This window comes from Microcaecilia unicolor, chromosome 1 (assembly GCF_901765095.1).
Source record: "Microcaecilia unicolor chromosome 1, aMicUni1.1, whole genome shotgun sequence".
NCBI lineage: Eukaryota > Metazoa > Chordata > Amphibia > Gymnophiona > Siphonopidae > Microcaecilia > Microcaecilia unicolor.
In genome coordinates this window covers 551,991,290-552,135,468 of record NC_044031.1, presented here as the reverse complement: position 1 = coordinate 552,135,468, position 144,179 = coordinate 551,991,290, and positions in this window count along the sequence as shown.

The window sequence follows — 144,179 nt, the reverse complement described above, 5'->3', positions numbered from 1 at the left end:
ACACTGCCATCTCCTAGAGAACGCCCCTGACACAGCCCCCTTGTGGGCGAAACACCGTCTGTGTCGGGCATTGCATTAGGTTGAAACTCTACAATAAAGATTTGTTTGTATCAACTACTGATCTGCTCCGTTTGTTTCCACACACAATATGCTTAGCAAGTAGTTAGCATAAAATCTAATTAATGCCAATTAGTGCTGATAATTGGTTAACATCCAATAATCAGCACTGATTAGCTTGTTAACTAATTAAGGTGTGTACATTGTTAAGGAATACGCTTTGATTTCCACGCAAAAATCTCAGCGTGAGATATAGAATCCCAGGGTTAGTGTGTACATGCATATTTAATAAAATATGTGTGTATGTAGCAATTCTGTCCAAACTATTTCCTGGGACAGCCTACATATATGCACACACCTAAGGACATGTAATTTTATAACAGACATTTTCCATGTGTTTTACATGCGGAATATCCTTTATATAATTCCCCCAACATGGGAACAAATATTTCAGGAAGAGGAGCAAATAAGGCTTTCCTATCAATTTTATGGGATTCCTTTTTATTTTCTATGTGTTTTTATATATTGTACACCACTGTGACCTGCATAAGCCAAAACATATATCAGATTTCAGTCAACATAAGTGTGCATGCATTCAGTTGTAAGTGTTTGAGTCAAATGTTCATATGTATTTGATGTTTATATATTTTTCTGGGTATTGCGCTTTGGATCGTACATCTTTGTTAACTTATCAGACCGTTCGTTCGTCAACTCAATCCAATTATTTACTAAATTTGGGTTTTCCACCTGTTAGTCGGATTCTCTTTAAGCGTTTCCATGATAGTTCTTTCAGTTACGTTGCTTTTAAAATGTGGAACAGTATTCATGTTCAGATTCAGACTATTGATTCATATTTTCAATTTAGACAATCTTTGAAAATGTTATTGTTGGATAAATATTTCTGAATATGTAGATCTATTAATTTGGTATTTGAATCTTAGTGTAACCCACTTTGATTCCAGTTGAATTTAAGCAGGATATAAGAGCAGGAAATGGAATGGAATAGAATGGAATATCTTTTTGATAACGTAAGTTATTTAAGAAGCAGCTCTAATCACAGAGTAATCACACAGTGACAGACAGCATAGGCAATGTGTTTTCATGCCATAGTTTGTGGAAACAGTTAGTGGTATCCAGAGGTATTTACGTAAATTCACAATCGTCATACAGGTTTTGTCAGTCTACCGCACCCACTTGAGCTCATCGCTACTTGCATAGTATCAGCTATTTTGAAATGAAAGTTGAAATGTAAACAATGGCTTTTGCCTGAGGAGACTAGCCTAGGTTTAATAGAGGATGTTTGTCGGCTTTCTGTCCTGCTCAGCCCACAAGCTTTAACTACTGTACAAACTATACTGGTATATTAAAGCCTTACTGTTTGCTTAGTGTTTTATTTGCTCAATCCTGTTTTTAAGGCAGATGGCCTTACCAAATAATGAACCTAAAATATAGAGTGCTTGCCATTGTTTTTTTTACAGCAGGGGGGTCAAATGGTTTTTGTCAGACTATATACCAATGAAATAATTTTCTCCTTGTTAATCACAAAGAAATGTTCTAAGGTTCTGTTAACCCTTTGGGAACAAGTTAGCAGGCTCACTATAGATAGATAGATAGATAGATAGATAGATAGATAGATAGATAGATAGATAGATAGATAGATAGATAGATAGATAGATAGATAGATAGATAAAGTATCTAAAAAAAAAAACAAGAATGACTTCAGTTATGAGAGTAGCATCTCAGGACTCCTGAATTACAGCCACCACTTGGTTTGTCACACAAGCACAGGAAGTAGTCAAATACCTCGGCACAGACAGGACCAGCAAAGGTGCTGCATTCTCTAGGGTCAGAAACCTCTAGATGGTTTCATCTAGATTTTAGAATTGTGGGGAGGGGGGGGGGGGGCACTGCTAAACCTTGTAGAAAAAGGTAAGCCAAAGTTAATTTACAACATAAGAGTAGCCATACTGGGTTAGACCAATGGTCCATCTAGCCCAGTGTTCTGTTTTCCAAATAATGGCCAAGCCAGGTCACAAGTACCTGGCAGAAACCCAAATCGTGGCAAAACTCCATACTATAAATCCCAGGACAAGCATTTGCTTCCCATGTCTGCCACATACCAGCATAGTAAACAGTGGTATGTACACTTTTCTAAACAATCTGGAGCCTCAAACCAGAGGCCTTAGACAGAGCTGACAGTTACCCTGTTCCAGGAGAGAGCAGTGGCGTTCTGTGGTTCAGTTCCACCCGGGGCGGATTGCTGCTGCATGCACCCCCCCAGCTGCAGGGCAACACGGCACCCCCCCCCCCAGCGTAACCCCCCCCGACCCAGGCGACACGGCACCTCCCCCCCAGTCCCAGTCCCCACCTGTCTTATGAGCTCCGTCCACCCGGTGCCTCTGCGCTGCTGTAAAAGAAGAAAATCGCCCTGTCAGCACCCCCCCCCCGGCGTGACCCCCCCCTGACCCAGGCAACACGGCACCCCCCCCCCCAGTTCCCACCTGTCTTACGAGCTCCGTCCACCCGGCACATCTGCGCTGCTGTAAAAGAAGAAAATCGCCTCGTCAGCCCTTCCCTTACTCTCTCTGTCCTGCCCTCTGATGTAACGTCCTATTTTCTCGAGGGCGGGACAGAGAGAGAGAGTAAGGGAAGGGCCGACGAGGAGATTTTCTTCTTTTACAGCAGTGCAGACGCGAGGCGCCGCACCACATAGCTGCCGGGTGGATGGAGCTGGACTCGCCAGCAGAGCATCCCCCCCCCCCCCCCCCGTTGACACCCGGGGCGGACCGCTCCCACTGCCCCCCTTGGTACACCACTGGGAGAGAGGCTTTTTGGCCAGTCCTGGTTTTAAACTTACATCTGAAAGCAGTGTGGTATTGTAGTCCCTGATTCTACCTATTGAAATCAGTGCTGCAGATCCCATAATGCATCACAATGAGGTTAACCTAAACATATGTAAATTAAAAAAGAAAAAGCAAAATGGTAATTTTAAGTAAAACACCTTTATTAGGTGGAACCCCAAAACAAGTATTTACAGTCCTTTTTAATCAAGTAAAACACTGTAAAAGATAAAGTATAAGAGGTTGTTCAAAGTCCTTGGACATGAAGTTCTCATTCTCTTCCCCTGGATTCGTCTCTACAAGTTGGTTCTTGGGTTGGCACCTTCTTCTTCACCCTCCTTTATGCTGTTGCTGTCCTTGAAGAGACAGTAATTATCCTTCAGATAGGTAGGACCTTAATTTCATTTTTATTTTTCATTTATTACCATTTATATACTGCCCTTGTCCAGAGTGGTGTACAAAGCAAACATATACAATAATAAAAGCATTACAAAACAAAACTCATCAAATACAATACAAACAGACTCATCACTGTACTGTGTCAATCAACTACTGAGCTTGACGGCCCCTAATACAAGCACATTCTCCCTCAGCTAGGTAGGACCTTAAAACGAGTGTATTTAGAAGCGCTGGACAATAAAATACCACTCTCCTTTAGACCTTCTAGTTAGTGAGGGGTCTATCGCCTGTTTAGATTTATGGGAGAGGGATCTACTTGCTCTGCTCCCAAGAATGCAAGTGTAAAGAGAGCAAAAATATACTAATAAACTCTGTGACTAGGAGTTGGGAGACAAGTCCTTGTCTATCACAGTGCTGAGTCCTCAAACTACTATAAGGTAGGGCTGCACCTGAGTAACCAATCCCTCCTACCACCTGAAACCTGTTCTCTTTTCCTTTTTCCCCACAGGTTACCTCTTCCCATGGTACACTACCTAGTCTGTTGCTGGATTCTTCTTTTGTAGACCTCACTTGATCTGTATTTTTCATCTTTCTTTTGTTCAGAATGATTCTGGGTCAAGATTAGACAGCTTTGGGTGAACTGCTCTCTTTTTGAAGTTGCTGACTTGGTCACATCGGATGCAGCACCCACACTGTGCTATGCCTCACGTGGGCTCAGCCAGCCACTCCTTCCTTCCTTGGACTTCTTGGGGAAGGAAGACCCAGGCTCCTGCATGCAAGCCCTTTATTGTTCTCTCCAGTTTAGAGAGGGGTCTCCTCCTACCCAGTTACTGACAGGAAAGTCCATCCTCCATTACATGACCTTGCCAACTGGGTTCTTCTTAGGAGCGTGGACTCCAAAATGATCCTCTTTGTGGACATAGAAGGCATACTTCTGAGGCCTCTGCTATGATTACACATACACACACATACAACTCACTATAATCTGCAACGAAACAGTGGTTGAACAGTAGAGAATCATATTTGAGCTTCTGAACCGGCTTGACAACTCTGACGAACTAGGAAGCAAAGATTTAATGCCTTCTGGGGCAACAACTGAGGAGGCCAATAACTGACAAAATCCTTCAGGTACAGTTGGCATTTCATCACTCCACACTTTTGGCAGGAAAAAGATGTGCCCCATGAGTGAAACCAAGAAGTCCCTAAAGGCCTTTAGTATGGGTCTTTGTTATGACACTACACATAATAGTAAACACTTGACAGCATCTGACACATTACATATCAGAGGACCAGACCCTAGCGGATTGTTTCTGGTAGGATTTCAATCTCCAGGTTTGCCTTTAAGCTTCAACCCATTTTCCCAGGTTTCTCTTTGGCAAATAAAAAGAGATCAGATCACACCGAGGGCTGAAACCTGCCCTCCTGGAACACATAAAAGCATACAAAAGTTTTACAAGCAAAGAAACAAAGAAAAAAGGTCAGCAGAAGCGGATCATTTTGGCCCACCCACTTTGTCCATGTGAACCTACTTGCAGTTTTGTCACAGGTCTTGTTTGCTTGTCATCCCCTTGGCTCTGCCACTAAGGTCCCTGTAGATGTCATTTTATGATGGGGTGCTTATAATCTTTTCCAAAAATGTGCCTCTTTTAATAGCTCTGGTAGATCTAATTTGGTATTTACTCTATTTGTGTAACATATGTGACATCCCAGTTTGCAGAGGATAGCAATGGAACATCACATTAGGACTTTCCCCGATTCCCCAAGTATTTTATAAAAGGCTCTGATGAGCATGGAGCCTTTTGTAAAGTATATATAAGGATGCCAGCAAATACACATGTATATTTGCAGGCATGTCCAGTGGCAACAGACATTTCACAAAAAAACATATTGAAAAAAAAAAAAAAAAAAAAAAGAGCAACTTCACTGAGGGCTACTGGAGTAAGCACAATTACCCCCTCAATGAATGGTGAAGCTGCAGGTCCAAAGAAGCAGTAGCTGACACTTGCACCTTGCCTTGGAACTTCTATCCCTCTGTTTCACTGCTCTCTACTATGCTTGGGCATTATGTCTACAATTTTTGACAGATTATAATGTAAACTACCTTGATGTCTGGTAACAAATTGCACAGCAACAAAGAAAGGGTCGAAGCACGCAGCACAGCAGCATTTTAGATATGCCAATTCAAATCGGTTTGCGATTAAGCCTTGTGGTTTAAACCGATTATGTTGTTATCAGACACTCTGTATAATTTTTATGAGGTTGGACTATTTTATTTGCCTCCTGATGCAGTTGCTTGATGCTGAAACACAGCCCATGCTTGGACTATCAATAAAGGACTTTTGGTAACAAATTGCAGCATATCAAGGAGGTTATTTTAGAAGGGCTACACAAGATCTATACATTGCAGGATGACCCTAAGGCACCAGGAGAGGGTTAAAGTAGCACTAACATAGGCAGGAACAACTCAAAGCTCTTCGAGAGGAGCTGAGCTGCATCAACCAACATTAGCATTAAGGTTGCCAACCAACTGGTTTTAAGCTGGATTTGCTGGTTTTGCAAATGTCAGGCTGGCTGCCGGCAGACCCTGAAAACGAGCACCCATAAAACTTTTTTTTTTTTTTTGCTGCTCCAGGCTCTCTGCTTTGCAGACCAGCAGTTCTCTTGGTGCTGGAAAACCGAGTCACGGGCGGCACTGAAGGCATGCTGCTTCCGGCTGTCCCGGTGCTTCTCTCTGCTTGGTCCCACGTTATTTAATGCAACTTCCTGTGTGTGTGGGACCAAGCAGAGAGAAGCACCAAGCACCAGACAGCTGGAAACAGCGGGTCTTTAATGCTGCCTGCAACTTATTGATTTTCCAGGACTGGGATGGAGGAAGGGGGGCAGATGCAGAATACACGGTGTGGGTGGGGGAGAGGGAGAGCAGCCAGATCCACTGGATGGAAGAGGGGGGATAGAGGAAGAGATACTATTCTTGTTGGTGGGTGGGGAGAGGAGGCCAAACCCGCAGGATGGGAGAAGAGAAAACAATGCTATTCCCATTGGTGGGTGGAGAGGGCAGACCCGCAAGGTAGGGAGAGAGGGAGAGATGTCAGACATTTGAGAAAGGGGAGATGCCAGACCCATGGGATGGAGGGAGAGGAAGAGATGCCATGCACCTGGGGGAGGGGAGATGCCAGACCCATGGGGGAAGTGGGGAGTGGAGGGGAAAGAGAGAGAAAGATCCTGGATTGCAAGGGTGGGCAGGGAAGAGAGGGGGATTGATGCTAGCCGCAGGGTGGGGGGGGGGGTGCCTTAGGAGTGGAAGAGAGAGGGAATGTGACAGGGACAAAGAGGCTAGACATGGAAGGAGCCTGGGGACAGGAACACAGAGGTGCAATGCTGGACATGTGGGGGACACTGAGAAGGAAGGTGAGGAACATGTGATGAGGATACAGAGAAGGATATAGAGCATAGGACAGATAAGGGACGCAGTGGGAAGATGAATGGTAGATATGCCAAATGGACAGGAGATCCTGCAAGAGAATTAGGGGAAAAAACAGAGAAACCAGAAAAGGTAAAAATATATAAATATATATATATATTATTCTGAATTTAGTAATTGGAATGTGTTAGTTTTGGCAAATGTTTTTCTCAGATATCTTGCATTTCAGTTTCTGTTTCTCTACTATTGCTGTAGATGCAGAGACTACTACTACTACTATTTAGCATTTCTATAGCGCTACAAGGCATACGCAGCGCTGCACAAACATAGAAGAAAGACAGTCCCTGCTCAAAGAGCTTACAATCTAATAGACAAAAAATAAATAAAGTAAGCAAATCAAATCAATTAATGTGAACGGGAAGGAAGAGAGGAGGGTAGGTGGAGGCGAGTGGTTACAAGTGGTTACAAGTCAAAAGCAATGTTAAAGAGGTGGGCTTTCAGTCTAGATTTAAAGGTGGCCAAGGATGGGGCAAGACGTAGGGGCTCAGGAAGTTTATTCCAGGCGTAGGGTGCAGCGAGACAGAAGGCGCGAAGTCTGGAGTTGGCAGTAGTGGAGAAGGGAACAGATAAGAAGGATTTATCCATGGAGCGGAGTGCACGGGAAGGGGTGTAGGGAAGGACGAGTGTGGAGAGATACTGGGGAGCAGCAGAGTGAATACATTTATATGTAGGTTAGTAGAAGAAGTTTGAACAGGATGCGAAAACGGATAGGGAGCCAGTGAAGGGTCTTGAGGAGAGGGGTAGTATGAGTAAAGCGACCCTGGCGGAAGATGAGACGGGCAGCAGAGTTTTGAACCGACTGGAGAGGGGAGAGGTGACTAAGTGGGAGGCCAGCAAGAAGCAGATTGCAGTAGTCTAAACGAGAGGTGATTCACTTTCATATCTTTATTACTGATGTGTGGTCCCTTGCTTTAGATTTGTTGAGGGTCTGTTGTGTTTTGTGCATATGACCAAGGTGCAGGTTTCTATTAGCATATATTTTCTGTGAGGTATTTTGCTAGTGTTTAGTTTCTAGGTAGGAAGCTGTAACAGTCTGATTTTGAGGGACTATACTGGTATTCTGAGGTGCTGCCTTTCATAGGTAGGGTTGTTGCTATTTGAGTCCTGGACATGAGTGCTGCTTTATTATGCCAGGTTTTCTATATACTTGTGGAAAAGTGGCGTAGCCAGAAGTCAATTTTTGGGTGGGCCAACAGGTTGGATGGGTGGGCACTAGACAGTGGTGTGCTGGTAAATGTTTAACAACAGGCTCTCTCCCCGGTCCACCTCTGCGCACCCCCCCCCCCCCCGTCCACCTGTGCACCTCCCCTCAAAATTGCAGAGCTGGCTATAGCTGGGGAGAGAGCCTGGGGGGGTGGGGGAGGCAATGCATTACTCTCTCCAGGAAAAAAAACCATTAAATGATCCCAGGTTCCAATCTAATTCATGTTTAATGTGGGATAAAATGCCATAAATACGTAAATAAATATAAACTTTTAAGGTTGAGCACCTGATTCTCAAAGTGGACATGTTCCAATCATTATAATGAAAATAAAATGATTTTTTTTCTACCTTTGCTGTCTAGTGACTTTGTTTTTCTGATCATACTGGCCCAGTATCTGATTCTGCTGCTATCTGTCCTCTTTACTCCGTTTTCAGGGCTTCCTTTCCATTTATTTCTTTACTTTCCGCCTTTCTTCTTCATTTCTTGCTCTGGGTCCTCCATAGACTTGACTGTCCAGTGGATCCAGCTTCTGCCTATTTTCTTCATCCATGTGCAATTTTCTCCTCTCTTCCTTTTCCCTCATCTCATCTCCTTCCTCACTCTTCCCTCCCCTCCATCCATGTCCAGCATTTCTTCTCTCTCCCTTTCCTCTCCTCCATCCATATCCAGCAGCCTCCTCTCTCCTGCCCTTCCCTCCATCCATCCATGTCCAGCAACCCTCCACTGCCCCCTGCCCTCCCCTCCATCCACCCATGTCCAGCAACCTTCCTCTCTCCTCTTCCCTCCCCTCCATCCACCCATGTCCAGCAACTCTCCTCTCCCCTCCATCCATCTATCCCCAGCAATTCTCTTCTCTCCCCTGCCCCTATCCATCCATCCCCAGCAATTCTGTTCTTGCCCCTGTCCCCTCCATCCATCCATTCCCAGCAATTCTCCTCTCTCCCCTGCCCCCACCTCCATCCATCCATCCATCCATCCCCAGAAATTCTCCTCTCTCCCCTGCCCCCCACCTCCATCCATCCCCAGCAATTCTCCTCTCTCCCCTAACCCCCCACCTCCATCCATCCATCATCCCCAGCAATTCTCCTCTCTCCCCTGCCCCCCACCTCCATCCATCCATCCCCAGCAGAGGAGACGCTTCCGGGTTAGAAGCAGGAGGTAGCGTATTTGAATCGCTACCGCTGCTGTTGAAAGTGAGACAGAGGGAGGAGGTAGATCGTGGCAGTGGTAGGCAGCGTCTGGGAAGCGCTGCCGTCAGAGAGAAGGAGGCAGATGCAGGATCAGCGCTGCCTGCTCCCTCCGCTCCGCTGCTGGGTGGGCCTGAACCCAAACTGGGTGGGCCTAGGCCCATCCAGGCCCACCCGTGGCTATGCCCCTGTGGAATATGTTTTGTTTTTTTGCAGGGTTTGGTTACTGGAGCTCTGTTTCTCTTATGTCATGTTTGTGAAATAATCATAGAACGTATGTATATGTGACATTTCTTTCTTCTGAGATGGCAACCCTAGTGCGGACAGTTGGTTGTAGTGGAGTGGGTGGAGAAGGGTACAACAGTGGGTGTGGCAAGGGACCAAGGAGGGGCATGGGACAGGGCAGGTGCCGGGTTTAACCCTAATTAGCATGGAGACTGAAAGCACTGGAAAAAGGGTAACGCGCCACCAATGTTATCAGGAAGACCTTAAGGCTCTAGGAGAAGGGTAAAGCAGCAACAACACTGAGAGGGGGTAAAGTGACACCATCATTAGTAAGAAGATTCTAAGGCACTGGGAAAGGAGATGAGCAGCAACAACATTAGTATGGAGACCTCAAGGTACCAGCAGAGCTGTACAGCAACACGAACATTTGTGGAACCAACCCAAAGAACTGGGAGAGGGATAAAGCAGCAGCAACATTATCAGGAAAACCCTAAGGCACTGAGAGAAGGGAAGAGCAGCTCCAACATTGACAGGAAGACCCCAAGTCCTATGGATATATGTAAGCAAAAAAGCACCAGGAAGGTTGGAGTTCACAATTGGAGTTTTGTGGGGAAAATGAGCCAGTCTGAGCGATGCATGTAGGATACATGTAGCCTCTCCACAGACAGGTGTGTATGAGAGAATGTGAGGGCTAGCATGTAATTTCTGTCACTCTGCCAGAAAGATCAGATGATGGGACTGAGGGTACCTTCCTTGAAGGAAGCTTGGAGCGCAGCCTAAACATTAATCTGTGTTCTTATATTCTGTACTGTTCCACAGTACAAAGGAGCTACTGTTGACCTTTGCCAAAATCAACTTCTGGGGCAACAGGATTATAACAAATAAAATTAACAAACAAAGACACAGTGGCAGGAAGGCCCTTGTGACACTGGAAGAGGGTTAAAGCAGCACTAATATTTGCTGAAAGATAACCAGCTAATAAGAATGAAAATTTGGGTGCTGGTGTTCCTTGGGTGGATGGGGGGATATCCCCCAAAGATTTGGTCATTGGGGTGAAGTGGACAGGTTAGCATGGCAGTGATATTCAAGGTCACCTGAGGTAACTGGGTGCATAAAATTTGTTAGCCTAGGAGGGAATGTGACCCTGGAAGGAACTTGTTAGCTGAGGGCTCTGAGGTACAGCAATCATTTCCTCTCTGTACCTTGGAGAGAAGACCACCAAGGAATCACAGAAAGGGTAAAGCACCAGCAACATTGAAATGAAAACTCAAGGCACCAAGAAATGTGCAAAGCATGCATAGGTGGGAGACTGGCATCTCTGTACAAAAACACTGATGGCTTGGTTGGTAGAATCTGAATGGTGGATTACTTGGGTTATGTGTAAGCAATATTAGGATGAAGTACTGATGTCAAAGAATGGAAAAGGGCACAGCAGAAGCTTTATACCAACAATCTCCCTCCCCTGGGAAAGGTCACCATGAGGCAACATAAAAAGTAATCTGATTTCTGACTATAAACCTTATAATAGCTACAACCATTGTCTTTAAATGTCTGTCCATGACATCCCTTTCAAACTAGTTTTTAAACTTCTGCAACATTAGAAGGCATATCAGTCAAAGCACATTTAATAGCTTGTATAATTAAATGGAGAATTCTGTCTACATGTTTTTGAGTGTTGGAAATAGGTCCTCTAAACTGTGTATCAGAGACCATCTTGAGAATGCTCAGCTAAGACAAGCCACTTTGTTGTACTTACATTATCCATTTAAGAAGGGCCAATGCAACAGTATTAGTTGTCATACGTTTTTTTTAGCTCTTTAAGCTAACTTTAGAAAATTCTCTTCCTCAAGGGTTCAGAAATATAAATAACTACAGTACAGTGCTGGGCAGACTTCTACAGTCTATGCCTGAAACTGGCAAGGACAAATCAAGACCAGGTATACATATGAAGTATCACATCATACTTTATGCTATGAGTTTATTTTGCTGACTGTACGGTACAGGCCTTTAACTGCCGTCATCTACAATGTTACTACGATTATCCGAAGTAAATGGGCCCGAGATGATGTTGGATAATTGAAAAGTCAGATAATATAGAAAACAATGGCAACCCCTTAAAAAATGCACAGAAAACATACTTTATGCATAAAGAACAGGCATAGGGTATCTGTATTTAAAATACAGTATTGCAGAGAAGCACGGTCTCAGATCAAACATGGCTTCCTTGCAGCATGTGAAGCCGAAAAACAGGAAAAGAATCTGCACACTTCTTTATGGCAATGCGATGGTCATATTAGCGAAGGTCGGATATTCGAGAATGTACTGTATTTGCAATTTAGAAGCATGTCTATTCTCCCATGGGTATTAAGCAGAATTGGAATTAACATAGATGTGTAAATTTAATTTATATTTTTTTTATTAAGCATTTCTTAAACCGCTATTCATCATGGTGACATACAGTATCCAAAGATATTAAGACTGGACCAACTAGATGCTATAAAATGTAATGGTAAAACAATGGAGGTCAAAACAGTAGGTTGGGGATGAGTAGCACAACAAAATCAAACAGATAATAAACAGAAAAATCCACACTAAGTGCTATTCTATAAAGGGCACTCCAGGCTGAGTGCTCTTAATGCTTAGCATGGATTCTCACACCCAACTTGGGTATGAGGACCAGTGGCGTACCAAGTGGGGGGGCGGGGGGGCGGTCCGCCCCGGGTGCACGCCGCTGGGGGGGGGGGGTGCTGCGCGCCTGTCGGCTCTTCGTTTTCATGCTCCCTCTGCCCCGGAACAGGTTACTTCCTGTTCCGGGGCAGAGGGAGCATGAAAATGAAGAGCCGGCAGGCGCGTGGCACCCCCCCACCCCAGCAGCGTGCACCCAGGGGGGGTTCTTCACCGGGGGGGGGGTGTCACACTGTTCCGGGGGGGGGGGGTGCTGCACCCGGGGGCAGGGCGCATCAGCGATCCGCCCTGGGTGTCAGCCCCTATAGGAACACCACTGATGAGGACTTATGCCAGGTCCTGGCACTCAATTTTTTTTTTAAATTTTATTTGTACCCCACGTTTTCCTTCTCATGGCAGGCTCAATGTGGCTTACATGGGGCAATGGAGGGTTAAGTGACTTGCCCAGAGTCACAAGGAGCTGCCTGTGCCTAAAGTGGGAATTGAACTCAGTTCCTCAGTACCAAAGTCCACCACCCTAACCACTAGGCCACTCCTCCATATCCCCAATATAACACTTTTCCTAATATTTGGAATTCCCCTGACCCACTCATGGTTATCCCCCTTTTGGGTTGCACGCAAGACACTATCAGGGGCATTTTCGAACGAGAAGGGTGCCCATCTTTCGACACAAATCGGGAGATGGGTGTCCTTCTCTCAGGGTCACACAAATCGGCATAATCGAAAGCCGATTTTGGGCGTCCTCAACTGCTTTCCATCACGGGGACGACCAAAGTTCCTGGGGGCGTGTTGGCAGCGTACCGAAGGTGGGATGGGGGCGTGGTTAAGAGATGGGCGTCCTCAGCTGATAATGGAAAAAAAAAGGGCGTCCCTGATGAGCATTTGGCCGACTTTACTTGGTCCCATTTTTTTCACAACCAAGCCTCGAAAAGGTGCCCAAACTGACCAGATGACCACCAGAGGGAATCGGGGATGACCTCCCCTTACTCCCCCAGTGGTCACTAACCCCCTCCCACCCTAAAAAAAAATTTTTTTTAAACATTTTTCCAGCCTCAAACGTCATACCCAGCTCCATCACAGCAGTACGCAGGTCCCTAGAGCAGTTTTTAGTGGGTGCAGTGCACTTCAGGCAGGCAGACCCAGGCCCCCCCCCCCCCACCTGTTACACTTGTGGTGATAAATGGGAGCCCTCCAAAACAGGGGCGTATCTGGAATCCGGCGGTAGGGGGGGCCAGAGCCAGAGAGGGGGGGCACATTTTTGTCTCCCTCCCCCCCCCCGCCGCCGCCGCCGCATCTCTCCACCCCCTCCCCGCCGTCAACCCTCCCCCGTTGCTTACTTTTGCTGGCGGGGGGCCCCAACCCCCGCCAGCCGAGGTCCAACCCGCAATCTCCATATTTCGTCTTCCTCCGTGGCCATGTGCTTCAAGGAAGTAACGCTGCAGTGCTGATTGGTTGAATCCAGTTCAGCGTCTGACGTCGCTGCGACGTCAGATGCCAAACTGGATTCAACCAATCAGCACTGCAGCGTTACTTCCTTGAAGCACATGGCCACGGAGGAAGACGAAATATGGAGATTGCGGGTCGGACCTCGGCTGGCGGGGGTTGGGGCCCCCCGCCAGCAAAAGTAAGCAGCGGGGGAGGGTTGACGGCGGGGAGGGGGGCCAGGGCGAAATCTGCGGGGGCCCAGGCCCCTGTGGTCCCACGCAGATACGCCCCTGCTCCAAAACTCATCCAAAACCCACTGTACCCACATGTAGGTGCCCCCTTCATCCCTAAGGGCTATGGTAGTGGTGTACAGTTGTGGGGAGTGGGTTTTTTTTGGGGGGGGGGTTGGGGGGCTCAGCACACAAGGTAAGGGAACTATGCAGCTGGGAGCAATTTCTGAAGTCCACTGCAGTGCCCCCTAGGGTGCCCGGTTGGTGTCCTGGCATGTCTGGGGGACCAGTGCACTACGAGTGCTGGCTCCTCCCATGACCAAATGCCTTGGATTTGGTCATTTTTGAGATGGGCGTCCTCGGTTTCCATTATCGGCAAAAACCGAGGTCGCCCATCTCTAAGGTCGACCATCTCAACATTTAGGTCGACCATCTCTAAATGTTGAGATTTGGGCGTCCCCAACCGTATTATCAAAACGAAAGATGGACGCCCATCTTGTTTCGATAATACGGGATGCCCCGCCCCTTCGCTGGGATGTCCTTAGAGATGGGCATCCCCATTCGATTATGCCCCTCCACGGGTGCAAAGCGATATAGAATAGCAAATAGGCAGATGCATGCATAAATCCCGAATTAGTGCCAACTAAGTAAAAATTAACTCCAATTAATGCCAGTAATTGTTTGTTAACTCCCAATCAACTAATTAGCTTACACACTATCTGCTAAGTGCTAAATGGTGATGAAAACAGTAATGGAATTCAAACATGCGTGGGATAAACATAAAGGAATCCTGTTCAGAAGGAATGGATCCTCAGGAGCTTAACCGAGATTGGATAGCAGAGCCTGTAGCGGGAGGCGGGGCTGGAGGTTGGGAGGCGGGGATAGTGCAGGGCAGACTTCTACGGTCTGTGCCAGAGCCAGTGGTGGGAGGCGGGACTGGAGGTTGGGAGGCAGGGATAGTGCTGGGCAGACTTATACGGTCTGTGCCAGAGCCGGTGGTGGGAGGCGGGGATAGTGCTGGGCAGACTTATATGGTCTGTGCCAGAGCCGGTGGTTGGGAGGTAGGGCTGGTGGTTGGGAGGCAGGGATAGTGCTGGGCAGACTTATACGGTCTGTGCCAGAGCCGGTGGTGGGAGGCGGGGATAGTGCTGGGCAGACTTATACGGCCTGTGCCACAGCCGGTGGTTGGGAGGCAGGGCTGGTGGTTGGGAGGCGGGGATAGTGCTGGGCAGACTTATACGGTCTGTGCCCTGAAGAGCATAGGTACAAATCAAAGTAGGGTATACACAAAAAGTAGCACACATGAGTTGTCTTGTTGAGCAGACTGGATGGACCGTGCAGGTCTTTTTCTGCCGTCATCTACTATGTTACTATGGTGATATTCAGCGGGAGACAGCTGGCCATCTCTCGCCGAATATCACCAGATAGCCATTCTTGGCCGGTTAAATGTTTTTGAATACCGAGGGATTTGTGTTTTGCTTGGTACAAGAGGAAATGTGTCTGAATTTACTTACCTTTATATTGTGCATTGCAAGTAGCATCCAGCTTCTTGTGGTTTCCATTTCAGTTTTTGTCTGCACACATCTAATTTGTGGTTTCTTGTTCTGTATTTGGCGAGGGCCCACCATCTGTGCTCTGTGAGCGTGATCAAGGTGAGGTATTATATGTAGTTTCTGCATAGAAATCTATACTAATCCAGCTTGTTCTGTTTCCAGTAGGTGTTGTGCTGAAGTTCTAGCCTCTATTTAAAACAGTATGTTTCATAAGTAGAGTTTGTGCGCTTCTGAGTATCTGTTTTTCTAGTTTTGTAATTCAGTACTTCATAATATGCCTAGCAATGGAGACAGCTTGGGTTTATTGCTAAGTTGATACCAGAATTTGATTTTTCTTTTTCCATGGTAAGTAGTAAGAGGAAATGTCCTAATTGGGAGTTTCTGTGAATTGAGGACATGCTGTCAGAAATGTTAGCAGGGTTACAGTGAAGTTCTGTCCAATCTTATGTGGTCCAATGGGAAGAGACACCTCACAAAATCTACACAGGAAACTTGTGAAGCATGAGAGTAACGGGTTTGGCACTCTTTGAGTCCATAATATTTATTTATTTATTTGTTGCATTTGTATCCCACATTTTCCCACCTATTTGCAGACTCAATGTGGCTTACAATAATACATCATAACAAGCGCCAATCAAGATTAGATAAACAATTGGTTATATGTTTGAATGTTGTCCTTCTTCTCCCCTCTCCTAAAAAAAAAAAAAAAGTTACCAGTATACCAGTAAAATCAGATCTCTCTAGTTTTGGCCTACCATAACAATGTTAACATACTGTGGTACCAGCAGTTCCAATGATCTGTAATTTCTGAGGGGAGTGAAGTAGTTGTGAGTCAGGATGAATCTCATTAATATTTGTACCCTTATTAATTCTCTACTAGGTTTCGGTGTGTGATCATATCCATGGTAAGTATTCTTAGAAATCTCAAACATGTATCTATGCCATCTGCATGAGGAATAGTGCTACGGTGAGGGCAATTTTATAAAATATTTTCCATGTGTAAATTAAGTTTTAGACATTGAAAATGACACTTCTAAATTTGGGGACTAGCATCCCACATGAATCACGTTTCATATCAAGCTGTGTCAAGGAATGTCCTCTTTACAAAATAAGACATGCTATTGTGAAGTTTCATTACTGCTTATCTAGTATTTACCAAATTGATTATTGCAATGTTTTGTATAAATGCCTTAAAATTAAAGAACTACACCAGCCACAACTGATACAAAACACCTCTATTAAAGTTTTAACTGGAACTAGAAAATCTGGTCATGTTACTCACCTCCTTAAATCCGCACACTGGTTGCCTCTCTCGTACAGTATAACATATAAAATCCTTCTGCTGGTCTTCAAAATTCAATGCACAGGCCTACCATTATATCTATTTTGTTTATTAATACCCTAGTGCTATCCACGTGCTTTGAGATCCTCTCAACAACGTCTGGTAGTCTCCTCCTTTAGACAAATTAAGTTTGACATGGTTGACACCACTCATCAATGCATTTTCTCCGTTACACGCCCTACCCTCTGGAATGCTTTGTTCCACCATCTCTATACCCAACCCTCATTAGCCTCTTCACCCAGAAACACAGCATGCCTAATGGTCGTACTGGACAACACACAATCTTCATCCCTTCCGACCCTCCACATATACCTCATTCGATCACTATACAACCTTGTATTTGCTATCAACCGACTGGGCAAACGCCTTGACGGTACTATGTAAGCCACATTGAGCCTGAAAATAGGTGGGAAAATGTGGGATACAAATGCAATAAATAAATAAATAAATAAAGACCTTCTTATTTAATGATGCTTTCACCTAGATCTACTGTAGTCAGTCCCCAATCCCTTTCCTATGGATCTCTCAGCAATCCCTCCTAGCATGAGCCTGCGAGCTACAACTCCCACCCTTTCTAACCTTTCCTTCTTTTCTCCCTACTTCCTTTTACATATTGTAATTCTTCCCCTCTTCCCTCTCCTCTTAACTTATACTCACCACCTTTTCTCTCATCTTCTGTTCATTTATTGAATTAGTATTGTAAACCAAGGCCAGAAAAACAAACACATAATTAACTTGGAAACTTTTACATTTTTTTAAGTTAAAGATGGAAATATTATCTTGATTTCAGATTAAAAACTTAAAATAGTTAAAATTTGATCTCATATTGGACTTATGGTGATGATCACGATGTATAAAAATCTCAGTGAAAGCAGCAAAGCTCACGAGTGACACCTCTGATGGTCTGATATATAGATGTATATAGACATAGATAGATAGAGATACATACATACATACATACATATTTTGTCAAGGCTTCGTTCTGTTTCTGTGAGTCTGAAATCCTGCACGTACAATGTGCAGGACGTCAGGCTAAAACGAAGCCTTGCACGGGATTGGGAAGAAGAGGACCTCGGCTCGGCTGGCGGGGGTTGGGGTCCCCCACCAGCAAAGGTAGGTGACGACGGATTGGCGGTGGGAGGGGGTGGGTCGAAAGGGTCGTTGGCAGGGGGATCCAGGGGCAAATCTACGGGGGCCCAGGCCCCCATGGCCCCATACTGGCTACACCAATGTATATCTGTCAAAGACCCATCATAAATTCTCAGATCAGAGTCATAAATATCTATATAACCACACTGCTCATGACAAGTATAAGGGTACAGTAGAGCCAACTGTTTTGTATAGAAGTGTCAAAATTTTAGAAGACACCCTGAGACTAATTTTCAAAAGAGAAAAGCGTCCAAAAAATGTCATAAAGCAGCATTTGGACAAATTTCTGCTCAAAATGTCTAAATCGGTGTTTTGAAAACCTATGTTGCAGATGTTTATCTATGCAATTCATCTGCAGTGTGACCAAATCACAAGGGAGCACGTTGGGGGCATGTCAGGGGCAAGATAAGGGCGGGCTTAGAGTGTTCCTAACTCTTCAATGTTTTATAGCCATAATGGAACAAAAACAAAAACAACTAGGGCTAAAACTTCAACATTTTGGTCTAGACCTGTTTTCAGAATGAATAAGGCACAAAAAGGTGCCCTAAATGACCACTGGAGAAAATCATGGATGACCCCCCCCCCCCCTTACTCTTCCAGTGGTCACTGACCCCCCTCCCTCCCCCCCCCCCCCCCCCCACCAAGATGTGAATAAAAACAGTACATACCAGCCTTTGTGACAGCTTCAGATGTTATAGCCAGTTGTATTAGCGCAGCAAGCAGGTCCCTGGAGCAGTGTAGTGGTGGGTGCACTGCACTGTAGAGAGATGGACTGAGGCCCTTATCCCACTTTACCTGCTACACTTGTGGTGGAAAGTGAGAGCCCTTCCACACTCAAGCTCCATCCCTGGCCACCTTCAAATCCGGGCTAAAGGCCTATTAAATTTGTTTGATGCTGCTTTTGACTCCTAACTTGTCACTTGCTCATACCTTTATCTTGCCTTCCTTTCTTCAATAGTTCCTTTCCCTATGTGTCCTTTCTGTCTGTCCTGCCCTTATCCCTTATTTGTCCTGTCTGTCCTGATTTAGATTGTAAGCTCTTTTGAGCAGGGACTGTCTTTTCTTCATGTTTAATTGTGAAGCGCCGCGCACGACTGGTAGCACTCTAGAAATGATTTATAGTAGTAGTAATAGTAGTAAAGAACATGTCAATGCTGTAACTGCAAAGGGCACAGTTCCAGCACAGCCTTTGCACCTACCATGCATTACTGTGTAGCAGAGGCTCGTTAGGTGGCTGCCTATAGTAAACCCCTTTATAAACAGCATTTATACTTTCCACTCTCATAATAATGCGGGTAATTCCAAGGCTTTTGTTCTGAATTGACTGTTCATTGAAAATAGTTCCTTAGGGTTCCTTAGGAGAAACATTAACAATATGACAGAGGTAGTCACAATGCAAGAGACAGCGAGTGGCAAATAAATGATTTACAATGTCTCTGGTACTTAATACTCCCAAATCCAAATCCCAGAGCAAGTCCAAATCTTTCTCTCTTTAAGCCTCCTGCTAGTGAGAGCAGAGGGTCAGTAACAGTTCCACTTGCAGTTCTGGTTACTGTTGTGAAGAAGTTGAGGGACACTGAGGTTCTGATTCGGCTTCTTTCTAATCAGGTTCAGCTGAGATGTTGTTGGCTCCTCAGGAACATTGTAGATTATGATGGTTAAGTTTCACTCAGCCAATAAATGTTCCTGGACTATCAGTAGATGGGAAAAGTCCATGTCACCTTGCTGGAACTTACACATGTAGCCCCGTCTCTCCCTTTCCCTTTCCCTTAATTTTCTCAAAAGGGATGAAGAGGGTTCCCCGTTCCCTCAGGTACCCAACAAGGCAAATGCTTAAGCAGCTTTGGATTTCTGAATATTCTCAATTACTTCTTGACCTATTATACCAGCTAGGGTAGCACCGTATAAAATCTATACAATCTCTGAGTCTATATGGCCGAGATTGACTTGAAGGGTTCTCTCTTGTGCATATGGTCAGAGGCCGGGGAGACTTCAAGGAGCCTAAGAAGGGCATAATCGAAAGGGACGCCCAAGTTTTGCTGAGGACGTCCTTGCAAAACGTCCCGGTGGAGGGGTGGGAAACTCGTATTATCGAAACAAGATGGACGTCCATCTTTCATTTCGATAATACAGTCAGGGACGCCCAAATCTTGAAATTTAGGTCATCCTTTGAGATGGTCGTCCCTAGACTTGGTCATTTCTGATTTTCGGTGATAATGGAAACCAAGGACGCCCATCTCAGAAACGACCAAATGCAAGCAAGCCCTTTGGTCGTGGGAGGAGCCAGCATTCATAGTGCACTGGTCCCCCTGACATGCCAGGACACCAACCGGGCACCCTAGGGGGCACTGCAGTGGACTTCATAAATTGCTCCCAGGTACATAGCTCCCTTACCTTGTGTGCTGAGCCCCCCAACCCGCCCCCTAAAACCCACTACCCACAACTGTACACTACTACCATAGCCCTTACAGGTGAAGGGGGGCACCTAGATGTGGGTACAGTGAGTTTGTGGTAGGTTTTGGAGAGCTCACATTTACCACCACAGGTGTAACAGGTAGGGGGGGATGGGCGTGGTCCGCCTGCCTGAAGTGCACTGCACCCACTAAAACTGCTCCAGGGACCTACATACTGCTGTGGTGGACCTGAGTATGACATTTGAGGCTGGCATAGAGGATGGCACAAAATATTTCTAAAGAGTTTTTTTGCATGTGGGAGGGGGTTAGTGACCACTGTGGTAGTAAGGGGAGGTCATCCCCGATTCTCTCATGTGGTCATCTGGTCAGTTTGAGCACCTTTTTGTGGCTTGGTTGTAAGAAAAGCAGGACAAGGTAAAGTCGTCCAAGTGTTCGTCAGGGACGCCCTTTTTTTCCATTATGGGTCAAGGACACCCATGTGTTAGGCACGCCCAAGTGCCGCCTTCGCTATGCCTCCGACACGCCCCCGTGAACTTTAGTCATCCCCACGACGGAAAGCAGTTGGGGACGCCCAAAATCGGCTTTCGATTATGCCGATTTGGGTGACCCTGTGAGAAGGACATCCATCTTCCGATTTGTGTCGAAAGATGGGCGTCCTTCTCTTTCGAAAATGAGCCTGAAAGACACTTATACACAGGGCAGTTTCCTTCTAGAACTGTTTCCTCCCTTTGTCATATTAAGACATTAGATCCTCCTTCCTTGTGGAAGAGGCTGGAAAATATAATGCTACTGCTTTCGACTCCTAACCATGACTCTCTTACTCAACACCCTCACTTATCACCCCTACCACTGCAATTTCCCCACCCCTAGCTGTCTGTTCGTCTGTCCAATTTAGATTGTAAGCTCTGTTGAGAAGGGACTGTCTTTTCATGTTAATTTGTACAGTGCTGCGTAAGTCTAGTAGCACTATAGAAATGTTTAATAGTAGTAGTAGTAGTAATAGTATAATGACTGAGTAATCCTTTGCCTAGCAACTACTGATGTCATATATAAGGTAAAATTATACTGCTTGTGGTAGAAGCTCTGGAAATCAATGCAGGCATCCATATTGCAAGATTCCAGCTGCCCTACAACTGTTTGTGTAAAAGTGGAAAAACTGCACTTTAGTGAAAAGACCTGTAAGATTTTTAGGTAAACAGCTGTTTACCCATGTAAAAAGGATCATCAAAAATTGCCTTATTCATAGCTGTGTGCTGAAAATTGTCTTCCTCTTAATGTGAATTGTGTAAATATATTTAGCCATGGCAAAAATTGGGCAGATTGATTAGGGGAAGGAAGGTATGGCAGAATTTCCTTTTGAAAGCTCCACTTGTACTTTCCACTTGTTCATTTGGATCTGTATCAAAACTGTCAGTATAAAAGGTGCTTAGTGTGCCCAGGATGATTTTCAAAGAGAAATCCTGAAGGGTTAGAAAAGGAGGCTCCTCTTTAAAAATTGTACCCTTGAGCCTACAGACCCCACAGTCACTCTAAAAATTACCAGGTCTATGGGATATTAGGCCATCTCTAACCAATGCATCTCATGGTAACTCTCCTGCAACCCCCTCCCCATCAGGCAGTGCCCTTACCCACTCTTGCAAGAAACATACCTTCTCCATCCTTGATTGCCAACTGCTCTACAATCAGAACTCTCATTTCTCAATACTAGGATCACCATAAACCTTCAAACCTATTTTTTTTAATTTGCAAATGAACCTTTTTTTGAGACGGGAAGGTGGTAGAACTAGAGGACATGAATTGAGGTTGAAGGGGGGCAGACTCAGGACTAATGTCAGGAAGTATTTTTTCACGGAGAGGGTGGTGGATATGTGGAGTAACCTCCCGCGGGAGTTGGTGGAGATGAAAATGGTAATGGAATTCAAACGTGCGTGTGATAAACACAAAGGAATCCTGTTTAGAAGGAATGGTTCTGCGGAATCTTAGTGGAGATTGGGTGGCGACGCTGGTAATTGGGAAACAAAATGGAGGCTGGGCAGACTTCTATGGTCTATGCCCTGATTGTAACTGGATAGGGGTGGGCTGGAGTGTAAATTTTAAGGGGCTTCGACGGTAGCTCCAGAACTTAGTACAAGAACAGTGCTGGATAGACTTCTACAGTCTGTGCCCTGAGAAAGGCAAGGACAAATCAAACTCGGGTATACATATAAAGTATCACATACCATGTAAATGAGTTTATCTTGTTGAGCAGACTGGATGGACTATACAGGTCTTTATCTGCTGTCATTTACTATGTTACTATATGTTTTAATTGATCAGTCTAGTAGGTAGACAAACAAGTACATTCTGCATGACTACATCACGTTAAGTCTATTCACTGTAAAGTAAAGAACGACACAGGGACGAGGACCCGCCAGGGTGAGGACAGAACCTGAGGAGACAGAGTGGGGACAGGTGGGGACGGGGCGAGGATGGGATGGGGACAGAGCCCATGGGCACAGGGACAAACGCCATGTTATTTTCTACTTTGAAGTCTGTTAATGAACTGGACTGTTATTTATGTTTGATGCAGACGATGATATTTTGATTTTTTTTGGAAAAACAAGCAAACATGCTGGCCACAACTAGCAAAATTTGCATGGGGGATACTGTACGTTCCCGCTACCAGCAAATCTTCTAAGAAGACATCTATTCCAGGAAGGACTATGGAAGACAGAAGAGCTAGACTGAATCCTAAGATTGTTGATGACTTATTCATCCACAGATTTAAAAATCATAGCAGTGCTGTATAGGGCATATTTCTCCCCTGCCAGGGCATACAGAACGGGTTGTATTTTGTAGCCCTGGACATTTTAACAGGGTGGATTAGGATTCCTTGGGGTTGTAGAAATCAGCTATTGTTGGGTTTGGAAGGGTGGAGGGGGGCTATTATAGTTGTTTGTTATTATTGTTTTCTATTTGTGATTTATAAACCACAGTTACACAGGATATTGTTTCTTTTTATACTTTAATAAAAATATTTAAATATAAAATCATGTGTTCAAGGCTTCTGCAGATGAAGACAGAGCCCACAGGGATGGGGCAGAGATGGGGATAGAACCTGCGGAGACAGGGACAGAGGCAGGGTCCGTGGGGATGGGATAGGGACGGGGACAAACTTTGTCCCTGTGTCATTCTCTACTGTAAAGTAGAACAGCACACAACGTATACCATATCAACTAGCAGCTTCCAAAGAGACTTTGATAAATTGAAATTGCAGAAACTTTCACTTCTATCACTCAGTTTCAGAAGACTTTCCAAAACCTTCCAGAAGCTAATTAGGCCAACTGAATAAATTACAGAGTATTTCACCCCATGAGAGCACAACTGTTTTAACCATGGTAAATTGTCTTCTCTGATTCTTTAATTCCGAAAGGAAATCATTGAACATCAAGATGCTGTAGCCTCTGTTACACGGTCTCCTGAGCTCTGGCCGAGCACATTGAAGAGGTTTCATCCTGAAATTTTAAGATCTTAATTAAGATAGACCAAAACCTTATTTCCCATCTACATACTCCTGCTGAGTTCCAGAGTGAAAAGGAGGGGTATAAGTACTCCTATCAGAGCAGAAAAAACCCCACTGAGGGTACAGTACTCTAAATGAAATCAATAAATAACAATTGCATTTACAAAAATAAGTGGTATCAAAAGACCCCTATAATAAAATACAACACCAGGATAAACAGTGACTCAACATAAAGCAGTCAGCAACAATGTGGGGGTTAATTTTAGACCAGAATGCCTACGTAAAAGATAAAAATGAGCATGTTGTATGTCTATTTTATAAAAATCATATGTGCCTTTATAAAATCTCCTCTGAGGCAGGTGTAAATGTACATGTGCAGTTAAGAATGAATGCATACGCATATATTTATTAAAGTATACACATAAGTGCTGATCCCACTCTGTGTCCACCTAATCTCCGTCCCCAGGAACACCTACACGGCTATCATACAAAAGTACACTCTATTCATCAGGAATGCCTGCTTTTGTACATGTATATCAAATTTGCTATTTTATAAGACTCTATAAGTAATTTTGTCATGGTTTGACCGTGACTTCTTCCGTCCAGTGCTTGCCGCTCTGTTCAGGGCTGCTGTGGGATGGCGGCTCGCCTCCTGTCAGCTGAGTGTTGCCCTCATAGAACGTGCATGCATACCACAGCCCTTAGTTTATCGGGCTAGCGGCAGGAACCTCCAGGAGTGCGTCCGTGATGACATCAGGGGTCTGCATGTATTTCACGGAAGCCAAGACTCTCTTCCAGTGCCTTTGCAACTCGAAGTTCCAGCCTTGCCTGTTCCTGAGTTCCAACCTTGCTTTTTCCTGAATTCCAGCCTCGCTAGTTCCTGAGTTCCAGCCTAGCTAGTTCCTGAGTTCCAGCCTCGCTGGTTCCTGAGTTCTTGCCTCGCTGGTTCCTGTGATATAGCTTTACTAGTACCTGAGTTCCAGGTTCACTAGTTCCTGAGTTCCAGCCTTCCTAGTTCCTGAGTTCCAACCTCACTTGTTCCTGAGTTCCAGCCTCGCTGTGTTGCAGCCTCGCTAGTCCCTGTGTTGCAGCCTCGCTAGTCCCTGTGTTGCAGCCTCACTGGTCCCTGTGTTGCAGCCTCGCTAGTTCATAAGTTCCAGCCTCGCTTGTTCCTGAGTTCCAGCCTCACTAGTTCCTGAGTTCCTGCCTTGCCGAGTCCTGAGTTCCAGTCTCACCTAGCTTTTGAGTCCTGGCTTTATCTCCTTTGCTTTGGACTTAGAGGTGACCTGTCTGCTGCAGTCGAGCCTACGACTGTGGTCCAAGTGCTCATTACCCACAAACATAACAAATTTAAACAGCCAGAACAGGCTCCTGGCTGTTTAAATCACTTGTCCAGGGTTAATAGGGACAAATTCAGTAGGCACTTAAGTGATTAGTGCTTAAGCTGAAATCAGCTATTTTGTAGGCTGTCCAGGCTCTTATCCAGTTTAGTGCCAATATTTAGTCCTATCTTTAATTTATCTGGTTAAGTGCCAATATTCTGTACTTAATCAGATAAGTGTCAACTATGTAAATGCCAGTGCTCAGATATGGCCAGACACTGAATATCTGGAGATATCTCTGGCAGTGGCCAAAAAACACTGACTGCCATAAGTACATACGTATTGTCATATTGGGACAGACTGAAGGTCCATCAAGCCCAGCATCCTGTTTCCAACAGTAGCCAATCCAGGTCACAATTACCCAGCAAAATCCCAAAAAAGTACAACACAATTTATGCTGCTTAACCTAGAAATAAGCAGTGGATTTTCCCTAAGTCCATTTTAATAATGGTCTATGGACTTTTCCTTTAGGAAGCCATCCAAACCTTTTGTAAACCCAGCTAAGCTAACCACCTTTACATATTCTCTGGCAACAAATTCCAGAGTTTAATTACACGTTGAGTGAAGAAACATTTTCTCCGATTCTTTTTAAATTTACTGCTTTGTAGCTTCATTGCATTCCTGCTAGTCCTAGTATTTTTGAAAGAATAAACAAATGATTCACATCTACCCATTCCACTCCACTCATTATTTTATAGACCTCTATCACTCCCCTCAGCCATCTTTTCTCCAAGCTGAAGAGCCCTAGTCGCTTCAGCCTTTCCTCATAGGGAAGTCGTCCCATCCCCTTTATCATTTTGGTCGCCCTTCTCTGTACCTTTTCTAATTCCACTATATCTTTTTTTAGATGCTGTGACCAGAATTGAACTCAATATTCAAGGTGCAATCGCACCATGGAATGAAATAAAGGCATTATAACGTCCTCATTTTTGTTTTCCATTCCTTTCCTAATAATACCTAACATTCTATTTGCTTTCTTAGCTGCCGCAGCACACTGAGCAGACAGTGTCAACGTATCATCAACAACGACGCCTAGATCCCTTTTATTGGTTGGTGACTCCTAACATGGAATCTTGCATTATGTAGCTATAATTTGGGTTCCTCTTTCCCAAATGCATCACTTTGTGCTTGCTCACATTAAACGTCATCTGCCATTTAGATGCCCAGTCTCCAAGTCTCGTAAGGTCCTCTTGTAATTTTTCACAATCCTCTCGCGATTTAACAACTTTGAATAACTTTGTCTCATCAGCAAATGTAATTACCTCACTAGTTACTTCTATCTCTAGATCATTTATATATATGTTAAAAAGCAGAAGAAGAAGATGAGTAAGGGGGGGGGGGGATAAATAACTAAAGCCGGATGGCTGGTTGTCATAAGTACTGAGGCCTGAAAATGACTTGTGAAATAAGTTTGTATTGCCATTTTCATTGGTTGGAAGTGTGAATTTTGATATGTCATCAATAAAAATTATTGAACAATAAAAAAAATAAAAAAGCAGCAGTCCCAGCACAGAACCCTGGGGAACTCTGGAGAATTACTGACCATTTAACCCTACTCTCTGTTTTCTATCTTTTAACCAGTTTTTAATCCACAATAGGACACTACCTCCTATCCCATGACTCTCCAATTTCCTCTGGAGCCTTTCATGAGGTACTTTGTCAAATGCCTTTTGAAAATCCAGATGCACAATATCAACTGGCTAACCTTTATCCACATGTTTGTTCACCCCTTCAAAGAAATGTAATAGATCAGTGATTTCCCTTCACTAAATCCATGTTAGCTTTGTCTCATTAATTCATGCTTTTGAATATGCTCTGTAATTTTATTCTTTATAATAGTCTCTACCATTTTGCCCAGCATCGACGTCAGGCTCACTGGTCTATAATTTCCCGGATCTCCTCTGGAAGCTTTTTAAAAAATTGGCATTACATTGGCCACCCTCCAATCTTCTGGTACCACGCTCGATTTTAAAGATAAATTACATATTACTAACAATAGTTCCACAAGTTCATTTTTCAATTCTATCAGTACTCTGGGATGAATACCATCAGGTCCAGGAGATTTGCTACTCTTTATTTTGTCAAACTGCCCCATTACATCCTCCAGGTTTATAGAGATTTCATTCAGTTTCTCTGACTTCTCAGCTTTGAATACCATTTCTGGCACCGGTATCTCTCCAAAATCTTCCTCGGTGAAGACCGAAACAAAGAATTAATTTAATCTCTCCACTCTAACTTTGTCTTCCCTGATTGCCCCTTTTACCCCTCAGTCTTCTAGCGATCCAACCATTTCTTTTGCCAGCTTCTTGCTTTTAATATATTTATTAGGATTTATTTATGTATTAGGATTTATTTACCACCTTTTTGAAGGAATTCACTCACGGCAGTGTACAGTAAGAATAGATCAAACATGAGCAACAGACAATTACAGCAGTAAAAATATTCAAAAAACAATACAAAGTATGGTATATTATTTACAATGTCAACACAATATGTAATAGAACATTATAGGTGATAGCGAAGGGTAAAGCAAAGGTGTAACATATAGAAGGGTAAGAAAGTAGGAAGAGTTAGATAGTAAGGTGACTGATTTAAAGAAAGTTGCACATGAGGTCAGAGAAATGGTTAAATGTTATCTCAGCTAGGGTAGGAGTGGATAAACATGTCCTGCTGCAGTATATGCAGCCTGAGTACTCCTTGTGTGTGTGAATGAGACTAACGAGTTAGTTACTTCTTCCAGTAAAGGCCTGGTTGAAGAGCCAAGCTTTCACCAGCTTCCTGAATTAGAGATAGTCTTGTGTTAAGCGCAGCCTTTCAGGCAGTGCATTCCAGAGTGTGGGGGCTACTCTGGAGAAGACTCGCTTGCAGGATTCCCATCGTGTAATGTCTTTTGGAGAGGGTGTGGTTAGTGAAAGTCCTTGGGAGGACCTTAGTGTCCATCGCGGTATATATGGAGGATCATCCTATTTTTCAGGTACTCAGGGCCATTTCCTTTCAGGGCCTTGAAGATCAGACAGAGTTTTAAATTTAGCCCTGTATTGTACTGGTAGCCAATGAAGTTTTTGAAAAAATGGTGTGATATGGTCACATCGCTTGCAACCTTCCATGAGTCTTGCTGCTGCATTCTGAATCAACTGGAGCTGGTGCAGGTCCTTTGTAGTCAGACCATTGAATAGAGTATTGCAGTAATCCAGTCTTGATGTTATCTTATCCCAGTTGTACATGCCATGATTTACCTTCTCGATGTAAGGAGAGAGGCAGCATAGCTGTCGCAAATAGTAGAAGCAGCTCTTGAAGGTTGCTTGGATTTGGGGAATCAGTGTAAGTGTTGAATCTAACTGTATTCCAAGGTTTCTGACTTGTGATTTGAAGGGGAGTTCATACTTCCCAAAAGGGATTTTGATGTCAGGTATGTATCCACTTGTGTTAGGGACCCAGAGAAGCTCGGTTTTACTTGGATTTAGGCAAAGTTTGTTGTGTTTAACCCATTGTTGAATTGATGTTAGACAGGTAATCAGTTTATTCAAGGCTGTAGGTAAGTCAGGTTCAATGGGTATGAGTAGCTGCACATCATCCGCATAGAAGTAGAACTGAGTGTCCATTGACCAAATCAGCTCAGCTAGTGGTTTGAAGTAGATATTGAACAGAATAGGTGACAGTATTGATCCTTGTGGTACCCTGCAGGTCAGTGTCCATGGTGGTGATGAGTTGCTGCCAAACATTATGGATCATTGCCTGTCTGATAGGTAGGATCTGAACCAAGCAAGTACTGTTCCATTGATACCTGTTTCTGTCAGTCGGGCTAGCATATCATGATCCATGGTGTCAAAAGCTACAGAGAAAATCAAGCAATACTAACGTTGAGGCGAATCCCTTGTCTCAGTTTCTGTGATGATCGTCCAGTAGGGATACAAGGACCATTTCTGTACCATAACCAGGTCTGAATCCAGATTGACATGGATCTAGCCAGTTACTCTTTTCTAACCAGTCATTAAGTTGAACACAAACTGTTTGCTCTATGAATTTCCCTAGAAACGGGATGTTGGATACTGGCCTGTAATTTTAATTTTGGTCCTGGTCAAGGTTGTTTTTCTTCAGCAAAGGGTGGATCACTGCCCTTTTTAATGCTGTTGGTAGCTGCCCATTAGAAAGAGAGGTGTTCACAATTTTTGTGGCGCCTTCTATGAGGCCCATACTTGCCTGCTGCACTATCTTTGATGGGCAGAGATCGAGGGAGCAGGTAGTAGGTCGAAGGTCTCTTAGGATTTTGTCAAGGCTCTCCTCTGTCATTGGGTTAAAAGTGTCCCATCTGTCTCTGTCAGGAGGGGGCAAGTTTGTGCACCCCTAGTTGACTGGTTGGGGACTGGGTAGGATTGCCAGTGAATCCTGGCAGAGACTTAATTTAGTTGGCAAAGTATGCAGCAATTTCATTGCAATTCAGTTTAGACTGGGCAAGCTGGTTCTGTTGTGGGGGTTGCAGTAGGCTGTTTACTATACTGAACAACTGCTTGGCTGAATTGGCAGCCTGTGCAATGCATTGCAAGAAATACTGTTTTTTGGTTGCTGTTAATGCTTTACTATGTTTACTATCCAGCTTATAATCGAAAGAGAAAAACGCCTATATTGCGACCCAAATCGGGAGATGGGCGCCCTTCTCCCTTGGGCGCCCAAATCGGTATAATCAAAAGCCGATTTTGGGCGTTTCCAACTGCAATCCGTCGCGGAAATGGGTAAAGTTGATGGGGGTGTGTTGGAGGCGTGGTGAAGGCAGAACTGGGGCGTGGTTATCGGCCGAGGAGAGATGGGCGTCTTTAGCTGATAATCGAAAAAAAAGGCGTTTTTACTGCGATTTTGGGTCACTTTTTTTGGACCCTTTTTTTTCACGAACAGGTCCCAAAAAAGTGCCCCAACTGACCAGATGACCACTGGAGGGAATCGGGGATGACCTCCCCGGACTTCCCCAGTGGCCACTAACCCCCTCCCACCAAAAAACCCCCATTTTACAAACTTTTTCCAGCCTCAAATGCCGTACCCACTTCCATGACAGCAGAATGTGTTCTATCCTGTGACAGCCTTTCCCTGGTTCTGATGTGGCTCTCGGGTGAGTGTGACGCCTTTTCTGTTATGCGCACTGCAGAGTCACATCAGCAATGCATTGTGGTGGGTGTAGGGTATTGGGCTTCGTGATTCCACTAGCTTGTGGCAAATGCTCACGCTGTTGGTAGTTGGTAGGCTCTACTCCCATGGTGCTTTTTCCCCTGCTTACTGGGTCAGAATGTGCCCTGTTTTGTTTCCGGTAGTCCATGAGGTAGTGGCCATTTTTGTAAGCCAGTTTTAGATCCCTTTCACGTGTTAGCCACGTTACAGAACTTAGTTCTTCCCTTGAATGTGGCTGAAAGAGGGCATTGTACACCATTCTGCCAGCTCTGACCTACTGCTAATCTCAGTACCAGAGAGACTCGTTGCCAGTGGGGCACAACCTCTGATCTGCAGTTAACTGTGAGTAAATGTGCTTATTCCAATAAAGGACGTTTTCGGAGAGATTAGTCTTCAGGTGTCAACTGGTGTGCCAATGTTATATAGCAGCAACAAGTCCTAGAGGCCTGCGTGTATGCAGGTCCCTGGAGCGCTTTTAGTGGGTACCGCAGTGCACTTAAGCCAGGTGGACCCAGGCCCATCCCCCCTACCTGTAACACTTGTGCTGGTAAATGGGAGGCCTCCAAAACCCACTGTACCCACATGTAGGTGCCCCCTTCACCCCTAAGAGCTATGGTAGTGTTGTACATTTGTGGGTAGTGGGTTTTTGGGGAGGGAAGTTGGGTGCTCAGCACCCATGGTAAGGGAGCTATGCATGTGGGAGCGTTGTCTGAAGTCCACCGCACTGACCTCTAGGGTGCCCAGTTGGTGTCCTGGCATGTCAGGGGGGCGAGTGTACTATGAATCGTGGCCCCTCCCACGACCAAATGGCTCGGATTAGGATGTTTTTGAGCTGGGCGTTTTTAGTTTCCATTATCGCTAAAAAAAACAAACGCCCAGCTGAAAAACGTCCATTTTTTCGAAAATATGGTCTGTCCCACCTCTTCACGTACCCATTTTCGGACATAGACACCCATGGAGATAGGCGTTCGCGTTCGATTATGCCCCTCCACGTGTTTTTGCCTCCATCACAATCTTTTTTTCAAAGTCCCTCTTTGCTTTCCTGTCCTTATCAGCTTTGCATTTGACTTGACATTCCTTATGCTGTTTCTTATTATTTTCAGTCGGTTCCTTCTTCCATTTTCTGAAGAATTTTCTTTTAGCTCTAATAGTTTCTTTCACCTCATTTCTTAGCCATGTCGACTGTCGTTTGGTCTTCTTTCCTCCTTTTTAAAAAAATGAAATATATTTGGCCTGGGCTTCCAGGATGGCATTTTTGAACAGCATCCATGCCTGATGTAAGTTTTTGACCCTCGCAGCCACTCCTCTAAGTTTTTTTTTCACCATTCTTCTCATTTTATCATAGTCTCCTTTTTGAAAGTTAAACGCTAACATATTGGATTTCCTGTGCATATTTACTCCAAAGCTAATATCAAATCTGATCATATTATGATCACTGTTATCAAGCGGCCCCAGCACCATTACCTCCCGCACCAGATCATGCGCTCCACTAAGGACTAGGCCTAGAATTTTCCCTTCTCTTGTCGGCTCCTGTACCAGCTGCATACATGTTAGCTCTGCCTAAATGTGTACCCCCTGGCAATTATGCACTATGGAAGTTAAGTGGGTATTTGCAGAATAGCGCTTAGGCCATCTATTCCCAACCCAGTTCTTGGGGAACACCTAGTCCCATCGGGTTGTCAGGACATCCACAATGAATATTCATGAGTTAGATTTGCATGCAGTTCAGGCAGTGCATGCAAATCTCTCTCATGCATATTCATTGTGGATATCCTGAAAACCCGATGGGACTAGGCGTGACCCCAAGGACTGGGTTGGGAATGTCTGGCTTAGGTGAAATTTGGGCATTTACACATGCATGTAAATACCTTTATTCTAAACATATTTGCATACAATGGGTGCACATATGTTAGTACCTATTTTACAGAATTGCTTCCAATGTTACTTTACATTATACTTACATTACACCTTCCTTGAACAAAAGTCCAAGCAAAACCAGTTTAAAAGGAAAAGTTTACAAAGTGGGAAAGGGAGTAGGAGAAGTTGGCTCTTTCCAAGCAACGGAGGAGACGTATAGAAGGTAAAAAGTCTTTATTGCAAAACATCAAGAGGAATGCGACACAGCAGCTGTGTTTCGGCACCTCAGTGCCTGCTTCAGGAGTCTTATGATGTAATGCTGATTGTAAAGAAAGGGTAAGAAAAAATATCTTGCTGAATTGTCACCTTAATTCAGGACCAAAGTAAAAAGCCTTCATGGACTGCCGAAGCAGTCTTGGTAAAGTGTCAAAAACGTTTACAAAGTGACCTCTCTATCTGTTTTGTTTTTAGCGTGCTAGATGACCCTTAAGGGTTAAAAAATGTTTTGTATGGTACTTTCCCTTTCAATTTGTATTCAGTATTGAACATTCTAGTTGGCTTACTTATGTAGTAGAAGCTCACAGTCAAGACTGATGTTTTTTGTGTCTCACCAAATGCACATGGTTGTTTTAAACAGACTCAGTTTTTCCTTCCATATCCACTTCATGCTTTTAGACAATATGAGTTACAGCTCATGAAAGGCCTGTGCTGACCGAATTCATTTTAGAAAGCCTCAATGATAGTATGCACTTCAGCAAAGCAATTATAGTGACTGGAAGTCTGACTTCTCCACAGAAACATAGAAGATTGTCCAAATAAATAACAAAGGTTTCAATTGTAGAATGCAAATCAGATATTTTTGAGTTCTGTCTAATATCAATTATCATGAAAACAGATATTCAGGGGTTGGGGCAAAAGAAAGGAAGAGGTGCCCCCTTATCAAGTTTCAAAAAAAAAAAAAAAAAAAGATTTGTAGTATGCATTAGAGAAATAATTGACATTTCATGCAGAGCTTTATTGAAGGGGTAGTCAAAATACTTCAGTAATGTCCTTCATGCTGCCTGAACACTGGTCCACTAACCTCAATTCACTTAAATGTCTAATAACACATGTTGGAACAAAGCTACTGGCAACCAGTAAAGGGTCATGAATTGGATATACTGCCTTTCTACGGTACAACCAAAGCAGTTTACATTTATTATATATATGTATTTCCTCTGTCCCTAGTGGGCTCACAATCTCAGTTTTTGTACCTGGGGCAATGGAGGATTAAGTGACTTGCCAGCATCACAAGGCGCCGCAGTGTGAACTGAACACATTTCCCCAGGTTCTCAGCCCACTGCCCTAACCACTAGGCTACTCCTTACCTTTAAAGTAGCATTGTCTAATAAGTTTGGAGCAAAGAGTGTTATTTATTTAGATTTTGCTCACACCTTTTTCAGTAGCAGCTGAAGGTGAGTTACATTCAGGTACACTGGATATTTCTCTGTCCCAGGAGGACTCACAATCTAAGTTTGTACCTGAGGCAATGGAGGGTTAAGTGACTTGCTGAAGATCACAAGGAGCAGCAGTGGGATTTGAACAGGCCACCTCTGGATTGCAAGACCGGTGCTCTAACCACTAGGCCACTCCTCCACTCATCTTATTGATATGACTGTTTTAGGTCCTGTTTACTAAAGAGTGGTAAGAATTTACCATGCAAAATTGGGTGGATAATGGGCAGCTTATGGGTGTAGACAGTGCTTGCAAATAGTGCATGGTGATTACTGTGCACTCTCACTACTGCAGATGACACCAGTGCACTTACTGCCTCCACTAGCGGAATGCATATAGTACAGCCAATACAGTAAAAAAATAAAATCATCCAGTCAGCATCCTCCCCCAACTCTTTTCCCTCTCCACCCTGATGAGTATCCTGATTCCTAATGAATATCCCACCATCCTCTCATCTTCCCCAGCACTTATCAGGGGTGTCTTTGATGGGTTAGTGGGGAGTCAGGAATGATCCCTGGATGCTTTATTACTGGTTTGGATTTAAAATGGTGGCTGTGAACCCTAGATAGTAGTCTCACAGTACTCCCACAAAGGGTCAACTGCCAAACAAGAAACACATGCTTGGGTTTGTTTGGGTAATAGAACCCATAATCCAGTATTTGTGAACATAAGAACATAAAAATTGTCATACTGGGTGTGAGGGAGTGAATGGTATAGAGATAGGTGTCCCCAAGACCATTCCCTCACTGGTGGTGCAGTTACACCTCCTTACAGCAGGTGGCACTAAATGGCCATCTCAGAGGCTGAGTCAGAGGGGCAGGAATCAGGCCAGGATGGAGTGGTCATTCCAGGGGGAAGAGTTGCCCTTAAAAGGCATGGGCTGGGGACGGTGAAGAGAAGTAGGGCTTTTGAGGGGCCAGGAGGGGCTGCCCAGGGCTCATATTTCTTTTATATAGTTATGTAGGTCCCAGCCAATATTTAGTGTTGTAACCCACATAGCTAAGCCACCAAAATTAAGACCACTTTCGAGCTGTCCTTGTTTCAGCTGCTTAGCTAAGTGGATCCCGGCCATGAATATCGACAGCACCTGCATAACAGCCAGCTCCTCCCCTATGCTGCCCCTGACCTGCCCACAATTTTTTGTACCTTCAGAGCCAATATTTGGCAGCACTGCCCGGTTAAGTGCCAAGTATCTGCTGGTGAGTTTTTAGTACCAGTTATGTTTTTTTTCTCTCTTTTATGTAGGATCTCTGGGGCTATCCTGAATTGGATTTGGTTTAATATACCGCTCTATACCAATGTTTGAGCGGTTTACAAAAAAAAAGGTGAACAAGCAACAGATGTCATATAAATCATACCAAAACTAAATAAAATTTAAGAAATTTAAAAAAAAAGCTGCTGTGCTAAAACTGAGTAATTCAGGAAATCCAAACCAGTGTAAGGTATATGGTTCCAAAAAAGGGCACATTTGTGTTTTTATACTTTGAGATCAATTGCAGAAGCCAGCATCAGTTCTTCAGTCCATAAAAGGTTGTTTCTTTATGTGAAACATTATCATAAGACTATTCCAACTCATAGATATGGTAACTACATTGGTAACTGAGCTTTGGCTCCCATGAGCTGAGTTGGTTTAAATTAAGAATATAAGAACATAAGCATTGCGACACTGGGACAGACCAACGGTCCATCAAGCCCAGCATCCTGTCTCCAACAGTGGCCAATCCAGGTTACAAGTACCTGGCAAGATCCCAGAACAGCAAAAACAGATTTTATGCTGCTTATTCTAGAATATGCAGTGGATTTTCCTAAATCCATTTTATTAATGTGAATTACACACAAAATAATGTTTCATTTAGACTCAAATGCTGACCCTGACTCATGGAAGGAGGTTTTGATGAGTCATGTTTCTGTCACCTGCTAAGGCATTAAACAAGCCCAGCCTAGGAGCAAAGAAGTTGGATGGAAAATTCTAGACAGCATGGGAACTAGTCTAATTCAATGTGCAGCTCTGTCCTACAAATTACTGTATACTGTAAACACTCACAACGCTGCTTGGCTGTGCTTTGACTTTTTTTTTTTTTTGTTACATTTGTACCCTGTGCTTTCCCACTCATGGCAGGCTCAATGCGGCTTACATATTGTATGCAGGTACTTATTTGTACCTGGGGCAATGGAGGGTTAAGTGACTTTCCCAGACCTGGGCCCAACTCCACACCAGGTTTACCAGGAAACTCTGGATACTTGGCAGTTCAAACAATATCAAACCAGTTAGAAATTTCCTCTATTTAATTAGGAACAGTCTCTTCCCTGGGGCTATACACCTCCCCGGGCTTAGCACATAGCTCCAGCACTCTTATAGCTTCAACTCGGCAACAAAAAGGAAAACAAAAAAACAAGCTCTTTTCTAACAAGTATTGTCCCAGCCCTGAGTCCCACAGTCCAAATCCTTCCCTCCTCAAGTTCATCAAGTCCAATAATCCTTGGGCAAAAGTTCCAGCACTTTCCCCAGCAAAAAGGTTCCCAAAGTCCATTCAGCAAAAAGCCCCAAAGTTCTTTCACCCAAAGTTCCCCAAAGTTCATTCAGCCAAAAAGGTTCTGCTGTGTACTTCACACTCACCCTAGCAAACCCTCACTTCAGAGCAACCTGAGGAAAGGGGACCCTCTCCCATTCACACCAGCCATTAACTTCTGGTATCCTCCCCAAGGGTCATGCTTGAACCCAGGGCCAGGTGGAAGCTACTTCCCCAGGGAACCCACTCAGATACTTCTCTGGGCTTTTCTCTCAATTAACTGAATTAACCGGTTCATCAAGGTTGCTAGCAGGCCCTGAGATTGCCCCTTTTCCACCCGGGCTAAGGCAGAAATATCCATGGGCTCTGCCTGCATTCCTTCACCAACCTCTTTGGCCTCGGTAATCACCTCCTCGGGCATCCATTCCATAGGCTCCATCTGTCTCCCCTTCACCCCAGCTGCTCCCAATCTTTATCATGAGCCTGCTCAAAAGCCTCCTCCTCCTCCCCCCCTGGGAACCTGGGCATTGTAGTCTGGTTCACCTTCTCTGCGGGTGTCTAGTGGCCTCCTCTGGGAGTCAGGGGCATTGCAGCACTGGTTAGCCTTTCTAGAGGGTTCAGGTGATCCTTCCCGAGGATGCTGGGATTGGTAGTCCCTCCATTGTTCCCACCCACGCCGGCCTTTCCAGTGCCCCGGTCCGGAGTTCCGGCTCCTGGATCTACCTAACCCTTCACAAGTGTCACAATACGTTATCATCCCAAACCTCAAATGGGGTCTCTCAATGCATGTATAGAGTTTTCCAATTTAGATTACAGTGGCCTTGGGTACAAAGTTTGAAAAATGTTGATTCAGAGAGGACATCAAATTATTACAGGGTCCCCCAGTCTACCATGTGCCATCTGGTTCCACTGCACAGGGCCACACACATATGAAACTGCTCTTTCATCCAAAGAAAAAGGACATATGTAGGAATGGATTCTATGTCCTACTCCATGGATTTCTCATCTGAACAGCTCAAATCCCTTTGTCTGAAATAATGCTGAGTTCTTCACAATGAGTCCCCAAATCCCTGGCCTGTCTGCAGTTCCTCACACTATATGCCCTTAGGCTTTCATTCTCCAATAATTGCATTGTGCTGCTGTTGGGGATTTGTCTCGAATTGTCCTCTAAAGCTTCTCCAGTTTCTAGCCTTATTTCCGTTATCCCACTTGGCTCTGCAGCTGCTTTTCGATGGTTTTATCAGTCTGAAGAATCTCTGGTTTTTTCATTAACCTTTCCTAGTCTTACCTTCATGGTTCCTAATTCCCATCTATCAGTTCCCATTTATCTGATTCCTGATTAAAAAAACACCCAAACTGGTGCTAAAGCAAACACAGCAAAGCAAGTCGCTTTGCCCCAGACTGTATTATACATTTAATTATACATGTGTTATAACATTTATTTTAATAAATAAATATTCCTGACTGGTGCTACTTGATAGTTGCTTAAATATTTAATATATTACATTCTTTTTGTTTATTTTTTCCAGTTAGTGTACTATTTTGCATTTGCTTGTATCTTTTCTTAATTATCTGTTCGGTCTATTCATTAACTAGAGAGTCAGTGTGAAAATAATTTTTGTTTTGAAAGTGATTTTTAGTGTCTTTACTGGGAATACATTTTCTGTTCGTTCCATTCAGATATTGTGGGGCCCTTTTACTAAGCTGCATAGGCATGTACGTGTGTCCTACACACATCAATTTTGAACTACCGCCTGGTTACCGTGTGGCCAGGTGGTAATTTCAGTTTTTATGTGCGTCCACTAAGTGTGCCGGAAATTTTCCGGTGCGTGGCGCTAACCGAGCAGTAATTGGCATTGTGCACACATAGACCATTACCACCCGATTAACACATGAGATTTTAACGCTAGGTCAATGGGTGGTGGTAAGGTCTCAGGCCCAAAATGGATGCGTGCCATTTATTATTTTGCCACATGTCCATTTTCACTTTAAAAAAAAGGCCTTTTTTGCAGGCGTGCTGAAAAATGGACCTGTGCGTGTCCAATACACGCATCTACACCAGCGCAGGCCATTTTTCGGCACACCTTAGTAAAAGGACCCCACATTGGTAAAGGAATCGCGCTGCATGCCTTCCAACCTGAAATGAGTCTGCTTTATATCTTCAGCAGCTGCTTGGTGTATTGCATCAGAAAGTCACTTGGATTACAGTAATTAGGAAAAAGAAAAAGCAAACAGGATGCACAATGTACCTAATTGATAGGTCTGAACCCCAGTTTCTGCACATGAGAAAACTGTATTATAAAGTGGGGCTAAGTGTGACTCAGTAGAGCTCATATTTCACATAGAGGGGCCCCTTACCAAGCAGCATAGGTGCCCACGTGTGTCCAACGTGTGACAATTTGGAACTACCACCTGACTACAGTCTGGCCCGGGCGGTAATTTCATTTTTTACGCATGTCCGGTACACGCGTCCGAAAATAACTTTTATTTTCCAACGCACGACACTAACCGGGCAGTAATCGGCAGTGTACGTGCGCTGACGATTACTGCCCGGTTAATGCATGAGACCTTACCGTTAAGTCAATGGGTGGCGGTAAGATCTCAGACCCAAAATGAACACGCGTCAATTTTTATTTTGCTGCACATCCATTTTCAGCAAAAAAAAGAGGCCCTTGTGGATTAACACGTACTAAAATGGCATGTACCACAGGGTTCCTGAGTGTTCCCCACAGTAAGATGTTAGGCGACCATTAGCACTTAATGCAGCTTAGTAAAAGGGCCCCTAAATGACCAGCAGGGTTGTACCACCTATTTCATGACCTATTGCTAGCCACCACAGCCTGTGGGGTCCTTTTACTAGGGTGCACTGAAAAATGGATCTGCGCATGTCGAAAACACAAGCCTACACTAGCGCAGGCCATTTTTCAGTGCACCTTAGTAAAAGGACCCAACAGGGACCCTTTTACTAAGCTGCATTAGGTGCTAATGGATGCCTAACATCTTAAAATGGCGTACTGTGGGGAGCTCTCAGGTATCCTGTGGTACATGCCATTTTAGTACGCGTTATTCCACATGCTAAAAAATATTTTCTGTCAGGAAGCATTCCTGTGCTAATCGGTTAGCACAGCTACATTAACCCGTGCTAACCGGTTAGCACAGGATTATCATGTAAGCCATCGCCTACAAAATGGGTTGCGGTAAATGCTCACTTGGTCATGTTTTTTTTAATGGTTGCATGCTAATGGCAATATTAGCACAAAGTCTGTTGGACACAGATAACCAATTAAATTAAAGTTATTCTGGGAAGTACATTTTGGGCCCTGTATACTAAGATGCACCAGAATTTTTAGCACGTGCTAAAAATTGGCATACACCAATGCTAGAGATGTTCCTATGGGTGCCTCTAGTGTTAGCGCACATTAAACATTATCGTGCCTACAGCACAGCTTAGTAAACAGGGCCCTTTGTTTTTTGTCTTGTAGGGATTGCCTTGAAACATCATAGGCGAAACACGTGTTGGCACTATACTCATGCAAAAGTTATTACGATAAGTGGATTGGTATTTGAAATATTTATAAAGAAGGATATATAATGATTTGAATAATAAAGATTGTGGGATCTCTAACAAAGTAAAAATTGAGAATTTAAAAATTATATATAAAAATTTTTAAAAAATTGATGGATGGACTGATGATGAAATAGATGTGTCACCTGCTTTCAAAAAAAGTGAAAAGTATTTCTCAATGGAAGCCCACCTCTGATGGTCCACTATCAATTTTAAATTCTAAAAATCAGTCACTAAAGATAAATTTGGAATTGTATGATTTAATCAACTGATCTGCTGTTGTTAACTTTTGTAATTAAGTGGCCTTTTGAGTAACATAGTAACATGGAGGGGCATAATCGAACGTCGCCGGCCAAATAGATCGCCGGCGATCTATTTTGGCAGTGGCGCTACAGCTGGCAGGAACCTTATTATCGAAAAAGATGGCCGGCCATCTTTTTTTTTCGATAATATGGCTTAGCCCGGCCAAATGCCAGAGTTCGCCGGGGTTGAGATGGCTGGTTTTGTTTTTCAGCGATAATGGAAAAAAATGCCGGCGATCTCCAACCCGGCGACATCCAAGGCATTTGGTCGTGGGAGGATTCAGCATTTGTAGTGCACTGGTCCCCCTCACATGCCAAGACACCAACTGGGCACCCTAGGGGTCAGTGTGGTGGACTTCAGAAAAGGCTCCCACATGCATAGCTCCCTTGCTTTGGGTGCTGAGCCCCCCAAAACCCACTACCCACACATGTACAACACTACCATAGCTCTTAGGGGTGAAGGGGGCAACTACATGTGGGTACAGTGGGTTTTGGAGGGCTCCCATTACCAGCACAAGTGTTACAGGTAGGGGGGGATGGGCCTGGGTCCGCCTGCCTTAAGTGCACTGCGGTACCCACTAAAAGTGCTCCAGGGACCTGCATACACGCAGGCCTCTAGGACTTGTTGCTGCTGTAGAACCTTGGCACACCAGTTGACACCTGAAGCCTAATCTCTTTGAAAAAGTCCTTTATTTGAATAAGCACATTTACTCACAGTTAACTGCAGATCAGAGGTTGTGCCCCACTGGTAAAGAGTCTCCCTGGTACTGAGATTAGCAGTAGGTCAGAGCTGGCAGAATGGTGTACAATGCCCTCTTTCAGCCACATTCAAGGGAAGAACTAAGTTCTGTAACGTGGCTAACACGTGAAAGGGATCTAAAACTGGCTTACAAAAATGGCCACTACCTCAAGGACTACCGGAAACAAAACAGGGCACATTCTGACCCAGTAAGCAGGGGAAAAAGCACCATGGGAGTAGAGCCTACCAACTACCAACAGCGTGAGCATTTGCCACAAGCTAGTGGAATCACGAAGCCCAATACCCTACACCCACCACAATGCATTCCTGATGTGACTCTGCAGTGCATCAAAAAGAAAAGGTGTCACACTCACCCGAGAGCCACATCACAACCAGGGAAAGGCTGTCAAAGGATAGAACACATTCTGCTGTCACGGAGGTGGGTACGGCATTTGAGGCTGGCATAGAGGCTGGCAAAATATGTTTATAATTGTGTTTTTTAGTGTGGGAGGGGGTTGGTGACCACTGGGGGAGTACGGGGAGGTCATCCCCGATTCCTTCCGGTGGTCATCTGGTCAGTTGGGGCACCTTTTTGAGGCTTGGTCGTGAAAATAAAAGGACCAAGTAAACCTGGCGAAATACTGCTTAACGCCGCTTTTTTTTTTCCATTATCGGCGAAAGCTGGCCATCTGTTAGCCATGCCCATGTCCCGCCTTCGCTAAGCTACCGACACGCCCCCTTGAACTTTTGCCGGCGAAACGACGGGAAAGCGGCGATGCTGTCAAAAATACTGCTTTTGATTATATCGATTTCGCCGCTTTTAAGAAATCGCCGGCCATCTCCCCATTTATGTCGGGAAATGGCCAGCGATCACTTTCGAAAATGAGCTGGATAGTAACATAGTAGATGACGGCAGAAAAAGACCTGCATGGTCCATCTAGTTTGCCCAAAAAGATAAACTCATATGTGCTACTTCTTGTGTATACCTTACCTTGATTTGTATCTGCCATTTTCAGGACACAGACCGTAGAAGTCTTGTCCAACACTAGCCCCACCTCCCAAACACTAGCCCCGCCTATATTAGCACAAGACCATTAATACAAAAAATGGAAAATCAGCTATTTTACGGCTGTAGCAAAAATGGCTGTAGCATGTGGGAAAAACCAGCACAAGAGTGCGCCAAAGCCACTTTTGCTGCAGCTTAGTATAAGGGCCCCTTACTTATGTACCTGATGCCTAATGCACATGAAATGGACAGATGGAGAAATTTTCAGACACTCCACAATATGCAAGTACTGTGGACCCCCTCCCAAGATGGTTTACATTTTATTGCAGTTTATACTCAAAACATGATTAAAGATCCTAATCTAACTCTGATAAGAAAGAAAGCTAACCCCAAGACAAAAGGGATCAGTCTGATACTTGGTGGCACTTACCGGGTAAGAGCTGCTTGCTCCTACCTGGGTAAGTACCACTCAGCAACAGAGCCCAATTAACAGCAAAATAGCCCTCCTAACTTACTTACATGCATAGTTATCCTGGTACTAATGCTACATATTGGAATTACACTACCTAACTTCCGGCGGACACTCTATACCCAAATACTCAGCATCAATATCTGAGTTATCGACTACATTGAATATCTAGGAATAGATTTAAATGCCGCAGCCAGCGATTGAATCCAATGCTGATTGTGGTGTTTAAATTTTGAGGAGAGTGAGGCATAGAGGGGTGTAATCTGCACCAAATGACAGGTACAATCCTAAACAAAGGCATGGTGTAACCTGCATGGAGTGGCAGGTACAATTCTAGCCACTGAACTTGGCAGACTAGATGTTATGTTATGTAAAGGATTTGTATCCCGCCAAATCCCTAATCAATCAGGTTCAAAGCGGGTAACAACATCAAGTCTACAATCTTAAATGAAGTAACATGTATCAAAATTAAAAATCAGCACATACAAACTTAGTAAAAAAAATGTGTTTCCAGTTTTTTCTAAATTCCATAAAAGTCAAAATTAGGCAAATGCTCAAAGGTAAAGAATTCCAAATACTAATTGCACCATAACCAAATGACCTTTCATGAGCAGACTTAAAACTTCATTCCTTTCATCGATGGAATTGACAACATGAAACGTTCACTATTTTTGCCACCTAAAAGTTGAAACATGAAAGAAACACTCTAACAGGTGCATCACTATTCAAAGCTTTAAAAACCAAGCAACAAAGCATAACATGGACCTTACTGATCTTTTTCTGCCATCATCCGCTATGTTATTGTGTAACTAAATATCTTTGTGTGAAAAAGTATGTGAATCCCTAGTTTACTTAGCATAATTAGTGGCCCATTTACAAAGCTGTGCATAGCAGTTAACGTGGGAATTAATGAGAACTAACAGTGCAGTGGTTTGGCAGTGCATGCTAGTTCCCAAGCTAACTTTCTAACAAGAAATTGGATGGGGAATGGATTGAGAATGAGTGGTGGATTGGCAAGGATTGCATTTTACAGTTAATGCATTTGAACTGCCTGTTTTTCGATGAATAGTGCAGTGATTGTTGCTTTCAAAGATGGATTATTGTTAACATTGTGTATGTAGGCTGTACAAGATCAATAATGAAAAGGTTACAAACAGTACAAAATTTGGCAATTAGGGTTATCTTTTCCTTGAGAAGGGATTGATTTATTTATTATTTATTTACAGCACTTATATCCCACAATTTCCCACCCAAGGGTAGGCCCAATGTGGCTTACAACAATCTACATAAACATATAGCAGGTCAAACAGGGATGAACCAGTTACGCCTTATTTTCATAAGTTACGTTGGTTATCAGTTACTGCATGATCACAGTTTAAAGTATGTACACTAGTCTTTCAGGGGGTCTTTTATTAAAGCTTAGCTTGAGTTATCTGCAGCAGGGCCCACAGGAACAAAATGGGCCCTGCTGCAGATAACTCGAGCTAAGCTTTAGTAAAAGACCCCCTCAGTCTTTGCAGGGGAATGTACCTTTTTATTTGACAGGGTTTTTTTCCCCTTTATTAGGTAGACAGTTGTTGAGAGGGCAAATCCCTTTACAGTTTCCATCAATTAAGCTAGTCAAGTATTTTAGACAGTTTTCTGCTTCGATTCCTTACTGGGATGCTGCATTATGGAATTCTCTCCCAGTAACCGTTTGCTCAATACCTATTTGTTGTTTTGCTAGCAACTTAAAGCAATGTTATTTAAGAAAACTGTGGGTTAACTTGCAGTTTAATGTGTTATATAAACTGATGTATAGTTCCACTAAATGTGCTGAGTATTTTTGCTTTGTGACCCGCACAGAACAGTAGAAGATGTTGCAGAATACAAGACTGATGTAATGTAATTCTATCTGCATTATCTGTATGGGAAGATACCGGTAATGCCCTCAGTAGTTATGTAGAGATTTTGCAATTACTGCACGTTGATTTTGGTAATTATTGTGTGAAAACTGGAAAACCTTATCACACCTTTTGCAACTAGGCCCCTTAACTGGCTGCTAGAATCAGGTTGCCTAAATAATTGGGCAAGAAGTAAACCACAATGCAGAGTAAATCTGAATGATTGAGTTTGGGTTTCCTGTGCTATAGAAAGGTCCAAAAGGTTTTGAGTTTGGACTTCTCCATTAAGGTTAGTAGGAACTCATGATGCCATGATCAAAGAAATTTTAGAGGACCCACAAAAAGAATAGTAGATGGTCACCTGTCTGGACAGGGATACAAGACCATCTCTAAACATCTGGTGTCTCCATCCATCTGCTGTCAGACAGAAAGTTCACAAATGGAGACTAGAGGACCTCTACCCAGGAACAGTCATCCTACCAAGGTCACCCCAAAAGCAAGTCAGAAAGTCATTCATGAAGTCACACTGAACCCCAAAGTAGCATCTATCAATCTGCAGGTCTTTTTCCTGGCATCTGTTGTGAGAGTTCATGCATCAACCACTAGGAAAAAAAAACAGAATAGGAATGATTTTCATGGGAGGGGTGTTAAGAAGTACATTGCTGCTCACATCAGAATCGCCAAAGAGCATCTGCATGACACACATGAGTTCTTGGGGTCAGCACTCAAGAAAAAGATCTGGGTTTTGTTGTAGACAATACTTTGAAATCTTCTGCTCAGTGTGCGGCGGCGACCAAAAAAACAAACAGGATGCTAGGAAGTATTAGGAAAGGGATGGTGAATAAGACTGAAAATACTATAATGCCTTTGTATCACTCCACAGTGAGTCCACAGCTTGAGCACTGCGTTCAGGTCTGGTCGCCATATCTCAAAAAAGATATAGTGGAATTAGAAAAGGTTCAAGGAAGAGCAACCAAAATGATAAATGGGATGGAACTTCTCCTGTATGAGAAAAGGCTAAAGAGGTTAGGGCTCTTCAGCTTGGAAGAGACGGATGAGGGGAGATATGATTAAGGCCTACAAATTCCTGAGTGGTGTAGAACGAGTAGAAATAAACCAATTTTTTACTTGATCCAAAAGTACAAGTACTAGGGGACACTCGAGGAAGTTACATGGAAATACGCTTTTCACTCAACGAATAGTTAAGCTCTGGAACTCTTTGCTTGAGGATATGGTAACAGCGGTTAGTGTATCTGGGTTTAAAAAAGGTTTGGACAGATACCTGGAGGAAAAGTCCATAGTCTGCTATTGAGATAGACATGGAAACCAACTGCTTGCTCTGGGATTTGTAGCATAGAGTGTTGCCACGATTTGGGTTTCTGCCAGGTACTTGTGACCTGGCTTGGTCGCTGTCTGGAAAACAGGATACTGGGCTAGACGGACCATTGGTCTGACCCAGTATGGCTACTCTTATATTCTTATGCTCATGAGACAGGGGCTAAAATTGAACATTTCAGTCACAATAGCCAATATTTTCTTTAGAGCAAACCAAACACTTCCTTCCAAAGTAAGAACCTCATTCTGTCTATCAAGCATGGTAATGAAGTTATTATCATGGTGTGGAGCTGACTGAATTCATCAGGACCTATATGGCTTCCCGTCATTGATGGAAACAGGAATTTTGCTTTACCAGACAATTCTAGAGAAGGATGTTAGGCCAACCGTCCATGAGCTGAATTTGAGCTGAAAGTGAGTAAGCAGCAAGACAACAACTGTAAGCATTCAAGTAAATACATCTACTACAAAATAGGTATGGATAACCAGGACACCTTAATTTTGTGTTGTTTTCCATGCCGTTTCCAGGAACATTCATTTTATTCATCTTCATTTGGCCACTTTGTTGTCACAGGAGCAGTCATTGAGTGCACACTGTTTGCAAAAAAAAGGTGCACTCCTTCAGAAAGAATATGTACTATTTTCCTGATAGTACAAGTATGTGCACACTGTTTGTGCATGCGCAGTGGTTTGCACATGTGCAATAATAGTTCACATGGGTGCACTATTGGGAAAAGAGTATGCACTCTTTTGAAGAATTGTGCCCTATTTGCAGGGGGCCTGGGGAGAGGAAGAAGCAACATGGATTGTCTTAGAAAGAGAAGATGGAACCTCCATCCACACAGGTGTCAACAACAGACCTCCGACACAAACAGACACAGATTTGGTTGTAGATGTTCAGAAATTAGGAATGAAGGGGGAGGTGCTGTTGCTGGGTGGTTTCAACCTGCTAGATGTGGATTGGAAGGTCCTAACTGTAGAATCAGAAAGAAGTAGCGAGATCGTGGATGCTGTCCAAAGTGCACTGCTCAGACAAATGGTGACAGGGTGATGCCAGGGCAGCTGACGGGGGGAGGGGGGGAAGGGGAGCAAAATTCCCCTGGCCCGGGCCTCCAATGGGGGCCCGGCACCAGGGTCTCTCTCTCTCTCCTGCATCCTGACAGGAGCAGAAGAGAGAAAACTCTGGTGTCGGACCCCCCTCGGAGGCTGCAGAGGACCTGGAGGAGCAGAAACTGCAGGTCTTCTTCCAGCTCTGCTCTGCTGCCCATTGCTTGCTGAGCGGCTGCTTTTCCTTTCAGGCGCACATGCTCGGTTTTGAAACTGACCATGCCCTGAGAGAAAAAGCAGCCGCAGGGGCAGGCAATTGACAGAGTGAACAGTCAGCGCTGGAGGAAGACGTTTTCTGCTGGCGGGGCCTTAGGATCCACCCCCCCAGCCAAGGTATTTGAATTGTGGTAGCGATCCGGGGTGGGGGGGGGGGAAGCAGCGGATGATGATTGTGGGGGGGGGGGTATGGCAGTGGTGACAATCATTTGGGGGGGGGGGGCCTGCCCCAGACCCAGTTCAGTCTCTTGGCGACCCTGGGTGATGTTAGATCTAGTGCTCACAAATGGAGAAAGTGTTTCTATCATCCAGGTGGGCGCTCACCTGGGCAGTAGTGATCATCACACAGTAAGAGCTAAAGCAGTATGCAGACACACAAAGCTCAAAGTCTTGGATCTTAAGCATGCTGACTTTGGTAAAATTGGGGAGTACCTGAAGAAAGAGCTGATGGGATGGTAGGCCATAAAAGCAGTGGAGAAGGTTCAAACTGAAAGGAGCTATAAAATCAGCAATAGATCTATATGTAGGGAAGGTAAACAAAAGCAAGAGAAAAAGGAGACTGATATGGTTCTCCAAACAAATGGCTAACAAAATAAAAGCGAGGTGGAGTTCATGAAACACAAAAGAGCGCAAGAGAAAAACACAGAAAAAAGTACCTGATAAAACTGAAAGAAACGAAGAGAGAAATACGACTGGCAAAGGCTCAGGTGAAGAACAAATGGCTGAAGACGTAAAGAATGGTGACAAGACCTTTTCAAGTATATTAATGAGTGAGTGTTAGCAGTAAATTTGAGAGACTGAGATCATACTCTACATACCTTGGCTTAGGAGTAAAGTTCATTACTTTCATGGTACGCACAAAGCTACCACATTCGATCGTACCAAAGTTGGCACCCGAGATCCATTACCTTCACACCAGTCAGGCAAAATATCAAGCAGCCCTCATGCCCAATAGCCACCCAGCTATGTACATTTCTAATGAAAGAATTACCAACTACAATTGAAGTCCTAAACCTTCCCTACTTGGCACACTACCCTGGAGACACACCCTCAGCATGAGAGGATAATGCATCACTTGGAGGGCTGTCCTAGCTAAACAATAATTTCCTACCGCACCTGGATATTGGTCTCTTTTCAAGTGACCTTGATTCTTGAGGTAGGACTGTTGTGCTATGCTTCTAAAAGGTCTCCTATACATGTCTCTCTTTATTCCTCTGCACTTCCATTTATGCTACTCAGAGGGTGGTGAACACATACAACTTCTCACTAGCTAGTAAATGATCATATACAGTGCACTCCATTTAAGTGCACGTCGGATATGCGCATGCTCTGTTTAACTGCATGCCGTACTTCGGTACCGTTTTTGGCGCCATCAGTTTCTATGGGGACAAACTTCGGTTTAGCGCACCACTGATAAGTGCAAGATTCGCTTATATGCATGGTTTAAGACCTCTCCACTGCAGGAAAGACTCTGCATAAGCGCACGCATGGAATATGGAAGCCGATTGGCACGTGACAAAGGGGCGGTAAATTTGAAATCTCATTGGTTAACTGCCACAGGCAGAATAAGCGAAAGAAAGTTGTTAGAGTGTACACTGGAGTAATTGTCACGCAACTGTAAGACTTTAACACTGGCTGAACTAATAGAAGTTCTTAAAAAATTAGAAAATAAACAAAGTCAAGCATCTATTGCTAAAGAATATGGTGTCAATCCCAGTCAAATTTCACGTATCTTGAAGCAGAAAGATCAGCTTCTGGAAGACTGGCAAAACAATACAAATCCACACAGGAAACGTAAACGGGCGGGAAAAGCTGAGGATGTAGAAGATGCTCTTCTTCAGTGGTTTTCTCAAGTCAGGAGCAGACAGTTTCCTGTCAGTGGTCCACTGCTTATGGAGAAAGCTAATCAGCTAGCTGAAAGTCTTGGACTAACTGAATTCAAAGCCACCGTTGGATGGTTGGAAAGATGGAAGGAGAGAAACAACATAAAATTCAAGAAACAGCATGGTGAAAAACAAGATGCTGATGACTTTGGTGCTGAAAATTGGGTTGTTTCAGTTCTTCTTACCATCTTGAACGAGTTTGCACCTCGTGACATTTTCAATGCTGACGAAAACGGTCTCTACTGGCGAGCGATTCCTGATGGAACACTTGCATTCAAACAAGCCGAAACTACAGGAAGTAAAATGTCGAAGGACCGACTGACGATCCTCCTTTGCTGCAATATGGATGGGAGTGAGAAGTTGGAACCCCTCGTCATTGGAAAGAGCAAACAGCCCCGTTGCTTCAAGAATGTTAAGCGACTTCCTGTGTCATACGAGGCTAATGCAAATTCATGGATGACTGGGGAAATTTGGAAGCAGTGGCTAAAGAAGTTAGACACTAGAATGCGGGCACAAAAGCGTCAGATTTTGTTGCTTTGTGATAATTGTGCTGCACACCATGATGATATCAGGCTGTCTAACATCAAGGTGGTCTTCCTGCCACCAAACACTACCTCCCTGATCCAATCTATGGATCGGGACATAATAGCCAATTTCAAAAAACATTATTGGGCTCCTGTGCTACCTCGTCTGATGAGCGTTATGGATGACCAGACTGGCAAGGATAAACGTGCTTTTGAACTGGCTCGTAATCTATCACTATTGGATTTCATACATATGCAGAAAGAAGCCTGGAATCATGTTACACAGGCAACCATTGTGAACTGCTACAAGCGGGCAAGCTTTGTTAAGGATGTGGAGAGGGACGAAACAGATGCAACTGTTGCAAACATGTCAGATGAACAGGTTATTGACATCCCAGCCGGTGTTACTGAAGAGGAGTTTCATCGCTACGTAGCTGTTGATTACGATCTACAAACAGCTGACGACAGCACTGATGTCGAGATATGCGCCTACACACAGGCAACAACGGCTGATGATGAAACAGAGGATGAAATGAGCAGCGAGGCACATGCTGACAAAATTCAACAACCTCCTCCTGTCACTTTTGCAAGAGCGCTGGAGAGTTTCAACACCATGCGGGCCTATCTGGAGGCCACTGGATGTCAGTGCTAAGACAGTTTTTACCATGTGGCAGACGTAGTCTATGGAACTCACAGACACAGTAGTGTACAGAGGACTATGACTGATTACTTCAAGTAAGCCTAACATCAGTTAACCGAGACTGTATAAGTACATAAGTACATAAGTACATAAGTACATAAGTACATAAGTAGTGCCATACTGGGAAAGACCAAAGGTCCATCTAGCCCAGCATCCTGTCACCGACAGTGGCCAATCCAGGTCAAGGGCACCTGGCACGCTCCCCAAACGTAAAAACATTCCAGACAAGTTATACCTAAAAATGCGGAATTTTTCCAAGTCCATTTAATAGCGGTCTATGGACTTGTCCTTTAGGAATCTATCTAACCCCTTTTTAAACTCCGTCAAGCTAACCGCCCGTACCACGTTCTCCGGCAACGAATTCCAGAGTCTAATTACACGTTGGGTGAAGAAAAATTTTCTCCGATTCGTTTTAAATTTACCACACTGTAGCTTCAACTCATGCCCTCTAGTCCTAGTATTTTTGGATAGCGTGAACAGTCGCTTCACATCCACCCGATCCATTCCACTCATTATTTTATACACTTCTATCATATCTCCCCTCAGCCGTCTCTTCTCCAAGCTGAAAAGCCCTAGCCTTCTCAGCCTCTCTTCATAGGACAGTCGTCCCATCCCCACTATCATTTTCGTCGCCCTTCGCTGTACCTTTTCCAATTCTACTATATCTTTTTTGAGATACGGAGACCAGTACTGAACACAATACTCCAGGTGCGGTCGCACCATGGAGCGATACAACGGCATTATAACATCCGCACACCTGGACTCCATACCCTTCCTAATAACACCCAACATTCTATTCGCTTTCCTAGCCGCAGCAGCACACTGAGCAGAAGGTTTCAGCGTATCATCGACGACGACACCCAGATCCCTTTCTTGATCCGTAACTCCTAACGCGGAACCTTGCAAGACGTAGCTATAATTCGGGTTCCTCTTACCCACATGCATCACTTTGCACTTGTCAACATTGAACTTCATCTGCCACTTGCACGCCCATTCTCCCAGTCTCGCAAGGTCCTCCTGTAATCGTTCACATTCCTCCTGCGACTTGACGACCCTGAATAATTTTGTGTCATCGGCGAATTTAATTACCTCACTAGTTATTCCCATCTCTAGGTCATTTATAAATACATTAAAAAGCAACGGACCCAGCACAGACCCCTGCGGGACCCCACTAACTACCCTCCTCCACTGAGAATACTGGCCACGCAATCCTACTCTCTGCTTCCTATCTTTCAACCAGTTCTTAATCCATAATAATACCCTACCTCCGATTCCATGACTCTGCAATTTCTTCAGGAGTCTTTCGTGCGGCACTTTGTCAAACGCCTTCTGAAAATCCAGATATACAATATCAACCGGCTCCCCATTGTCCACATGTTTGCTTACCCCCTCAAAAAAATGCATTAGATTGGTGAGGCAAGACTTCCCTTCACTAAATCCGTGCTGACTTTGTCTCATCAGTCCATGTTTTTGTATATGCTCTGCAATTTTATTCTTAATAATAACGTTAGTTAACGGAGACTGTATACTGTACGTATAATAAACAGTACTGTACATATGTTTATCAGATGTCAAGCTTCTTTGGGTCACAATGGTTAAGTGTATGCTCCGTTTAACTGCATGCATTTCTTTGGTCCCAGACCCTTGCACTTAAGTGGATTGCACTGTATATGGCAATTGGTACAAAAGGCCAAATAGCCCCAAACTTGAGGACCCTTTTACTAAAGGGTTGGCTTGCCATGCGCCAATTCAGAACTACCACTGGGCTACTGCCATTTCCAGTGCTACAAAAATATTTTCTAGTTTTGTAGCACCGATGCTTACCCAGTGGTAATCACTGCCCGGTTACTGCCAGGTTAGCATGGGAGCCCTTACCACCATCTCACTGGATGGCAGTAAGTGCTCCCCCTGAAATGGCTGCACGGCAAGTGCTTCACTTACTGCATGGCTCAGCGCGCATCAAAAACGCATGCTGATGCTAACGCCGGCCCCCTTTCACCGTAGCTTAGTAAAAGGACCCCTTGGTGTTGGATTGCTGCCTGCATTTTAGGGGTCCTTTTACTAAAGTATGTTAAGCAGTTAGCATGTAAATTAGCACATAGTAACTGTTAGTACATCAGTACAGTAATGGCTACTGCTATGGAATGACAGTGCAATAATTCATGTGCTAATTGCATAGCCTGTTATGGGGCAGGAAGTGGGTAGATTATTGGTGGAGAATGGGCCTGGACTGCACATTGAAGTTAGTGTGCAATTGTAACTGGTACAGGTAGCAAGGATGGACTTAACTGCTTCCTAAATAGAAGGAAGCCATCTGAGGGAGAGATTACATGCAGTGTTTCAAAGATACATGGTTGTCATGTTTTAGATTGCACATAGGAGAAGACATACTAAACAGCCAGTTTATTTGTAGTTTCACCCTGAATTTTCAGACACTGTTGTTGTTGATAGGCAGATATTTTTGTGCCAGTATCAAGAGGGTCTCATCATTTCACCCAATCTGTTTCCAGGTGCATCATGGCAATCTTGCCAGTATTACTTTTATTTATTTATTGCATTTGTATCCCACGTTATCCCACCTATTTGCAGGCTCAATGTGGCTTACATAGTTTTGTAAACATTGTCATTACAGGATAGCAGATACATTTAGTGTTGTGTAGAAATTAAGTGAGGGAAGAGAGAAGAAGGTAGGGGTGAGTAGGGTAATTATAGGAGGTGGGTTATCTTAACTGAGTGGGTTGGTGAGGTGGACTAGTGTGGCTATCGGTTCTCATTGTAGGCCTTGTTGAAGAGATAAGTCTTCAGAGATTTGCGGAAAACAGTTGTTTCGTCAATTGTTCTCAGGTCTGTAGGCAATGCATTCCACTATTGCGTGCTTATGTAAGAGAAGGTGCTCCCCCTGATTCCTTCGGGTAATGCTGCATGTTCAGTTTTTCTCCTGAACGGATGCCTTTGAGCTGTTTTATTTATTCAGTGTCTTCTAGAACATTATTGTGACCCCCGAGGCAGGCATTTGATGACACCAAACCACGGACTGTGTCGGGTCTCTTTGTCCAAGCAGCAAATAAAGCGTCTTTTAAGCACCATCTCCTGTGTTGGAATGACTGTTGGCCAACCTCTACTTTTGTTTTATTGTACCGTCTAAGTAGAGGTCATTCCTGTTTGTTATGCCTGAGTATTATACATAACTAGTAAAAAAGGCCCGTTTCTAACACAAATGAAACGGGCGCTAGCAAGGTTTTCCTCGGAGTGTGTATGTTTGGGAGAGTGTATGTGAGAGTGACTGTTTGAGAGTCAGAGTGAAAGTGTGAGTCCAATCCATGCTCCTCTGTCACCTGGCCCCTCCATTCATCCCTATCCAGCAATTCCCCTCTCTGCCTGAGGCCTGTCCTGCAATCCATATCCATCCATGCCCATCTGTCCCCTCCATTCATCCCTATCCAGCAATTCCCCTCTCCCTGAGTCCTGCCCTTCCAATCCATGCCCAACCATGCTCCTCTGTCACCTGGCCCCTCCATTTTTCCCTATCCAGCATTTCCCCTCTCTGCCTGAGGCCTGCCCTGCAATCCATATCCATCCATGCCCATCTGTCCCCTCCATTCATCCCTATCCAGCAATTCCCCTCTCCCTGAGTCCTGCCCTTCCAATCCATGCCCATCCATGCTCATCTGTCACCTGGCCCCTCCATTTTTCCCTATCCAGCATTTCCCCTCTCTGCCTGAGGCCTGCTCTGCAATCCATATCCATCCATGCCCATCTGTCCCCTCCATTCATCCCTATCCAGCAATTCCCCTCTCCCTGAGTCCTGCCCTTCCAATCCATGCCCATCCATGCTCCTCTGTCACCTGGCCCCTCCATTTTTCCCTATCCAGCATTTCCCCTCTCTGCCTGAGGCCTGCCCTGCAATCCATATCCATCCATGCCCATCTGTCCCCTCCATTCATCCCTATCCAGCAATTCCCCTCTCCCTGAGTCCTGCCCTTCCAATCCATGCCCATCCATGCTCATCTGTCACCTGGCCCCTCCATTTTCCCTATCCAGCAATTGCCCTCTCTCCCTGAGGCCTGCCCTCCCAATCCATGGCCATCCATGCTCCTCTGTCCCCTGCCGCCTCCATTCATCCTTTTCCAGCAAGTCCCCTCTCTCCCTTCCATGACCCCCCCCCCCCCTCGCATCCATGCTCCTCTCTCTCCCATGTGCCAGCCTGGGCCGGCCTCTTCCCCCCCCCCCTGCTCGCATCCATGCTGTGGTTGGCCACCCTCTTCTCTCCCCCCAACATGCGTTTTTTTTTTCTTCCACCCCCTCCCGCGAACCTGTCGATCCCCCCCCGCCGGAACGCCGAAAACTGCCGCCGCCGTTGTTATACTACCTTCCCTTCCCGTAGGTTGTTGAATCATCTTAGAAAGTTTAACTCCGTGCGTCTGACGTCAGACGCACGGAGTTAAACTTTCTAAGATGATTCAACAACCTACGGGAAGGGAAGGTAGTATAACAACGGCGGCGGCAGTTTTCGGCGTTCCGGCGGGGGGGGATCGACAGGTTCGCGGGAGGGGGTGGGTTTCGAGGGGGCCATAGCGCGGGGGGGGGGTGACAGCTGATTCCGAGGCAGTAGGAGGAGTAGGGAAACACGCTGCGCGTGTTTCCCTACTCCTCCCCTTGCCTTGCAATCAGCTATTTTGACGTCAGTGACGTCAGTGCGTGTCTGCCTCACAGACCACCTCCAGCCAAGGAGCCACGGTCCCAAGCACAGAACGTTGGAGGTGAGAATTATTATATAGGATAACTCATGTATTGTGGTGGTATGTAGACCACAAGAAAAGCTCCAAATACCAGATCCTCTAAATAATATATAAATGCCTGGGCCTACACTGCAGCAGGAAAGAATGGGGGGGGGGGGGGGGGGGCATCTGACTGACTCAGGGGCTGAAGCAAAACTAGTCAGATGATAAGAAATAGTAACTTTTTGAAATATTGGTATGTTCTGAAGCTTTTCCTCCTTCAACTTATATTTGGAATGGTATATTCCAAATATAAGTTGCTGAACTAAACTTGCTGAACTAAACATGTATACTCTGGAGGAAAGGAGAAACAGGGGTGATATGATACAGACGTTCAAATATTTGAAAGGTATTAATCCGCAAACGAACCTTTTCCGGAGATGGGAAGGTGGTAGAACGAGAGGACATGAAATGAGATTGAAGGGGGGCAGACTCAAGAAAAATGTCAGGAAGAAATTTTTCACGGAGAGAGTAGTGGATGCTTGGAATGCCCTCCCGCGGGAGGTGGTGGAAATGAAAACGGTAACGGAATTCAAACATGCGTGGGATAAGCATAAAGGAATCCTGTGCCGAAGGAATGGATCCTCAGGAACTTAGTCAAGATCGGGAGGCGGGGCTGGTGGTTGGGAGGTGGGGATAGGGCTGGGCAGACTTATACGGTCTGTACCAGAGCCAGTGGTGGGAAGCGGGACTGGTGGTTGGGAGGCGGGAATAGTGCTGGACAGACTTGTACGGTCTGTGCCAGAGCCGGTGGTTGGGAGGCAGGGCTGGTGGTGGGGAGGTGAGGATAGTGCTGAGCAGACTTATACGGTCTGTGCCTGTGCCAGAGCCGGTGATTGGGAGGTGGGGCTGGTGGTTGGGAGGCGGGGATAGTGCGGGGCAGACTTATACGGTCTGTGCCCTGAAGAGCACAGGTACAAATCAAAGTAGGGTATACACAAAAAGCAGCAAATATGAGTTATCTTGTTGGGCAGACTGGATGGACCGTGCAGGTCTTTTTCTGCCGTCATCTACTATGTTACTATGTTACTATGTTGTCTATGAAGAAATAACAAGGAGCATAAGAATATACAAATTTCTATACTGGGTCAGAGTAAAGGTCCATCAAGCCCAGTATCCTGTTTCCAAGTCACAAGAACCTGGCAGGTATTCCAAACAGCTAGATCCATGTTGCTTACCTCCAGGGGTAAACCGTGACTTTCCCCAAGTCTACTCTATTAACAGCTTATGGACTTTTCTTCCCAGAACTTGTTCAACACTTTTTATAACCCAGCTGCTCTAACTGATTTTACCACATCCTCCAGCACTAAATTCCCCCTGAAACTGTCACTGGAATGCTTTTATGTTTCACTTATATAATCTGATATTGTCATCTGTGATTCCCTGTGCTTCTTCCGTTACCAGTCTTCTATACTCTCCTCTTTCTCTCATCTGGGTCCCAAAATCTCCTTCCCTCACCAAGATGCCTTTCTCCCTGCATATACTTTCCCCTTTATCTTCCCCTTGCTCCTATCACCCCATCCCATTTTATTATCAGTGGCCTCAGGGCAGGGCAGAGAGACATGTGATTTCCTTAGATTTCCATCCTGCAATTGCCCCAGGACCTTCTCCCTGTGCAACATGTGTTCTTGTTAAAACACCAGAAGAATGTGCACCAGGGAGGGGAGGAGGGGCAGCTATAGTGACAAATGTACCTACATTCTTTCCCAGCACTGACCATGCTACAGGTGATCTCAGTCTCTTAGCTATTTTCTGCTTCCTAGACCTGATTGGGGGGGAGGGAGAAGCAACAAAAGTTAAGAGTTTACAAGTCATGGTTGTTATTTAAAAATAGCATCTTGAAAGCCCAGGCCAACCAGATTTATTTATTCTATAAATAAAGCACATGGAAGAGAATAGGCAATCTGGGAGCCTACTGAAAGATTTGGGAGGCTTGGACAATTTTCAAATTAGCTAAAAAAATACAGATGGACCTGATTCTTAGACCAATATCTATGAAAATTTATTAGGATTTATTTACCGCCTTTTTGAAGGAATTCACTCAAGGTGGTGTACAGTAAGAATAGATCAAACATGAGCAATAGGCAATTACAGCAGTAAAAATATTCAAATAACAATACGAAGTATGGCATAATATATACTTACAATGTCAACACAACAAGTAATAGAACATTTTAATTGATAGTGAAGGGTAAAGCAAAGATGGAACATATAGATAAGTAAGAGCGTAAGAAGAGTTAGAAAGTAAGATGACTTAAAGAAAGCTGCACATGATGTCAGAGAGATGGTTAAATATTATCTCAGCTAGGGTAGGAGTGGATAAACATGTCCTGCTGCAGTAGGTGCAGCCAGAGTCACTCCTTGTGTGTGTGAGTGAGACTAACAACTGTATCTGATAAGCATTGATTGTGGATATACTGATTACCAGATCTGTTTGTGCTTCTTTCTTAGATACAGAGCCGCGGAGAGAGAGGGCAGGGGAGGCAAAATTCCCTGTGCCCGGCACCAGTGCTATCCGATTTGAACTGATTCGCTGATTCATTTGTGGCGAATCAATTCATTTTTGTAATAATAGAGGCTCCCCGTGAATCTTTTAAAACAGCAGTTCTTCTCCGGCAGCGAGCAGCCAGATACTGATACGCATTGCTCCTGCCAGCTGCACAGCCTTCCCTCTGGCGTGTACCTGCCTATGCGGAAACAGGAAGTTGCATCACAGGGAAGGATATGCGGCCGGCGGGAGCAGTGTTTATCAGCTGCTGGTTGCTTATGCTCACTGCTGATGAAAAACTGCTGTTTTAAATGGTAATTCTTTTCAGAAGCCACATTATCAATTGTTAATTTGGGGGGGGGGCCCTGTAGGAGGGGCAGGGGCGGTAGCGAGACCCTTAAGATTGCCCTGAGCCCAGGTTTGTCTCTCAGCGGCCTTGCTTAGATATGCTGATCAGACAGGTTTAGACTTCTGTTTTAGAAGCCCTTAACATAAGTTCTATTCATCTGTCAAATACTGTAGAGGCCTGCAAGGGTGGCACCATTGTCTGACATTCATAGCACAGGCATGTCCAGGCAAGGCATACATATCTGCAGAGAATGAATGCAGCACATGCGCTGACATGTTCAAACAGTATTACAATTGTCAGAATAGTTTAAAAAAAACAAAACAAAATGACTATCATTCTTCTTTATTGCATACCTGCCAACTTACCTAGTTCCAGTTGGGATACTTCAGGCCAGTCCTGGTTTTTTAACTTACTTTCCCAGTGCAGCGTGGGATTTGTAGATCCTGATTCTACTCACTGAAATCAGTGCATTCACTCCTATAATACAGCAGAATAGGGTTGTCAGAAATCCAGAACTGGCCTAAAATATCCTTAATGGAACTAGGTATGTTGGCAGCTATGTTATTGTCCTTTTTGTATTCTCAAGACGAAACAAGTGTGAACCAAACCAGTTGACACCATGCAGTTAGGGATGAGCAGCCCCCCCCCCCCCCCCCCCCCAGATTGTCATTTTCTTTAGTTTTTGCATGCTCAGGGGAATTTTCGCTTTGTTTGTTTCATTTTGCGGGCAATGATGAAAAGAGTGTGCTCTTCATGATGAGTCCACCCTGTGTCTGAAGATTATACACTGTTTCAGATACAGGAAAAAATACCCTACAAGTTGTGGGGGGCTTCTTGTCATTTTGGGCCATAATTGACAAGGGATATATCATTGATAGTTCTCATGTCATTTTAAACAGCCTTACAAGTAGTTGAATATAATAATGAATATTAGTTTCTGAAGTGTCAATATACAGTGTGGTTTAAGCAGGCACTTAACCAGGCACCATTGATTAATAATATCAGCTTCATTGCTAGGGCGGCCTCTGGTAGAGCTGGCAGTTATCTGGGCACCAGGGCCGGCGTTAGCGGGTGGCAAACAGGGCAGTTGCTGGGCCCCCACACAATAGGGGGCCCCAAACCTGTCTCAAGCTAAAGGAGGCATAGGTTGAAGGCCTGCTTTTGGGTCCCCCTCCCCGGTTTCTGCCCTGGGCCCCTGAATGTCTAACACTGGGCACTTACCACATTCAGTTCCACTACCTGCATAGGTAGACGGGTAAACAAGACCGCACAAAAGACAGTTCCATCTTTGCTCACCAACCTATGCGGGTGCCGGCACTGAATATCGACCAGCACCAAACATAACTTCCGGGTCAGCAGCTGGCCTGGCTATTCAATGCTGATGCCCACACATGGCCTGGCATTGAATATCCACACTTAATTCTGCCTGTGGCTCTCAGTGGCTTTAAAACCACTGACCACTGCAAGCTGAATATTGGACAGTAAAAGTTCATAAATTCCTCCTCCTTAAACTGCACAATTTATTACGAATACAAATAACACAGGAACTGACTTTGGGGCTCATTTTCAAAAGAGAAAAAGCGTCATAAAGCACCATTTGGCCAAATTTCTTCTGAAAATATCCAAATTGGTATTTTCAAAACCTATTTTGCAAACATCTATCTATGCAATTCGTCTGCAGTGCATCCAAATCACAAGGGGGGGGGGGGCGTGTTGAGGACGTTTTAAAGGTGGAATTAAGGTGGGCTTTTACAGTCATAATGGAACAAAATGAAAACATCCAGGGTGAAAATCTAAACAGTTTGGTCTAGACCTGTTTTTATAACAAATAAGGCACACAAAGGTGCCCTAAATGACCAAGTGACCACTGGAGGGAATCAGGGATGACTCCCTCTTACTCCCCCCAGAGGTCACTGACCCTCTCCCACCCCTCAAAAAATTTGAATAAAAATAGTACTTACCAGTCTCTGTGACAGCCTTAGATGTTATAGCCAGGTCTGCTGCCCTTCTCGTCTTCCGCCAGGGTCGCTTTACTCATACTACCCCTCTCCTCAAGTCGCTTCACTGGCTCCCTATCCGTTTTCACATCATGTTCAAACTTCTTCTACTAACCTATAAATGTACTCACTCTGCTGCTCCCCAGTATCTCTCCACACTCGTCCTTCCCTACACCCCTTCCCGTGCACTCCGTTCCCTGGATAAATCCTTCTTATCTGTTCCCTTCTCCGCTACTGCCAACTCCAGACTTCGCTCCTTCTGTCTTGCTGCGCCCTATGCCTGGAATAGACTTCCTGAGCCCCTACGTCTTGCTCCATCCTTGACCATCTTTAAATCTAGATTGAAAGCCCATCTCTTTAACATTGCTTTTGACTCGTAACCACTTGTATCCACTCGCCTCCACCTACCCTCCCTCTCTTCTTTCCTCTACACATTAATTGATTTGTTTGCTTTATTTTTTGTCTACTAGATTGTAAGCTCTTTGAGCATGGACTGTCTTTCTTCTATGTTTGTGCAGCGCTGCTTACGCTTTGTAGTGCTATAGAAATGCTAAATAGTAGTAGTAGTAGTAGGTCCAGTAGAGCAGCATGCAGATCCCTGGAGTAGTGTAGTGTAGTGGTGGGTGCAGTACACTCTAGACAGGTGGACCCAGGCCCATACCGCTCCCTGCCTGTTACACTTGTGGTGGAAACTGTGAGCCCTCCAAAACTCACCAGAAACCCACTGTACCCACATATAGGTGCCCCCTCCACCCATAAGGGCTATTGTAATGGTGTACAGTTGGGGGTAGTGGATTTTGGGTGGGGTTTGGAGGGCTCTCCATGCATATAGACTGTCACTGGAATGCTTTGATGTTTCACTCATATATGCTGTCATCTACCAACATTTGCTTATTACCGATCTGACGAAGAAGGGCAACCTTCGAAAGCTAATCAAAAAATGTATTAAGTTATGTCCAATAAAAAAGGTATCATCTTATTTTCTTTTCCATGTTTTATTTTGTTTTATTTCTATTGATTACCTTAAAGAACTTAGAAATAACTGCAATATTAGAATTAGCCAAGCAGATAAAGGGAGCGCAGTAGTGATTATGGACACCAAAGATTATGATGAGGAAGTATACCGTCAACTCTCTACTCATACTGATTATACCAAACTTAATGAAGATCCTACTCCTATTCTCAAGTCTTTAATTAAAGATATCATGGAAGAGGGAATACAATTGGGATATTTAAGTAAATTGGATGCCCTATTCTATCCACAGTGGGTTCAGTGTTGGAAGCGCTGTCCATCTATACAGACACTTTTTTAAAGACCTCTGGTGACCAAAGGTTTTTCTTATATCAGGGATTCTTCAGATTTTCTCATTAAATTGGGACAGATACAAGATGTAGATAGAGTTACATTCCTAGTCACATTAGATGTCAAGGTACTTTACACCTCAATCCCACAGACAGAAGTATTTCAGGTTCTTTATGGATTTTTAGCAAGAGAAGAACCTAGTCATGGAATCCCTACTCCATTCCTGATATAGCTTATAGATATTGCCTTGAGAAAGAACATTTTTAAGTACGGTGTGACAATGGGGCCACCTTCGCCCCTTCGATGGTGAACATATTTATGCAGGAATTTGAGTCTAAATGGATTCGTCAAAATAAGTATAAGGAATTCATTGCCATGTGGGTGCGTTTCATAGACAATATTTTCGTCTTGTGGACTGACACAGAGGAGCAACTGATTACATTTTTAATTTGCTGAATACCTGCCACCCACACATCTAGTTTACTTTGAACTATCATTTTTCCCAGATTTCCTTTTTGGATGACCTTGTCCTTAAACAGGATAATCATTAGATTACTACTGTATATAAAAAAGAGACGGACCATAACACGTTCCTCCATTTTTTGAGTGATCACCCTACATCTATAAAGCGGTCTTCCTTTTTCCCCAATTTTTAAGATTCCACTGTATCTGTACTGATATCTCTGATTTCAAGGAAGAATCCAGGATATTTAAAGATTGTCTTCAAAATCGGGGTTACCCTAAACAGGTTATTCGCAGGGCTTATACCAGAGCATGATTTTCAGATCTGGACTTACTGTTTGTCCAGCAAGAGAAAGATGAGTCAGATGATTGCACTACCTGTTTTTTAAAATATACTCCAGGTATTGAAAAGGTTTCGAGAATTCTAAAAAAGCACTGGAACATTTTCACGTCTACCTCATCTGCTTTTTCTAAAACAACATCTACGCCTTGCTTTCACAAGGAATTTGAAGGAGCTCATGAGCCCATCTGACATTTCTAAAACTACGTCTAAAGAGAGGTCGAAGGGGAGCCATGTGAAATGTTCACAATGTTATTTCTGTCATAGCACCCTTGAATTCATGGACAATTTTATTCATACTGTAACTCTAAAAATTTCTTTTTAAATTCTAAAACTACTTGCTCATCTATGTTGTTTACTTGATCGTCTGCCCTTTTCCTAAAATCTGTTTGGGAAACCACTCAACCCCTAAGAAGATGTATTTCTGAACACAAGAGTTGTTTGAAAAAATCCAGAATTGAAGCCTCGATTGTAGAACACAGCTTAGAAATGGGGCACGCTTTTCCCTCGTTACAGGTTTGTGCGGTTGATCACATTTCAGAAGATGCTCCAGATAGACTAAAGAAATGACTACAGCGGGAGCAATTTTGGATTTTTTTTTATTGAAAAAAGAAGAACCCTTAGGATTAAATTAGATTGGAATGGAGTAGTTTTTTAAATTAGGGATTTACAAGAATGAATAAGAATCAATCGGGGACTTCTGTTTTGTAACATCATTTCTGATAGCTATATCATTTTGGGTCAGTTTCAATTCTGAAGATACAAGACGCCCATTATGTGGAATATGTTAATGATTAATACATGACGTTTACCGGAAATTACATTTCAGGATATCAAGTTTCAACTCTACAAAGAAAAGATGCCGCAACCATTTTGGTGGGGATCCCATAGTGGTAAGATTGGATGTGTTTAAAGCTACTGGCAAGTACTTTTCTCTTAACTATATTTTAGTTTTTGACTTGTGGATCAAGTTTGTTTTGGCATTTTGTTTTACACAGATATTTTTTCACTTATGAGTTTTGGCACCTTATGTTTTATGCAGTGATTTTATATATATTGTAAAGAGTATGTAGGACAGGCCCCAAAGGAACCCTGGGATAGGCCAGAATACCCCCGTTATAGGCAGGCATTCCCCAGGAAAAAACTAGAAATAAAGAACTACAACTCCCAGCATGCCCCAAGGGAGACTGGGGATAAGAGAAACTATGTGCATTCCCAGGAGTCTCCAGAGGAGGGCCGCAGGGGAAGGAATAAGGCTGATTCTCCAACCTGGTGGAAGAGGTGGTGGAACAGGTGGGTGGAGAAAGAAGAGCCACCAAAGAGCTTTAATGAAAGAAAGGGTGAGCAGCTGGGAGAAGGGCGGGGCGAGGAGAATATGGATTGGGCTCCTGAGGAGAGAGAGAGAGAGAGTGAGCCTTGCCCTATGGAGTTGACTGAACCGGAGAACACCCTGGAAGAGCCGATGGACTTTTCAGCTCTGGCTCAGCGAGAGCCAAGGAAGTAGCGGGGCCAAGCCGGGTCGAGCGGGAGGAGGTCAGGTAGGAGTATGACTGACCAAGAGGGTGGGACCCTAGGCTTTGAGCCCGCGCAAAGCCATTACTATGTGATTTGAAAGCCTGGCTAAACGGAGCTGTGTTTTAAAAAGCCTGGCTCAAATTGAACTGTGTTTTGGAAAGCCTTGCTGGACTGAGCTGTGGTTAAAAAGCCTGGCTCAAATTGAACTGTGTTTTGGAAAGCCTGGCTGGACTGAGCTGTGGTTAAAAAGCCTGGCTCAAATTGAACTGTGTTTTTTAAAGCCTGGCTGGACTGAGCTGTGTTTTGAAGCTTGGCTAAAAATTGAACTGTGTTTGGAAACCAGGGCTGAATTGCGCTGGGTGTTTTTTTTTTTTTCTTTTTCCTGCTACTCTCCAGGGGACCGGGAGAGAAAGCAGCGGTTGAAGCCTGCACGGTGTAGCAGTGTTTGTTGTTTTTGGAGAAGCAATTGAGAGAAGGAGGGACGTTCCTCCTATTCAATAAAAAGCTTCCTTATAATTGTTTTTGAGAAAAGGGGAGCCATACAGGAGTGTGTTTTTTTTTCTCGTTTGGCTTTTGCTTGGAAGAGCTGCAACCCAGGAGGAAAGAGGATCCACTTTACAATATATATATATATATCTCAAGGCGTGCATGACCATTAAAAAAAATAAAAATAAAAAAATGTATATATATATATATATATATATACATTTTTTTATTTTTATTTTTTTTAATGGTCATGCACGCCTTGAGACAGCCTTTAGCAGCAAAACTCTGGCCATAGTTGGTGTGATCGACCGACCATACACATTTTTGCTCACCTGAACTTTGAAGTTTAAGTTAAGTAATTCTTTCACTTCTTTCTGCGGATCCATTAATTGTCATTCCTGTGAAGTTCAGCGATTTTGAACAAAAGAGTCAAGGGTTTTTTATGCTGATGAAGAAAGGTAACCCATATGATTTCCTCCACCTTTGTTCTTGAAAATATTTATTTTGGGTGGAGGTTGGGTTCAGAAACCTTTTCCCTTTTCTCATCGAGGTTTCTATTGCACTTCACAAGATTATAGTCTTGTTAAAGTACTTTGCTACCTATAAGAATATAAGGATACACATAAGTTATTCCAATTCGTACATAGTCTTCTGGACACCACTCCAGTTACCAGAACCAATACAGTGTTTTGCTCAGACAAATGGTGATGGAACCCACGAGGGAGGGAGCGACACTGGATCTGGTGCTCACAAATGGGGATAGCGTGTCAAATATCCGAGTGGGTGCCCACCTGGGCAGCAGTGACCATCAAACAGTTTGGTTTGATATAACAGCTAAAGTGGAGAGCGGCCACTCAAAACTCAAAGTCCTGGATTTCAAGCGTGCTGACTTTAGTAAAATAGGGGAATACCTGAGGAAGGAGATGATGGGCTGGGAGGAAGTGGTCCAGGCTGAAAGAAGCTATAAATAGGGCCACGAACCTTTATGTAAGGAAAGTAAATAAAAGCAAGAGAAAAAGGAAACCGATATGGTTCTCCAAGCAAGTGGTTGAGAAAATAAAGGCTAAAGAGTTGGCATTCCAGAAATACAGAAAAACTCAAGAAAAGGAACACATGGAGGAATACCGGATGAAAATGAAAGAAGCCAAGAGAGAGATACGACTGGCAAAATCGCAAGCGGAAGAACAAATGGCTAGAAATGTAAGGAGGGGTGACAAAAATTTCTTCAGGTATATTAGTGAAAGGAGAATGACTAAAAAGGTAATTGTGAGACTAAAAGATACTGCGAACCGCTATGTGGAAAATGATGAAGAAAAAGCAAATTTGCTAAATAGATACTTTTGTTCTGTTTTCACAGAGGAAAATCCTGGAGAAGGACCGCGATGGACTGGAAATAGTACAATTGAGAATGAAGTGGATAGAGGTCCGTTCACAGAAGAAAGTGTGTATCAACAACTTGAAAAGCTAAAGGTGGACAAAGCCATGGGACCGGACAGGATCCACCCCAGGATATTGAGGGAGCTCAGAGAGGTTTTGGCGGGTCCTCTTAAAGATTTGTTTAATATATCCTTGCAGACGGGAAAGGTTCCGAGGGATTGGAGAACTGCAGAGGTGGTCCCTCTTCACAAAAGTGGTGATAGGAAAGAAGCTGGAAACTACAGGCCGGTAAGCCTCACTTTGGTTATTGGAAAAGTAATGGAAGCGATGCTGAAGGAAAGGATAGTGAATTTCCTGGAAGCCAATAAGTTGCAAGATCTGAGACAACATGGTTTTACGAAAGGGAAATCGTGCCAAACGAATCTCATTGAGTTCTTTGATTGGGTGACAGGAGAATTGAATCAGGGACGAGCTATGGGCGTAATCTACTTAGATTTCAGCAAAGCTTTTGACACGGTTCCCCACAGGAGGCTCTTAAATAAACTGGAGGGGCTGAAGATAGGACCTGAAGTGGTGAACTGGATTAGGAACTGGTTGACGGACAGACGCCAGAGGGTGGTGGTGAATGGAATTCGCTCGGAGGAGGGAAAGGTGAGTAGTGGAGTGCCTCAGGGATCGGTGCTGGGGCCGATTCTGTTCAATATATTTGTGAGTGACATTGCCGAAGGGTTAGAAGGTAAAGTTTGCCTATTTGCGGATGATACTAAGATCTGTAACAGAGTGGACACCCGGGAGGGAGTGGAAAACATGAAAAAGGATCTGAGAAAGCTAGAAGAATGGTCTAAGGTTTGGCAATTAAAATTCAATGTGAAGAAATGCAAAGTGATGCACTTAGGGAATAAAAATCCACGGGAGACGTATGTGTTAGGTGGGGAGAGTCTGATAGGTACGGGCGGAGAGAGGGATCTTGGGGTGATAGTATCTGAGGATTTGAAGGCGACGAAACAGTGTGACAAGGTGGTGGCCGTAGCTAGAAGGTTGTTAGGCTGTATAGAGAGAGGTGTGACCAGCAGAAGAAAGGGGGTGTTGATGCCCCTGTATAAGTCGTTGGTGAGGCCCCACCTAGAGTATTGTGTTCAGTTTTGGAGGTCGTATCTTGTTAAGGATGTAAAAAGAATTGAAGCGGTGCAAAGAAAAGCTATGAGAATGGTATGGGATTTGCGTTACAAGACGTATGAGGAGAGACTTGCTGAACTAAACATGTATACTCTGGAGGAAAGGAGAAACAGGGGTGATATGATACAGACGTTCAAATATTTGAAAGGTATTAATCCGCAAACGAACCTTTTCCGGAGATGGGAAGATGGTAGAACGAGAGGACATGAATGAGATTGAAGGGGGGGCAGACACAAGAAAAATGTCAGGAAGTATTTTTCACAGAGAGAGTAATGGATGCTTGGAATGCCCTCCCACGGGAGGTGGTGAAATGAAAACGGTAACGGAATTCAAACATGCGTGGGATAAGCATAAAGGAATCCTGTGCCGAAGGAATGGATCCTCAGGAGCTTAGTCAAGATCAGGAGGCGGGGCTGGTGGTTGGGAGGCGGGGATAGTGCTGGGCAGACTTATACGGTCTGTGCCAGAGCCGGTGGTGAGAAGCGGGACTGGTGGTTGGGAGGTGAGGATAGTGCTGGGCAGACTTATATGGTCTGAGCCAGAGCCGGTGGTTGGGAGGAGGGGCTGGTGGTTGGGAGGCGGGGATAGTGCTGGGCAGACTTATACGGTCTGTGCCTGAAGAGCACAGGTACAAATCAAAGTAGGGTATACACAAAAAGCAGCAAATATGAGTTATCTTGTTGGGCAGACTGGATGGACCGTGCAGGTCTTTTTCTGCCGTCATCTACTATGTTACTATGTTAGATACCCCATCAGCAAATGAATTAGCCACTTACTTCCATGAGAAAATTATTAAGCTACGATCCACCCTACCACTTAATTCAACTGACTATGAAAAATTCATTAATTGTTTGGACCCTGCCATCGATGAATATCCAGCTGACCGGATCTGGACAAACTTCGATTTATTGAAGGAAGAAACAATCACCCAAGTGATCAACAAATTTACTAAATCCCACTGCAAATTGGACACATGCCCTAGCTACTTAATAAAAACCGCTCCACAACATTTTATAACAGACCTCACCTCCTACTTAAATTACATGCTTCAACATGTATTTTTTCCTATGGACAAAGGCAATATACTACTCGCACCTATCCCTAAAGACCTGAAGAAAAAATTAAATGATATAACTAACTACCGCCCAGTTGCTTCCATCCCTCTTGTAGTCAAGCTGTCACGTCTGTGGCTGTGACCACCCTCAGCCTTACCTTCTGTCTGGGGGTCAGCAGCTCCGCTGGCTTCTGTCTGTCTTTGTGTTAGTCTTGTCTCTGGCTCTGTGTGCTGATTACTTCACTAGACCTCACCTGTGTGTGCTATGCCTCTCTGGGGAGCCAGCATCTAAGATGGCTGCCACCAGCTCTTTGCCAGCTTCCAAGATGGCTCCTGCTTGTCTTTCCTGTGGGCTCACTTCCTATGTGTGTCAAGCCTCTCTTTGGGGTCAGTGTACTTCCTGCTTCTGTCCTGCTGCTGGTGACTCATCAGTGAGAGCCTTCATAAGGAAGTGCTGTGCTTGCAGTCAGGGCCTTTGTATAAGTGTTATGCTCTTAGGCCAGGTCAGGTTAGTAAGTGTCTGCTGCACTACTGCTTAGCCTTTCTCTGGGTTCCAGCCCAGTTTCTTTCTGTGTCTGTGTCTCTGTTGTCCTTCCGTGGGGGGTCTTCCCTGCCACTGTCTGTCTGTGGACTGCGGGTCCTTCCTGGCTTACCCTGTGTTTGGGGTGAAGCCTCTGTTCCTGGCTTACCCTGTGTTTGGGGTGAAGCCTCTGCTCCAGGCTTACCCTGTGTTGGGGTGAAGCCTCTGTTCCTGGCTTACCCTGGGTTGGGGTGAAGCCTTTGTCCAGGTTTGTTCTCTGTCTGTGTGCGAAGCCTCAGCCTTTGTGGGTTCCCCAGTCAGTGTGTGGAATGGCTGTGGCTTCAGACCCTTGGCCTGTTCTTCCTGGTTACTCTGTTTGCTGTGCTGCCTGCCCAAGACCCTTGGCCTGTTATTCCTGGTTTGCTCTCTTTACCCTGAGTCCTGCCTTGCCTAGCATGTGTGCCTGCCCTGCTTGTATATCCTGTGTGTATATCCTGAATCCTGTATCTGTCTGGCTAGTGTGTTTTCCTGGGTGATTATTCCTGTATCCTGTCTCCACCTAGCTAGAGGGTTTACCCTGTGGGTATTCCCGGATTCCCGTTCTGCCTAGTGTGTATACTGCCCTAGTCCTTGCTCCTGCTAGGCTTCTGTACGCCTTGTGTTCCTTGGTCTGTCTTCTGGGTCTTGCTAGTGGCTGTGCAGCAGCACATTGTCTGTGTTTAGTTCCTAGTCTGGTCTCCCTCGTGTATCCCAGACCCAGGGTGGGTCCTCTGGATCTTCAGTTCCTGCCTTATCCTGCAAGTCCTGCCGGCCACCTGCACTTCGGAGCTCAACTCCGGAGGAACGGTGGCTAAGTGCAGGTGAAGCTGTTCCTGTTTCGTCTGTTCTAGTTGCCTGCCTTGTACTACTCCAGTCCAGAGTTCCAGTACTGCTCTGTGTTTCCAGTCCCGAGGTGGTCTTGCCTGCCGCTGCCGCTCCTCGGCAGTGGCCCAAGGGCTCACGAACTCCAGTCCTGCCTCGAGGACCTGACAGGATGCCAAGGCCCTCGAGAACGCAACACAAGCTAATGGAAAGTCTAGTTACCAAACAACTTACTGATTATTTAAATGATTTTTCAGTTCTACATGCATCTCAATCTGGATTCCACGCTAACTACAGTACTGAAACAGTACTTATAACACTTCTAATTAAATTCAAACAAATAATTGCAGCTGGCAGTAATGTTCTCCTCCTACAATTCGACATGCCTAGCGCATTTGATATGGTTAGCAATGATATTCTACTGAACATTCTGGAATATTTCGGAATTGAAGGAAATGTTTTGAACTGGTTCCGTAGCTTCCTAACTGCAAGAACTTACCAAGTAATATCAAAATCGAATATATCATCACCATGGAAACCTGAATGTGGAGTGCCTCAAGGATCGCCGCTGTCACCAATCCTATTTAATTTGATGACGTTACCATTAGCCAAATCACTATCCGACCAAGGCTTAAACCCACACATCTATGCTGATGATGTTACGATATATATTCCATTTAAAAAAGACATCAGAAATCACAAATAAAATCAACCATAGCCTCCAAATAATTAATTCATGGGTGGATTCATTCCAATTGAAGCTTAATGCGGAAAGACACAATGCCTATCCTTTCATTGCAATATAATAGAACTAATTACACCAACATAAACATACCAAATCACACTCTTCCCGTTGCGGACACCCTGAAGCTCCTAGGAGTCACAATTGACCATAACCTTACTTTAGATAGTCATGTGAAAAATGTAACAAAGAAGATGTTCCATGCAAAGTGGAAATTAAAAAGAGTGAAGCCTTTCTTCCCAAGGGAGGTATTCCGTAACTTAGTGCAATCACTTGTATTGAGTCATTTGGATTATTGTAACTCCATCTATGCCGGATGTAAAGCCCAAATTATTAAGAGACTCCAGACAGCCAAAATACTGCAGCCAGACTCATATTCGGAAAGGCGAAATATGAAAGGGCCAGACCCCTTAGGAAAAAATTACATTAGCTACCACTAACAGACCAAATTACATTTAAAATCTGCACCTTGACTCATAAAATCATCCACGGAGAGGCCCCGATTTATATGTCAGACCTTATAGCCTTACCAGCAAGAAACACAAAACATTCTTCATGTACTTTCTTAAACCTCCATTACCCTAACTGTAAGGGACTCAAATACAAATCATTATATGCATCCAGCTTCTCCTACATCTGCACGCAACGTTGGAATGCATTGCCGAATACCTTGAAAACAACACACGATCTAACAGCCTCTGGAGGTCACTGAAACTAACTTATTCAACGAGACTTATAATAATAATCCTTCATAAAGGACTCATTTCACATCTGTATCTGAACTAATCAACACTGAATTCCTTAAATTGGTTACTTTAATCATACTCTTATTAATTATCGTTATACTTTATCCTACTCTCTGCATATCTGTAATGTATTAATTATTTCTTATAATTTTCTTGATATCTTATGTACCTTAATTGAAACAATACTCTGTTCTTCTCATTCCGTTAATGATGATTGTCATGGCGGCATAATGTAAGCCACATTGAGCCTGCAAAGAGGTGGGAAAATGTAGAATACAAATGCAGCAAATAAATAAATAAAATATTAGCGAGATAATTTTGTACAGTGTTATCAGGACTCTCTATTCCTTGTTGTGGATTGAATTAATGCTATTAACCACTTTGGTTGTGCCACAGAAAGGCAGTATATCAAATCCATGACCCTACAAAACATTTAGTAACAGAATACAATGTATGGCAGCTAGAAAATTATAAATAAATAGTAAAATCACAAATAAGTTGTTCTATGCCCCACTTCCTTTTTCTCTCTTGTGCCTTCCGTTTAGTATCTGTCACTAGAATACCCACAGAAATTGCAAAGGGAAATTTTCCTTGCCCCTTCCAACATTCCCTCTCCCTTGAAGAAAAAGGAGACAAAATTGCCAGCTCATTTGTCATTTCCCTTCTTTCCTTTTCATTTTCCTTTGAGCAGCAAACAAAAATTATTACAACTCAAAGGAACGTGTTCTCAGAGGGAGGCCAGATCAAAGGCTTCTGCTGTGCACCCAAGAACTAACTAGGCATACATTACAGTATAATGATCTCTTCTTTCTGTCAGATCATGGAGCTGAAAAAAGTAATTAGCTGAGAAGAACATTTTGACCTACAATAACTTGTTTAGAATTTTCTGAGGCCCAGTCATTTTAGAGAATTAAGAAACAATCACATCAGAATAAAAGAGGCATTCTATATTTTTTTTAAAATTGTGTTTGATTCTATCAAATGACAAACCAAATGTTAAGATTATTGTTTTAAGAAGTCCAGCAGTTTCTCAGGCTGTTTTATTTCCTTTCACCTTATAGTCAAATATTTTCCTTGAAAGCAATTTAGTAAGAACTTCATTCACCTCCACATGAGACTTTCAAAAAAAAAAAAAAATCACAGCACAAATGTGTTCACCACTGTAGGTTATACTGGCAACCATGTAGCTAATTGTAGGTGGTGTTTTCATGTTAACAGAATGTATAATATCCTGCAAGTATGCTTTGTACTTCCATATTAATTCAGCAAATGAAGGTTAGCTACTTTCTGCCCACCTCCCTCAAAGTAAAAGGAAATTATTCACTGAGTACCATATATACAAGCTGCAAAAAATTCTTAACATTGCAGTAGTATGGAATTCCATTTATGTATGCAGAAGTAATTTTGTGTAGAAAGAGTGGAGGAGTGGCCTTATGGTTAGTGCTGTGGGCTGAGATCCTAGGGAACCAGGTTTGATTCCCACTGCGTCTCCCTGTGATTCTGGGCAAATCACTTAACCTTCCATTACTCCAAGTACAAAACTTAACTCGTGATCGCACAAGGGACAGAGATAGTATCTGCATGTAATAAATGTAAACTACTTTGGTTGTACCACAGAAAGGCAGTACATCAAATTCCATTACACTTTACATGGATTCAAGCAGGAAATAGCAATAGGCAAAAACATCCTCCTCCTCCAATTCGACATGTCTAGTGCATTCGACATGGTAAACCATAATATATTAATAAGGTTACTAGATAAGTTCGGGATTGATTGAAAACATACTTAGCTGGATCAAGGGTTTCCTAACCACAAGAACATATCAAGTAAAATCAAACTCAAACATATCGTCACCGTAGAAAGCAGACTGCGGAGTACCACAAGGATCACCGCTATCAATCTAATGATGACCCCACTAGCCAAGTCCTTATCCAACCAAGGCCTTAACCCTTTCATCTATGCAGACAATGTCACAATATTCATTCCTTATAAATCTAAACTGACAGAAATCACCAACGAAATCAAGATCAGCTTGAACATCATGGACTCTTGGGCAAATGCATTTCAACTAAAACTAAACAAAGAAAAAACACACTGTCTCATCCTCTCATCCCTACACAGCGCGGATAACTCTACAATTCTCAACACCCCAGATTACACCCTCCCTATCTCAGACAGCCTGAAAATCCTCGGCGTTACAATGGACTGCAACTTAACACTAGAGAGCCAAGTGTCATCCACAACAAAGAAAATGTTCCACTCAATATGGAAACTCAAACGCATGAAACAATTCTTCCTGAGGGGAACATTTCGCAACCTGATACAATCAATGGTACTAAGCCATGTAGACTACTGCAATGAAATTTATGCGGGATACAAAGAACAAACCTTAAAGAAACTTCAGACCGCTCAAAACACGGCAGCTAGGCTTATTTTCGGAAAAATACGATTTGAAAGTGCAAAACCCCTTCGAGAAAAACTACACTGGCTCCCAATCAAAGAACGCATTGCTTTCAAAATCTGCACTCTGGTTCACAAAATTATCTACAGTGAAGCTCTGGGATACATGACAGACTTGATCGACCTACCAACTAGACACACATCCAAATCAACACAAATGTACCTAAATCTGCACTACCCAAGCTGCAAAGGACTCAAATACAAATCAACTTACATGTCCAGTTTTTCCTACATAAGCATTACCAAAAGCCTTCAAAACTACGAACGACCACCTAAACTTCCAGAAAACACTAAAAACTAACCAGTTTAAAAAGGCATACCCTACCGATCCAACATAAATGCCTGATCTCTGCAACACAACAAAACTAAAGAACGTAATGGACATAACAGAACTCTTTCGTTGTACAATTCCCTAATGTGGCTGTGCCACATTAACTTTATCTTACCACAATATCACTTTGTATTTGTTTACACTGGAGTCTGTAATGCCTCTGCGGTACTATGTAAGCCACATTGAGCCTACAAATAGGTGGGAAAATGTGGGATATAAATGTAACAAATAAATAAATACTTAATTATAACAGTTTAAATGCATGTTGCAGTGCTGCTTCTGTACATTATTATAAGAAGGCTCATGAAAGAAAAAAAAAACAAGAAATTGGTGTGTACTTTAGGATGATCTTAGAAAAGAATCTTTGAATATATTTTAATTTTGACACTTATAATCCACTTAATCATCAAACTCTAGGCAGAGTACAATGAAGTGAAGCCATCTTTAAAAAATTAATAGATTATCTAGAAATACAATCAACATAAAATCATTACATATTCAAAGTATACTATACCACAGACAGAAACACCATATCAATTAGAATAATAATTAGCTAATCAAAATATTTTTGAAACAACAAAGTTCTTAGTAAATGTTGAAATCTCATATAGTCCATTGTCAGTCTAATCCCTACAGGTAAAGAATTCTAAAGTTCTGCACCTTGTCCAACTAGCATTGTTTTAAAACTTTTGTTCAGGTGCCATACAGAACGAGCAAGGGTCATCACTCTGATACCATTTCTATTCTATTCTGTTATATTCTATTGGAGTATTATACACTACTTGCTTTCCAAAAAGGATTCATGGTGGTTTACATATCAAGAAAAATCTACAATAAAGAGAAGTAACAAAGCAATTTAAAATATAAGACTAACATTGAAAAACTAGTGAATTTCAATTTACTGATCAAACAGATAAGTCTTCAAAACTTTCCTAAGAGAGAAGTAAGAGGGTATATGTCTTAAGTTTAATGGTTATCCAAAATTGTTCCCAGCATCCTATTCAACTCATATATCTTGAACTACTTGTAAACATATCATTTAAATAATATGGATCTTCAGATATAACAACATAGGCACTGTGGAATCAACTTATCTTAAGCAGCCGAGTGTGAGTCATCATTGATCCAAAATGATTTTCAAGAATTTTTTGTTTGAATAACATAGCAGTAAATAAATAGAGTTACTTAGCTTCAAGCTTCAAAACAGTCAGAACTTCTGCCGATATGGCCAGGTTTTGTTTTTCTTCTTCAGGGAAGAGATTCACTAGAAAAAAACCCATAATATTAATATTCATCTTCATAAAGAATGTCACAAAGCAAAATATACAGCAGCATCTCACATTTATTTCTTTTCACTCCATACTAAACATCAAGGAAGATGGCACAGCATCTTTTGTGGCTGCTAAAAACAATCAGCTGATGAATACATACAACAGTGATTGGCTGAAGTAGCAAACAGCTGATTAGATAAGCACAGTAATGATTGGCTGTTACCAAATAGCCTCAGCCAATCAAGTTAGTAACTACCTGATTAGACACAACAAAGATAGACAAACACAGCAGAGATTGGCTGGAACCAGACAGAAAAATCCAACCTTGTTCTCTGTAATTTAGAAGTTGTTCAACATTCCCACCCTCCTTCCCTAGTTGAACTTCATCCAGAATATGCCATTTGATGTCAGTTAATTGGTGTTGAAGATCAAACCAGTGTTTCACTAGTGGGGCTGAAAAGTTCATATTCTGTATGTGGGATTTATGTTCAATGAACAGGGGCACACAATCATGTACACCACATTCTTAGAATTACAAGTAGTGTGTGCTTGAGTTATCTGCCTTGAGGTAGCAGTCTAACGGTAGCATGTTTTATAATTTTGCCCTCCAAAACGGAAAAGAATTCTCAGCAATGGTTTTAAAATGAACATATTTCAAGGATGGAAAACCTAATTTCAAGGTTGTAACCCCCCCCCCCCCCCAGATTTCTACTAAAAGATGGAAAAACAAGCAATTCTCCTAACCCCTCCAAATCTAAGAGGAAGGATCTAAGAGCCCTCTTTGGCTGACAAAGCTGAACATGAGATGAGAAAAATTATGTTGTTACAACCTATCAAAGTTTTGCCTAGAGCCTCTTTGCACAAGTGAAAACATGTAGAAAGTTCCACACCGACATGATTCTTAATATGGATGGGCTGGCGAGATTTGATTTGGGTAATATCATTTCTAAATGTATTTAGTGCTTGCTATTAGCTCACTATAGGCTTCTTTTACAAAGCTGTGCTAGTGATTCCCACAAGGCAAATGAGAGGAAGCCTGTAGGTATTGAATGGGTTTCCTCTCATTTGCCACACTGAGAATCGGTAGAACGGCTTTGTAAAAGAAGCCTATGATTTTTCTTATTGTTTGAATCTTACTCTGACTATTTTGCAGTGTTTTTGATGTGGGCTATAAGACTTATATTATTACTCTTTGTGTTAATTTAATATGAGATGTTATTTCTTCTTATTCTTTATCATGTTTTGTTAATATGATGAAATTTCAATTAAAAAAAAAGTTCCAACCAACCTAGCAAAGCCTACTTGTTAGGATACATATGTACTCATAAATCATGAACAAATTGGCATATCTGACTTCTCTTTGCTCCTCAGAAATTTCCTTACAATATGGAATTGATCAGATCCCAACTAAAGAGTTATTAGTTGGACTAATTGTGTAAATCTTCATGGCATAGATGTAATTTCACAAAATATAACCCCACATAACTCTCATCGATCCTTGGAAATATCCTGAAGCTTGATGCAAAAACATAAAAGTTATTAACGTGGTAATTCTATACAATGGGTGCTTACATTTAGGTGGATGGAGTATGGGCAGACTTAGCATGCATGCAGGCAAGTTATGAAATACCATAATCTACATGGATAAAGTACACACCTTCATTTACAACAGATCTCATGTGATCTCATCTACATATGACATGTTCTCTGCCAAATACAGTAGTATTTGATAAAGGCAAGTAGGTGCCTACTTGACTTTGGAGCTCATTTTCAAAAGAGAAAAACATCTAAAAAGTGGCAAAAAGCAGCATTTGGACGTTTTTCTCATAAAAACGTCTGAATTAATATTTTCAAAACCAATTTTTAGACGTTTTTCTATGAAGTCCATCAGAAGTGCATTCAAAACAAAAGGCTTCGTGTTGGGGGTGTGTTAAGGGTGGGATTTGGGCATTCCTAAGACTTGGACGTTTACAGCCATAATGGAACAAAACAAAACTGTCCAGGACTAAAACTAAGACCTTTTGAACTAGACCTATTTTTAAAACAAGTAAGGCACAAAAGGGTGCCTTAAATGACCAGATGGCCACTGGAGGGGAATTGGGTAATCCCCTCAATACTCCCCCAGTGGCCACCAATCCCTTCCCACCCCCCATAATGTGAATAAAAATATGACTTACCAGGCTGTATGTCAGCCTCAGAGGTTAGAGCCAGGTCTATTAGAGCAGCATGCAGGTCCCTGGAGTAGTGTAGTGGTCAATGCACTACACCATGGCTTGGGGGACTCAGATCCCTATCTCCCCCTACCTGTCACATCTGTGGTGGAAACTGTGATTCCTCCAAAACTCACCAGAGACCCATTATACCCACATATAGGTGTCCCCTTCACTCATAAGGGCTACTGTAGTGGTGTACAGTTGGGGATAGGGGGGTTTGGGTGGGTTTTTGGGGGCTCAGCAGATAAAATAAGGGAGCAACGGTGAGATGTGTATCTGGGAGCATGTTTTTGAAGTTCACTGCAGTGCCCCTTAGGGAACTGCCTTTATGGAATTCACACTTGGCGCGCATCATCCTGGTGCCTAACTTTGGGTGCCATTTACCAAATGTACTCCATATAGCTCCTCTTAGCACTCACACATACCTGAAACAGTGACGTAGCTACGTGGAGTCATGGGGGCCTTGGCCCCCGTAGATTTGGCCCTGAACCCCCCCCCCCCCCCCCCCGCCGACGACCCTCTTGGCCCCCCCCCTCCTGTCACCAACCCGCTGTCGCCTACCTTTGCTGGCGGGGGATCCCAACCCCCGCCAGCCGAGGTCCTCTTCTTTCGGCGCAAGGCTTCGTTCTGTTTCTGAGTCTGACATCCTGCACGAAGCCTTGCGCTGGAAGAAGAGGGCCTCGGCTGGTGGGGGTTGGAGTCCCCCGCCAGCAAAGGTACATGATGGCGGGGGAGGGTTGGCAGCGGGAGGGGGGTCGAGAGGGTCGTCGACAGGGGGGTGGTCAAAGTAGTTGGTGGTGGTGCCGGGGGGGGGGGGGGCTAAAATGTGCCCCCTCACCTCGGGCTCTGGACCGTCCTCCCGCCGAAGTCTGGCTACGCCCCTGAGTCCTGAAAATGTGGTATTAAGAAAAGCCTGAATGGAAACCTCTCTTTCTTTGGAATGTAGGCCAAAATAAAAAGGCAGATATACTCAGAAATCAGTGACTTTCAGGACATAAGGCATGCGCTGAAAAGGAGAGAAATATCATACAAGACTGTGAAAGTTTCATTTCTAATTATTTATCTGTTTACATTACATTTATGTTTTATATTCCACAAAAACCTATACAGTTCCATGCTGCTCATGATAACAGCAACCAGAACAATTTATCTAGGAATTACAAATCCAACATCACCCCTTAAACCGTAAATCAACCCACATATTTCTTAAATAAAAATGTTTTAAGTTGCTTATGAAATGTTAAATAATCCATTAAAGAATGCACTGAAGTAGGAAGAGACTTTCCAAATGAAGCTGCCTGATAAGGCAAAGATAAAGATAATTGTCTAACAAATCTGACTGAACTCACTGAAGGGAATCTTAATAAAACCTGCCCCCATAATAGTTGTCTATTTAAAAGAGGAAAAAAATCTACCAAATATTAAGGAGCATTCCCATAAAGGGACTGAAAGACCATAGTACATAATTTAAAATTGGACCTCACCACCCTCGGTAACCAGTGGAATTTATAAAAATATGGTGTTATTGATTCTTGTCTTAAAGAACATATCATCCTAATTGCTAAGGGCTTCTTTTACAAAGCCACTGTTATATATGGTAACATATATTAAATATTTTTTCCTGGGGCTCTGGGGGGACTGTTCCAGGGTTTTGGTGGATGCTGCTGGCTGGAAAAGGTTTAAAGTTAGTTTGGAAATTATTAATAGAGTTAGGTGAAGAAAGTGTGAGATGTTTCTTAAATATGGTTGTATTTTTCAAGGAATAAACCATGATTAAGTGGGGATTGTACTATAAAATGTTTCTTGCTGTTTTGGGTACAAGTCAGGTTAAAATTGATTTTAAAATGCTATATAGGAAGTTTTGCATTTACTTCTATGGGGGGAAGGGACAGCCAAGATTCTAAACCAAACAGATAAGAAAAAAATCTGTCTTACTCTGACAAGCTGATTGGTTGAGTGATGTCAGATGTTCCTCTAGGGGAGGGTGAGTTGCCAGGGAGTGTTGCCGGTGGGCAGTTTTACCGCCCAATTGGGCGGTTTTCCACGACCCGCCGCGGGAAATTTTTTCCCACGGCGGGTTGCGGTTTTTTGGGCTTCTTTTTTTCTTTTGGGCGGTTTTCAGGTGGTTTTCTTGGCCGCGGGGGGCGGGGTTAGTGACGTTCTGGGCGGGGCCGATTACGGGGAGGCGGGGCCGATGACGAGAGAGGCGGGGCCGGTGACGGGGAGGCGGGGCCGACGACGGCGGGGGCGGGGTTGATGATGGCGGGGGTGGGGGTGATGACGGCGGGGGCGGGGGTGATGACGCAGGGGTGGGGTGTCAGGGGCAGGGTTTGAGTTTGGGCGGGTTTTGGGCTGGATTTAGGCTGGTTTGGGTGGGAAAAAAATTTTCCACCTGGCAACCCTGCTGAGCAGAGAGAGCAGGGAAGCACTGGGAAAGAAAAACGTATGGTGTGTGTCTGTGTAATGTAAGAGAAAACAGTATATTTTATGAGTTTAAAGTGAAATGTGACATTGAAAAAGGGTATTTTGATATTGAAAGTGAGCTGAGGTGAGTGTGAAGTGTGTTTCAGAGATAGAACTGGGTTCCAAGAAATAAAAGTGAGTTACAATTTTGTGGAATGAGAGTCTGTATGCTAAGGTATTAAGTGAACACAATGCCTGCCTACTCTTTTTAGAATAGGGAAAACAGTTGAGACACAGGAGTGTGGGAGACTGATTTCTGCTGGTAGTTATACTAAGTGAGAGAAACTATAAGGGTGTCAGGGAAAGAAATGTGCTAGAATTTAAAGGGGGATTAAGGGGAAATTGACGGTGAATCTGTTATTTGGAGAAAGAAGCTATTAGGCTGTGTCTGTGGGGAAGGTGTGTTGTTTGTGAGTGCTCTGAGTTCAGTGCAAGGGTTGTCAGGTGGCAGATTAAGCACTGCTTTTGTATGAGTGTGCTGTATTCTCCAGATTGATCTGATAGCTGTGCAGGGAAATGTTATGTTTTTATGTGAAGTCTGTGAGATGGAATGTTGTATTACTATGTGAGATCCCTGAATGCAGTGCAAAAGCCTTCCTCTGCAACAGTTTATAATAGGGAATTAACAGTGAGAAATAGGCTGTGAAGTGAGTACTCCTTTAACTTATTTTATTTCAATTAGAGAGTTTGGCCACAGTATTGAGAATTGGTTAATTGTCACCAGAGTGGAGTCAGTTCCTGAACAAGTACAGGGAGTTTAAGGTTTTTACTTCCCTGATTATTTTCTTTATAAGTGAGGTTTAGGAAGAAGAGATCGGTGAATTATCCTCTGCCGGATTTCCAGCTGAGCTCCAACGCAAGAAAGACCTCATCTAAATAAATTCAAACACAGCTAAGTGACATTTGCAGAGGGTGCTGAAAGACATATAGGTTTTTTTTTTTTTGTTTACAACATTTTAAGGGAAAACTAAAGAACAGAACAACATCAAATATAAAAAAAATCCATGTTTTCCTAAGTGTTCTGGGTTCAAGTGAGATCCCTGCACCAACATCCATAATACCCATAAAGACTCAAATTCTGACATCAATAGCAAGGAAAGAGTATTAAAACAACTATCTGATTTTGATATAAAGACAATTTAAATATTTATCTGAAAAGGTTCTTTTCTGCCTTTTTAGGTGATTTTGTTGAAAGAAACAGAAAAAGTTAAGGGTATACATGTAAAACTACATTTGAATGTTGAATATGTTATTGCAGTTCTATTAAGCCACCCACTAATTGTGAATTTGGGTTATTTGAATGAAAATTTGTTTGCATTTGTGTTCAATAAAGAAAAAGATAATTTGCAAATCTGAAAGTTTGGTCCTTCCATTTCAGGAACAAATCCTAAATTTAGCTTCTTTTCCTCCTTTATCCTTTGAGAGTAAAGGACGAGGTTAGTTTTTTGTTCCACTCCCTCGGCTGTGAGTGTGTGTTCCCTGGATATTCGCCATGACTACAATCAACAAGTATCTGGGAGCACATCACTACAGTCCAGCCGAGAGGGGTGGTAACACCATGCTACCGATTCTTGGTGTGGTAAATGAGAGAAAGCCATTCAATTCCTTTGGGCTTCCTTTCATCTGCCACGCGGGAATCGCTAGCGCGGCTTTGTAAAAGAAAAGCTAAATCCTGGAGCATTTGTAACTTGTTCACAATCAAGTTTGTGCAGCCCACATAAACAATATTACAATAATCTATTTTGAGAGTAACAATGATTGTACCAGAAGCTGAAACGATGGTAACTCAAAGTATCTTGAGATAGATCTCAACTTCTCAGGAGCAAAAAAGAACTTTTTAGTATTTTATTTACTTGGTTGATCATAGTAAGATGACTATCCATCTCATCCCTAGAATACGTGAGGAAAATTCAAATTAAATTTAGTATTTTCCAATAGCAAAAGTTTCTTTCCCCATAATATCCTTGGTTGGGCCTAGTCAGCTCAGTGATTTCTTTGTGTAGACACACACTGCTCAGTGAGAGCAGGCAGACAGGCGCAATCCCCTGCCAGAAACTCCAAACAATGTGCCTGCTTGAGGCTTCTAGGCCTGTGCATTATAAGTTTGGATCTCTTACACACTTTTTCTCTTCATTTGGCTAGTTTATAAATGCACAGCCCCAATGCCCAAACCATGTGATTTCCACACCCAAAGCTGGCCGGTGATTCTTTTACACGTTCTACCTTGAGCTGCGGTCTGGGAAAAGAAAATAATTCTCTTTCTTTACTTTACTTTTCTTCAGCTAGCAATCGTCTTCTGAGAGTGCCAAGCCCAGCCCCCTTTGCACTGCGGCCATCGGCATGTCCTTTAAGAGGAAAGCGATTCTATGGAATGCAGTGCGTGCACATACTTATCTGAAATCTGTAGCCCACACCTGCCTACAGGTAAACAAAACCACTGTGCTGGGCTTCAGTGGCCACATCCAGTCAGGCAAGCCTAGTTAGCACTCTGTAATTGTTACCTGTCAGACAGGTAAACGGATCTTCTGGCCCATGTCCAACAAGCATATGTTCCCATGAAATCCTAAACCTGTCAACCTTTGACCTTCGTGCAGTCTCACAAAACAGCCTTACACAGCACTGATTTAAATGTATTATAGCTATTTAACTGGCAGGGTTAGAGGCCATTTACTCTACCCAGTTCACTGTGGCAATGAACAGCATCTGGTACATATTTTGTTTTTTCCTTCATAGCAAATCCCACAAGGTTTTTATTTCACATAGGCTAATTCAGACCTGCAGGAGTAAAAAAAACCACCAGTAATGACGAGGTCTGTGGAATTTAATCTGTTCATTTACATGAAAACCTATCAGGGATTTTACCAGTCAAGTGGTAATTCCACAGCAAGTTCTACAACTTCTGTAAGGTTAGCAGAAAAGGTTTGTAAGCTGAACATGTTTTCTTACCTAGAAAACAAAACAAAACAGGTTGTTTGAAGGAGCAAGAACTTGCACTTCCTGTTAACTTTATCCTGCTTAGACTCGATTACTGACTGAAGCACAACAGGATCAGCTGGCTCTTACCAGGAGGATATGAAAAACTTGGATTTCTTTTTGAAGTAAGGAACTATTGTGGATTTCGTGCAAGTAAGGCTTTGCAGCTTAACACAAGTCAGCCAAATAGCCTGTTACAGCCTAGTTGTATGCCACATCATAAATTTGTAATTTTGATCTCTCCCCCCCCCCCCCCCCCCACAATTGATTTCTTTATGAAAAGCAGCACTATGAATTCATTGTGAGAAACCAGAATTGACTCAGCCTGTTCTATTGACTTGAGGTCAGGTGGCAAGCCTGCAGGCAGGATAATCACCATTGCTCCAATCTATACTTTTCATAAAGAACAAGGGTTCAATCTAGTGTATTTAATTGGAAGAAAGTGTCTGATTCCTAACCAACTGATGAAATAAATCTAGGATTTGTGTCAGTGTAAGAGATGCGTCCAAAGTCTGTTTGTATCATTGTTTCCATACTGCTCTTCTTTCTGTTATTGAAAATACCTCTCCCCTTCCCCCTCCCCCAGGCAAATCTGGATAAAATTGTGTGCACTGCGAAAACCCACACATATTTTTCAGCCAGACAGGAGGCATTTTTCATACAGATTGATTTGCCTGGGTAGAAGCTTTGAAAATGACTCTTCCTCTTCTCTCAAACACTTGTAACAAATGGGGGCCATAGTCTATCAATACAATTTGTTTTCAGTATAAGAACAGAATATGAAGTCTCTCGTGGTGCAAGGGAATCTTCTCAGGCAGACTGGATGGACTGTACAGGTCTTTTTCTGCCACCATTTACTATGTTACTATGTAATAGGTAGGTTACTTGTCTAATATGCCCACGACATGAGTAACTGGTATTTTTTGGCAGGTAGCTGTCCTCTGGCCAATAGGAGCCATCTATCTGTTTCAGTCAGTAAAAAAACTTACGGGTCCTTTCACAAAGGTGCACTGAAAAATGACTTGCAGTAGTGTAGGCGCGGGTTTTGGGTGCGTGACAATCCATTTTTTAGCATGCCTGTAAAAAAGGCCTTTTTAAAATGTTTGCCGAAAATGGATGTGCAGCAAAATGAAAATTGCCGCGTGTCCACTTTGGGTCTGAGACCTTAACACCAGCCGTTGACCTAGCGGTAAACACTCACGCGGTAACCGGGCGGTAATGACCTTCGCGTGCCAAATGCCGCTTGGTGCGCGGCTGTTATGCGCGTGCAAAAATTAAAAATATTTTTGAGACGCGCATGTCGGACACGTGCCACAAATGAAATTACCTCAAGAGCCTCGCAGTAGTCAGGCAGAGACTCCATTTTGGAACGCTTTGGGCACGCGTAGACACTTACGTGGCTTAGTACAAGGACCCCTTAGACTATGAGCCCTCTGGGGACAAAGAAAGTACCTGTGTATAATGCAGGGGCATAGCCAGGCTTCGGCAGGAGGGGGTCCAGAGCCCGAGGTGAGGGGGCACATTTTAGCCCCCCCCCCTGTGCTGCCAACCCCCCCTCCATTGCCGACACCCCCCCCCCGCCGCCGCCACCACACCAACAACAACTTTGACCCCCCCCCCCCTGCCGATGACCCTCTAGACTCCCCTCCCACCTCCAACCCTCCCCCGCCGCCGCCGTCGCCTACCTTTGCTGGTGGGGGACCCCAACCCCCGCCAGCCGAGGTCCTCTTCTTCCTTCGTTCTGTTTCTGAGAGTCTGACTTCCTGCACATTGGACGTCAGATTCAGAAATAGAACGAAGGAAGAAGAGGACCTCAGCTGGCGGGGGTTGGGGTCCCCCGCCAGCAAAGGTAGGTGACAGCGGGTTGGCGGCGGGAGGGGGGTCAAGAAGGTCATCGGCAGGGGGTTCCAGGGCCAAATCTATGGGGGCCCAGGCCTCCGTGGCCCCACATAGCTACGCCACTGGTATAATGTGTTCACAACTTACATACAGGGAACTACCTATATACCTTTTTGTATGAATAGTAGCATACTGCTACACATGTACCAATTAGACTAATTTCTAAATTAAAACACACTAGAGATTTCTACTGTGAAAAAAAGAGAACTATAATGCTACAATTTTATCTGAGAATAAAAACTAGCCTTTATTGAAGTTATGTATGATTACCTATGCCCAACATTTTCAGGCAGAGTTCCTTATAGCCGGGTCGGCTGACCTTGAAAGCAATTCTAAAGCTGGAGCACAGCCAGAACTCCAGGTCGCAATTCTGGCAGTTAGCTTACCAGAACTGCAGTGTACATAAAAGTGCATTTAAATGACCAAGAGGAATTAAGAGACAGGTAAACAGAATTTCAAACCACGGGGGTAATTCTACAACAGTGCAAGTGTATATAGGTGCCCAGAGGGCATCTGACTGGCTCATATTCTATAAAGAAGCATAGATGCCTACGTAATACTAGCATAACTGGGTAGATATACACATATGCACTTAGTCATGTGCACATGTAAGTGTGTGTGTGTGCCTATGTTCCAGAGATACACGTCTTACTTACAGTATTCTATAAGTTATGCATGTAACTGTGTGCCCTGCCCAGGCTCCGCCGACCCTCAAATTACACATTATTAGAGATATGCGCATAATTATAGAATATCGCTTAGGCGTCATATTGGCATATCCATGCATCTGTGAACACATATCCACATATATGCTAGCATTCTAATCATTTATGCATGCAACTGACATGTAAATGTTAGTCCCTACTTTATGGAATTACCCTCTCTATGCACAATCGCATTAATACTAAACATTTTACATCTAAGGAGTACACTTAGGGCTTGAAACCCTCCCCCCAATCATCTTTCCTTGAGTGATCTGATGATATCATCTGGCTGCTGATGTCACAGCCAGATGAAATCATTGGAATGGGACTTTCCTCTTTCCCTCTCCATTATGGCTGCTGTCATAGGTGCCCCATATAAGAGGCTTGGGGAGGTTAAAACTGAAGCCCACGCCCAGCTGCCCAAGCCCAAGCAATGCAACCCCTTCCCCCCTTCCCAGCCAATGTCCGAGGCTGCTGGTGTCAAGGCCACTCCAGAGAGAGAAGGTGAAGAACTTACAGGCAGTGGCGTTCCTAGGGGGGCTGACACCCGGGGCGGATCGCCAATGCGACCCGCCTCCCGGGTGCAGCGCCCCCCGGATGCAGCGTGACCCTCCCCGCAAAAGGACACCTCCCCATGAAAGAACCCCCCCCCTGGGTGCACACCGCTGGGGGAGTGCCGCGCGCACCTGTCCTTCGTTTGTTCCATGCTCCCTCTTCCCCGGAACAGGAAGTAGCCTGTTCCGGGGCAGAAGGAGCATGGAATGAATGAAGGACAGGCGCGTGCGGCACCCCCCCCCCCAGCGGCGTGCACCTGGGGCGGACCGCACCCCCCCCCCCAGGAACACCACTGCTTACAGGCTGTGTTTAGTGTGTGGCAGCCAACAGCCTCAGACTGTGTTTGAGCCCTGTCAGTCACAGGCCCTGATTAAGACTGTGTTTGCCACACCAAAGGGACTTGTCACTTTGTGCTCCTAGCCCTGTGACATAACAGGCCTCAGGTTTTTGGTTAATAAAGCACTTGTTTCAGTTTTATACCTCTTGTCCGATTGTGTTATTGTGCAGCGCACCCTCAATCCTCGCTCGCGGTATCACACTATATATAAAACTGCGTGTAAATTCCAGGAATGCCCCTGATCCACTCATGCCCCTCCCATGGCAATGCCTCTTTTTCGGATCCATGCATAAAATTTATGCACAGATCCCGGCATCTAAAAATGTGTGTGTAAATTTTAATTAATACCAATTAGCACCCCAATTATTGGTGCTAATTGGCTTGTTTATTCAATTAAATTGGGCATGTGCTCAAATTTTCATGTGCAATTTTGAGCACCATATATAGAATTAGGCTATTAACGTACATATTCCTAGAAATGAATGTGCATGGTCAGTTAGCATGCATTGATAAAATAATTTAAAATGCATTATATTTTATTTAAATTAAAATGAATTAAAAGATCCAAAAATCAGGAAAAACAGCCAAACTAACAAACCAAACTGATAATTTTTTCTCTATGCATGCCTCTCCGTACCATTTGTTGTTCTCTTGGGTAATGCTGAAGGAAGAGTAATGGCTACTCAGCTTCCTGTCTGAGCCAGTAACAGTCAATGTGTGCATGTTACTGACGAGACGCAATGTTCTATCTGGTCATCATCCAGCCAAGACAATAATTTTGTAGGATGAAGGAATGTGTGGAGTGATACAAGTTTGTCTACTTCTGCTACGTGAATAAACATCTACTCCAGGTCAACAGCAGAAATGATCCTAGGCTAGGGGGATCCCAAGCTGCCTCTACATGAATCTATACATAAAAGTCTACATTTAAAAGCTGGAACATATATGCTTCATTTACATCTTTTAAACAACAGGCTTGTTCAAACCTGCATAAATATTTAGGATTTTTTTTAAACATGAGAATGGATTTAGTCACCTCCCTTCATTAAAATATTGTGCAATTCATTCCTCATTGTGTAGGCAACAATATACATTTACCATGGTTGAAAATTTACCAACCAGCAGAATAAGCTATTTCAACATTATAAAGTCTTGTATTATCAAACCAAAAAGGAGAAAGTCCAATCCTCACGAATATGCAGCAACAGGAAACAGGAGTTAGGTCACAAAAGAAGAGGAAAACCAAGCATGTAATCTCCACAAACTTTATTGCCTATTATGGGATGGCTCAACACAGCCGTGTTTCGACAAGTGTGCCTTCATCAGGAGTCGTGAACCCTTATCAATTTGACAATGCTGGTTAAACAAGGTAATAACAGGATAAGCATATAGCGCATCTCATGCAATGTGAACAATAGTGTATACAAGTATGGCATCTCGTGGACAGCGTGAAGCGTCTCTTATGCAAAAATAAAACCTCTCATAGGTTTCCCCTCCACTAAACCTCCAAATTAGCCTCAACATATACTTCAACCTGTGTATCAATAGCATGTTTGTGTGATCAGTACGAATGTTCCCCATTGAAACGCAAATTGTGGGTGTGCTGCAAATCTCTGGCATGAGATATCAGTGAGGGTACTGTTCAGCAGAACATGTATACGGAGTAGGCCAAGAAGGCCAGCTGAGTGGGAGCCATGTGTGAAAATAGTCACTCAACTTATTTACACCCCTTCTCCCTTCTTTTGTCCACATAGATGGAAGACCTCAGGGAGAGGGTGAGGTACTTAAAGCAGTGCAAGTGGGAATATCTGGAAAGGGTCCAACAGGAACTGGAGAGAAAGTCAAGTCAGTAAGAAGCCACTGTAAAATGACTCCACATTGACAGGATCGGCCGCAAAGGTTAGGACTTTAAATCAGGCATGGGCGTAGTTTAAAAATACCATCTTGGAAGCCCAGACCAGACGTATTTCGCGTATTAACAAAGTTGAAAAGAAAAGCAAAGAACAGTCAGCATGGTTAAAGGTGAAGTGAAAGAGGCTTTTAGAGCCAAAAGAACATCCTTCAAAGAATGGAAAAAGGATTCGAATGAAGAAAATCAGAAGCAACATAAGCACTGGCAAGCTAGATACAAAGCATTGATAAAGAAGGCTAAAAGAGAATATGAAGAAAAACTTGCCGCAGAGACAAAAACGCACAGTAACAACTTTTTTGGATACATCAGAAGCAGAAAGCCTGTGAGGGAATCAGTGAGACCATTAGATCATGAAAAGGAGGACAAGGCCATTAGATCATGAAAGGAGGACAAGGCCATAGCAGAGAGATTGAATGAATTCTTTGCTTCTGTCTTTACAGAAGATATAAGAGATCTACCTGTACCAGAAATGGTTTTCAAGGGCGACGATGTGGAGGAGCTGAAAGAAATCCCAGTGAATCTGGAAGATGTACTGAGCCAAATCAACAAGTTAAATAATGATATATCACCTGGACCAGATGGTATACATCCCAGGGTACTCTAATAACTCAGACTTGAAATTGCTATTCTGCTGTTAGTGATCTGTAACCTGTCATTAAAATCATCCATAGTACCTGAAGATTGGAGGGTGGCCAATGTAATGCCGATTTTTAAAAAGGGTTCTAGAGGTGATCTAGGAAATTACAGACCAGTAAGCCTGACTTCAGTGCCGGGCAAAACAGAGAAAACTATAATAAAGAATGAAATTACAGAATACATAGACAAACATGGTTTAATGGGACAGAGTCAGCATGGGTTCAGCCAAGGGAAATCATGCCTCACCAATTTGCTTAATTTCTTTGAAGGCATGAATAAACATGTGGATATAGGTGAGCTGGTTGTTGTAGTATATCTAGATTTTCAGAAAGCTTTTGACAAAGTTCCTAATGAGAGACGCCTGAGAAAATATGAAGTCATGGGATAGGAGGCAATGTTCTGTTGTGGATTAGGAATTGGTTATTGGACAGAAAATAGAGGGTTAAATGGCCATTTTTCTCAAAGGAGGAGGGTGAATAATAGAGTACCATAGGGATCTGTGCTGGGACCAGTGCTACTTAAACATATTTATAAAGGATCTGGAAATTGGAATGACAAGCGAGATGATTAAATTTGCACATGACACAAAACTATTCAAAATTGTCAAAACACATGTGGACTGTGAAAAATTACAGGAAGACCATAGTTAACTGGAAGATTGGGCATCCAAATGGTAGACGAAATTTAATGTGGACAAATGCAAAGTGATGTACATAGGGAAGAATAATCTGAATCATAGTTACCTGATGCTAGGGTCCACTTTAGGAGTCAGCATCCAAGAAAAAGATCTAGGAGTCACTGTAGACAATATGCTGAAGTCTTCTACCCAGTGTGCAGCAACTGCCAAAAAATCAAATGGGATACTAGGAATTATTAGGCAAGGGATGGTAAATAAGACCAAGAATAGTATAATGCCTCTGTATCGCTCCATGGTGCGACCTCACCTTCAGTACTGCATTCAATTCTGGTCACCATATCTCAAAAAAGATATAGCGGAATTAGGAAAGGTTCAAAGAAGAGCGAGCAAAATGATAAAGGGAATGGAACTCCTACTATATGAGGAAAGGCTAAAGAGCTTGGAAAAGAGATGACTGAGTGGGATATAATTGAGGTCTATAAAATCCTGAGTGGTGTAGAACGGGGAGAAGTGAATCGATTTTTACTCTTTCAAAAAGTACAAAGACCAGGGGACACTCAATGAAATTACATGGAAATACTTTAAAAACAAATAGGAGAAAATATTTTTTTCACTCAAAGAATAGTTAAGCTCTGGAATTTGTTGCAGGAGGATGTGGTAACAGCGATTAGCATATCTTGGTTTAAAAATGGTTTGGACAAGTTCCTGGAGGAAATGTCCATAGTCTGCTATTCAGAAAGACATAGGGGAAGCCACTGCTTGCCCTGGGATTGGTAGAATGGAATGTTGGTACTATTTGGGTTTCTGCCAGTACTTGTGACATGGATTGGCCACTGTTGAAAGCAGGATGCAGACAACTGGCAGGAAGACCAGGTGGCCAACTAGAGTGGCAGCATCTGAGTGTTGTGACGGGTCCTGGCACACACCCCACCCTTTCATCACTCCCCTTCTGGCAGCCAGTCCCAGCCCCATTATGACTCCATTACCTCCTGCAAGCCCTACTACAAGATGAAAGAACTCTTCATGATGCATCCCTGTAAGCACAGGCCCACACTCCTGGCAACCTCTGACAGGAATTCTACATGAATCTATACATAAAAGTCTATGTTTAAAAGCTGGAACATATATATTTCATTTAACATATTTTAAACAACAGGCTTTTTCAAGCCTGCATAAATATTTAGGATTTTATTTTAACATGAGGGTGGATTTGATCACCTCCTTTCATTAAAAGATATTGTGCAATTCATTCTTCATTGTGTAGACAAGAAAGGGATTCCAACAAAGGGGTATCTCAGTGGGGGCCTTTACTACTACTACTACTTAACATTTCTAGAGCGCTACTAGGGTTACGCAGCGCTGTACAGTTTAACAAGAAGGATAGTCCCTGCTCAAAGGAGCTTACAATCTAAAGGACGAAATGTCAAGTTGGGGCAGTCTAGATTTCCTGAATAAAGGTATGGAGGTTAGGTGCCGAAGGCGACATTGAAGAGGTGGGCTTTGAGCAAGGATTTGAAGATGGGCAGGGAGGGGGCCTGGCGAATGGGCTCAGGGAGTTTATTCCAAGCATGGGGTGAGGTGAGGCAGAAAGGGCGGAGCCTGGAGTTGGCGGTGGTGGAGAAGGGTACTGAAAGGAGGGATTTGTCTTGAGAGCAGAGGTTACGGGTAGGAACGTAGGGGGAGATGAGGGTAGAGAGGTAGGGAGGGGCCGCAGATCGAGTGCATTTGTAGGTTAGTAGGAGAAGCTTGAACTGTATGCGGTACCTAATTGGAAGCCAGTGAAGTGACTTGAGGAGAGGGGTGATATGAGTATATCGGTCCAGGCGGAAGATAAGACGTGCAACAGAGTTCTGAACGGACTGAAGGGGGGAAAGATGGCTAAGTGGGAGGCCAGTGAGGAGTAGGTTGCAGTAGTCAAGGCGAGAGGTAATGAGAGAGTGGATGAGAGTTCGGGTGGTGTGCTCAGAGAGGAAAGGGCGAATTTTGCTGATGTTATAGAGAAAGAAGCGACAGGTCTTGGCTGTCTGCTGGATATGGGCAGAGAAGGAGAGGGAGGAGTCGAAGATGACTCCGAGGTTGCGGGCAGATGAGAAGGGGAGGATGAGGGTGTTATCAACTGAGATAGAGAGTGGAGGGAGAGGAGAAGTGGTTTTGGGTGGGAAGACAATAAGCTCAGTCTTGGCCATGTTCAGTTTCAGGTGGCGGTTGGACATCCAGGCAGCAATGTCGGATAAGCAGGCCGATACCTTGGCCTGGGTTTCCGCAGTGATGTCTGGTGTGGAGAGATAAAGCTGGATGTCGTCGGCATAAAGATGATATTGGAAACCATGAGATGAGATCAGGGAGCCCAGGGAAGAGGTGTAGATTGAAAAAAGGAGGGGTCCAAGGACGGATCCCTGAGGAACTCCAATAGAGAGCGGGATGGGGGTGGAGGAAGAACCATGAGAATGTACTCTGAAGGTACGGTGGGAGAGATAAGAGGAGAACTAGGATAGGACAGAGCCCTGGAACCCAAATGAGGACAGTGTGGCAAGAAGTAAGTTTTGATTGACAGTATCAAAAGCGGCGGAAAGGTGGAGGAGGATGAGGATGGAGTAGTGGCCTTTGGATTTGGCAAGGAACAGGTCATTGCAGACTTTAGATAGTGCCGTTTCTGTCGAGTGTAGGGGGCGAAAGCCGGATTGAAGCGGATCGAGGATGGCATGAGAGGAGAGAAAATCAAGGCAATGGCTATGAAGTATCTTGGAGAGGAAGGGTAGGAAGGAAATTGGGCGGTAGTTGGAGGGACAGGTAGGGTCAAGTGATGGTTTTTTGAGGAGTGGTGTGACTACAGCATGCTTGAAGGTGTCAGGGACAGTTGCAGTGGAGGGAGAGAGGTTGAGGATATGACGGGGGGGTGACAGTAGGAGAGATGGTGTTGAGTAAGTTGGTGGGGATGGGGTCGGAGGAACAGGTGGTGCATTTCAAGGAGGAAAGGAGATGGGCGGTTTCCTCTTCGGTGATATCAGGAAAAGAGGAGAAGGAGGCCTGGGTTGGTTGATTGAGGGAGTGAGTTAAAGGTTGAAGAGGAGGAGATGGTTTGGTGGTGAATTAAAGGTTGATCTTCTGCACCTTGTCGCAGAAGTAATCAGCCAGTGATTGAGGAGAGAGTGAGGGGGGTGGGAGCAGAGGGCACTTTGAGGAGGGAGTTAAGGGTGGCGAAGAGACGACGAGGGTTAGAGCTGAGGGAATTAGTCAATTGGGTGTAATAGTCCTGTTTGGTGAGGAATAGGGAGGACTGGAAAGAGGATAGCATGAATTTGTAATGAATGAAATCAGTATGGGTGCGAGATTTCCTCCAGAGGCATTCAGCCGATCGGGTGCAGGAGCGAAGGTATCGGGTGTAAGGGGTCAGCCAGGGCTAGGGATTAGTACGCCTTGTGGGATGGGAGATGGATGGTGCAAGGGTGTCCAGAGCAGAGGCCTTACTTGTAGGGGCCATGGAACACCAATGCTTCTTTCACATTGTGGACATCTTGGGAGCATGTAAGAGTGCAGCAGGGAGGGGGGGGGTAGGGGGGAGGCCAAAATGGTTGCAGCATAATCTCATCCATACATGCAGAATGTACAACATATATGTGATATGTGAATGCAAAGGGCACTGCAAACACTCATGTGTCAGTAACTGTCATGCAGGACACCAGGCTTAGACAATGATGGTTTTTCTTGCTGCTGTTTAAAAATACCATTCTGGAAGCCCAGGCCAAATATATTTCATGTATTAAAAAAGGAAGGAGGAAGACCAAACGACAGCCAGCATGGTTAAAAAGTGAGGTGAAGGAAGCAATTAGAGCTAAAAGAAAATCTTTCAGAAAATGGAAGAAGGAACCGACTGAAAATAATAAGAAACAGCATAAGGAATGTCAAGTCAAATGCAAAGCGCTGATATGGAAGGCAAAGAGGGACTTTGAAAAAAAGATTGCGTTGGAGGCAAAAACACATAGTAAAAATTTTTTTAGCTATATTAAAAACAAGAAGCCAGCAAAAGAATTGGATGGACCGCTAGATGACTGAGGGGTAAAAGGGGCAATCAGGGAAGACAAAGCCATAGTGGAGAGATTAAATGAATTCTTTGCTTCAGTCTTCACCGAGGAAGATTTAGGAGAGATACTGGTGCCAGAAATGGTATTCAAAGCTGATGAGTTGGAGAAACTGAATGAAATCTCTATAAACCTAAAGGATGTAACGGGGCAATTTGACAAATTGAAGAGCAGCAAATCTCCTGGACTGGATGGTATTCATCCCAGAGTACTGATAGAATTGAAAAATGAACTGGCAGAACTTTTGTTAGTAATATGTAATTTATCTTTAAAATCAAGTGTGGTACAGGAAGATTGGAGGGTAGCCCATTTAGCTCAGATATTTAAAAAAGGTTCCAGAGGGGATCCAGGAAATTATAGACCAGTGAACCTGATGTTGGTGCCGGACAAAATGGTAGAGACTATTATAAATAACAAAATTACAGAACATATTCAGAAGTATAGATTAATGAATCAAAGCCAACATGGATTTAGTGAAAGGAAATCTTACCTCACCAATCTATTACATTTCTTTGAAGGGGTGAACAAACGTGGATAAAGGTGAGCCGGTCGATATTGTGTATCTTGATTTTCAAAAGGCGTTTGACAAAATACCTCATGAAAGACTCCAGAAGAAATTGGAGAGTCATGGAATAGGAGGTAGTGTCCTATTGTGGATTAAAAACTGGTTAAAGGATAGAAAACAGAGAGTAGGGTTAACTCGTCAGTAAATGGGGAAGGGTAGATAGTGGGGTTCCCCAGGGGTCTGTGCTGGGATCGCTGCTTTTTAACATATTTATAAATGATCTAGAGATGGGAGTAACTAGTGAGATAATTAAATTTGCTGACGACACAAAGTTATTCAAAGTCGTTAAATCGCGAGAGGATTGTGAAAAATTACAAGTTTCTTTGTGAGTTGTTCTTTGCATCCCACATAGATTCCATTGCAGTAATCTGCATGGTTTAGTACCACTGATTATATTAGGTTACGGAATATTTCCCTTGGGAAGAAAGGTTTTACACGTTTGAGTTTCCACATTGAGTGGAACATTTTCTTTATAGTGGAGTTTACTTGGCTCTCCAATGTAAGATTACGGTCAATTGTAATGCCGAGTATTTTGAGGCTGTCTGAAATAGGGAGGGTGTGGTCTGGGGTGTTTATGGTTGTGGGTTTGTAATTATTGTGCTGAGATGAGAGGATGAGGCAATGTGTTTTTTCAGTGTTCAGTTTAAGTTGAAATGAATTTGCCCATGAGTCCATAGTGTTCAGACCGTGTTTGATTTCATTCATAGGAGCCGACTCTGTGGGTGCTGCGGGTGCTTGAGCACCCCCAATATTGAGAAAATTCCTTGTATGTGTCCAAAGAAGGGTTATTTCCACAGGGCTTAGCACCCCCAATAATTTTGGAAAGTTGGCTCCTATGATTTCATTGGTGATTTCTGTCAGATTGTGTTTGAAGGGGATGTAAATTGTGACATCGTCTGCATAGATGAATGGGTTGAGACCTTGATTGGTTAAAGACTTGGCCAGTGGGATCATCATTATGTTGAAGAGTATTGGTGATAATGGTGATCCTTGAGGTACTCCGCAGTCTGCTTTCCACGGTGGGGATATGTTTGTATCAACATGTTAACCATCTCTTGGACCTCATGTGCAACTTTCTTTAAATTAGTCACCTTACTTTCTAACTCCTCTTACTCTCTTACCTATCTATATGTTCCATCTTTGCTTATACCCTTTACTGTCAATTAAAATGTTCTTTTACGTATTGTGTTGACATTGTAAGTAGTATTCTGTGCCATACTTTGTATCGTTATTTGAATATTTTTACTGCTGTAATTGTCTATTACTCATGTTTGATTTATTCTTATGTACACCGCCTTGAATGAATTCCTTCAAAAAGGTGGTAAATATATCCTAATTAAGTAATAAATAAATAAATGTATTGCTGAAACACGGACCATGTTGGGTCTGATCAATAAAGTGAAGTTGAGGCACTCTCAATTCTGAAGACTCCTTGTGCTCTTTTTTTTTTTTTTGCTTTTTGCTTTCACTTCTGTGCTTTTAGATTCCCTCTCCTCTGTATCTTGTGTATCTTGCACTGTTTATTCTTCAAAATCCTGCATCTTGGCTAGACTGTAAGCTTCACAGGACAGGGACTCTCTTCTGAGCATCAGTACAGGGCTTGTAGCAATAAAATAATAGTAGTAGTGATCTGTACCAGCAGTAGCTGCTCCTTGCTATTACAGAGACTGCAATGCTGCTTGTTGGTATTTCAGCCTGACAGCAGTCTCCAGAAACCAGAGAACCCTATTTTCTCATTTCCTTATCTATACAAGTGTTCTGTGCTTGACTCTTCAGCAGTATTCTGAAAGCAGGATAGAGCAGAGTTCTCATTTCTCTAGGGAAAATGCATAGAGAATCAATGAAGGGAAGTGTACGAAAAAAATATAAAGGCATTCAACCCACCCTCCCCCTGAGGCTATAGCTGATGTAGATAGAAAAAAAAAAAATCAAAAGGTAAAGCTATTATCCCACTCTACTCAGTATGCAATAGTTCTGATTCATACTGCTGCTTTCACAGAGCATAGGCACATAATCCTTACAATGTTTTAATGGCACAAACACCATGAAACTGGCAAAGCTTCACTCATTTGTAAAGAGGAATATACTTACGTGTTGTCTCAGAGTATGAAGAAATACATTCAATAAATAAAAACGAATTGGAAAATACACCCAAATAGTCATTGTGGAGATTAGATTTCATGCCAAAAGAAAGAAAGTTATAGCCATTTAAGCACTGCAAATTGTGCTATGTAGAAATACAGAAGACAAAATGCTGGCCGATAAGGAGAACAAGGCCAAGCTTGTCTGCCCCTTCCTGATACAATCCTGAAGAGTCTAGCCAGCATCATGCTTCACCCTTACATTGATCCAGCAAAGGATCCTCTCTGTCACACGCCCCATGCCTTCCTGAATTTGCTTATTGTTTTAACAGTTAGCATATCCTATGATATTATTTTCTATTTTCTCCAGCACACACTGCAAAAAAAAAAAAAGCAAAACTAGGATGAAAAGTGAGGATGACTGATAAAAACCAATAAATACAGGAGGAAGTGACGTCAGCGCTACCGAATGGCTGCCTAACAAACGAGCTCTGCAGAGCCAGAAGTAAAAGGAGCCTCCAACTCCCCGAAAACGCGGCGAAAACCCTCGCCAAGCAGGAATCTAAACACCAGAAGAAATGGCAGCTCGGAAAAAACTAGCAAAATTCAAATACGCCGCGGAAAACCCTGGAATAGGGAGAAGCGCGGGTGCGAAAGTAGCGTCGCGAAATTTCAAAATGGCGGACGGAGTTTCCGAATCAGACCCGGAGCACGAGGAAATGGTAGATGAAAACTCGGAGACAGATAAAATGGATGTTTCACGCTGGTTCCAAGAACTTAAAGCGGAAATGGTGAATACAAGAAAAGGAATACAGGCGGCAATAGGAGAGCTGCGGGAGGAATTGAGAGATATGGGGAAACGAGTGGCGGAGACTGAGGAGAGAGTGGACGGTGTAGAGGAGGAGATAAAAGAAATGCAGCAAGCAATAAAAAAAGAAAATCAATGCAGAGAAGCACTAGAAATGCAAATAGAAGACCTAGAAAACAGGTCTAGAAGATGCAATCTGAGATTCAAAGGAGTACCAGAGGTGGAATCATATAAGGACGCATCCAAAACAATAAGAGCAATCTGTGGAGTCATTATGGACCTGGAGAGTGAAAGTGAGGACTTAACCAATCCGGACAAATATAGAATTGATAGAGCACACCGGACATTAGGACCACAGAGAGCTGAGGGGCCCAGAGATATAATAGCATGCTTTCATGACTATAATACCAAAGAGGCAGTGTGGCGCAGAGCGCGGGCCTTGAAAGAGATTACATGGGAAAATAATAAAATACAAATTTTCCAGGATTTGGCAAAAAAAAACCTGCAAGCGCGGAGAGAACTTAAGGACATCACAATGTATTTGCAAAAAGCAGGACTGAGATACCGGTGGCTGTACCCAAGAGGAATTTTGGTAACAGTGGGCACCAAGTCGAGGTGAATTCAGACGGTGGAAGGCGCATGGAAAAGCTTGAGGGACATGGGTTGCTCGGACATTCCACAAGATAAAGAAGGAGAACAAGGACGACAACAAAGACAACAGACCACGGAAAATCAAAGATGGCAGAAAATTGGAAGAGAAAAGAAGAATAGATCCCCGGACAAAGCCAGATTTGAGGGAGAAACAAGAGGAAAAGACTGAGAAATTAACCAGAGGTCAACTTAAAGGAACTATGGTAGTATATTCTATGAGAATCATAGTGCTGGTTAATTGATGCAATATGCTTGGTGTGGGGAAATAGGGAAATGTAAATGGGGGAGGGGGAGGGAATTGATGATGTAAAAATATGGGGGCAGCCGTCTGGCACAGATGCACTTCCTCCAGGGTAGCACTGGCCAGAAGAGTCCAGGGCCAAAAACAGGAGCCCACTGGGGGGGTAGGGAAAAGAGGGGGGGAGGGAAGGGAAAGGGGAGGGAGGGGAATAAAGGTAGGATCATGGAACGTTAACGGTTTGAATAATCCAGGGAAAAGAAGCATAGTCCTTAAAGAACTGAAAAGATTAAAATGGGATGTGATAATGCTTCAGGAAACCCATATCCAAAGACGAGATGAGCATTTGATTAGTTATAAAACACTGGGGCAGGGAACGAAGTTGGCAGATCCCAAGGGAGGGAAGACGGGTGGATTGGCAATTTACATCAATGAACAGTTAAGATTTGTCCAAGAAGATATATATAAAGGGGAAGATGGGAGAAGCTTAGCAATTAAAGGAAGGGTAGGGAACCACTTGATTACATTCATCAATGTATATGCACCAAATGAGGGACAGGGAACATTTTTCACGAAACTAGGCTTAGGCCTAAGTAAATTTGTACGGGGACAGATAATTATGGGAGGGGATTACAACATGACTGCCTCTAGGCTGGACCATTCACAGGGGAGAGGAGGGGGAACGAGAACACATAGGGGGAAATTTCTTAAATTAATGAAGGATTTAGATCTGGTAGATATATGGAGGATACAACACCCAGGTCAAAAAACATACTCTTTTTATTCTCATGCCCAAAAATCATACTCAAGGATAGATGCGATATGGGGGAGCAGATCAATATGGGGGGACATGAAAGACTCAGACATAGAAAATATACAGACATCAGACCACGCACCAGTATGAGTACTGGCAGGGAAAATAGAGATAGAGAGAAAGGAAACGATGTGGAGACTAAATGAATCCCTGATAGCTGCGGAGAAAGATTGTCAAGATATACGTATGAAGATAATAGAATACCTCCAAAATAATGATAGGGGTGATGTATCGGAAGGTACCCTATGGGATGCCCTAAAAGCTGTGATTAGAGGACATCTGATAGCAAAAGGCACTTATAAAAAAAAAAAAAAGAGAAGCAACAGAATTGGCAATTAGGATAAACTTAACACAATTAGAAACACAACACCAACTACAGGGAGATGCAAAAACACTCAGAGAACTAACACAATGTAGAGGGGAACTCCGGAAAATACAGATAAGTAAGATGGAATTCCAGAGAACCCTGATGAAACAAAAATTTTTTGAATTCAGTAACAAAGCGGGGACCATGTTGGCACGCAGTTTAAGACAAAAACAGACAAGAAGCTTAATAACTAAACTAAAAACACAAGGAGATAGATTGGTATATCAAGATAAGGATATTAGGAAAGCCTTTGTGCAATATTAGTCTAAATTATATGCGCCAGGGGAAAAAGTCCCCAAGGAGGACATACAAAGTAAATTAAGAGATCTAGGACTCCACAAAGTAACGGAGACTCAGAAATTGGAGCTAGAGAAGGCCATAACGTTGAAGGAAGTATTGGAGGTAATCAAGGGGCTAAAAGGAGGGAAGGCACCGGGTTTGGATGGATACACGGGGAAATTTTATAAAGTATTTGGAAGGGAACTAGCCCCAATATTGGTGAGAGTTGGAAATGCAAACTTTGGAGGAAATGGGCTGCCTAACAGCATGAAAATAGCGGGTATTACAGTATTACCAAAACCAGGAAGGGACCCAACATGTTGTGGATCATATAGACCTATTTCATTATTAAATATTGATGTTAAGATTCTTGCAAAGGTCATGGCTGATCGCCTAGCCCGTATAATGCCACAACTTATACATCCAGATCAATCTGGATTTATATTAAATAGAAAGGTTGCTGATAACATCAGACGGACGTTGAATATTATGTGGGGGGCGCAGAGAAGAGGGGACTCGTTGACTCTGTTAGCAATAGACGCCGAGAAAGCATTCGATAGAGTGGAGTGGGAATATTTATGGGAGGTAATGAGGGTAATGGGCATGGGAATACCATTTATAGAATGGATAAAAGGGCTATATTCATCACCGACTGCAAGATTAAAGATAAATGGGGGATACTCGGAAACTTTCCATATCCAGAGGGGGACACGCCAGGGATGCCCGTTATCGCCCCTACTATTCGTGTTGTCTATTGAACCCCTGGCGCAGAGAATTCGAACCCTGAATGAGGTGAGGGGAATAAGACTAGGTGGAAAGGAACATAAAATTGCGCTATTCGCTGACGACATTCTATTTTACGTAAGCCAACCGAAGCACACTCTACCTGTCCTAGTTAAGGAACTTGAAGAATATGGGAGACAAGCAGGATTTAAAGTAAATTATGATAAATCTGAAATAATGGGTATTACAATAACAGAGGCAGAGTGTAAATATTTGAAGGAAAGGTGCAATTTTAAAATAACGGAATTGGGCTTCCGGTATCTAGGAATAAAAATCCCCAAAGATTTACAGAATCTATATGCTTGGAATTATGAACCCCTGCTTAGCTCAGTGAGGAGGGATTTGAATAGATGGGGGTCAGGATGGCTATCATGGTGGGGGCGAATAGCAGTAATAAAAATGAATATCCTGCCAAGACTTTTATTTTTGTTTCAAACACTACCCATCCCAATACCGAACAAAGAGTTGACAAGATTGCAATCAGAATTAGGGAAATTTGCCTGGGGGCGAAAACCGGCCAGGCTACCCAAGAGGATAATGTGGGGAAGAGTACAGGAAGGAGGAAGAGAAATGCCAAACATGCAATGGTACTACTGGGCAGGACAAATCACACAAATAGCAGAATGGTGCAAGGTAGACTTGTCACACATAACCACATTAGAACAAGTGTTTGTCAGAGAGGGATATTTGGAGGGTCTTTTGTGGGCCTCCATTCCTGAACAAAATTATGGGAAACTGACTCTGAACCCGTTTATATCACACTTGTTCACTCTTTGGGGTACCTTAAAAAATAAATTAAGGGGGACACAACAGAGATCCTCATATGCGTGGATTACGCAGGAGGAGGGATTCCCAGCGGGGAAAGAATCGAGGGTCTTCTCCACATGGTTTCAGAAGGGACTGATCAGATTTCGTGATTTAATGGATGGAGGTCGTATAAGGACATTTGAAGAACTCCAAGAGAAATATGAGTTACAAGAGATAGATAAATACGCATACATGCAAGTCCAACACTTTATTATAACAGAAAAATGGATAAAACACCCACCAGTAGATCACGAGAAATTCGAAAATTTATGGGGAGAAATTGATGTGTCAGGCAGGGGAATCTCCAAGGTATATGGGCACCTTCGGGGCCAAGCTTTTCGAAAACATGCTTTTATGGAGGCATGGGAAAAAGACATGGGACAGACATTAAGTGAGGCTGAATGGAGGAGGGTGTGTACCGAAGTTAAGAAAACATCAGTCTGTGTGCTGATCAAAGAAAATGCGTACAAGATACTAAGTAGATGGTACTATACACCAGAAAAAATTAATAAAATGTACCCAGGAGCCCCTGTGGAATGCTGGAGGTGTGAGAAAGGGAAAGGCACATTCTATCATATATGGTGGGACTGTGGCCAGTTACAAGAATATTGGAAAGACATTGTGAAAGAATTATCAATGATCTTGGAGATTCCTTTTCCTCAGGAACCTAAATGGTGCTTACTAGGGTGGGGAAATCACAGAGGGCAAAAATGGCAACAAAGAATTAAACGGATAGGGCTAGCAGCAGCGAAAACGGGTATAGCACGCCATTGGAAAAGTAAAACGGGGCCCACAAAGGCTGATTGGAAAGTTAAATTAAGGGAGCTCACAGAGTTGGACAAATTAACAGACAAAAGAATAGGGAGATACAACTCTGAAGCAAAAGAATGGACACGATTACAGGAACTCTTGAAAGATGCGGAATAAGATGAAGTTGATATAATATACTAGGGACTAAAAGAAGGAGGGGGGGAGGGGGAGGAGAGGGAGGGAGAGGGAGGAGGGAGAAAATGTATAAAATATAGAGAAGAATTGTTCAACTAATATGAGAAATGGAGTGTTATGTTATGATATAACGAAGTTGTGATATTGTGTTTTCAATAAACTATATAAATTAAAAAAAAAAAAAAAAAAAAAAACCCAATAAATACAAACAGTCATACGCTACTACTTTTGCATATAAAAGCACACAGATCTGGAACGCATTACCCATGGCCCTGAAGAATATGGACAATCTAACCAGCTTTCACAAATCTTTGAAAACACATCTCTTCAACAAAGCCTACTAAAGACATCCTTAATAAATCATTCCTCAAACTACTCAGGTGCATCAAAAACACCTCTCACAACACCTTACCTAACACCTTGCATCTAAATCACCTACCTTCAGCTTATTATCGACTGTATTTAAGATCATGTAATGACTGCATCATAACAACAGTCTGTAAGCCACATTGAGCCTGCAAAAAGGTGGGATAATGGGGGTACAAATGCAATAAATAAAATAAATATTTATACTGTCCAATAGAACTATCATTAAAAAAACATGGTAAAATACTTATATCCTGCAGATCAAAACTTCTATATAGGTTACAAAAAGCATTTTTATCAACATAACACACACAAAACCTGAGATTCACCCCAAATCAGGGCCTAAACATTTCCAGTTACTTAGAAACAGAAAATAATGTACGCAGATAAAAGCAATATGGCCTATCCAGTCTGCCAATCCATGCCATCTACTCTCCCTATCACTCCCTCAGACATCCTATGTACTTGTCTCAAGTGCTCTAGAATTCAGATACCTTTTTCATCTCCACCAGATCCACTGGGAGGCCATTCCAAGAATTCACCACCCTTTCCATGAAGAAGTATTTCCACAGGTTACTTCTGAGTCTATCCTGTTTCACCTTCATCCTATGCCCCCTGTGACAAGGCTACATCCCCGATGTATAGAGTGAAGCAGCAGAACCATGAACTACATATCCCAGAATGCATTTCTAGTCCTAGCAGTGAGATCCCAGGGGATAGGCAAGCTGGTCATATACCGTCTGACCACAAGAGGGAGGGTGAATGAAGGAGCCAGTTCCAGGGACCAGCAATCTGTATATCATGCTGCCCACCTGTAATAGGGAGGGGTGGGCTGAGAAGCAGGAGGAGATTTGGATGGAAGAGGGAATTAATCAGCCTAAGCAGGGGAAGAAAGCAGAACGGGATGGGAGCTTGAGAGCTGAGGAAGGCAGCCCCTGAAGGTTTGGAACCTACATGGTTTTGGGAATTTATTTTGGTTTAAACCCTGCTTAAGTAGAGAAGCCTGGTTTTATTTTGGGGGAACCCTGAGTAGTGGGGGAATTACTACCCTGTTTTGAAACCTGATTATTGTGAGAACCTCTGAAGTTGGAAGGCTTGTTTATGAAGGAGGGCTGCCTGGTGAGAAGAGGGGTTCAGTTCAGGAGGAGAGGAGCAGTGCAGGCTGAAAATCCTTGGGCAAGACAGGTCCCTAAAGAACTGAAGCAGGCTGAAATACCTTGGGTGGAAGGAAGTCCCAAAAGTATTGAACCTCCTGAAAGTAAAGGCTGCTTGGTGATTAACACTGTCTTGAGGGGAAATCCTGCTTGTGGGACAAGTACTATTTGTTTGCTACTGACTGGGACCAAAAAAGCAGGGATTTCCAAAGGACTATTGCATTCCCCTCCGGGAAGGGGGCAAAGTCTTTGTGTAATTGGTTGATGTACTAAGCAAGGCAGAACAGCCCTGCCTGAGAAGCAAGTCTCTACTCTGGAGGGAAGTTTTGTTTATGAATCTGGAAAATAAAGGAATGTTTTTGAAGTATTTCCTGGTGGCAGTTTTGTGAAGTTCTGGCTATTCAGGGGAGGCAGCTTCCTCCCCCATACTGGAGCAGCGGGCCCGTTTACACCCCTCATTCCAGAGCTTCTTTTCAACTGAGACTCGCCTCCTGTGCATTTATGCCGCATAAGTACTTAAATGTCTCTATCATATCTCCCCTCTTCTGCCTTTCTTCCAAAGTATACGTAGTGAGATCTCTAAGTCTGTTCCCTTACGCTTTATGATGAAGACCACCATTTTAGTAGATGCCCTCTGGACCGACTCCACCCTGTTTATATCTTTTTGAAGGTGGAGGTCTCCAGAATTGTACACAATATTCCAAATGAGGTCTCATCAGAATCTTATACAGGGGCATCATCACGTCCTTTTTCCTCTCCCTAGGCACCCAAGCATCCTTCTAGCTTACGTCATCGCCTTTTCTACCTGTTTCACCACCTTAAGATCATCATATACGATCACACTCAAGCCCCATTCCTCTTTCATATACAAAAGTTCTTCACCATCTAATCTATACCGTTCCCTCTTGTTTTGCAGCCCAAATGCATGACCCTGCATTTTTTTTGCATGAAATCTTAGCTGCCAAATTCCAGACCATTCCTCTAGCTTCACTAAATCCTTCCTCATATTACCCACACCATCAGGGTTGTCTACCCTATTACAGATTTTGGTGACCTCCGCAAAGAGGCAAACATTACCAGACAGCCCTTCAGCATTATCACTTACAAAAATATTTTTAAAAAACTGGCCCAAGAACTGAACCTTGTGGCACACCACTGGTAACATCCTTTCCCTCAGAATGAGCTCCATTTACTTCTACCCCATCACCTTCCGTTCAACCAGTTCCTAACCCAGCCAGTCACTTTAGGGCCCATACCAGGGGAACTCAGTTTATTTATTAGTTGTCTGTGCGGAACCGTGTCAAATATACCAAATCTAATGTTCTCCCTTGATCCAACTCTCTGGTCACCCAGTCAAAGAAATTAATTAGATTTGTGTGACAAGACCTGCCTTTAGTAAAACCAGGCAGCCTCAGGTCCTGTCAAGACTGGATTAACACTATATTGGGCCCTAGGCAAACATATATTTGTGGCCCCCCCTAAGGCCACCATCATTCCACCTCTCCAGAAGTATCAGGGAAAACAGCACAGCCTAACTGTGGGTATGATGACATAATAGTTTGTGAGTGAGCATGGGAACTATGCAAGCCCATACTTTCAATGGAGAGGCTTCATGGTTAGAGCTGGAGAGCTGCTAAGTTCCCCGGTTCTAAGAGGGAAGTTCTGAGCCTGTCCTGGATTTCTGCAACCTTTTCCTTGTACATGAAGTCCTGATTTCAATTGGTGGTATCAGGGACTACAAATAGAATGGGATATAAATTTAAAAAAAACAAGACTGGCCAAGAAGTCTCCCTCCTGGAGCTTGGTAACTTGGCAGCTCTGCAGCAGTGGGCTGAGAACAGAGAAGAAGCTGAGCCAGTCATGTGGAGGAGTGGTCTAGTGGCTAAAGCACTGGGCCTTATAGCCAGAGACTCTTGGTTCAAATCCCACTGCTGTGCCTTGTGAGTTTGGGTAAGTTATTTACCCCTCCATTGCCTCCAGTACAAACTTAGACTGTGAGCTATCTAGGGACAGGGACATATCCAGTGTACCTGACTGTAACTCACCTTGAGCTACTACTGGGAAAGGTGTGAGCAAACTCCAAATAAGTAAAATTTTCACACTCCATTTCCTTAGGTACAAATCAGAGATTCCAAGAGCAAACTGCCTGAAAGAGTGAAATTTATGGACCACATGTCCCAGATATAAATTTACAAAGTTTTACATGTGAAGAAAAGTTCACAAATGGAAAAGACAAAATATTTAGCTTTTTTAATGCTTCTGAAAGGATATGGGCAGAATGAAGGCAGTATTAGGACAATGTTCACAGGAATTTTTGCCCAAGTAAATTCCCTGGGCTGAAAAATTCCTTCACTTAATATGTGCACAGGTGTATCTGTACCAGTGAACTATTCCATTCCAGCCCAGATTTTCAAAGGGAAACTTTATTTATATGACTGTCCTCACCAGAGACCCAGACAGATATTCAAATGCATGCATGCATGCACGCACTATCTAGCTTGCTCTCTTTTCTACTGCTGTCCTGCTGCTCATGTGCTCATTCAGGCAGTGCCCCCCCCCCCCCCCCACTGGGTCTGCCCACCATCAAGTAGAATTCTGGCATTTGCTGTCAGTTTTTTTTTTTTGCTCACCTGATAGCAGACCATTCACACTTTTCCCCAGTCTTCAGTCCTACCTACTCCTTTTCAACAATATTTATTTATTTATTTAACACATTTATACCCCACATTTTCCCACTAGTTGTAGGCTCAATGTGGCTTACACAAGACCGTAGTGCAAGCTACAGTTCAGTAATTACAATTAAACAGTGGAAAAGAAAATAGTAAACGTAAGGAATCAAATAGGACAAAAAGATAAAAGTATACGAAGGTGGTATAGTCCATGGAATTTGTTGAATCAAAGAAGAGTAACATTAGGTTGAATCATTGAGGTAAGCTCTTTTAAACAGGGTGGTCTTTAATAGTTTCCTGAAGTTCAAATAGTTCTGGGTTGATTTTAAGATTCTGGGTAGAGCATTCCATAATTGAGTTCCTATAAAGGAGAAGCTGGATGCATAGGTGGACTTATATTTAAGGCCTTTGCAATCTGGGTAATGTAGTGTTAAGTATGATCGGGCGGAACTAGAACTGTTTCTGGGTGGAAGGTCAATAAGATCTAGCATGTAACCAGGGACTTCTCCATAAATTATCCTGTGGATCAAGGTGCAAACCTTAAAGGCAATGTGTTCCTTAATGGGGAGCCAATGCAATTTTTCACGAATGGGCTTGGCAGATTCAAATTTTGATATACCAAAGATCAGTCTCGCTGCAGTGTTCTGGACAGTCTGTAGTTTTTTGATTAACTGTTCTTTGCAACCTGCATAGATTTTGTTGCAGTAGTCTAAATGGCTAAGTACCAAGGATTGTGTTAGTTTGCGGAAGACATCACGAGGAAAAAAAAGGTTTTATACGTTTAAGTTTCTACATTGAGTAGAACATTTTCTTCGTGGTGCAGTTTACTTGGGTTTTGAGAGTCAGGTTCCAATCAATTGTAACACCAAGTAGTTTTAGGCTATCCGAAATGGGGAGAGAGTAGTTTGGGATTTGTAAAGTAGTAGGTTTAAACTTATTGTGCTGAGAGGTTAAGATGAGGCAATGAGTCTTCTCGGCGTTCATTTTCAATTGAAATGAGTTGGCCCATTCTTCCATTGTATTCAGGCCTGTCCTGATTAAGTTGGTGATTTCAGACAAGTCTTGCCTAAAAGGAATATAGATGGTAACATCATCAGCATAGATAAATGGGTTTAGGCCTAGATTAGATAGTGACCTGGCCAATGGGATCATCATTGTGTTGAAGAGTGTTGGTGAAAGAGGAGATCCCTGAGGAACTCCACAGACTGCTCTCCATGATGATGATATACATCAGTATGAATATTGATTTTATAATCATCGTAAGCAGCATAATCAGCATATTATTAATATATTTTTTAAAGATGTTAAATGATCCCAGTTTTCAACCTAATGCTTTTATAAAAAATTGTACTTATAAATAGTAAGTCTGATTGTTAAGCACCTGATCTCATAACATGATGGTTTTTTTGGTGGCCCTTTACTAGATAAAAACATCTCTGCACAAATACAGGGAGTCCTTATAACCAGCCCCTCAAAATACTACTCTGATGAAACCAATATTTCCTTCTTTTGTGTAAATCTGTATGCTGTACAAGCCGGCAATTGGCATGTGTGAAAATATTAGCAAGATGAAAATAATGCTACCAACAATAAAGAACAATGTGGATAGAGCCACTGGTCCAGGCTGTGGGACAGGAGAGGAGCTGTAAAAAAAAAAAATGCTTGCTAGCCTAGAGTGGGAGCCGTGGGGGTGCCTACAATAAATACTGGAGTCCAGCACTTATTGCAGGCACCCCTTGGCTCCCTCTCTAGGCTAGCATTTTTAAAATGTTTACAGCTCGGCTCCCCTCACTTCCCTCAACAGCCTGGCCCCCCCTCCTCTTTCTCTGCTTGATGCTCCCTCTGGCACCTAGGCACTAGCAGTAACAACCACTCATGGGTGGGGCTGGGTACAGTTCACACTTCACAGTCTCCGGCCGGCCCAGCCAATTCACCATGAGTCACTCTCATCATGATGGGAATTGGGAGCGAGCACACAGATGTGGCGCTTGGGCAGCCGAAGGCTGGATCTCGCCTCCCTCGCTCTCGTCCCCTCATCAATAGGAAGGGATGAGCAGTAGAGCATCCAACCCACTGCCACGATGGTGAAAAAGAGCCCAACTCACCACTGCGGACTAAAAAGCACCCAAAAAAACGTGACCCTCAGCTGTCAAATATATCCCACAGGCAGTCACGGGAACCCGCCCAATTTGGTGGGAATACCGCCAAATGGCAACTTTGATTCCCCCACAGCCCTTGCTGCTCAGCCCCTCTTTCAGTGACTAGAAGCCTTCCCATTGGCTGGATCCTACCATGGGAGGGGGAGGGGAGAGAAGAGAGACCTGTAGTGGGCTAAACTCTGAAAAATATCCACACACTTAGCCATCCTTCTGACTTTGAGACAGGTAATATATGAATTTTTAGAATGCTGAAAAAATCCAGGCAGTTGGCAACCCTAGTCTCCTGAATCCTGAGTACATCTGACAGGACCTGAGGCACATACTACTACTACTACTACAAATCATTTCTATAGCGCTACCAGTCATACCTAGTTTACCTATGCCTTAATCCTGCTCTAGGTCTTGTAATCCATTGAATTCCAAAAAAAACCTTTATGCTCTGTTTTAAAAGCATTTCTATTCATTTACTTACCAAAGACTTACCGGCCTGTAGTTCCCAATCTCTTCCTTATTTCTGCTTTTCTGGAGAGGAATCACATCTGCTCTTCTCCAGTCCTCAGGGACCACTCCCGACTGTAGAGCAGCATTAAAAATGTTAGCCAGCGGAACCGCTAGAACTTCCCTAAGTTCCTCCAGTGCCCTTGGATGTATGTCATCTGGCCCTATCACTTTGTCCACCTTTAGTGTTCCAGTGGGAGCACATTCCACAATTTTGGACCAGCCACAAATGATATTCCCCTAACCTAACCCATTGGTATGAGGGAATCTCCAACTGCACTGTCTTAGCAGATATCAAAGGTCACGAGAGTTGATAGAGATGCAAATTAACTGAAATCAATACAGATACACAGTTATAGATAACCTTAAACACCAAAAGTATAACCTTTATATTTAATCCTCTGTTCCACTGGCAACAAATAGAGATTCTTTAAAACTGGGGACTTCAGCTGATGCCATATCCAACAGTACCCCAAGATTCCTAATTTTACACAGCACTTGAATAGTGGCATCATCCATTATGAAATGAGTTGGAACAACCATAGAGGAAAATCCTGAAGGATACAGGACCTGAGGTTTTGCAACGTTCAGTTTTAAATGGGTACCTTTCATAAATTGGCCTATTGCATGACGACAAAGATGCAACATCTCAAAACTATCTTCCACTGTTATATCAGTTATCAATATCTGTCAAATTTTGGACCCCTACAGGGGCATCTGTTCAACTTGAATGAAGAGGTGTAAAGGTCTGTGAGCAACTGATTAAAGAGACAAGATGTACAGTTCTTTTGGGATGGCTTTCAAAAACTTGTCCATTGTTGGCAGAAATGTGAGGCAAATGGTGGTGCTTGATGTCTCCTCAAAAGCCAAACTGGCAAGGGATACTAGGCTCTGTGACAACTTCAGGAAAAGTGAACATCTAAATGTTCATGTTCAAGAACTTTCCACCTGTTTTCTGCAGAAGAGGTTCTACATCAGCAGATACTGTTCTAAAACACTAGCAAATCTTCTACTCATTGAAATCAGAGCTGCAGGATGGGGTGGCCAGAAATCTAAGACTGATCTATATTCGCCCTCTTGCACATGGATAACTTGACAGCTCTGTATTTAGGTCCTCATCTCAGGACCAACGAGAGACTGAGTTGGGCCCGGGGCAGGGCCGCTGTTGTTTATGCTAAGACAACCAATTTTCAGATAAACTGTGTCCTTATGGGTTAGCTTTGCACATAGTGAAGGTAATATTTTAAAGGGGTGCCTAATTGAAGAGGACATGTAGGCCCCTACTTAGGTGCTATCTGGAGTGGGTTGCCCTAGTGGATGGCCCAAGGGCCACTTGGTGACATTGTCAGAGATTGGGACCAGTGCAAATGCAGCAGAAGAAGCAAGAGTAATGAAAAAAAAAAAGAGTACAACAGGCGAGGCCTAAGAACAGATGCATGTATTCAAGGCACTGCCATTTCCCTGCTCCCTCTTTCTATGCAGGTAACTTTCATAATACATGTAATCAACTATTACTGCATTTTCCTTCAACAAAGAAAATAATATCTAGTTTGATTTTTTTTGTTCATAAATTTTTATTAAGTTTAGTAATGTTAACAAAAGATAAAAATGAAAATATTAACTGACATGATGTTTAATTCTTCATTCACATATCAAGCAGTTTTGGCCTAAAATTGATTGCCATTATACATCAGAAAACTTAAATATTTTTATGTTTTGAAAGGTCTTAAAAACATTTTTATTTCATAAATATGTTTTATTGAATGTATATATGTTTTGGGTTACATATGTTTTGTTATTGTAACAGGGGGTTGGGGTTAAATAAAATATAAATTAAATACGTACCTGGGAGGCTCTGGAGGGTCCGGGAGCTGCTCCAGGGTGAGTGAACTGTGGCAGCTTTGGGGCCACGGTGAGGCTGCCAGGAGCGGCGGTTGTTTTTTTTATCCTTGGATTTGGGGCCGAGGGGAACGCTGCTTGAGGCAGCATTTTCATTTCCTGACTCCCGGGGACGATTCGGCAAGTCCCCGGGAGTGAAGATGCTTCCGGTGGGGTTTTGTAACCGGGGGACGGTTGGGCACGTCCCCGGTGTGAAAGGAATGCTTCGCGCCGTTTCGGGGCCGAATGGGGCCGGTGTTGGCTTTGGCGCTAGGCGCTAAAGTGAAGAGGAGCGGCAGGGGAAGAAAAGAAACGTGCGGGCGCGTTCCCGGTGGGGGCGCGCTACATGCGAATTGGGATCGCGTCTTCCCGTGTAGGCCCAAGCCGGGGCCTAAATTTTGGGCCCGGCCACGGAAGTTTTTTTGTTTTTCCTCCGTTTTTGAGGAGAGATCACCGGGACCTGGAATTTTGGTGGTCATCATGTGTGGGGGACTTAAGGATACAGGTAAGGGGGTATTTAGCCCCAAATTTTATTTTTTATATTGTTTAAAATGTGGTAATAGGTGTAGAGGGGCGTAGATTCTGAACGGTTTAACGGATTTAAATTCTGTTTGCAGATTTGTGTTCAGGGGGGTTAGTTTAGGTAAATTAGGGGGGGGTGTAATTTTAAAATTGGGGTTTACGGGGTTAATTTAATAGGGGGACATTTTGGGGTGCTTCAGGGGGTTTAAATGGTCCGATTTTAATAATTTCGACGTATTATGTCCGGGAAGGGGTCTTCTAATTTTTGGATAGGTTTTTGGGGAGTTTTGGGTTTTCGGAGGAGTGTTATGGGGTAATGTTTGATTGTGGGGTAAGGAAAGGGTTCATTTGAATTCTAAAAATATAGGGATTATGGGGAAATTTATATTAGGCGGCATGGAAATTTTGAAGTTAATTGGGAAGAGTTTAGGGGTAAAAATTGGGGAAAATATATGTTTTTAATGATTTTTAATGGGTAAACAGTTGATTAAAATGGAGAATGGAATTTTGGTTAGGGGTTCCATGATGGACAGGTGGAGGAATTCCAAATCAAGTAGAGCACCTGATTGGTTGTCTGGACGGCGGAATGTCCAGGGAAGCTCCGTTGTCTAGGCAACGGCCGAGTGGGCAGTTGGTGAGAGAGCTTCTGAACACAGAGGGAGAAGGGTGTGTGTGAAATAGCTGTGCGAAGTGAAGGCCTACAAAGTATGGAAATTGTTTAAATGACAAAGTTTAGTGAAAAAGTGAGTTGTATGGTGAAATGAAAGTGATTGAGAGGAAAACAATAAATATTTTATGTATGAAAAATTTAATGAAATTTGAGATAGGGGTTAAGTCTTGAGTGACTGTAGAGTGTATATGGGAAAGTGAGAAAAGCTGTAAAGAAGAGTGGAGCTCTCTGTGAGAATAGAAAAAAAGTCAATTAGCATAGGAAATTTAGTCTAGGGTATTTGATTAATTTATTTTTATTATCTAGAATGTCCAGTGTATAACTTAAACCCTTCTATTAGGCATCCAGAGAAAAAGTTAAGGAATAAGGGTTTTCTCTTCAGTTATTTTGTTAAGAACAGGTGTAGGTGAAAGAAGAAAATCCTACAAGAAAATACTTAACCATAAGAATACTGATCATATTAAGGGCCCCAACGTTTCAAGAAAAGTCAAAGAGCCAGCCAAGAACAAAGAAGACAACAGAGTGTGGTAAAGAAATTAAAGGAAAAGAGATAAAAAGAAAATAAACTTAAACATACTTACCGTTAGGTTGTATAGAATGGAGTCCAGGACCTGAAAAACAAAAGTGAAGAAAAGTATCAATTCTTTGAGAAAGGAGAAAGTGAAATAGAATTGCAAATAGATAAGAGACAAAGGAGAAACAAACGTTTGAATACTTATCTGATGTTTATAAAATGATGTTTTGTTAACGAATAGAAGAGACGATAACCTAGAAAATAGAAATTAAAGTAGTTATTTTAGGAGTATATATATATGCTTGTTTATCTGACAAATAAATTGTTAAATTTTAAAGTTTATTGAGGACTGATTATTTGGTTTAGAAATTGTTGTACCTTATATTTTCCCTTGTTCTATCCTTATTTCCCTAAATTACCTCCTTTCCTATAACCTTTCCTATATTTTGGTGTGGACACCGTCCTTTGGGAGTCAGACAGCCCGGATACAGGCCACTGACTACAGTTCGAGAGAAATCTTATTTGGGAAGTGGGCGTGGTCTGCTCCTGGGGGGCGGAGTCCATGACAAATTGGCGTAGTCGGCAGGATTACTAGCTTTGGGCGGGTTAACAATTGTTAAATTTAACAAAATTTGGTTTGTAAGAGTAAGAATTTACTAAATAATATAATCTCTTGTGAACAGTCTGATTTTGGTGGTGTCAGTACTGTGGTTGTGGTCTGGGTTTTTGTGTTGTTTGCGGCCTTGCCTCTGTAGCAACACTCTCCCCTGAAGCAGCATGGAGAACGAAAGCGGTGACGTGAGAAGTCGGGTTCCACAGATTGTCACACATACGGTGATAATACCTCAGGACAGAACAGTTCCAGATTTCTCGGGTTTTAGAAGAAGCCCTGAAGATCTCGGGGTAGAAGAATGGATAGACCGGATGAAGTCGAGGTTAAGGATTCTAAGAATGCCAGAAGAGGACCAGGTGGAAGTGGTGCGGGACCATCTCAAGGGCATAGCGCTGGACACCGTGAAATATACGTTACCACGAGATTGTGCAGTAGAGGAGATCTACAAGCTTCTCAGACAAGTGTATGGAGACAGAGCAGCAATTGGGCTGAGAATACAGGAGTTTTACAATCTTCGTCAAGGAGATAGGGAAAGCATACGGGTATTTGCATACAAACTTCAAGAGAAGTTAGAGGCAATTATGAAGAGAGACAGAGGGAGGATCGGCAATGCCGAAGAAACTCTGAAAGAGCAATTCGTGTTGGGGTTAAAAGATGAAATGCTACGCCGTGAAGTGTCAAAAAGAAGTGAAGATGATGCTCATATGTCCTTTGCAGATCTTATGCAGAGCGCCATACGCTGGGCCGGAGAGGAGAAAGGATTAATCACGGGTGAGTCTGCACCTAGGAGAATCCTCCAAAGACCTAGGGAGAACGAAGAAGAAGTGGGGAGAGGAGAGAATAGAGAAACCACTATGATGATGAATATGATGCAACAGATGACGAACATGTTTTCGCGACTATGTGAGCGACAGGAAGAACAGGGGGACAGGAGAAGAAGAGATACTACTAGATACTCGTATAACCAAGGAGAGTATCCCGGCTCAAGTCAGAGGGTGAGACCTACTAGAACGAATTTTGATAATGTCATCTGTTATCGCTGTCAAGAACCAGGACACATCGCTCGCTACTGTCGCAGTGAGAGAATTGACAGAACCAAACAGGAAGAGAGACCTAGGAATGCTGAAATTCCTGGGACCAGTGGAACGTCCATGAGAGGAAATAATCAGGCAGAGTCCAACACTAATAAAGGTGAAAACCTTAAACCTAATGTAAGGATGCAAAAACAACTAAATGTGGAGCAAAGTCAAGAAGAAAAACTTTTTGGAGAGCGGGCTATCGGGTCTAGTCCACTTCTGAAGATAAAAATTGAAGGTGTGGAAACGCTGTGTACAGTTGACACAGGTTTCAACGTGTCCACCGTGTTAGCAAGTTTTTTCTACAAAAACTTCCCGGACACAAGATGCCTCAAAGATGCAAGCCAACTTACATTAGTGGCTGTCAACGGAACAGAGTTACCTGTACTAGGATACATCGACGCTGACGTACAGTGTTTAGGGCAGCTGATACCAAAGAGATGTGTGTTTATAGTAAAAGATAATTTCTTGGAAGGACATGTTGAAGAAAACTCAGTACAAGGAATTTTAGGGATGAACGTACTTCAACATTTGGAGGGGCTGTTTAAGGACCTATCCTGTTTTGTGATGGAACCTGTGAAAATATCGAGAATTCTTTCAAAGATTTCCCAGAACAGAACTACACAGGTTAAAGAAATTGTGGGTTCAGTAAAACTCCAAGGGCGTGTGGGACAAATATTACCGGCAATGTCGGAGAGAATATTACTGGGAAAATGCCAGCAAATCAGAGGAGTTTCAGGACCGTTGTTGGTCTCAGCTTCGGGAAAGAATAATTTACCAGAGAGAGTATTAGTGGCTAATACATTGGTAACTCAAAATAAAGGAAATGTATTAGTTCGTATGGTAAACATCGGTGTCCAAGATGTAATTATACCAAGTAAATCACAAATAGCTGAGGTACAGGTACCTGAAATGATTTCATCGGAAAGGAATCTGGAAATTCAGGAAGAGATGGGACATAATTGGGAAGATCAGATTCCGAATGTGAAGGTGGACTGGAGTAATTTGAACATGGAACAAGCTGATAAATTAAAGAAACTGCTATGGAAACATAGAACAGTGTTTTCGACGAACGATAGTGATATCGGGTTTACAAATTTGGTGACACACCCTATCAACACAGGAACATCTAATCCAATACGTCAACCATTTAGGCGGGTATCGCCTCACATTTTTGATTTGTTCAAGAGTCATGTGCAAGATCTGGTGCAACAAGGGATATTGAGAAGAAGCCAAAGTCCATGGGCATCTCCAGCTGTGGTAATTAAAAAGAAGGATGGAAGCATCAGGTTCTGTTGCGACTACAGAAAACTTAATGCCATCACTATAAGGGATGCCTATCCTCTACCGAGGATAGACGAATCGTTGGATGCACTGGGATCATCACAGTGGTTCACATCCCTAGACATGACATCTGGATACTTCCAGATGGGAATGAGGCCTCAAGACATTGAAAAGACAGCGGTGACTACCCCGTTTGGATTATATGAGTGGACCAGGATGCCTTTCGGGTTGTGCAATGCCCCAGCGTCATTTCAGCGATTAATGGAGACAATCTTGAGCGATTATGTTTTTAATGTCCTCTTGCTGTACCTGGATGATATTTTAATCTACTCGCCGACTTTTGACCAACATCTGGAGCGGTTGGAAAAAGTTCTGATAAGAATGAAAGGACATGGGCTTAAAATCAAGCCGTCTAAGTGTAGATTTGCTTGTAGGGAAGTTAAATACTTAGGATACATTGTTTCGCAACAAGGGGTATCCACAGACCCTGAAAAAGTAAAAGCGTTACAGGAATGGAAGATCCCGTCAAATAAAACAGAAGTTCGGAGTTTCCTTGGATTTGCGAGCTTTTACCGAAGATTTATAAAGAACTTTTCACAGATAGCAGCTCCTCTACATTTGATTACCGGGAAAAATGTGGCCGAGGGAAATAAATTCGTTTGGACAGAGGCTTGCCAAAGTGCGTTTGAAGAGCTGAAAGAGAGAATGTCATCGGCTCCAGTGCTGTCATATCCAGTATTCACAGAAAAATTCATACTGACTACTGGTGCCAGTTACAAAGGCTTGGGGGCAGTACTTAGTCAAATCCAAGAGGGCGAAGAGAGGGTGATCGCGTATGCCAGCAGAGGGCTGAGGAGATCTGAAAGGAATTCGAATAACTATTCGGCCTTTAAGCTTGAATTATTGGCGTTGAAGTGGGCCTGCACGGAGAAATTTCGAGAATACCTCATCTATAAGAAATTTGTAGTACGAACGGACCATAATCCGCTGAAATATCTTGATACAGCGAACCTTCAAGCAGTGGAACAGCGATGGTTAGCTCAGTTGGCGGAACTAGAGTTTAGTGTGGAGTACAAGACCGGCAGAAGCAATACTGTGGCAGATGCATTATCCAGACTGTCAAATAATGAAGAGCCTGAGTTGAGCGATCCAGATGAGGAGAAAGATTTCCTGAAATTTCTGTGTAAAGGAGTGAGAGTGAATGCTAAAAAGAGAAAATCTGTCCAGAAGAAAAAGTACACCTGTGGTACATTACAGTGTGCTGAACATCAGTCCGAGATAGTGAAAAAACAAAAGTCGGATGATACTATTCGAGAGGTGATGAGGTGGCTGAAAGAAAATCGGCTACCAAGTTTAGAAGAACTTGATACTCTGGATAAGAAACTTCTGTGGAAACACAGAGAACGTTTGCAGATAAGGGAAGGAGTATTATACAGGGTCTATGAGGACTGTAGGTTTGGCAGCGAAGAATTACAGGTGGTGGTACCAAAGGAATTGAGAGAGGAAATATTAAAACAATTCCATGATGATAGAGGTCATTTTGCCACTGGAACGACATTTAAGAATCTCCGAAAGGAACATTTTTGGACAAAAATGAAGAGAGATGTGGAAGAATGGATTAACAGTTGCAAAAGATGCTGTTTTTCAAAGAAATTATTCCCGGCTGAGAAAACGGAATTGAGTTGTTTTAATGTTGTAAAACCGCACGAAGTGTTGGCAGTGGATTACACGGTATTAGACAGGGACAGCAGAGGATATGAAAACGTTTTCGTGATGACGGATATGTTTTCAAGGTTTACTATCGCTGTCGCCGCGAGAAACCAAACAGCAAAGACAACCGCGAGGATCCTGGTCACTCATTGGTTTTCAATGTACGGAGTACCTGATAAGTTGCACTCGGATCAAGGAACTGTGTTTGAGTCCAAAGTCATAAAAGAACTCTGTCTCTTATATGGAGTAAAGAAGACCCGTACCACACCTTACCATCCGCAGGGAAACGGGAGGTGTGAGAGATACAATCGGACATTTCACCAGATATTACGCGCTTTTCCACCTGGAAAGAAAAGGTACTGGTCCAAATACTTGCCTGAGATTAACCAGATCTACAATAGTTCCATACATAATGCTACTGGATTTACTCCAGCGTTTCTTTTCTTGGGAAAAGAAAATTTGATGCCACATCAGGATTTAGTGAGACAAGAAGAAGAATGTTGGAAAACAGGACAAGTTAATTCCTTGGAAGATTGGATAGTACAACACCAGTCCAAATTAGATCTGGCGAGAGATCTGGCCCGAAGAGCTTCTGAGGAACAAAATGAAAAACTAAGAAGCCAATATAATAAGAAATCGAGGGCTGAAGTTCTTCGGGAGGGGGATTGGGTGTTGCTGCAGAGGCGAGGTTTTCGTGGTCGGCACAAGATTCAGGACACATGGGAGGAGGAGCCATACCAAATAATACAAATTTGGGGTGATACTTCCAATGTATTAAGAATAAAAAATTCAATGGAAGAAAAAGTAATTAATAGGAATTTAGTAAAGAAATATTATATGTGCAGGGAAGGAATTGAAGAGACTCAAATTGAGAGTTGTCAAATGGTGAAGTCAGACTGCTCAAGGAGAGTAAAAAAGGTAATAGATGAAGGATATTTGGTTTACACAGAATTTAGGATTAATCCTGTGAGTGAATCTACAATAGAAGAAAATGTTGATAACATCCGAATGTCAAAACGTAGTACCAAAGGAAAATGTTCAACATATTTACAAGAAAATTTTGTATTTAAATGAAAAGTAGGACTTAAGGAAAAAATAAATTACAGTTGAAGTTGGTTTTGTTATTTTAAAGAACAGTTTAAGAATTTGAAAGTAATTGTCATAAATTTTGGAAAATTTATGAAATGTTTTGGAAATGTAGTGTTAAAGTTTAACGGTATACCTTGCAAGATGAAAATATTTGTAATGTTGTTTAAAGAGTTATATAAGAGAAAAAATATGAGTAAGATATAGAATAGGATTGAATAGAGTTGAATATATAAGGATGACTGAAGGTGGTTAAGAAGAAAATGGGGATTTGGGTTGAGGGTGATTATAGGAGGTGATGTTATAAGATTCATGAAAGTTTGTGTGGTGGAGTGTGATTGTAAAGAATAATATAGTAATATTGGGGACAATATTGATTTTCAGTCCGGGCGAATGTAACAGGGGGTTAGGGGTTAAATAAAATATAAATTAAATACGTACCTGGGAGGCTCTGGAGGGTCCGGGAGCTGCTCCAGGGTGAGTGAACTGTGGCAGCTTTGGGGCCACGGTGAGGCTGCCAGGAGCGGCGGTTGTTTTTTTTATCCTTGGATTTGGGGCCGAGGGGAACGCTGCTTGAGGCAGCATTTTCATTTCCTGACTCCCGGGGACGATTCGGCAAGTCCCCGGGAGTGAAGATGCTTCCGGTGGGGTTTTGTAACCGGGGGACGGTTGGGCACGTCCCCGGTGTGAAAGGAATGCTTCGCGCCGTTTCGGGGCCGAATGGGGCCGGTGTTGGCTTTGGCGCTAGGCGCTAAAGTGAAGAGGAGCGGCAGGGGAAGAAAAGAAACGTGCGGGCGCGTTCCCGGTGGGGGCGCGCTACATGCGAATTGGGATCGCGTCTTCCCGTGTAGGCCCAAGCCGGGGCCTAAATTTTGGGCCCGGCCACGGAGGTTTTTTTGTTTTTCCTCCGTTTTTGAGGAGAGATCACCGGGACCTGGAATTTTGGTGGTCATCATGTGTGGGGGACTTAAGGATACAGGTAAGGGGGTATTTAGCCCCAAATTTTATTTTTTATATTGTTTAAAATGTGGTAATAGGTGTAGAGGGGCGTAGATTCTGAACGGTTTAACGGATTTAAATTCTGTTTGCAGATTTGTGTTCAGGGGGGTTAGTTTAGGTAAATTAGGGGGGGTGTAATTTTAAAATTGGGGTTTACGGGGTTAATTTAATAGGGGGACATTTTGGGGTGCTTCGGGGGGTTTAAATGGTCCGATTTTAATAATTTCGACGTATTATGTCCGGGAAGGGGTCTTCTAATTTTTGGATAGGTTTTTGGGGAGTTTTGGGTTTTCGGAGGAGTGTTATGGGGTAATGTTTGATTGTGGGGTAAGGAAAGGGTTCATTTGAATTCTAAAAATATAGGGATTATGGGGAAATTTATATTAGGCGGCATGGAAATTTTGAAGTTAATTGGGAAGAGTTTAGGGGTAAAAATTGGGGAAAATATATGTTTTTAATGATTTTTAATGGGTAAACAGTTGATTAAAATGGAGAATGGAATTTTGGTTAGGGGTTCCATGATGGACAGGTGGAGGAATTCCAAATCAAGTAGAGCACCTGATTGGTTGTCTGGACGGCGGAATGTCCAGGGAAGCTCCGTTGTCTAGGCAACGGCCGAGTGGGCAGTTGGTGAGAGAGCTTCTGAACACAGAGGGAGAAGGGTGTGTGTGAAATAGCTGTGCGAAGTGAAGGCCTACAAAGTATGGAAATTGTTTAAATGACAAAGTTTAGTGAAAAAGTGAGTTGTATGGTGAAATGAAAGTGATTGAGAGGAAAACAATAAATATTTTATGTATGAAAAATTTAATGAAATTTGAGATAGGGGTTAAGTCTTGAGTGACTGTAGAGTGTATATGGGAAAGTGAGAAAAGCTGTAAAGAAGAGTGGAGCTCTCTGTGAGAATAGAAAAAAAGTCAATTAGCATAGGAAATTTAGTCTAGGGTATTTGATTAATTTATTTTTATTATCTAGAATGTCCAGTGTATAACTTAAACCCTTCTATTAGGCATCCAGAGAAAAAGTTAAGGAATAAGGGTTTTCTCTTCAGTTATTTTGTTAAGAACAGGTGTAGGTGAAAGAAGAAAATCCTACAAGAAAATACTTAACCATAAGAATACTGATCATATTAAGGGCCCCAACGTTTCAAGAAAAGTCAAAGAGCCAGCCAAGAACAAAGAAGACAACAGAGTGTGGTAAAGAAATTAAAGGAAAAGAGATAAAAAGAAAATAAACTTAAACATACTTACCGTTAGGTTGTATAGAGTGGAGTCCAGGACCTGAAAAACAAAAGTGAAGAAAAGTATCAATTCTTTGAGAAAAGAGAAAGTGAAATAGAATTGCAAATAGATAAGAGACAAAGGAGAAACAAACGTTTGAATACTTATCTGATGTTTATAAAATGATGTTTTGTTAACGAATAGAAGAGACGATAACCTAGAAAATAGAAATTAAAGTAGTTATTTTAGGAGTATATATATATGCTTGTTTATCTGACAAATAAATTGTTAAATTTTAAAGTTTATTGAGGACTGATTATTTGGTTTAGAAATTGTTGTACCTTATATTTTCCCTTGTTCTATCCTTATTTCCCTAAATTACCTCCTTTCCTATAACCTTTCCTATATTTTGGTGTGGACACCGTCCTTTGGGAGTCAGACAGCCCGGATACAGGCCACTGACTACAGTTCGAGAGAAATCTTATTTGGGAAGTGGGCGTGGTCTGCTCCTGGGGGGCGGAGTCCATGACATTATGTTACCAGTGCATATTTTCTAGCGAAAAAGGTGCCGGTACTCAAATACCAGGCCACCCTTCAGGAGGTGGGGTGATCACTAAGGGACCCACCCCACAATAGCCAGGCCCCCTGCAAACAGTCACAGAATCTATGACAAGGCAGAATTGGTGTGTAGAACCTGAGCTCTTGGGGAAAACTAAGATGGCTGCTGCACCAGTCAGTGTTTGAGACGCTCAGCGGTCACGAACCAAAAAACTTTTCTTCAAATTTACAATGCCTCATACAAAACGCAAGGCAGTGGTGAGAGTAGTGCCTCCACCTACCTCAACCTCCTCTCCGGTTCAAATGCCGATTGAGCGCTTCTTCCCGGGTGTTTCCAGATCTATTCGGGGAGTGGATCCCATTGCAGGAGTCTCCGGGGAAGCGGAAACCCTGCTGGGAGAGGAAATCTCCCTGTCTCCACCATCGATATCGCTGATCCCTCCTAGCCCGGCATCGCGAGTGACCCTGGAGAGAAACCCCGTCGATCAGGAAGTGATTTCGACGAGGGCGTCTGGTGAGGACCCAGGCAAACAACCGATAGTCCGGGGCGTTGCGGGAAGCGTTCCCACGGCAGCGCAGACCTCGGAGGTGTTCCTGGAAACCCTAAAGGCGATGTTAGACCAGATCACAGACACACTTCAGAAGACGTCAGGTGATGTAAAAAGCCTTAATACCAAATTTGAAGAAATGAAAAATACCATAGACTCTGTTAAAACTGATTTAACAACACAAGTTCATTCTATAAAAAAAGAAGTAGATATCTTGAAAGAATTTAAATGTGTGGTTTCTAAAGACTCCTTAGATATTCGACGAAAGATTGAACAAATTGAAAACTTTAACCGGCGTCTCAACCTCCATCTTTTGAATTTTCCTATAATAGCAGGGGAAACACTAACGGATACTTTTCATAAATATTTAATGGAAATTCTCCATATTCCTCAGGCGGCAATACCCCCTATAAATAAAATATATTTTATTCCTCAATCTAAAGATGGACAGCAAGACCTCGGAAAAGATACCGCTAATTTACAAAATATTTCAAAAATATTGGAACAATCTTCTGATATAATTATACACAGAGCCACGGTGATTGTTGCAATGGTCTTTGAACAAGATTACAATAATATTTTAAGATTATACTTCAAAAATATCAAAGCTCAATTCCATGGTATTAAGGTTTGGATCTATCCTGACGTGACAAAAATGACTCAACAAAAAAGAAAACAATTTCTTGCTTTGAAACAAAAAACTATAGAGATTGGAGCTACTTTTTTTCTAGCATACCCATGCAAGTGTGTAGTGAAATTGGGTCAAACAAAATATAATTTCTTTTCGCCGGAACAACTGAAAGTGTTTCTAGAAGTTAAAACAGTGAAATAAGTTAATTCTGGAACTCACAGCCTGTATTTTATTTAAACATGAGTGCCTATTTAGGTCTAGTTTAATTTGCTTAATGCCTATATAACTTCTCTTACTCTTTTTCCCCCCAAGTAATTATTGGGGTCTAAGAAAGGTTAAATTTATTTGTATTTATGTTTGTAATTATACTCATTATAATTTTCTTAATGACAGAAGTGTAAATTTCTATTTTAAATGAGAATGATACAAATTCTTGAAATTATATATTTCTTTACCTGTATTGCTTTAACAAGGTTATCCTTGTGAATTATAATTAAAATTATAAATAAAATAATAAAAAAAAAAGAACCTGAGCTCTTTCATTAAAACTTGGGGACCACGAGTCAATTTTATCAGACGATGGAAAAGGTGCCAGTACTCAGTACCCCCAAGTACCCCCTCAAAAAAAGCCCTGTATGTTACACTGGGTTTATATTCTGCAACTACCTTAAAAGTTCTGTGTGGATTAGAGTTAAAAGAAAAAAACTGGATATACAGAAATTCCAGGAGCTGCATAGTAACATAGTAGATGGCGGCAGAAAAAGACCTGCATGGTCCATCCAGTCTGCCCAAGACAAACTCATATGTGTATACCTTACCTTGAATTTGTACCTGTCCTTTTCAGGGCACAGACCATATAAGTCTGCCCAGCAGTATTTCCCGCCTCCCAACCACCAGTCCCGCCTCCCATCACCGGCTCTGGTACAGACCGTATAAGTCTGCCCTCCCCTATCCTTGCCTCCCAACTACCACCCCCTCTTCCCCCCAACTGCTTGGTTTATTTCTGGTACAGTGATGATATAGGAGGCAATTCTATAACAAGGTGCCAATATTTAGGCACCATATTTGCATGAGCAGCATGGCCGCCGAGAGCCAGAGCCAGGCCCGGGACAAGGCCGCCCCCGGGCCCCACCACCACCCGAGGTCGTCGCCGGCCCCCCCTTCACCCGCTACCAGGCCGGGCCCTGCACTAACCTTAAATGCCTCCTTTCAGCACATTTGCAGCAAGCAGCAGCAGGGCAGACCTCTCCTTCCTTCCGTGCCCCGCCCTCGCGGATGTTACGTCAGGCGAGGGCGGGACACGGAAGGAAGGAGTGGCCTGCCCTGCTGCTGCTTGCTGCGAACGTGGTGAAAGGAGGCATTTAAGGTTAGTGCTGGGAGCGACGGAGGGAGGGCGGGTCGGACTGCGGTGTTGCCGGGCCCCCTCCGGAGGCCCGGGCACTTTTGTCCCCCCTGTTCCCCCCTCTTGGCGGCCCTGATGAGCAGTGAGCCTATTCTATAAGAAACACGTAAGCAAATAAGTGTTCTTACAAAATACAACCATAAGCTGGCATTGGTGCGCCTAAATGTAAGTATAAACCACTGTTCACTCCAAGCTGAGTGGGAGTCCTCCAACTGCATTGCTGCCAGTGGAGGGTGGTGTTTCAATATTGTGTTTTCAATCACTAGGAATAGGCAGGTTCCCTGGAGTCCTGCAGAGCCTGCCTGCCTGTCTCTCACCATTGAAAATGTGGTAGTGAAACAGCACCTCCTACTGGCATGACTGTAAGTGGAGGACTCCTAGTGGTTAGTGCAGTGGACTTTGATCCTGGGGAACTGAGTTCAGTTCCCACTGCAGCTCCTTGTGACTCTGGACAAGTCACTTAACCCTCCATTGCCCCTGGTACAAAATAAGTACCTGAATATATGTAAACCGCTTTGAATGTAGTTGCAAAAACCTCAGAAAGGTGGTATATCAAGTCCCATTTCCCTTTCCCACTCAGCTTAGAGGAACAGTGGTATGCACACATATCATCAGGTCTATGGCTAGTATAAATGCACATGCCTAAATTTATCATTTACATGTGTAACTCAGTATTCTGTATGCAGCCCATGTAAATGTTGGCCTCCGCCTCTGATATGCTCATGCCCCTCCTCTGTGAATGCTCCCTAACAATAACAACAGCAAGGAGGAAGGAAACAAAAGATGAGGAAGCCAAAGCAGTATGGTATAAGTAAGTCTTTATTGCTTCCAGAGTACTGCAAGTGTATTGTCGACATGGCCATGGTTCTGCTAGCGTGCCTTTGTTAGGAGCCTTGACAAACACAGTGCAACAAATATAGCATTCAGTGAAGGTACAATGTTATTAGCATTTTATTTATTGCATTTGTATCCCACATTTTCCCACCTCTTTGCAGGCTCAATGTGGCTTACAATACATCATGAGTGATGGAAATATATTAGAAAATAGACATTGAGGGGCATAATCGAATGCAAACACCCATGTGTAAAAACGTCCATCACCGAGAACGGGTCCTTGAAGGGGCGGGCTGAATCGTATTTTCGAAAAAGATGGACGTTTATCTTTAGTTTCGAAAATATGGTTTGTGCCAGCCAAATGCATTGGATGTGGGCGTTTTTGAGCTGAGCGTTTTCGTTTTTCAGCAATAATAGAAACCGCTGCCGGCCATCTCAAAAACGGACCAAATCCAAGGCATTTGGTCGTGGGAGGGGCCAGCATTCATAGTGCACTGGTCCCCCTGAGATGCCTCTATGCCAGCCTCTATACCTAGCTCCATGACAGCAGTATGCAGGTCCCCGGAGCAATTTTAGTTTAGTTGGTGCTGCGCGGGACCTATACAGAGAGCAAAAATCAGAAGAAAAAAAAAAACATGCAAGTGCAGTCAGGGACGTCCAAATTAAAAAATTAGTAATAGGGGGACTCAAACCAGCCACCTTCTGATTACAAGACCTTTGCTCTAACCACTGCACCACTTATTTAGACATCCTTCCCTTTCCATTAAGTCCCTCCAAGTTTCTGTCGGTCAATCACAGCTCGTTTAGCTGACATTGGTGTGCTCAAATTGGCATTACCGCCCGGCTACCACGTGTCCCCGACAGTAATTCTGAATCTGGCGCTTGATGAAAACGCACGGTAGAAAATATTTTCTATTTTCTATAGCGTGGTGCTTACCTGGCAGTAAACGGCAGTGGGCACGCTGCATACCTACTGCTGGGTAGCGCATGGGATCATACTGCTAAGTCAACGGGTGGCGGCAAGGTCTCAGGCCAAAAATGGATGTGGGCTGGTTTTTATTTTGCCACATGTCCATTTTCTGGACCCTTAAAAAGGCCCTTTTTCTTGGACTTGGCAAAATCAGGCCCAGCGCATGCCCCTTTTTGCCAAAGCTTAGTAAAAGGGCCCCTTAGTGTATAATTATAGAACAGTGGTAAGGCGCACTATTGCCATTTGGAAGGGTAAGTACACACTTGCCTACATGCATGGCAGTATTCTACAAATTTAAGCATGTGTGTGGTGCTTAAATTTAAGCAGTGGCGTAGCCAAGGGTGGGCCCAGGTGGGCATGAGCCCTCCCACTTTGAGCTCAGGCCCACCCAGTAGCAGCACATCTATGATGTGGCTGGCAGGGATCCCCAAGCTCCACCAGTGAAACTCCCAACAATTGTCTCCTGCATACCTTGTAAATAGCAGATCTTCACCTGCAGCGGCCCCACAGCCTTCCCTCTGATGTATTTCTGCCTATGCAGAAACAGGAAGTTGCATCAGAGGGAAGGATGTGGGGTCAACATGTAGTGTGTATTAGCTGCTGCCCGCCGCCAGTGAAAATCTGCTATTTAAAAGGTATGCAGAGGAGGGGGGATGTTTGAGAGAACATATGGCATGCAGGCGAGAGAGTAAGAGATCAAATCACTTGTGGGACAAGGCAGAGTTCTGCCCACCTATCTTGGTCCCAGGCCCACCCAAAATTGGGTGTCTGGCTACGCCACTGAATTTAAGTGACCTGTTATAGGAGGTGGAAGGCAAAGGGGAAAGGGTTGGATATATTGGCTTTCTGTGGTTACAATCAAAGTGATTTACATATTATATGCCCAGAGTTACAAGGAGCTGCAGTGGGACTTGAACCAAGTTCCCCTGATTCTTATACCACTGCACTAACCATTAGGCTACACCTCCACTCCTCTAAGGTGGTTAAGTGCTCCTGCATTGTTTTTACTAGTCCTGCATGCTAATGAAAAAATTAGCCTGAGACTGGCAAAATTTTCAAAAAATGAAAAAGCCCTATTTTACAACTGTGGTAAAAATGGTCTTAGAACACGGGAAAGTCCTGTGTTTGGATGTGCTAAAATCATTTTATACTGCAGCTTAGTAAAAGAGCCTATTGATTCTTACCTTACGTGCTCTTCATTAGAAAGCCTGGTACCGGTAAAGAAAAAGGAACATCCTCTAAGTATCTTACTTACTTCATACCAATTTTAGAGAGGAAGGAGAAGACATTTTCAATACAAAGTTTGCAGCAGTACATAGCTGAATCAATTCCTGAGGACTTTTTACTTCACTATTAAAGAATAACTTGAGACTCTAGGGGAATGTTGGTTTCTGTAAAGTAGAAAGAAAAAGAATTTTAAGTAAGAAAGTTTTATAACACTCAGAATATTGTTTGAAAATTGATCTTTAAATTCAAAACAGTTTTGGGAATTCACTTGAGAGCTCTGACTCAGTGGCATAGCCAAGGGTGGGCCCAGGCCCACTCACTTTGGGCTCAGTCCCACCCAGTAGCAGCACACCTATGATGTGGCTGGCAGGGATTCCCAAGCTCCACCAGCCAAAAACTCCCAACAACTGTCCCTCCTGCATACAGTACCTTGGAAATAGCAGATCTTCGCCTGCAGCGAGCAGTGACTGATACATACTATTCACACCAGCCCCACAGCCTTCCCTCTGATGTATTCCTGCCTATGCAGAAACAGGAAGTTGCATCAGAGGAAAGACTGTGGGGCCAACATGAGCAGGGTGTATTAGTTGCTGCTCACTGCCAGTGAAAATCTGCTATTTAAAAGGTATTCAGGGGAGGGGATGTATAAAAGATCATATGGCATGCAGGTGAGAGAGGGTGAGACCAAATCATTGTGAAACAGGGCAGAGTTCTGCCCACCCATCTTGGGCCCAGGCCCACCCAAAATTGGGTGTCTGGCTACGCCCCTGCTCTGACTTCATAAAAATGATAGAATCTCCAATATATCATGAACAATTAAAATCTTATTGAAATCAGTTTATGTCATTGAAGTAATTGAAATTATTTCATACTGATCACTCAATGCCTGTACAAAATCATTCCTGAGTTAATTAATCCACTTGGTTATTCATGATATATTTATTTATTTGTTACATTTGTATCCCACATTTTCCCACCTATTTGCAGGCTCAATGTGGCTTACATAGTGCCGGAGATGCGTTTGCAGACTCCGGTGTTAACAAATACAGAGTGATGTCGAGATAAGAAAAAGTTCATGTAGTACAGCCACACAAGGTCATCGTGCAGCGGGAGAATTGTGTTTTGTCCATTCCGTGTTTTAGTTTTGTTGTGTTGCAGAGATCATGCATTTATGTTGGGTTGGTAGGGCATGCCTTTTTAAAAAGATAAGTTTTTAGTGTTCTTTGGAAGTGTAGGTGGTCGTATGTAGTTTTCAAGGCTTTTGGTAGTGCGTTCCACAATTGAGTGCACATATGTTTAAAGAGTAGGGGATGATCTGGTACAAACACTGAAATGTTACAATAACCTCGGGTTAACCCTTTCCAAAGACCATACAACAACTTAGTGCAGTTGGAGTGGTTTGCACCCATCCTTATTAGGGCTATGGCCTTACTGTGTCTTCCTTCAAGAGCACCTATCCAAAGAGATGGCCTGCTTCCCCGCACTGAACACTCTTCAGACTTCTCTGGACTTCCTATCTTTGGAAAACCTTCTCTCCCCTTTTTAGATTTAACCCCTGGTCAATAATTCTTCCCCTCTCCAGTCTTAACCTATAGGTAGTACTTCTTCCTTTCTCTGGACCAACTCAATCCTGCATATTTCTTTTTGAAGGTACGGTCTCCTGAATCGCACAAAACCTGAGCGACTATTGTTAAATATGAGCATGTTTGGGGTCCCCTAATTTCCTACTTTGGATGATTATGTGCTGACTGGGAAAAAGCGGGTGGACACAGTGATATTCTTTGGTCAACTGCCACCCAGGGTGGATTTCTGTTGCACAACCCCACGGGTGCAGCGCCCCCCCTCCAGGTGCGGTGCTCCCCCCACCCCCACCCCCACCCCCACCGCCCCGCCCTCGGTACGCCACTGGGTGGACAGGTTTACTTGTATTCTTTAGCTTTTTGTAGTGGCATGTACCTTTGTAATGTAATGTTACTTGCCTTATCAATTTCCCTTGTGCACACAATTGTTTTGAAATAGATTTTATTTAAAAAATCTAAATACAAATGGTGTTCAGGAGGGATAAGGCAGATTGTAAACAGACTACTCTTTAAGACAAACATGCCTATCTATAGCTGTCTTTGCCTATCTATAGCTGTCACATATATCCTATATATTGACTTATGGCGGAATAGATAAAAACAAAAGACAAAAGGTACACACATACAAAACTGGCAGGAAGGAAAGGAGGAAGTGCCAAGTTAGTATTAAAATTGCGTAGCTGTGTAAGTTTGATTTAGATATTTGGCATTGCTGTTTAACATAACATAACATAACATAAGAATATCCATACTGGGTCAGACCAATGGTTCATCTAGCCCACTATCTTGTTTCCAATAGTGGCCAATCCAGGTTACAAGTACCTGGCAGAAATCCAAATAGCGGCATCATTCCATGCTACCAATCCCAGGGCAAGCAGTGGCTTCTCCCATGTCCATCTCAATAGACTGTGGACTTTTCCTTCAGGAACTTGTTCAAACTTTTTTTTTTTAACCCAGATACGCTAACTGCTCTTACCACATCCTCCAGCAGCGAGTTCCAGAGCTTAACTATTCTTTGAGTAAAAAAGTCTTTCTACCTATTTGTTTTAAAAGTATTTCCATGTAATTTGATTGAGTGTCCCCTGGTCTTTGTACTTTTTGAAAGAGTAAAAATCAATTCACTTCTACCCATTCTACACCACTCAGGATTTTATAGACCTTAATCATATTCCCCCTTAGCTATCTCTTTTCCAAGCTGAAGAGCCCTAACCTATTTAGCCTTTCCTTATATGAGAGAAGTTCCATTCCCTTTATCATTTTGGTCGCTTTTCTTTGAACCTTTTCTAATTCCACTATCCAGCTTATTTTCGAAAGAGAAAGACACCCATATTTCGACCCAAATCGGGAGATGGGCGTCTTTCTCCCGTGGGCGAACAAATCGGTATAATCAAAAGCCGATTTTGGTCGTCTTCAACTGCACTCCGTCGCAGGAACGAACAAAGTGGACAGGGGCATGTCGGAGGCGTGGTGAAGGCAGGACTAGGGCGTGGTTATCGGCCAAGGAGAGATGGGTGTCTTTAGCTGAAAATCGAAACATGAAGGGTGTTTTTGACGAGAATTTGGTCCGCTTTATTTGGACCCTTTTTTTTCAGGTCCAAGTCCCAAAAAAGTGCCCCAAATGACCAGATGACCACCGGAGGGAATCGGGGATGACCTCCCCTGACTCCCCCAGTGGTCACTAACCCCCTCCCACCAAAAAAAACCCACTTTACAAACTTTTTTTCCCAGCCTGTATGCCAGCCTCAAATGCCGTACCCACCTCCATGACAGCAGAATGTGTTCTATCCTCTGACAGCCTTTCCCTGGTTCTGATGTGGCTCTCGGGTGAGTGTGACGCCTTTTCTGTTATGCGCACTGCAGAGTCACATCAGCAATGCATTGTGCTGGGTGTAGGGTATTGGGTTCCGTGATTTCACTAGCTTGTGTTAAATGCTCATGATGTTGGTAGTTGGTAGGCTCTACTCCCATGGTGCTTTTCCCTCTGCTTACTGGGTCAGAGTGTGCCCTGTTTTGTTTCCGGTAGTCCATGAGGTAGTGGCCATTTTTGTAAGCCAGTTTTAGCTCCCTTTCATGTGTAATCCACGTTACTGAAAGTGGGCATTGTACAGCATTCTGCCAGCTCTGACCTACTGCTAATCTCAGTACCAGGGAGACTCTTTGCCAGTGGGGCACAACCTCTGATCTGCAGTTAACTGTGAGTAAACGTGCTTATTCCAATAAAAGACGTTTTCAGAGGCATTAGTCTTCAGGTGTCAATTGGTGTGCCAAGGTTCTACAGCAGCAAAAAGGCCTGGAGCACTTTTAGTGGGTACCGCAGTGCACTTCAGGCAGGCGGACCCAGGCCCATCCCCCCTACCTGTAACATTTGTGCTGGTAAATGGGAGGCCTCCAAAACCCACTGTACCCACATGTAGGTGCCCCCTTCACCCCTAAGAGCTATGGTAGTGTTGTACATTTGTGGGTAGTGGGTTTTGGGGGAGGGCGTTGGGGGCTCAGCACCCGTGGTAAGGGAGCTATGCATGTGGGAGCTGTTTCAGAAGTCCACTGCACTGACCTCTAGGGTGCCCAGTTGGTGTTCTGGCATGTCGGGGGGCCAGTGTACTACGAATCCTGGCCCCTCCCATGACCAAATGGCTCGGTAGTGGCGTACCGAGGGGGGACGGTGGGGGCAGTCTGCCCCGGGTGCACGCCGCTGGGCGGGGGGGGTGCTGTGCGCCGGTCAGCTTCCTTCGTTTCCATGCTCCCTCTGCCCTGGAACAGGAAGTAACCTGTTCCAGGGCAGAGGGAGCATGGAAACGAAGGAAGGGCACCCCCCCCCAGCGGCGTGCACCTGGGGTGAGTTCTTTCGCCGGGGGGGTCGCGCTGCACCGGGGGGGGGGCGCTGCACCCAGGGGGCGGGGCGCATCGGCGATCCGCCCCGGGTGTCAGCCCCTCTAGGAACGCCACTGTGGCTCGGATTAGGACTTTTTGAGCTGGCCGGTTTTAGTTTCCATTATCGGTAAAAAAAAAAAAAATGCCCAGCTCAGAAACTAACAAATCCATGGCATTTGGTCCATACAAACTGTATTTTCGAAACAAAAAAAAGACGTCCATTTTTTTCGAAAATACGGTCTGGCCCCTCTTCACGTACCCATTTTCGGACATAGACGCCCATGGAGATGGGCGTTCGCGTTCGATTATGCCCCTCCACATCTTTTTTGAGATACGGCGACCAGAATTGAACACAAAACTCAAGGTGAGGTTGCACCATGGAGCAATACAGAGGCATTATAGTATTCTTGGTCTTATTGAAAAGTGCCTACCTTCCCTGATGGTAAAAGTACCTTCTCTAGTTTTTTTCTTGAGTTTGTGTTGCTGTCAGGAACCATTTTGCTTTGACTGCAGCTGTACTTTGTTGCTCCCCAGAAGTTGCTGCCTTTAGGCAACTGCCTAATCATTCCTAAAGGTTGAGCCAGCCCTGCAGTTGGTAGGTCTTTCCATTTATTTACATTTAAATGTCTACACATAACTAAGGTCTTCTACTTTTTTGACCTGGCAGATGACACAAAACTATTCAAAGTTGTCAAAACACATGCAGATTGTGAAAAATTACAGGAATACCTTAGGAAACTGGAAGACTGGGCATTCAAATGGCAGATGAAATTTAATGTGGACAAATGCAAAGTGATGCATTTTGGGAAGAATAATCTAAATCATAGTTACCTGATGATAGGGTCCACCTTAGGAGTCAGCACTCAAGAAAAGGATCTAGGTGTCGGCGTAGGAAATACGCTGAAATCTTTCGCCCAGTGTGTGGTGGCGGCCAAAAAAGCAAACAGGATGCTAGGAATTATTAGGAAAGGGATGCAATATAAAACCATTCATTAGTGGTTATAATCACAGGTTTCTAATAAAGCTCTGAAAAAAGCAACAGTAGAAAACAATTCCAAATCATATAGCATAGCGTAGCATGTTTATCCACTCCCACCGTAGCTAAGATAATGTTCAAGCAACTTTCTTTAAACTATCCCCTTATTTTCTTAATCCCGTTACTCTATCTTATCTATCTATATGTTCCATCTTTGCTTACACCCTATGCTGTCTCTTAAAATGTTTTATTATGTATTGTGTTGACTGTAATGTAGCATACTATGCCATACTTTGTATTGTTGTTTGAATGTTTGTACTGCTGTAATTCTCTATTGCTTATGTTTGACTTATTCTTGCTATAGACCGCCTTGAGTGAATTGCTAAGAGGCCCTATGTCAATAGCATTAAACCAAACAAGATGAGTAATAGATTGCTATGAGATATCAAAAGATTTATCCAAAGCAATTAAACAATTGTGAATGGACCAAAGAATCATATTATCTTTCAAAAAGCTAGGAAAGGAGCTAGAGATAACATAATGCAATTGGAAAGTATGTCATAATAATCGTTCTAAATGTAACTTGTAGAATTATATAACCATTATAAATCTTGTTGAAGAATGAATGCCTTATGGTATAAATAAAAATCAAGGAATAAAACACCTGCCTGATCTTTGTGGTTTTTAAGAGTCCTTAAAACAATTTTGGGTTTTATAGAGACCCAGAGAAAATTAGTCAGTTATTTCTCAATTTGACTATAAAAGCTTTTTGGAAAAAATGAAAGGATCATGCTAAGAACAAAATGGGGGCTATCATCATTTAAATAGTTTTCATCCAACTCCACCAGGTAAGGTGCAAGGGATTCCCGGTAGATAATTAGATCTTTAATCTTAAGAGTAAGAGATTGACTATTCATTTCAATAGTATCTAAGAGGTTCATGTAAAAGTCAATTCCCAAATATCTGAGTTTCTTAGAAGACCATACTAATGGACCCTTTTACTAAAGCTTAGTGTGCACTAAATGCTAAGAAGCCAAGCCTATACCTATAGGCCTCTTAGCATTTAGCATGCACCAATTCCATTAAGCTTTAGTAAAAGGGTCCCTAGGTTATGTTTAGTTGCTTATTGCTTGTTCTTAAGATTAAAGATCTAATTATCTACCGGGAATCCCTTGCACCTTACCTGGTGGAATTGGATGAAAACTATTAAAATGATGATATCCCCCAAAATGCATTTTATTCTCAGCATGATCCTTTCATTTTTCCCAAATGTGTGCGCTAAATGCTAAGAAGCCAAGCCTATTCTTATAGGCTTCTTAGCATTTAGCATGCACCAATTCCATTAAGGTTTATGTTTAGTTGCTAATTGTGATAATGCAGTCTGGATGCTAAGGGAAAATACATAAAAATACCAGGGCAGGCTCCAAACAACCATCTTCACGGCAAAATTCCTACAGTAGCATCAAAAAAGCTTATTCAAGCAAGATGAGAGGTAAGGATCCACAAGAGGTAGATGGACAAAACAGATGATCACAGAGAAAACCAACAATCATAATTAGAACAGAAATCAACACAACTTTATTGGTTCACACAAATGCATAACCCATCATGGCCATGTTTCATTAAATCTTCATGGGTGTAAATCTATAAATATAAATACAGTATAAATATACAGTAAGTACATACAAAATAAGATAAATGCATTCATATTTAAAAAAGGAAAGGGAAGTATATACTGCCTTTCTGGGGTTTTTTGCAACTACATTCAAAGTGGTTTACATATATTCAGGTACTTATTTTGTACCAGGGGCAATGGAGGGTTAAGTGACTTGCCCAGAGTCACAAGGAGCTGCAGTGGGAATTGAACTCAGTTCTCCAGGATCAAAATCCACTGCACTAACCACTAGGCTACTCCTAGTAGCAATAAGAGCACATAAATACATAGACTGTAAATCATACCAGATATAATATTGTACAAATCAAAATTTAATACCAGAGTTAAATATACGAATACATGAAGGGTTGTTACAAAACAAAAAAGCTAGCTCACCAAGTAAAAGGTAAATACTTGTGTGATACAGACAACAAGTATAATGCCAGTTACCTGTATCAATGAATTGGAAAATATTAAACCTTCAAAATAAGTGTGACACAACTGGAGATAAAAGTAAATACGATGAAAAGGTTATACCAATTCCAGGTGATATTCTGTGTTTCTTGCAAATTCTCTTGGAAAATTGTATTAAGGCGCTTGCATTTTGATTTGTAGTGCGCTGATTAACAACCAGGAGTTGTTTCTGTAACTCCCTTGGGAAATTGTATAAGTGAGACTTTCTCTTTGGAAATTGTACAGAGTGATATCTTGTGTTTGTATAGTTTTTTGAGGGGAAATTGTATTAGTGTAATTTTATGTGTTTATTTGAATATGTTTTCTGAACTTGTATTGTTATAATTTTATTGTAAACCGCTTTGATGCTTTTGTGTAAATGCTGTATAACAAGCTAATAAATCAAGTAAATGAGAGCTATGCTGACCAATTTCCTCTTCGTAGAGGTATGAGGTAGGGTTGTCTCTTATCGCCTCTGATTTTTGCACTGGTTATGAAGCCTTTTGCTCAGAATGTACAGGCAAATGGTGATATTCATGGGATGCAGGGGGGGCATGGGAGCATAAATTGCTGCTTTACAATTACCAAGCCCATGCCTTCTCTTCATGCCATCCTGGCCCAGATTTTAGCATATGGTGCAGTGACTGGCATTTGTGTAAATCCAACATATTAAATTTAATAGTACCGTGTGACCAGCTGCCTGCTCTCCATAATACTTTTTCATTTCACTGGTCCGCCTCCTGTATTATTTACCTGGGGGGGGGGGGGGGGGAGGTGAATATACCAGTAAGTTTACAATAGTTGTTTGAGATTAATTACCTTAGTCTGTTGCGGGCTGTCTTCTAGAATCTGGATCATTGGGAGGGTCTCCAGATCTCTTGGACAGGTCATATTAATACTATTAAGATGGTGGTGCTGCCTCTCTTTCTATACTTTTTTGTGTGCTTACCAATGACAATCCCAAAAACCTTTTTATTGTGGCTGCGGAGGAGAGTGTTTTCTTACATCTGGATAAGAGGCACGGGGGGAATGGGGTTCCTGATTTTCTGGTGTACTATCAGGCTGCTCAACTGTGGGCAGTGTTTGATTGGATATCATTTCCGGATAAGTCATGGATCCTGCTTGAATAGTCCTTGCTGGGCTCTATACCTTTGAGTGCACTCCCCTGGTTGCCCTTGGCAGATCTTAGACAGGTGGGTAAAACCACCCCCTATGGAGTCACTTGTACTTTAGCCCTCTAGTTGGCTGTCAGGCAAGGTTTTTTTTTTCTCTTATCTAGCACTATTTTTTCACAATTATATACATTTTGCCCCGGGTTTGGTCCCGGTGATTCCTTAGTGGTCTTTCATTGGTGGGAAGGGAATGGCTTGAAAGTTTTGGGTCAACTATCCATAGCAGAATCCGTGGTCTCCTTTAAAGCTTTGCAAGATGAGTATGGGTTGGAGGCTTCTGATTACTTTCCCTATCTTCAACTTAGGGATTTCATGTATAAACAAGTCACAGGGGGGCAGGAGAATTTTGCCCTTCTAAAAGTTTTTTGATTGGGTGTGGGAACTGGGCTCATCTCCCGCATTTATAAAGCCTTGTTACTGTCCTCTCCTTGTGGGCACAGTTACGAGGCCAAGTGAGAGACCTTGTTAGCCGTCTCTTATACTCAGGCCCATTGGGAAACCATTTTTGCTAATCTCCTACATGTGCCAATTGCTGCTAACTTAATTGAACATGGATATAAAATGTTTTTTTCAGTGGTATTACATGCCAGTGCACCTCCAGACTATGCATGGGGTGGAGCTGGGTTTGTGTTGGCAGGAGTATGGGAACCCAGGGACCTTTATTCATAGTTGGTGGGACTCTACCAAAGTGCAACCATATTGAAGCATGGTAGGTTCCCTACTGGGGGAAATTCTGAGGGTTCCGATTCCTTTGGACATGGGGACGTTTTTGCTCAACAATCCCTGTTCTGCTGTGGAGGATGCTTCGTAATGCCTGGTAGCACTAGTTGTACGCAGACCACATTTGCCTGGCATCCTACTGGAAGCATTCGGAGCTCCCGACTAATGACAGACTTCTGCTTAACCTGGATCACATTTACTTAGGGCCCCTTTTACGAAGCTGTGGCAAAAGGGGGCCTGTGCTGGAGTCAGGGTGTGTTTTTGATGAACGCCAAGGCCCCCTTTTACCATAGCAGGTAAAAGGCAGGTCTTTCTTTTTTTTCAGGAAATGGCCATGCAGCAACTGAAGCACTTGCCACATGGCCGTTTTGGGTGGAGCACTTACTGCCACCCATTGAGGTGGCGGTAAGGGCTCCTGTGCTAACCCGGTGGTAACCACGCAGCAAGCTGCACTACCCGATTATCACCGGGTACATGCTGGTGCTACAAAAATTTAAATATTTTTGTAGAGTTGGATATGACACACGCTGGGGGTGGGAACTACTGCCAGGCTGCTGCGGTAGCCCACCGGTACTTCCCTTTTAGTGAGCGGTAAGCCTGCATTGAGCTTACTGCCACTTTGTAAAAGTGGCCCTAAATGTCCAAATTGATTGCGCTAAAACATGATTCCATGGGATCCATTATCTGTGTTTGGCAACCCTATCAGGTGTGGAGGGCTCTCGTAATTCATTGCATTGGACTGTGCAAGACCTACTCTGGCCTAATTAGGGTATTTCCCTTTTGTTAGATGTGTGGGGATGCTGGGGAGGGCGGGAGGGTGGGTAGGGGGAATACCCCCTGATTGTTCGTTGACATTTAGGATTACTGTTTGTTGTGCTCTGTTTTGAGGTGTTGGAGTGTTTCTGTTGTAATGCATCCTATATTCAATAAACACTGTTAAGCAAAGTAAAACAAAAGAAGATGTGAGTGTAAATTTTTACATACAGATCTAAAAAGGGGGCATGGCCATGGGAGGGGCATGGGCGGGTCAGGGTTAATTCTAGGATTTGCATGTGGTGTTATAGAATTCCTCAGGTGTGGATCCTGGCACTAAGCGCTACTCTATAAACAGCCCTCAACTTTGAGCACCATTGATAGAATACTGCTTAGTGCGCATTTTTTGGTGCCCAAATTTGGGCGCCATTTATAGAATCGAGTCCATTATGTACAAGTACTTTCTCTATCCCTAGTGACTCACACGCTAAGTTTCTGCACTTTTTTTTTCCTACTCCACTACTTTAGATCTGCAGGCAGAATACCTTAGTGTTCCTTTGCAGAGGAACTACTAACTACAGTCAAAAACTCACCCTGCTTGTCTGCCATTTTTGCCTGGATGTCCTACTGCCATCTGAAACTTAACAAGGCCATGCTATTGCTTTTTATCTTTCCCCCTAAACCCATCTCTCCCCTCCCCCCTTTCTCTATTTCTGTGAATAACGTACATTCTGTTTACAGTGTATGGAAGAATGGCAGACGTCTATTACTGAGGACAGCAAACATATCTTAGATGGTTTTCAGTGAATTCTATTCTAGTGATGCACAGTTCTGGAACATAAGCGGTCTTGAATGCAAAAATTATAGGGACAGGCTTATGAACCTCAACATGTATACGCTGGAAGAGAGGAGGGAGAGAGGAGACATGTATGTACATTTATGTACAGGAAGAGAGCCTTTTTCAAATGAAGGAGAGCTCTGGAATGAGGGGGCATATGACAAAGTTAAGAGGGAATAGGCTTAGGAGTAACCTAAGGAAGTATTATTTCACAGAAAGCGTGGTGGAGGCATGGAATGGCTTCCCAGTGGAGGTGGTGGAGTCGAGGACTGTTCCAGAATTTAAAAAGGCATGGGATAAGCATGTGGGATCGCTTAGGAACAGGTGGGGGTTACAGAGGATGGGCAGACTGGATGGGTCATATGGCCTTTATCTGCTGTCAGGTTTCTCTGTTTCTAATAACACTGTCATCCTTCCATATCCTTGGGCTCATCTTGTCCCTACCAAAAGTCTTATCCACAATCTCATCACCTCCTGCTTAGACTACTGCAACCTGCTCCTCATAGGTCTCCCACTGAACTATCTTTCTCTCCTTCAATCTATTCAAAACTCTGTTGCACAACCTATTTTCTGCTGAGGTCACTACACTCACATAACCCCTCTCTTCCAGTCACTTCATTGGCTCCCCTTTATTGACCTAAAGTGCATTCATTTTACAGCTCCCGACTCCTCTCACCAGGTAAGTCATACGTATCTGCCCTTCTTCTCCACTACTAGCATCAGCCTCTGCTCCTTCCACTTTGCTGTATTTTATGCCTGGAATATACTTCCTGAATTGCTACGTTGAAAGAGCTCCATTGGGGCAAAAAAAAAAAGCATGTCAGAACGTAGTTCCACTATTAAATGTGAGCCACTTCACAGTAGGACACACCCAGGAGTTGACTGCATTCCCCAGGAACTTAACTTCAGTGTCCAGAGTTGCTGGAGACGCATAAAAACATTCCATAAAACAATAAATGATGCAAATAAACACTCATTCCTCAAACTGTAACACAGGCTGCTCTACTTAACAAAACTTGTTAGTACATGAACTGCCACAATTAAAGTATTATAAAGTTGGAATACTTCCCTTCAAAGACTTGAGCTCCTTCCATTCTCAGACCAGCAAATGAGATCTTTGAATCAATTCAAATAGTACAATTTAGAATGTAAGCCCACTTGGGTAGGGAAATAACTTACAGCTTGGATTTGGAAAAAGCAAGTAATTAAATCTTAAACAAAATATTCAAATAATTGCTTCAGTTAGCAATGCCTTCTTCCATTCCTGGGTCCTACTTTTTTCCTGGCTGTCAACAAGGAGAAAACTCCTCCCCCTGAGGCAATTAAGACCCTCACTTTTTCTAATTGAGTTATGTTTATATATGATCCTTTATTTATTTATTTAAAATGACATTTGCATCCTGCATTATCCCAAACAGAGTTCAAGTTTAATGTGGCTTAAAATCCAGACAGTTTAGTACATACATATTATAGTTATAAATCTTCTGATAAGGGAAACAATGTTGAGTAAATCTTCTATATATGGCCATATGAAACTTTAGAAAAATTAGTTTATGAATTAATTTAAAGGTGTTGTGTAACAAACATCAAATTATAAGCAGTTATACAGGATAAAGTTTGAAACAGCATTTTGCATAAAAGTGGTTATTCCTGTCTTCCATTACCTTGTTTCAGAAACTTTTTGAAAAAAGTTTTAATAATTTCCGAAAGCAACTGTAATCATGTACAGATGTAATAGCCCTTGGAAGAAGATTCCACCAATTAGTACTTTAATAGGAGAAGTGAGCAGACAGGACTGTTTTATAAACAATCTTTTTACAATTAGGATGATGGAGAATTAGGAATTATCTGGATCCAGGGATGGAATTATGCGTAGGGAGGTCAATCAAATGGAGCATATTATCAGGGGACATACCACAAATAATATTGAATGGAAGGACACATAATTTGAAGGCAACCCTGCCTTTGATCAGAAGCCAATGTAAAGAGTAATGCCTTGTTAAATCGTGAGACATTACATACAAGTCTTGAGTCAGTGTTTAGGACAGTTTGTAGTTCCTTTATGACCCTACCCTTGCATCCTGCATATACTACATTACAATAATCAAATCGGGATAGTATTAGGATTTGGGCTAAGTTTCTGAAAATTTCTTTACAGAAAAGGGCATGGGCATAATTTGACAGTTTCATTTGGGGAGGCAAATGGTGGGGCGTGGCACATTTGCATATTCATTTGGATACATACATCTTATACATATTCATTATAGTTATTCAAAACACACTCACACACACACACAAGCCTAGAACACTGAATATGAAGCCAGCGTATATATAGTGCAAAGTGATGCATGTGGGAAGGAGGAACCCAAATTATAGTTATGTAATGCAAGGTTCCAAATTAGAAGTCATCGACCAGGAAAGGGATCTAGGTGTCATCGTTCATGATATGTTGAAACCCTCTGCTCAGTGTGCAGCGGCAGCTAAGAAAGCAAATAGAATATTATGTATTATTAGGAAAGGAATGAAAAACAAAAATGAGGATGTTATAATGCCTTTGTATCACTCCATGGTGCGACCGCACCTCGAATATTGTGTGCAATTCCGGTCACTGCATCTCAAAAAAGATATAGTGGAATTAGAAAAGGTATAGAGAAGAGCAATGAAAATGATAAAGGGGATGGGACAACTTCCCTATGAGGAAAGGCTAAAGTGGATAGGGCTCTTCAGCTTGGAGAAGAGACAGCTGATGGGAGATATGATAGAGTTCTATAAAATAATGAGTGGAGTGGAATGAGTAGACGTGAATCACTTGTTTACTCTTTCCAAAAATACTAGTACCAGGGTGCATGCAATGAAGCTACCAAGTAGTAAATTTAAAACAAATCGGAGAAAATATTTCTTCACTCAACGTGTAATTAAATTCTGGAATTCGTTGCCAGAGAACATGGTAAAAGCAGTTAGCTTGGGGTTTAAAAAAAGGTTTGGATGGCTGTCTGCAGGAATAACGATTATCTAAACTTTTTTATATTTTAACAGGTATGTGTAAGGTTGTCCCTTGACAAAGCATGGAAGTGCGAAACAGGCTCCTGTCGGAACTTGGCATATACCGGACTTAAAACGTAAAACTACTACGGAGAACTGAAAACACAGGAAGTTTAAATCACAACAAGATTATAGAACATCTAATATTAAGATAAGTGTTTTCCTGCTGATATATATACCTTTCAAGCTTTGTGTACACCGTTAGTGCTTATAAAAATAACAAAAATTTGTTTCACGGTTTTTGATTTGGACTAAGTTTTTGAGGACACTGATTAAGCAATTGTTTGCACTATCGGAGGTTGGAGGTTGTCTATGATTAGAAAATGTCACATAAGCATATGCTTTGATATAGCACACTATAATGGTGCTTCAGTGACTGTATGAGACACTTCCTTCTAATTCTATAATGATACATACAGCTGATTAAGCCCCATCCACCATTTAGTTGTGTATGTTTCAATAGAATTTGGCTGGTGCGGTGCCATTTCTTTATACTTTTGATTATTTTTAGGATAAGCAGCATAAAATATATTGTACTGTTTTGGGATCTTGCCAGGTACTTGTAACCTGGATTGGCAACTGTTGGAAACAGGATGCTGGGCTTGATGGTCCTTCGGTCTGTCCCAATATGGCAATACTTATGTACTTATGTAGTGATAATTGTTTGTTATTGGCCAATTATCATCACTAATTGGCTCATTACTGTTATGATTGGGGTCTGAACCCCTCTCAAACTTACCTCTTTCCTGGGGGTCAGCTTCTTAGCTGGCTTCTGTTTCTTTTCTCTTTCCTTTCTGAGCTGGCTCTGTCTCTCTGTGCTGGCAGCTTCCGGCAGCATGGGGTTAATTGTCTCACTTCAGTGTGTTGCCTGAGTTGCTCTAACTCTCTTTGGGTGTACTGGCTTCAAGTGTTTCACGGTTTTGCATTGGTGTGGGTTGGGCATCTCTGGGTCAGTGTGCTTTTGCCTAGGTCTAGGGAGTGTGACATCATCAGGGAGGGCCTTGATAAGGAAGTGGTAGGGTTACCATTTGTCCGGATTTCCCCGGACATGTCCTCTTTTTGAGGGCATGTCCGGGGCGTCCGGCGGGTTTTGCCTGCATGCACGTTTGTCCGGATTTCTGGACAAACGTGCGTGCGGGAGGGCGTGCGTGCAGTTGCGCGATCCATCGGCGCCGTGGGTCTCCCCTCACCTTCCTTACCATCTTCCCTGGTGGTCTAGTGACGTCTTTCGGGGCAGGAAAGAGTCCCCTCTTTCCTGCCCGGAGCTCTGCCTTGCCCATCCTCCTTCTCGGTCTCTGCTGGTGATTCAAAATGGCCACCGAGAGTTGAAGTCTCGCGAGGCCGCTTCAACTCTCGGCGGCCATTTTGAATCCTCAGCCGAGACCGAGAAGGATCTAGGCAAGGGCAGGCAGCGCTCCGGGCAGGAAAGAGGGGACTCTTTCCTGCCCCGAAGACGTCACTAGACCACCAGGGAAGATGGTAAGGAAGGGGAGGGGAGCATGTGACAGGGGGAGGGGAGTATGTGATGGGGGGGTGCGGGGGAGGGGACTATGTGAAGAGGGGAGGGGAAAGGGGGCGGAATTACGATCCAAAAGGGGCGTGGCAGTGGGCGTGGCGGGTGCAGGCGGGGGCGTGGCATGTGTCCTCTTTTTCAGAGGACACAAAATGGTAACCCTAGGAAGTGGTCTTGTTTCCTTCAGGGCCTTTGCAACAGTGGTGTTTGCTGTAGGTAGGGTGGTGCAGTGTGCACTTCTGACATTGTGTCTAGTTTCCCTGCTTGCTTTTGCTAAGGTCCAGGTTAGTGTTAGTGCAGTGTGCACTGGTGACTGTGTGGTTAGCTTTCCTGTTTTTCCCTTATGGTTCCCCTGCTTTTCCCTCTTGGTTTTGGAAGCATTGCTATGTGTAGGGCTTTGGAAGCTCTGTTGCTGATAGAAGTACTTCAGGGTTTGGTGTTGTTAGGAACACTGCAGAGTTTGCTGTTAGAAGTACTTCTGGTGTTTGTGCTATTAGGAGCATTGCAGTCTTTGCTGTTGGTGTTTGGTGCTTTAGAAGCACTTTTGGCTTATGTGTTAGCTTCCCTCCTTGTGGCTCCCCTGTCTTCCCTTTTAGTGCTAGGAGCTCTTCTGGTTGCTTGCCAGAGTAGTCCTTAGGAAGCACCTTGTTAGTTGTATCTAGCTTGCTAGAGCAGTGCTTAGGTAGCTGGTTTAGTTTTGTGTTTAGCTTATTAGTGTAAAGCTCTGCTTGTAGCTTGGTGCTTAGTAGCACCTGTGTTAGCTTTGTATTTAGTACCCTGCTCTGTTAGTTTAGGGCTTAGGAAGTCCCTTTCTTGAGCAGGGCTTAGGAGCTCCTGTTTAGTATAGGGCTTAGGAAGTCCTTTTGTCAGTTTACTGTTAGGAACACTCCTGCTGGTTTAGGGCTTGGGAGCAAGTAGATCAGTTTAGGTTTAGGAGCACTTCTGTTTCCAGTCCTGGTCCCTATGTCATCCGGTATCCAGTAAGTCCTGTCGGCTACTCGAACCCAGGAGCTCAACTTCTGGGGGGCTTAGTAGCTAAGTGCAGGTGAAGCTGTGTGGACCAGTCCAGTGTGCTCCAGTCCCATGTTCCAGTCCTGTGTCCTCCAGTCCGGGGGACCAGTCCAGTGTGTTCCGGTCCGGTGTGTGTTCCAGTCCGAGGGATTGCAGTCCAGTGTTCCAGTCCTGTGTCCTCCAGTCCGGGGGATTCCAGTCCAGGTGTTCCGGTTCGCTGGGCAGTGCCTGCAGTCCCTGCCGGTGTGCTTACCCAGTGTTGGTTGGTGGGTTTTGCCTGCTGCTGTCGCTCCTCGGCAGCAGCCCAAGGGCTCACGTTTGCTCCAGAGCCCGGCCCCGCGGGCTCTGAACCTGAGAACCTGACAGATTGCAAAGGCCATGAGCCCGGCAAGAACCCCTGCCCAGCTGACCCAGCTGGGGTCCAGCTCCATCGTTGTTCTTGATCCTTCTATGACTCTTCGTCAGTATCGTGGGAAACTTTTGTCTCATCCTGTTTTGAAGAAGACCCCTGAAGCGGCAGCTGAGAGAAAACGTGTCCGGTGGCTTGGAATCGCTGAAAACCCAGTTTCAGATATGGACCCTTTTATCACGCTCACTGAATATCGCCGCAGCCTGGTCTTGAATCCAGCTTTGTGGGATACTCCTGAAGCTGTCGCTGAGAGGAGACGTCTTGGGAATTCCATGCTCTGGGCCCAGCAGGGGTCCAGTCCCGTTCAAGCAGCGCGCCCAGACAAGCCTCTGAATCCAGTCCGAGCAGCACGTCCAGCCAAGCTTCAGAGTCCAGTCCGAGGGAAGCTTCTGACCGAGCCTCCGATGCCAGTTCAAGTGGCGCTTCCACTCAAGCTTCAGAGTGCAGTCCGAGGGATGCTTCTGACTGAGTCTCCGATTCCAGTCCAAGCAGCGCTTCAAGCCAAGTCTCTGCGTCCAGTTCAAGTGGCGCTTCAAACCAAGCCTCCTAGTACCAGTTTGGATCCCAGTTCCAACCCCATTTTTGATCTGGATCCGTTTCTGACACTCCAGGATTACCGGGTTGCACTTTTGTCTGATCCAGCCCTGAAGAATACTCCTGAAGCTGCAGCGGAAAGAAGGCGTGTCTCCTGGCTTGGGTTCGAAGAAAACCCAGTTTCTGCTATTGACCCTGCTACCAAGCTCTTCTTTTATCGCTTCCAACTCCTCTCGGAGCCAACCCTACGGGATACTCCTGAAGCCCAAGCTGAAAGAAGGTGGCTTCCTGATTTTTCCCGACAAACTTCTGAGTCCAGCCTGAAGGGCTTTGTCTGCCAAGCTTCTGAGTCCACACTGAGTTCCAGCCCAGATGCTGAGTCCGGAGCGAGTTGCAGCAGTGACAGCCGAGATGCTGAGTCCGGAGCGAGTTGCAGGAGTGACAGCCAAGATGCTGAGTCCGGAGCGAGTTGCAGCAGGGGCAGCCAAGATGCTGAGTCCGGAGTGAGTTGCAGCATTGGCAGTCAAGATGCTGAGTCTGGGTCGAGTTGGAGTTCCAGGCAAGATGCTGAGTCTGGGTCGAGTTGGAGTTCCAGTCAAGATGCTGAGTCTGGATCGAGTTGGAGTTCCAGTCAAGATGCTGAGCCTGGATCGAGTTGGAGTTCCAGTCAAGATGCTGAGTCTGGGTCGAGTTGCAGTTCCAGTCAAGATGCTGAGTCTGGATCGAGTTGTAGTTCCAGTCAAGATGCTGAGTCTGGATTGAGTTGCAGTCCCAGCCGGGATGCTGAGTCTACACCGAGTGATGAGTCCACGATGGGTGCTGAGTCTGCACCGAGTGCAGAGCCCAGCCGAGATGATGAGTTCACGATGAGTGCTGAGTCTGCACCGGGTGCAGAGTTCAGCCGAGATGCCGAATCAGAATTGAGTTGCAGTTCCAGTCAAGATGCTGAGTCTGGATTGAGTTGCAGTTCCAGTGAAGGTGCTGAGTCTGGATCGAGTTGTAGTTCCAGTCAAGATGCTGAGTCTGGATCGAGTTGTAGTTCCAGTCAAGATGCTGAGTCTGGATCGAGTTGCAGTTCCAGTCAAGATGCTGAGTCTGGATCGAGTTGTAGTTCCAGTCAAGATGCTGAGTCTGGATCGAGTGGTAGTTCCAGTCAAGATGCTGAGTCTGGATCGAGTTGCAGTCCCAGCCGGGATTTTGAGTTTACACCGAGTGCAGAGCCCAGCCGAGATATTGAGTCCAT